The following is a 133,266-nucleotide window of genomic DNA, read 5'->3' on the forward strand; positions in this document are numbered from 1 at the left end:
GTCCGCCACGTGGTTCAGGCACGTCTGAGAGGTGGTTCCAGCATGCCCGGCAGGTTTTCCCGGAGAGTCCTCCAAGTGGTTCTGGCGTAGCCCGCAGGTGATTTTGGTGTGTCCGGCAGGTTGTTCCTTTCTGTCCGATAGGTTGTTCCGGCATGTCCAGCACGTGCTTCTGGCACTTCTGAGAGGTGGTTCTGGCATGCCGGGCAGGTTATTCCGGAGTGTCCGGTAAGTGGTTCTGGTGTAGCCGGCAGTTCATTTTGGCGTGTCTGGCACATGGGTCCTGCGAGTCGAGCAGGTGGTTCCGGCGTGCTCGGCAGGTGGTCCAGGCATGTCCGGCAGGTGGTTCCAGTCTGTCCAGGACGTGGTTCCAGCGTGTCCGGCACGTGGTTCTCTTACGTCTGAGAGGTGGTTCCTGCATGCCTGGCAGGTTATTGCGGATTGTCTGCCAGGTGGTTCTCTCATAGCCAGCTGTTGATTTTGGCCTGTCAGGCGGGTGGTTCTGGTGAGTCCAGCAGGTGGCTCCGGCGTGCTCGGCAGGTGGTTCTGGCATGTCTGGCAGGTGGTTCCGGCGAGTTGAGCAGCTGGTTCCAGCCTGTCCGTCAGGTTAGGGTTAGGGATAGGGTTAGGGTTACGGTTAGGGTTAGGGTTTAGGGTTTGGGGTTAGGGGTTAGGGTTAGGGGTAGGGTTAGGGTTAGGGTTACGGTTGGGTTAGGGTTTAGGGTTAGGCTTAGGGTTAGGGGTTAGGGTTAGGGTTAGGGTTTGGGGATAGGGTTAGGGTTAGGGTTAGGGTTAGGGCCCGGCACGTGGTTCCGGCGAGGCGAGCAGGTGGCTCCGGCGCGCTCGGCAGGTGCTTCCGCTGGGCCCGGCAGGTGGTTCCGGCGAGGCGAGCAGGTGGCTCCGGCGCGCTCGGCACGTGCTTCCGCTGGGCCCGGCAGGTGGTTCCGGCGAGGCGAGCAGGTGGCTCCGGCGCGCTCGGCAGGTGCTTCCGCTGCGCCCGGCAGGTGGTTCCGGCGAGGCGAGCAGGTTGTTCCTGCGTGCTCGGCACGTGGTTCAGTTGGGTCTGGCAGGTGGTTTCGGTCTGTTCGGGGTGTGGTTCCAGCATCTCAGGCACATGGTTCTGGCACGTCTGAGAGGTGGTTCCGGCTGGCCCAACAGGTGTTTCTGGAGTCTCCGCCAAGTGGTTCTGGCGTAGCTGGCAGGTGGTTCCAGCCAGCCCGGCAGGTGTTTCCGGAGTGTTCACCAACTGGCTGTGGCGTAGCCGGCAGGTGATTTTGGCGTGTCCGACAGGTGGTTCTGGCGAGTCGAGCAGGTGCTTCCGGCATGCTCGGCAGGTGCTTCCGGTGTCATTGGCATGTGGTTCTGGCAGGTCTGAGAGGTGGTTCCGGCATGCCTGACAGGTGATTCCGGAGTGTTCGCCAAGCGGTTCTGGCATAGGCGGCAGGTGATTTTGCCATGTCCAGAATGTGGTTCCAGCGAGTCGAACATGTGGTTCCGGCGTGTCCGGCAGGTGTTTCCGGTCTGTCCAGCAGGTGGTTCTGGGGTGTCCGGCATGAGGTTCTGGCACGTCTGAGAGGTGGTTCCGGCCGGCCCGACATGCGTTTGCGGAGTGTCCGCCACGTGGTTCAGGCACGTCTGAGAGGTGGTTCCAGCATGCCCGGCAGGTTTTCCCGGAGAGTCCTCCAAGTGGTTCTGGCGTAGCCCGCAGGTGATTTTGGTGTGTCCGGCAGGTTGTTCCTTTCTGTCCGATAGGTTGTTCCGGCATGTCCAGCACGTGCTTCTGGCACTTCTGAGAGGTGGTTCTGGCATGCCGGGAAGGTTATTCCGGAGTGTCCGGTAAGTGGTTCTGGTGTAGCCGGCAGTTCATTTTGGCGTGTCTGGCACATGGGTCCTGCGAGTCGAGCAGGTGGTTCCGGCGTGCTCGGCAGGTGGTCCAGGCATGTCCGGCAGGTGGTTCCAGTCTGTCCAGGACGTGGTTCCAGCGTGTCCGGCACGTGGTTCTCTTACGTCTGAGAGGTGGTTCCTGCATGCCTGGCAGGTTATTGCGGATTGTCTGCCAGGTGGTTCTCTCATAGCCAGCTGTTGATTTTGGCCTGTCAGGCGGGTGGTTCTGGTGAGTCCAGCAGGTGGCTCCGGCGTGCTCGGCAGGTGGTTCTGGCATGTCTGGCAGGTGGTTCCGGCGAGTTGAGCAGCTGGTTCCAGCCTGTCCGTCAGGTTAGGGTTAGGGATAGGGTTAGGGTTACGGTTAGGGTTAGGGTTTAGGGTTTGGGGTTAGGGGTTAGGGTTAGGGGTAGGGTTAGGGTTAGGGTTACGGTTGGGTTAGGGTTTAGGGTTAGGCTTAGGGTTAGGGGTTAGGGTTAGGGTTAGGGTTTGGGGATAGGGTTAGGGTTAGGGTTAGGGTTAGGGCCCGGCACGTGGTTCCGGCGAGGCGAGCAGGTGGCTCCGGCGCGCTCGGCAGGTGCTTCCGCTGGGCCCGGCAGGTGGTTCCGGCGAGGCGAGCAGGTGGCTCCGGCGCGCTCGGCACGTGCTTCCGCTGGGCCCGGCAGGTGGTTCCGGCGAGGCGAGCAGGTGGCTCCGGCGCGCTCGGCAGGTGCTTCCGCTGCGCCCGGCAGGTGGTTCCGGCGAGGCGAGCAGGTTGTTCCTGCGTGCTCGGCACGTGGTTCAGTTGGGTCTGGCAGGTGGTTTCGGTCTGTTCGGGGTGTGGTTCCAGCATCTCAGGCACATGGTTCTGGCACGTCTGAGAGGTGGTTCCGGCTGGCCCAACAGGTGTTTCTGGAGTCTCCGCCAAGTGGTTCTGGCGTAGCTGGCAGGTGGTTCCAGCCAGCCCGGCAGGTGTTTCCGGAGTGTTCACCAACTGGCTGTGGCGTAGCCGGCAGGTGATTTTGGCGTGTCCGACAGGTGGTTCTGGCGAGTCGAGCAGGTGCTTCCGGCATGCTCGGCAGGTGCTTCCGGTGTCATTGGCATGTGGTTCTGGCAGGTCTGAGAGGTGGTTCCGGCATGCCTGACAGGTGATTCCGGAGTGTTCGCCAAGCGGTTCTGGCATAGGCGGCAGGTGATTTTGCCATGTCCAGAATGTGGTTCCAGCGAGTCGAACATGTGGTTCCGGCGTGTCCGGCAGGTGTTTCCGGTCTGTCCAGCAGGTGGTTCTGGGGTGTCCGGCATGAGGTTCTGGCACGTCTGAGAGGTGGTTCCGGCCGGCCCGACATGCGTTTGCGGAGTGTCCGCCACGTGGTTCAGGCACGTCTGAGAGGTGGTTCCAGCATGCCCGGCAGGTTTTCCCGGAGAGTCCTCCAAGTGGTTCTGGCGTAGCCCGCAGGTGATTTTGGTGTGTCCGGCAGGTTGTTCCTTTCTGTCCGATAGGTTGTTCCGGCATGTCCAGCACGTGCTTCTGGCACTTCTGAGAGGTGGTTCTGGCATGCCGGGCAGGTTATTCCGGAGTGTCCGGTAAGTGGTTCTGGTGTAGCCGGCAGTTCATTTTGGCGTGTCTGGCACATGGGTCCTGCGAGTCGAGCAGGTGGTTCCGGCGTGCTCGGCAGGTGGTCCAGGCATGTCCGGCAGGTGGTTCCAGTCTGTCCAGGACGTGGTTCCAGCGTGTCCGGCACGTGGTTCTCTTACGTCTGAGAGGTGGTTCCTGCATGCCTGGCAGGTTATTGCGGATTGTCTGCCAGGTGGTTCTCTCATAGCCAGCTGTTGATTTTGGCCTGTCAGGCGGGTGGTTCTGGTGAGTCCAGCAGGTGGCTCCGGCGTGCTCGGCAGGTGGTTCTGGCATGTCTGGCAGGTGGTTCCGGCGAGTTGAGCAGCTGGTTCCAGCCTGTCCGTCAGGTTAGGGTTAGGGATAGGGTTAGGGTTACGGTTAGGGTTAGGGTTTAGGGTTTGGGGTTAGGGGTTAGGGTTAGGGGTAGGGTTAGGGTTAGGGTTACGGTTGGGTTAGGGTTTAGGGTTAGGCTTAGGGTTAGGGGTTAGGGTTAGGGTTAGGGTTTGGGGATAGGGTTAGGGTTAGGGTTAGGGTTAGGGCCCGGCACGTGGTTCCGGCGAGGCGAGCAGGTGGCTCCGGCGCGCTCGGCAGGTGCTTCCGCTGGGCCCGGCAGGTGGTTCCGGCGAGGCGAGCAGGTGGCTCCGGCGCGCTCGGCACGTGCTTCCGCTGGGCCCGGCAGGTGGTTCCGGCGAGGCGAGCAGGTGGCTCCGGCGCGCTCGGCAGGTGCTTCCGCTGCGCCCGGCAGGTGGTTCCGGCGAGGCCAGCAGGTTGTTCCTGCGTGCTCGGCACGTGGTTCAGTTGGGTCTGGCAGGTGGTTTCGGTCTGTTCGGGGTGTGGTTCCAGCATCTCAGGCACATGGTTCTGGCACGTCTGAGAGGTGGTTCCGGCTGGCCCAACAGGTGTTTCTGGAGTCTCCGCCAAGTGGTTCTGGCGTAGCTGGCAGGTGGTTCCAGCCAGCCCGGCAGGTGTTTCCGGAGTGTTCACCAACTGGCTGTGGCGTAGCCGGCAGGTGATTTTGGCGTGTCCGACAGGTGGTTCTGGCGAGTCGAGCAGGTGCTTCCGGCATGCTCGGCAGGTGCTTCCGGTGTCATTGGCATGTGGTTCTGGCAGGTCTGAGAGGTGGTTCCGGCATGCCTGACAGGTGATTCCGGAGTGTTCGCCAAGCGGTTCTGGCATAGGCGGCAGGTGATTTTGCCATGTCCAGAATGTGGTTCCAGCGAGTCGAACATGTGGTTCCGGCGTGTCCGGCAGGTGTTTCCGGTCTGTCCAGCAGGTGGTTCTGGGGTGTCCGGCATGAGGTTCTGGCACGTCTGAGAGGTGGTTCCGGCCGGCCCGACATGCGTTTGCGGAGTGTCCGCCACGTGGTTCAGGCACGTCTGAGAGGTGGTTCCAGCATGCCCGGCAGGTTTTCCCGGAGAGTCCTCCAAGTGGTTCTGGCGTAGCCCGCAGGTGATTTTGGTGTGTCCGGCAGGTTGTTCCTTTCTGTCCGATAGGTTGTTCCGGCATGTCCAGCACGTGCTTCTGGCACTTCTGAGAGGTGGTTCTGGCATGCCGGGCAGGTTATTCCGGAGTGTCCGGTAAGTGGTTCTGGTGTAGCCGGCAGTTCATTTTGGCGTGTCTGGCACATGGGTCCTGCGAGTCGAGCAGGTGGTTCCGGCGTGCTCGGCAGGTGGTCCAGGCATGTCCGGCAGGTGGTTCCAGTCTGTCCAGGACGTGGTTCCAGCGTGTCCGGCACGTGGTTCTCTTACGTCTGAGAGGTGGTTCCTGCATGCCTGGCAGGTTATTGCGGATTGTCTGCCAGGTGGTTCTCTCATAGCCAGCTGTTGATTTTGGCCTGTCAGGCGGGTGGTTCTGGTGAGTCCAGCAGGTGGCTCCGGCGTGCTCGGCAGGTGGTTCTGGCATGTCTGGCAGGTGGTTCCGGCGAGTTGAGCAGCTGGTTCCAGCCTGTCCGTCAGGTTAGGGTTAGGGATAGGGTTAGGGTTACGGTTAGGGTTAGGGTTTAGGGTTTGGGGTTAGGGGTTAGGGTTAGGGGTAGGGTTAGGGTTAGGGTTACGGTTGGGTTAGGGTTTAGGGTTAGGCTTAGGGTTAGGGGTTAGGGTTAGGGTTAGGGTTTGGGGATAGGGTTAGGGTTAGGGTTAGGGTTAGGGCCCGGCACGTGGTTCCGGCGAGGCGAGCAGGTGGCTCCGGCGCGCTCGGCAGGTGCTTCCGCTGGGCCCGGCAGGTGGTTCCGGCGAGGCGAGCAGGTGGCTCCGGCGCGCTCGGCACGTGCTTCCGCTGGGCCCGGCAGGTGGTTCCGGCGAGGCGAGCAGGTGGCTCCGGCGCGCTCGGCAGGTGCTTCCGCTGCGCCCGGCAGGTGGTTCCGGCGAGGCCAGCAGGTTGTTCCTGCGTGCTCGGCACGTGGTTCAGTTGGGTCTGGCAGGTGGTTTCGGTCTGTTCGGGGTGTGGTTCCAGCATCTCAGGCACATGGTTCTGGCACGTCTGAGAGGTGGTTCCGGCTGGCCCAACAGGTGTTTCTGGAGTCTCCGCCAAGTGGTTCTGGCGTAGCTGGCAGGTGGTTCCAGCCAGCCCGGCAGGTGTTTCCGGAGTGTTCACCAACTGGCTGTGGCGTAGCCGGCAGGTGATTTTGGCGTGTCCGACAGGTGGTTCTGGCGAGTCGAGCAGGTGCTTCCGGCATGCTCGGCAGGTGCTTCCGGTGTCATTGGCATGTGGTTCTGGCAGGTCTGAGAGGTGGTTCCGGCATGCCTGACAGGTGATTCCGGAGTGTTCGCCAAGCGGTTCTGGCATAGGCGGCAGGTGATTTTGCCATGTCCAGAATGTGGTTCCAGCGAGTCGAACATGTGGTTCCGGCGTGTCCGGCAGGTGTTTCCGGTCTGTCCAGCAGGTGGTTCTGGGGTGTCCGGCATGAGGTTCTGGCACGTCTGAGAGGTGGTTCCGGCCGGCCCGACATGCGTTTGCGGAGTGTCCGCCACGTGGTTCAGGCACGTCTGAGAGGTGGTTCCAGCATGCCCGGCAGGTTTTCCCGGAGAGTCCTCCAAGTGGTTCTGGCGTAGCCCGCAGGTGATTTTGGTGTGTCCGGCAGGTTGTTCCGTTCTGTCCGATAGGTTGTTCCGGCATGTCCAGCACGTGCTTCTGGCACTTCTGAGAGGTGGTTCTGGCATGCCGGGCAGGTTATTCCGGAGTGTCCGGTAAGTGGTTCTGGTGTAGCCGGCAGTTCATTTTGGCGTGTCTGGCACATGGGTCCTGCGAGTCGAGCAGGTGGTTCCGGCGTGCTCGGCAGGTGGTCCAGGCATGTCCGGCAGGTGGTTCCAGTCTGTCCAGGACGTGGTTCCAGCGTGTCCGGCACGTGGTTCTCTTACGTCTGAGAGGTGGTTCCTGCATGCCTGGCAGGTTATTGCGGATTGTCTGCCAGGTGGTTCTCTCATAGCCAGCTGTTGATTTTGGCCTGTCAGGCGGGTGGTTCTGGTGAGTCCAGCAGGTGGCTCCGGCGTGCTCGGCAGGTGGTTCTGGCATGTCTGGCAGGTGGTTCCGGCGAGTTGAGCAGCTGGTTCCAGCCTGTCCGTCAGGTTAGGGTTAGGGATAGGGTTAGGGTTACGGTTAGGGTTAGGGTTTAGGGTTTGGGGTTAGGGGTTAGGGTTAGGGGTAGGGTTAGGGTTAGGGTTACGGTTGGGTTAGGGTTTAGGGTTAGGCTTAGGGTTAGGGGTTAGGGTTAGGGTTAGGGTTTGGGGATAGGGTTAGGGTTAGGGTTAGGGTTAGGGCCCGGCACGTGGTTCCGGCGAGGCGAGCAGGTGGCTCCGGCGCGCTCGGCAGGTGCTTCCGCTGGGCCCGGCAGGTGGTTCCGGCGAGGCGAGCAGGTGGCTCCGGCGCGCTCGGCACGTGCTTCCGCTGGGCCCGGCAGGTGGTTCCGGCGAGGCGAGCAGGTGGCTCCGGCGCGCTCGGCAGGTGCTTCCGCTGCGCCCGGCAGGTGGTTCCGGCGAGGCGAGCAGGTTGTTCCTGCGTGCTCGGCACGTGGTTCAGTTGGGTCTGGCAGGTGGTTTCGGTCTGTTCGGGGTGTGGTTCCAGCATCTCAGGCACATGGTTCTGGCACGTCTGAGAGGTGGTTCCGGCTGGCCCAACAGGTGTTTCTGGAGTCTCCGCCAAGTGGTTCTGGCGTAGCTGGCAGGTGGTTCCAGCCAGCCCGGCAGGTGTTTCCGGAGTGTTCACCAACTGGCTGTGGCGTAGCCGGCAGGTGATTTTGGCGTGTCCGACAGGTGGTTCTGGCGAGTCGAGCAGGTGCTTCCGGCATGCTCGGCAGGTGCTTCCGGTGTCATTGGCATGTGGTTCTGGCAGGTCTGAGAGGTGGTTCCGGCATGCCTGACAGGTGATTCCGGAGTGTTCGCCAAGCGGTTCTGGCATAGGCGGCAGGTGATTTTGCCATGTCCAGAATGTGGTTCCAGCGAGTCGAACATGTGGTTCCGGCGTGTCCGGCAGGTGTTTCCGGTCTGTCCAGCAGGTGGTTCTGGGGTGTCCGGCATGAGGTTCTGGCACGTCTGAGAGGTGGTTCCGGCCGGCCCGACATGCGTTTGCGGAGTGTCCGCCACGTGGTTCAGGCACGTCTGAGAGGTGGTTCCAGCATGCCCGGCAGGTTTTCCCGGAGAGTCCTCCAAGTGGTTCTGGCGTAGCCCGCAGGTGATTTTGGTGTGTCCGGCAGGTTGTTCCGTTCTGTCCGATAGGTTGTTCCGGCATGTCCAGCACGTGCTTCTGGCACTTCTGAGAGGTGGTTCTGGCATGCCGGGCAGGTTATTCCGGAGTGTCCGGTAAGTGGTTCTGGTGTAGCCGGCAGTTCATTTTGGCGTGTCTGGCACATGGGTCCTGCGAGTCGAGCAGGTGGTTCCGGCGTGCTCGGCAGGTGGTCCAGGCATGTCCGGCAGGTGGTTCCAGTCTGTCCAGGACGTGGTTCCAGCGTGTCCGGCACGTGGTTCTCTTACGTCTGAGAGGTGGTTCCTGCATGCCTGGCAGGTTATTGCGGATTGTCTGCCAGGTGGTTCTCTCATAGCCAGCTGTTGATTTTGGCCTGTCAGGCGGGTGGTTCTGGTGAGTCCAGCAGGTGGCTCCGGCGTGCTCGGCAGGTGGTTCTGGCATGTCTGGCAGGTGGTTCCGGCGAGTTGAGCAGCTGGTTCCAGCCTGTCCGTCAGGTTAGGGTTAGGGATAGGGTTAGGGTTACGGTTAGGGTTAGGGTTTAGGGTTTGGGGTTAGGGGTTAGGGTTAGGGGTAGGGTTAGGGTTAGGGTTACGGTTGGGTTAGGGTTTAGGGTTAGGCTTAGGGTTAGGGGTTAGGGTTAGGGTTAGGGTTTGGGGATAGGGTTAGGGTTAGGGTTAGGGTTAGGGCCCGGCACGTGGTTCCGGCGAGGCGAGCAGGTGGCTCCGGCGCGCTCGGCAGGTGCTTCCGCTGGGCCCGGCAGGTGGTTCCGGCGAGGCGAGCAGGTGGCTCCGGCGCGCTCGGCACGTGCTTCCGCTGGGCCCGGCAGGTGGTTCCGGCGAGGCGAGCAGGTTGTTCCTGCGTGCTCGGCACGTGGTTCAGTTGGGTCTGGCAGGTGGTTTCGGTCTGTTCGGGGTGTGGTTCCAGCATCTCAGGCACATGGTTCTGGCACGTCTGAGAGGTGGTTCCGGCTGGCCCAACAGGTGTTTCTGGAGTCTCCGCCAAGTGGTTCTGGCGTAGCTGGCAGGTGGTTCCAGCCAGCCCGGCAGGTGTTTCCGGAGTGTTCACCAACTGGCTGTGGCGTAGCCGGCAGGTGATTTTGGCGTGTCCGACAGGTGGTTCTGGCGAGTCGAGCAGGTGCTTCCGGCATGCTCGGCAGGTGCTTCCGGTGTCATTGGCATGTGGTTCTGGCAGGTCTGAGAGGTGGTTCCGGCATGCCTGACAGGTGATTCCGGAGTGTTCGCCAAGCGGTTCTGGCATAGGCGGCAGGTGATTTTGCCATGTCCAGAATGTGGTTCCAGCGAGTCGAACATGTGGTTCCGGCGTGTCCGGCAGGTGTTTCCGGTCTGTCCAGCAGGTGGTTCTGGGGTGTCTGGCATGAGGTTCTGGCACGTCTGAGAGGTGGTTCCGGCCGGCCCGACATGCGTTTGCGGAGTGTCCGCCACGTGGTTCAGGCACGTCTGAGAGGTGGTTCCAGCATGCCCGGCAGGTTTTCCCGGAGAGTCCTCCAAGTGGTTCTGGCGTAGCCTGCAGGTGATTTTGGTGTGTCCGGCAGGTTGTTCCTTTCTGTCCGATAGGTTGTTCCGGCATGTCCAGCACGTGCTTCTGGCACTTCTGAGAGGTGGTTCTGGCATGCCGGGCAGGTTATTCCGGAGTGTCCGGTAAGTGGTTCTGGTGTAGCCGGCAGTTCATTTTGGCGTGTCTGGCACATGGGTCCTGCGAGTCGAGCAGGTGGTTCCGGCGTGCTCGGCAGGTGGTCCAGGCATGTCCGGCAGGTGGTTCCAGTCTGTCCAGGACGTGGTTCCAGCGTGTCCGGCACGTGGTTCTCTTACGTCTGAGAGGTGGTTCCTGCATGCCTGGCAGGTTATTGCGGATTGTCTGCCAGGTGGTTCTCTCATAGCCAGCTGTTGATTTTGGCCTGTCAGGCGGGTGGTTCTGGTGAGTCCAGCAGGTGGCTCCGGCGTGCTCGGCAGGTGGTTCTGGCATGTCTGGCAGGTGGTTCCGGCGAGTTGAGCAGCTGGTTCCAGCCTGTCCGTCAGGTTAGGGTTAGGGATAGGGTTAGGGTTACGGTTAGGGTTAGGGTTTAGGGTTTGGGGTTAGGGGTTAGGGTTAGGGGTAGGGTTAGGGTTAGGGTTACGGTTGGGTTAGGGTTTAGGGTTAGGCTTAGGGTTAGGGGTTAGGGTTAGGGTTAGGGTTTGGGGATAGGGTTAGGGTTAGGGTTAGGGTTAGGGCCCGGCACGTGGTTCCGGCGAGGCGAGCAGGTGGCTCCGGCGCGCTCGGCAGGTGCTTCCGCTGGGCCCGGCAGGTGGTTCCGGCGAGGCGAGCAGGTGGCTCCGGCGCGCTCGGCACGTGCTTCCGCTGGGCCCGGCAGGTGGTTCCGGCGAGGCGAGCAGGTGGCTCCGGCGCGCTCGGCAGGTGCTTCCGCTGCGCCCGTCAGGTGGTTCCGGCGAGGCGAGCAGGTTGTTCCTGCGTGCTCGGCACGTGGTTCAGTTGGGTCTGGCAGGTGGTTTCGGTCTGTTCGGGGTGTGGTTCCAGCATCTCAGGCACATGGTTCTGGCACGTCTGAGAGGTGGTTCCGGCTGGCCCAACAGGTGTTTCTGGAGTCTCCGCCAAGTGGTTCTGGCGTAGCTGGCAGGTGGTTCCAGCCAGCCCGGCAGGTGTTTCCAGAGTGTTCACCAACTGGCTGTGGCGTAGCCGGCAGGTGATTTTGGCGTGTCCGACAGGTGGTTCTGGCGAGTCGAGCAGGTGCTTCCGGCATGCTCGGCAGGTGCTTCCGGTGTCATTGGCATGTGGTTCTGGCAGGTCTGAGAGGTGGTTCCGGCATGCCTGACAGGTGATTCCGGAGTGTTCGCCAAGCGGTTCTGGCATAGGCGGCAGGTGATTTTGCCATGTCCAGAATGTGGTTCCAGCAAGTCGAACATGTGGTTCCGGCGTGTCCGGCAGGTGTTTCCGGTCTGTCCAGCAGGTGGTTCTGGGGTGTCCGGCATGAGGTTCTGGCACGTCTGAGAGGTGGTTCCGGCCGGCCCGACATGCGTTTGCGGAGTGTCCGCCACGTGGTTCAGGCACGTCTGAGAGGTGGTTCCAGCATGCCCGGCAGGTTTTCCCGGAGAGTCCTCCAAGTGGTTCTGGCGTAGCCCGCAGGTGATTTTGGTGTGTCCGGCAGGTTGTTCCTTTCTGTCCGATAGGTTGTTCCGGCATGTCCAGCACGTGCTTCTGGCACTTCTGAGAGGTGGTTCTGGCATGCCGGGCAGGTTATTCCGGAGTGTCCGGTAAGTGGTTCTGGTGTAGCCGGCAGTTCATTTTGGCGTGTCTGGCACATGGGTCCTGCGAGTCGAGCAGGTGGTTCCGGCGTGCTCGGCAGGTGGTCCAGGCATGTCCGGCAGGTGGTTCCAGTCTGTCCAGGACGTGGTTCCAGCGTGTCCGGCACGTGGTTCTCTTACGTCTGAGAGGTGGTTCCTGCATGCCTGGCAGGTTATTGCGGATTGTCTGCCAGGTGGTTCTCTCATAGCCAGCTGTTGATTTTGGCCTGTCAGGCAGGTGGTTCTGGTGAGTCCAGCAGGTGGCTCCGGCGTGCTCGGCAGGTGGTTCTGGCATGTCTGGCAGGTGGTTCCGGCGAGTTGAGCAGCTGGTTCCAGCCTGTCCATCAGGTTAGGGTTAGGGATAAGGTTAGGGTTACGGTTAGGGTTAGGGTTTAGGGTTTGGGGTTAGGGGTTAGGGTTAGGGGTAGGGTTAGGGTTAGGGTTACGGTTGGGTTAGGGTTTAGGGTTAGGCTTAGGGTTAGGGGTTAGGGTTAGGGTTAGGGTTTGGGGATAGGGTTAGGGTTAGGGTTAGGGTTAGGGCCCGGCACGTGGTTCCGGCGAGGCGAGCAGGTGGCTCCGGCGCGCTCGGCAGGTGCTTCCGCTGGGCCCGGCAGGTGGTTCCGGCGAGGCGAGCAGGTGGCTCCGGCGCGCTCAGCACGTGCTTCCGCTGGGCCCGGCAGGTGGTTCCGGCGAGGCGAGCAGGTGGCTCCGGCGCGCTCAGCAGGTGCTTCCGCTGCGCCCGGCAGGTGGTTCCGGCGAGGCCAGCAGGTTGTTCCTGCGTGCTCGGCACGTGGTTCAGTTGGGTCTGGCAGGTGGTTTCGGTCTGTTCGGGGTGTGGTTCCAGCATCTCAGGCACATGGTTCTGGCACGTCTGAGAGGTGGTTCCGGCTGGCCCAACAGGTGTTTCTGGAGTCTCCGCCAAGTGGTTCTGGCGTAGCTGGCAGGTGGTTCCAGCCAGCCCGGCAGGTGTTTCCGGAGTGTTCACCAACTGGCTGTGGCGTAGCCGGCAGGTGATTTTGGCGTGTCCGACAGGTGGTTCTGGCGAGTCGAGCAGGTGCTTCCGGCATGCTCGGCAGGTGCTTCCGGTGTCATTGGCATGTGGTTCTGGCAGGTCTGAGAGGTGGTTCCGGCATGCCTGACAGGTGATTCCGGAGTGTTCGCCAAGCGGTTCTGGCATAGGCGGCAGGTGATTTTGCCATGTCCAGAATGTGGTTCCAGCGAGTCGAACATGTGGTTCCGGCGTGTCCGGCAGGTGTTTCCGGTCTGTCCAGCAGGTGGTTCTGGGGTGTCCGGCATGAGGTTCTGGCACGTCTGAGAGGTGGTTCCGGCCGGCCCGACATGCGTTTGCGGAGTGTCCGCCACGTGGTTCAGGCACGTCTGAGAGGTGGTTCCAGCATGCCCGGCAGGTTTTCCCGGAGAGTCCTCCAAGTGGTTCTGGCGTAGCCCGCAGGTGATTTTGGTGTGTCCGGCAGGTTGTTCCTTTCTGTCCGATAGGTTGTTCCGGCATGTCCAGCACGTGCTTCTGGCACTTCTGAGAGGTGGTTCTGGCATGCCGGGCAGGTTATTCCGGAGTGTCCGGTAAGTGGTTCTGGTGTAGCCGGCAGTTCATTTTGGCGTGTCTGGCACATGGGTCCTGCGAGTCGAGCAGGTGGTTCCGGCGTGCTCGGCAGGTGGTCCAGGCATGTCCGGCAGGTGGTTCCAGTCTGTCCAGGACGTGGTTCCAGCGTGTCCGGCACGTGGTTCTCTTACGTCTGAGAGGTGGTTCCTGCATGCCTGGCAGGTTATTGCGGATTGTCTGCCAGGTGGTTCTCTCATAGCCAGCTGTTGATTTTGGCCTGTCAGGCGGGTGGTTCTGGTGAGTCCAGCAGGTGGCTCCGGCGTGCTCGGCAGGTGGTTCTGGCATGTCTGGCAGGTGGTTCCGGCGAGTTGAGCAGCTGGTTCCAGCCTGTCCGTCAGGTTAGGGTTAGGGATAGGGTTAGGGTTACGGTTAGGGTTAGGGTTTAGGGTTTGGGGTTAGGGGTTAGGGTTAGGGGTAGGGTTAGGGTTAGGGTTACGGTTGGGTTAGGGTTTAGGGTTAGGCTTAGGGTTAGGGGTTACGGTTAGGGTTAGGGTTTGGGGATAGGGTTAGGGTTAGGGTTAGGGTTAGGGCCCGGCACGTGGTTCCGGCGAGGCGAGCAGGTGGCTCCGGCGCGCTCGGCAGGTGCTTCCGCTGCGCCCGGCAGGTGGTTCCGGCGAGGCGAGCAGGTTGTTCCTGCGTGCTCGGCACGTGGTTCAGTTGGGTCTGGCAGGTGGTTTCGGTCTGTTCGGGGTGTGGTTCCAGCATCTCAGGCACATGGTTCTGGCACGTCTGAGAGGTGGTTCCGGCTGGCCCAACAGGTGTTTCTGGAGTCTCCGCCAAGTGGTTCTGGCGTAGCTGGCAGGTGGTTCCAGCCAGCCCGGCAGGTGTTTCCGGAGTGTTCACCAACTGGCTGTGGCGTAGCCGGCAGGTGATTTTGGCGTGTCCGACAGGTGGTTCTGGCGAGTCGAGCAGGTGCTTCCGGCATGCTCGGCAGGTGCTTCCGGTGTCATTGGCATGTGGTTCTGGCAGGTCTGAGAGGTGGTTCCGGCATGCCTGACAGGTGATTCCGGAGTGTTCGCCAAGCGGTTCTGGCATAGGCGGCAGGTGATTTTGCCATGTCCAGAATGTGGTTCCAGCGAGTCGAACATGTGGTTCCGGCGTGTCCGGCAGGTGTTTCCGGTCTGTCCAGCAGGTGGTTCTGGGGTGTCCGGCATGAGGTTCTGGCACGTCTGAGAGGTGGTTCCGGCCGGCCCGACATGCGTTTGCGGAGTGTCCGCCACGTGGTTCAGGCACGTCTGAGAGGTGGTTCCAGCATGCCCGGCAGGTTTTCCCGGAGAGTCCTCCAAGTGGTTCTGGCGTAGCCCGCAGGTGATTTTGGTGTGTCCGGCAGGTTGTTCCTTTCTGTCCGATAGGTTGTTCCGGCATGTCCAGCACGTGCTTCTGGCACTTCTGAGAGGTGGTTCTGGCATGCCGGGCAGGTTATTCCGGAGTGTCCGGTAAGTGGTTCTGGTGTAGCCGGCAGTTCATTTTGGCGTGTCTGGCACATGGGTCCTGCGAGTCGAGCAGGTGGTTCCGGCGTGCTTGGCAGGTGGTCCAGGCATGTCCGGCAGGTGGTTCCAGTCTGTCCAGGACGTGGTTCCAGCGTGTCCGGCACGTGGTTCTCTTACGTCTGAGAGGTGGTTCCTGCATGCCTGGCAGGTTATTGCGGATTGTCTGCCAGGTGGTTCTCTCATAGCCAGCTGTTGATTTTGGCCTGTCAGGCGGGTGGTTCTGGTGAGTCCAGCAGGTGGCTCCGGCGTGCTCGGCAGGTGGTTCTGGCATGTCTGGCAGGTGGTTCCGGCGAGTTGAGCAGCTGGTTCCAGCCTGTCCGTCAGGTTAGGGTTAGGGATAGGGTTAGGGTTACGGTTAGGGTTAGGGTTTAGGGTTTGGGGTTAGGGGTTAGGGTTAGGGGTAGGGTTAGGGTTAGGGTTACGGTTGGGTTAGGGTTTAGGGTTAGGCTTAGGGTTAGGGGTTAGGGTTAGGGTTAGGGTTTGGGGATAGGGTTAGGGTTAGGGTTAGGGTTAGGGCCCGGCACGTGGTTCCGGCGAGGCGAGCAGGTGGCTCCGGCGCGCTCGGCAGGTGCTTCCGCTGGGCCCGGCAGGTGGTTCCGGCGAGGCGAGCAGGTGGCTCCGGCGCGCTCGGCACGTGCTTCCGCTGGGCCCGGCAGGTGGTTCCGGCGAGGCGAGCAGGTGACTCCGGCGCGCTCGGCAGGTGCTTCCGCTGCGCCCGGCAGGTGGTTCCGGCGAGGCGAGCAGGTTGTTCCTGCGTGCTCGGCACGTGGTTCAGTTGGGTCTGGCAGGTGGTTTCGGTCTGTTCGGGGTGTGGTTCCAGCATCTCAGGCACATGGTTCTGGCACGTCTGAGAGGTGGTTCCGGCTGGCCCAACAGGTGTTTCTGGAGTCTCCGCCAAGTGGTTCTGGCGTAGCTGGCAGGTGGTTCCAGCCAGCCCGGCAGGTGTTTCCAGAGTGTTCACCAACTGGCTGTGGCGTAGCCGGCAGGTGATTTTGGCGTGTCCGACAGGTGGTTCAGGCGAGTCGAGCAGGTGCTTCCGGCATGCTCGGCAGGTGCTTCCGGTGTCATTGGCATGTGGTTCTGGCAGGTCTGAGAGGTGGTTCCGGCATGCCTGACAGGTGATTCCGGAGTGTTCGCCAAGCGGTTCTGGCATAGGCGGCAGGTGATTTTGCCATGTCCAGAATGTGGTTCCAGCAAGTCGAACATGTGGTTCCGGCGTGTCCGGCAGGTGTTTCCGGTCTGTCCAGCAGGTGGTTCTGGGGTGTCCGGCATGAGGTTCTGGCACGTCTGAGAGGTGGTTCCGGCCGGCCCGACATGCGTTTGCGGAGTGTCCGCCACGTGGTTCAGGCACGTCTGAGAGGTGGTTCCAGCATGCCCGGCAGGTTTTCCCGGAGAGTCCTCCAAGTGGTTCTGGCGTAGCCCGCAGGTGATTTTGGTGTGTCCGGCAGGTTGTTCCTTTCTGTCCGATAGGTTGTTCCGGCATGTCCAGCACGTGCTTCTGGCACTTCTGAGAGGTGGTTCTGGCATGCCGGGCAGGTTATTCCGGAGTGTCCGGTAAGTGGTTCTGGTGTAGCCGGCAGTTCATTTTGGCGTGTCTGGCACATGGGTCCTGCGAGTCGAGCAGGTGGTTCCGGCGTGCTCGGCAGGTGGTCCAGGCATGTCCGGCAGGTGGTTCCAGTCTGTCCAGGACGTGGTTCCAGCGTGTCCGGCACGTGGTTCTCTTACGTCTGAGAGGTGGTTCCTGCATGCCTGGCAGGTTATTGCGGATTGTCTGCCAGGTGGTTCTCTCATAGCCAGCTGTTGATTTTGGCCTGTCAGGCAGGTGGTTCTGGTGAGTCCAGCAGGTGGCTCCGGCGTGCTCGGCAGGTGGTTCTGGCATGTCTGGCAGGTGGTTCCGGCGAGTTGAGCAGCTGGTTCCAGCCTGTCCATCAGGTTAGGGTTAGGGATAAGGTTAGGGTTACGGTTAGGGTTAGGGTTTAGGGTTTGGGGTTAGGGGTTAGGGTTAGGGGTAGGGTTAGGGTTAGGGTTACGGTTGGGTTAGGGTTTAGGGTTAGGCTTAGGGTTAGGGGTTAGGGTTAGGGTTAGGGTTTGGGGATAGGGTTAGGGTTAGGGTTAGGGTTAGGGCCCGGCACGTGGTTCCGGCGAGGCGAGCAGGTGGCTCCGGCGCGCTCGGCAGGTGCTTCCGCTGGGCCCGGCAGGTGGTTCCGGCGAGGCGAGCAGGTGGCTCCGGCGCGCTCAGCACGTGCTTCCGCTGGGCCCGGCAGGTGGTTCCGGCGAGGCGAGCAGGTGGCTCCGGCGCGCTCGGCAGGTGCTTCCGCTGCGCCCGGCAGGTGGTTCCGGCGAGGCCAGCAGGTTGTTCCTGCGTGCTCGGCACGTGGTTCAGTTGGGTCTGGCAGGTGGTTTCGGTCTGTTCGGGGTGTGGTTCCAGCATCTCAGGCACATGGTTCTGGCACGTCTGAGAGGTGGTTCCGGCTGGCCCAACAGGTGTTTCTGGAGTCTCCGCCAAGTGGTTCTGGCGTAGCTGGCAGGTGGTTCCAGCCAGCCCGGCAGGTGTTTCCGGAGTGTTCACCAACTGGCTGTGGCGTAGCCGGCAGGTGATTTTGGCGTGTCCGACAGGTGGTTCTGGTGAGTCGAGCAGGTGCTTCCGGCATGCTCGGCAGGTGCTTCCGGTGTCATTGGCATGTGGTTCTGGCAGGTCTGAGAGGTGGTTCCGGCATGCCTGACAGGTGATTCCGGAGTGTTCGCCAAGTGGTTCTGGCATAGGCGGCAGGTGATTTTGCCATGTCCAGAATGTGGTTCCAGCGAGTCGAACATGTGGTTCCGGCGTGTCCGGCAGGTGTTTCCGGTCTGTCCAGCAGGTGGTTCTGGGGTGTCCGGCATGAGGTTCTGGCACGTCTGAGAGGTGGTTCCGGCCGGCCCGACATGCGTTTGCGGAGTGTCCGCCACGTGGTTCAGGCACGTCTGAGAGGTGGTTCCAGCATGCCCGGCAGGTTTTCCCGGAGAGTCCTCCAAGTGGTTCTGGCGTAGCCCGCAGGTGATTTTGGTGTGTCCGGCAGGTTGTTCCTTTCTGTCCGATAGGTTGTTCCGGCATGTCCAGCACGTGCTTCTGGCACTTCTGAGAGGTGGTTCTGGCATGCCGGGCAGGTTATTCCGGAGTGTCCGGTAAGTGGTTCTGGTGTAGCCGGCAGTTCATTTTGGCGTGTCTGGCACATGGGTCCTGCGAGTCGAGCAGGTGGTTCCGGCGTGCTCGGCAGGTGGTCCAGGCATGTCCGGCAGGTGGTTCCAGTCTGTCCAGGACGTGGTTCCAGCGTGTCCGGCACGTGGTTCTCTTACGTCTGAGAGGTGGTTCCTGCATGCCTGGCAGGTTATTGCGGATTGTCTGCCAGGTGGTTCTCTCATAGCCAGCTGTTGATTTTGGCCTGTCAGGCGGGTGGTTCTGGTGAGTCCAGCAGGTGGCTCCGGCGTGCTCGGCAGGTGGTTCTGGCATGTCTGGCAGGTGGTTCCGGCGAGTTGAGCAGCTGGTTCCAGCCTGTCCGTCAGGTTAGGGTTAGGGATAGGGTTAGGGTTACGGTTAGGGTTAGGGTTTAGGGTTTGGGGTTAGGGGTTAGGGTTAGGGGTAGGGTTAGGGTTAGGGTTACGGTTGGGTTAGGGTTTAGGGTTAGGCTTAGGGTTAGGGGTTAGGGTTAGGGTTAGGGTTTGGGGATAGGGTTAGGGTTAGGGTTAGGGTTAGGGCCCGGCACGTGGTTCCGGCGAGGCGAGCAGGTGGCTCCGGCGCGCTCGGCAGGTGCTTCCGCTGGGCCCGGCAGGTGGTTCCGGCGAGGCGAGCAGGTGGCTCCGGCGCGCTCGGCACGTGCTTCCGCTGGGCCCGGCAGGTGGTTCCGGCGAGGCGAGCAGGTGGCTCCGGCGCGCTCGGCAGGTGCTTCCGCTGCGCCCGGCAGGTGGTTCCGGCGAGGCGAGCAGGTTGTTCCTGCGTGCTCGGCACGTGGTTCAGTTGGGTCTGGCAGGTGGTTTCGGTCTGTTCGGGGTGTGGTTCCAGCATCTCAGGCACATGGTTCTGGCACGTCTGAGAGGTGGTTCCGGCTGTCCCAACAGGTGTTTCTGGAGTCTCCGCCAAGTGGTTCTGGCGTAGCTGGCAGGTGGTTCCAGCCAGCCCGGCAGGTGTTTCCGGAGTGTTCACCAACTGGCTGTGGCGTAGCCGGCAGGTGATTTTGGCGTGTCCGACAGGTGGTTCTGGCGAGTCGAGCAGGTGCTTCCGGCATGCTCGGCAGGTGCTTCCGGTGTCATTGGCATGTGGTTCTGGCAGGTCTGAGAGGTGGTTCCGGCATGCCTGACAGGTGATTCCGGAGTGTTCGCCAAGCGGTTCTGGCATAGGCGGCAGGTGATTTTGCCATGTCCAGAATGTGGTTCCAGCGAGTCGAACATGTGGTTCCGGCGTGTCCGGCAGGTGTTTCCGGTCTGTCCAGCAGGTGGTTCTGGGGTGTCCGGCATGAGGTTCTGGCACGTCTGAGAGGTGGTTCCGGCCGGCCCGACATGCGTTTGCGGAGTGTCCGCCACGTGGTTCAGGCACGTCTGAGAGGTGGTTCCAGCATGCCCGGCAGGTTTTCCCGGAGAGTCCTCCAAGTGGTTCTGGCGTAGCCCGCAGGTGATTTTGGTGTGTCCGGCAGGTTGTTCCTTTCTGTCCGATAGGTTGTTCCGGCATGTCCAGCACGTGCTTCTGGCACTTCTGAGAGGTGGTTCTGGCATGCCGGGCAGGTTATTCCGGAGTGTCCGGTAAGTGGTTCTGGTGTAGCCGGCAGTTCATTTTGGCGTGTCTGGCACATGGGTCCTGCGAGTCGAGCAGGTGGTTCCGGCGTGCTCGGCAGGTGGTCCAGGCATGTCCGGCAGGTGGTTCCAGTCTGTCCAGGACGTGGTTCCAGCGTGTCCGGCACGTGGTTCTCTTACGTCTGAGAGGTGGTTCCTGCATGCCTGGCAGGTTATTGCGGATTGTCTGCCAGGTGGTTCTCTCATAGCCAGCTGTTGATTTTGGCCTGTCAGGCGGGTGGTTCTGGTGAGTCCAGCAGGTGGCTCCGGCGTGCTCGGCAGGTGGTTCTGGCATGTCTGGCAGGTGGTTCCGGCGAGTTGAGCAGCTGGTTCCAGCCTGTCCGTCAGGTTAGGGTTAGGGATAGGGTTAGGGTTACGGTTAGGGTTAGGGTTTAGGGTTTGGGGTTAGGGGTTAGGGTTAGGGGTAGGGTTAGGGTTAGGGTTACGGTTGGGTTAGGGTTTAGGGTTAGGCTTAGGGTTAGGGGTTAGGGTTAGGGTTAGGGTTTGGGGATAGGGTTAGGGTTAGGGTTAGGGTTAGGGCCCGGCACGTGGTTCCGGCGAGGCGAGCAGGTGGCTCCGGCGCGCTCGGCAGGTGCTTCCGCTGGGCCCGGCAGGTGGTTCCGGCGAGGCGAGCAGGTGGCTCCGGCGCGCTCGGCACGTGCTTCCGCTGGGCCCGGCAGGTGGTTCCGGCGAGGCGAGCAGGTGGCTCCGGCGCGCTCGGCAGGTGCTTCCGCTGCGCCCGGCAGGTGGTTCCGGCGAGGCGAGCAGGTTGTTCCTGCGTGCTCGGCACGTGGTTCAGTTGGGTCTGGCAGGTGGTTTCGGTCTGTTCGGGGTGTGGTTCCAGCATCTCAGGCACATGGTTCTGGCACGTCTGAGAGGTGGTTCCGGCTGGCCCAACAGGTGTTTCTGGAGTCTCCGCCAAGTGGTTCTGGCGTAGCTGGCAGGTGGTTCCAGCCAGCCCGGCAGGTGTTTCCGGAGTGTTCACCAACTGGCTGTGGCGTAGCCGGCAGGTGATTTTGGCGTGTCCGACAGGTGGTTCTGGCGAGTCGAGCAGGTGCTTCCGGCATGCTCGGCAGGTGCTTCCGGTGTCATTGGCATGTGGTTCTGGCAGGTCTGAGAGGTGGTTCCGGCATGCCTGACAGGTGATTCCGGAGTGTTCGCCAAGCGGTTCTGGCATAGGCGGCAGGTGATTTTGCCATGTCCAGAATGTGGTTCCAGCGAGTCGAACATGTGGTTCCGGCGTGTCCGGCAGGTGTTTCCGGTCTGTCCAGCAGGTGGTTCTGGGGTGTCCGGCATGAGGTTCTGGCACGTCTGAGAGGTGGTTCCGGCCGGCCCGACATGCGTTTGCGGAGTGTCCGCCACGTGGTTCAGGCACGTCTGAGAGGTGGTTCCAGCATGCCCGGCAGGTTTTCCCGGAGAGTCCTCCAAGTGGTTCTGGCGTAGCCCGCAGGTGATTTTGGTGTGTCCGGCAGGTTGTTCCTTTCTGTCCGATAGGTTGTTCCGGCATGTCCAGCACGTGCTTCTGGCACTTCTGAGAGGTGGTTCTGGCATGCCGGGCAGGTTATTCCGGAGTGTCCGGTAAGTGGTTCTGGTGTAGCCGGCAGTTCATTTTGGCGTGTCTGGCACATGGGTCCTGCGAGTCGAGCAGGTGGTTCCGGCGTGCTCGGCAGGTGGTCCAGGCATGTCCGGCAGGTGGTTCCAGTCTGTCCAGGACGTGGTTCCAGCGTGTCCGGCACGTGGTTCTCTTACGTCTGAGAGGTGGTTCCTGCATGCCTGGCAGGTTATTGCGGATTGTCTGCCAGGTGGTTCTCTCATAGCCAGCTGTTGATTTTGGCCTGTCAGGCGGGTGGTTCTGGTGAGTCCAGCAGGTGGCTCCGGCGTGCTCGGCAGGTGGTTCTGGCATGTCTGGCAGGTGGTTCCGGCGAGTTGAGCAGCTGGTTCCAGCCTGTCCGTCAGGTTAGGGTTAGGGATAGGGTTAGGGTTACGGTTAGGGTTAGGGTTTAGGGTTTGGGGTTAGGGGTTAGGGTTAGGGGTAGGGTTAGGGTTAGGGTTATGGTTGGGTTAGGGTTTAGGGTTAGGCTTAGGGTTAGGGGTTAGGGTTAGGGTTAGGGTTTGGGGATAGGGTTAGGGTTAGGGTTAGGGTTAGGGCCCGGCACGTGGTTCCGGCGAGGCGAGCAGGTGGCTCCGGCGCGCTCGGCAGGTGCTTCCGCTGGGCCCGGCAGGTGGTTCCGGCGAGGCGAGCAGGTGGCTCCGGCGCGCTCGGCACGTGCTTCCGCTGGGCCCGGCAGGTGGTTCCGGCGAGGCGAGCAGGTGGCTCCGGCGCCCTCGGCAGGTGCTTCCGCTGCGCCCGGCAGGTGGTTCCGGCGAGGCGAGCACGTTGTTCCTGCGTGCTCGGCACGTGGTTCAGTTGGGTCTGGCAGGTGGTTTCGGTCTGTTCGGGGTGTGGTTCCAGCATCTCAGGCACATGGTTCTGGCACGTCTGAGAGGTGGTTCCGGCTGTCCCAACAGGTGTTTCTGGAGTCTCCGCCAAGTGGTTCTGGCGTAGCTGGCAGGTGGTTCCAGCCAGCCCGGCAGGTGTTTCCGGAGTGTTCACCAACTGGCTGTGGCGTAGCCGGCAGGTGATTTTGGCGTGTCCGACAGGTGGTTCTGGCGAGTCGAGCAGGTGCTTCCGGCATGCTCGGCAGGTGCTTCCGGTGTCATTGGCATGTGGTTCTGGCAGGTCTGAGAGGTGGTTCCGGCATGCCTGACAGGTGATTCCGGAGTGTTCGCCAAGCGGTTCTGGCATAGGCGGCAGGTGATTTTGCCATGTCCAGAATGTGGTTCCAGCGAGTCGAACATGTGGTTCCGGCGTGTCCGGCAGGTGTTTCCGGTCTGTCCAGCAGGTGGTTCTGGGGTGTCCGGCATGAGGTTCTGGCACGTCTGAGAGGTGGTTCCGGCCGGCCCGACATGCGTTTGCGGAGTGTCCGCCACGTGGTTCAGGCACGTCTGAGAGGTGGTTCCAGCATGCCCGGCAGGTTTTCCCGGAGAGTCCTCCAAGTGGTTCTGGCGTAGCCCGCAGGTGATTTTGGTGTGTCCGGCAGGTTGTTCCTTTCTGTCCGATAGGTTGTTCCGGCATGTCCAGCACGTGCTTCTGGCACTTCTGAGAGGTGGTTCTGGCATGCCGGGCAGGTTATTCCGGAGTGTCCGGTAAGTGGTTCTGGTGTAGCCGGCAGTTCATTTTGGCGTGTCTGGCACATGGGTCCTGCGAGTCGAGCAGGTGGTTCCGGCGTGCTCGGCAGGTGGTCCAGGCATGTCCGGCAGGTGGTTCCAGTCTGTCCAGGACGTGGTTCCAGCGTGTCCGGCACGTGGTTCTCTTACGTCTGAGAGGTGGTTCCTGCATGCCTGGCAGGTTATTGCGGATTGTCTGCCAGGTGGTTCTCTCATAGCCAGCTGTTGATTTTGGCCTGTCAGGCAGGTGGTTCTGGTGAGTCCAGCAGGTGGCTCCGGCGTGCTCGGCAGGTGGTTCTGGCATGTCTGGCAGGTGGTTCCGGCGAGTTGAGCAGCTGGTTCCAGCCTGTCCATCAGGTTAGGGTTAGGGATAAGGTTAGGGTTACGGTTAGGGTTAGGGTTTAGGGTTTGGGGTTAGGGGTTAGGGTTAGGGGTAGGGTTAGGGTTAGGGTTACGGTTGGGTTAGGGTTTAGGGTTAGGCTTAGGGTTAGGGGTTAGGGTTAGGGTTAGGGTTTGGGGATAGGGTTAGGGTTAGGGTTAGGGTTAGGGCCCGGCACGTGGTTCCGGCGAGGCGAGCAGGTGGCTCCGGCGCGCTCGGCAGGTGCTTCCGCTGGGCCCGGCAGGTGGTTCCGGCGAGGCGAGCAGGTGGCTCCGGCGCGCTCGGCACGTGCTTCCGCTGGGCCCGGCAGGTGGTTCCGGCGAGGCGAGCAGGTGGCTCCGGCGCGCTCGGCAGGTGCTTCCGCTGCGCCCGGCAGGTGGTTCCGGCGAGGCCAGCAGGTTGTTCCTGCGTGCTCGGCACGTGGTTCAGTTGGGTCTGGCAGGTGGTTTCGGTCTGTTCGGGGTGTGGTTCCAGCATCTCAGGCACATGGTTCTGGCACGTCTGAGAGGTGGTTCCGGCTGGCCCAACAGGTGTTTCTGGAGTCTCCGCCAAGTGGTTCTGGCGTAGCTGGCAGGTGGTTCCAGCCAGCCCGGCAGGTGTTTCCGGAGTGTTCACCAACTGGCTGTGGCGTAGCCGGCAGGTGATTTTGGCGTGTCCGACAGGTGGTTCTGGTGAGTCGAGCAGGTGCTTCCGGCATGCTCGGCAGGTGCTTCCGGTGTCATTGGCATGTGGTTCTGGCAGGTCTGAGAGGTGGTTCCGGCATGCCTGACAGGTGATTCCGGAGTGTTCGCCAAGCGGTTCTGGCATAGGCGGCAGGTGATTTTGCCATGTCCAGAATGTGGTTCCAGCGAGTCGAACATGTGGTTCCGGCGTGTCCGGCAGGTGTTTCCGGTCTGTCCAGCAGGTGGTTCTGGGGTGTCCGGCATGAGGTTCTGGCACGTCTGAGAGGTGGTTCCGGCCGGCCCGACATGCGTTTGCGGAGTGTCCGCCACGTGGTTCAGGCACGTCTGAGAGGTGGTTCCAGCATGCCCGGCAGGTTTTCCCGGAGAGTCCTCCAAGTGGTTCTGGCGTAGCCCGCAGGTGATTTTGGTGTGTCCGGCAGGTTGTTCCTTTCTGTCCGATAGGTTGTTCCGGCATGTCCAGCACGTGCTTCTGGCACTTCTGAGAGGTGGTTCTGGCATGCCGGGCAGGTTATTCCGGAGTGTCCGGTAAGTGGTTCTGGTGTAGCCGGCAGTTCATTTTGGCGTGTCTGGCACATGGGTCCTGCGAGTCGAGCAGGTGGTTCCGGCGTGCTCGGCAGGTGGTCCAGGCATGTCCGGCAGGTGGTTCCAGTCTGTCCAGGACGTGGTTCCAGCGTGTCCGGCACGTGGTTCTCTTACGTCTGAGAGGTGGTTCCTGCATGCCTGGCAGGTTATTGCGGATTGTCTGCCAGGTGGTTCTCTCATAGCCAGCTGTTGATTTTGGCCTGTCAGGCGGGTGGTTCTGGTGAGTCCAGCAGGTGGCTCCGGCGTGCTCGGCAGGTGGTTCTGGCATGTCTGGCAGGTGGTTCCGGCGAGTTGAGCAGCTGGTTCCAGCCTGTCCGTCAGGTTAGGGTTAGGGATAAGGTTAGGGTTACGGTTAGGGTTAGGGTTTAGGGTTTGGGGTTAGGGGTTAGGGTTAGGGGTAGGGTTAGGGTTAGGGTTACGGTTGGGTTAGGGTTTAGGGTTAGGCTTAGGGTTAGGGGTTAGGGTTAGGGTTAGGGTTTGGGGATAGGGTTAGGGTTAGGGTTAGGGTTAGGGCCCGGCACGTGGTTCCGGCGAGGCGAGCAGGTGGCTCCGGCGCGCTCGGCAGGTGCTTCCGCTGCGCCCGGCAGGTGGTTCCGGCGAGGCGAGCAGGTTGTTCCTGCGTGCTCGGCACGTGGTTCAGTTGGGTCTGGCAGGTGGTTTCGGTCTGTTCGGGGTGTGGTTCCAGCATCTCAGGCACATGGTTCTGGCACGTCTGAGAGGTGGTTCCGGCTGTCCCAACAGGTGTTTCTGGAGTCTCCGCCAAGTGGTTCTGGCGTAGCTGGCAGGTGGTTCCAGCCAGCCCGGCAGGTGTTTCCGGAGTGTTCACCAACTGGCTGTGGCGTAGCCGGCAGGTGATTTTGGCGTGTCCGACAGGTGGTTCTGGCGAGTCGAGCAGGTGCTTCCGGCATGCTCGGCAGGTGCTTCCGGTGTCATTGGCATGTGGTTCTGGCAGGTCTGAGAGGTGGTTCCGGCATGCCTGACAGGTGATTCCGGAGTGTTCGCCAAGCGGTTCTGGCATAGGCGGCAGGTGATTTTGCCATGTCCAGAATGTGGTTCCAGCGAGTCGAACATGTGGTTCCGGCGTGTCCGGCAGGTGTTTCCGGTCTGTCCAGCAGGTGGTTCTGGGGTGTCCGGCATGAGGTTCTGGCACGTCTGAGAGGTGGTTCCGGCCGGCCCGACATGCGTTTGCGGAGTGTCCGCCACGTGGTTCAGGCACGTCTGAGAGGTGGTTCCAGCATGCCCGGCAGGTTTTCCCGGAGAGTCCTCCAAGTGGTTCTGGCGTAGCCCGCAGGTGATTTTGGTGTGTCCGGCAGGTTGTTCCTTTCTGTCCGATAGGTTGTTCCGGCATGTCCAGCACGTGCTTCTGGCACTTCTGAGAGGTGGTTCTGGCATGCCGGGCAGGTTATTCCGGAGTGTCCGGTAAGTGGTTCTGGTGTAGCCGGCAGTTCATTTTGGCGTGTCTGGCACATGGGTCCTGCGAGTCGAGCAGGTGGTTCCGGCGTGCTCGGCAGGTGGTCCAGGCATGTCCGGCAGGTGGTTCCAGTCTGTCCAGGACGTGGTTCCAGCGTGTCCGGCACGTGGTTCTCTTACGTCTGAGAGGTGGTTCCTGCATGCCTGGCAGGTTATTGCGGATTGTCTGCCAGGTGGTTCTCTCATAGCCAGCTGTTGATTTTGGCCTGTCAGGCGGGTGGTTCTGGTGAGTCCAGCAGGTGGCTCCGGCGTGCTCGGCAGGTGGTTCTGGCATGTCTGGCAGGTGGTTCCGGCGAGTTGAGCAGCTGGTTCCAGCCTGTCCGTCAGGTTAGGGTTAGGGATAGGGTTAGGGTTACGGTTAGGGTTAGGGTTTAGGGTTTGGGGTTAGGGGTTAGGGTTAGGGGTAGGGTTAGGGTTAGGGTTACGGTTGGGTTAGGGTTTAGGGTTAGGCTTAGGGTTAGGGGTTAGGGTTAGGGTTAGGGTTTGGGGATAGGGTTAGGGTTAGGGTTAGGGTTAGGGCCCGGCACGTGGTTCCGGCGAGGCGAGCAGGTGGCTCCGGCGCGCTCGGCAGGTGCTTCCGCTGGGCCCGGCAGGTGGTTCCGGCGAGGCGAGCAGGTGGCTCCGGCGCGCTCGGCACGTGCTTCCGCTGGGCCCGGCAGGTGGTTCCGGCGAGGCGAGCAGGTGGCTCCGGCGCGCTCGGCAGGTGCTTCCGCTGCGCCCGGCAGGTGGTTCCGGCGAGGCGAGCAGGTTGTTCCTGCGTGCTCGGCACGTGGTTCAGTTGGGTCTGGCAGGTGGTTTCGGTCTGTTCGGGGTGTGGTTCCAGCATCTCAGGCACATGGTTCTGGCACGTCTGAGAGGTGGTTCCGGCTGGCCCAACAGGTGTTTCTGGAGTCTCCGCCAAGTGGTTCTGGCGTAGCTGGCAGGTGGTTCCAGCCAGCCCGGCAGGTGTTTCCGGAGTGTTCACCAACTGGCTGTGGCGTAGCCGGCAGGTGATTTTGGCGTGTCCGACAGGTGGTTCTGGTGAGTCGAGCAGGTGCTTCCGGCATGCTCGGCAGGTGCTTCCGGTGTCATTGGCATGTGGTTCTGGCAGGTCTGAGAGGTGGTTCCGGCATGCCTGACAGGTGATTCCGGAGTGTTCGCCAAGCGGTTCTGGCATAGGCGGCAGGTGATTTTGCCATGTCCAGAATGTGGTTCCAGCGAGTCGAACATGTGGTTCCGGCGTGTCCGGCAGGTGTTTCCGGTCTGTCCAGCAGGTGGTTCTGGGGTGTCCGGCATGAGGTTCTGGCACGTCTGAGAGGTGGTTCCGGCCGGCCCGACATGCGTTTGCGGAGTGTCCGCCACGTGGTTCAGGCACGTCTGAGAGGTGGTTCCAGCATGCCCGGCAGGTTTTCCCGGAGAGTCCTCCAAGTGGTTCTGGCGTAGCCCGCAGGTGATTTTGGTGTGTCCGGCAGGTTGTTCCTTTCTGTCCGATAGGTTGTTCCGGCATGTCCAGCACGTGCTTCTGGCACTTCTGAGAGGTGGTTCTGGCATGCCGGGCAGGTTATTCCGGAGTGTCCGGTAAGTGGTTCTGGTGTAGCCGGCAGTTCATTTTGGCGTGTCTGGCACATGGGTCCTGCGAGTCGAGCAGGTGGTTCCGGCGTGCTCGGCAGGTGGTCCAGGCATGTCCGGCAGGTGGTTCCAGTCTGTCCAGGACGTGGTTCCAGCGTGTCCGGCACGTGGTTCTCTTACGTCTGAGAGGTGGTTCCTGCATGCCTGGCAGGTTATTGCGGATTGTCTGCCAGGTGGTTCTCTCATAGCCAGCTGTTGATTTTGGCCTGTCAGGCGGGTGGTTCTGGTGAGTCCAGCAGGTGGCTCCGGCGTGCTCGGCAGGTGGTTCTGGCATGTCTGGCAGGTGGTTCCGGCGAGTTGAGCAGCTGGTTCCAGCCTGTCCGTCAGGTTAGGGTTAGGGATAAGGTTAGGGTTACGGTTAGGGTTAGGGTTTAGGGTTTGGGGTTAGGGGTTAGGGTTAGGGGTAGGGTTAGGGTTAGGGTTACGGTTGGGTTAGGGTTTAGGGTTAGGCTTAGGGTTAGGGGTTAGGGTTAGGGTTAGGGTTTGGGGATAGGGTTAGGGTTAGGGTTAGGGTTAGGGCCCGGCACGTGGTTCCGGCGAGGCGAGCAGGTGGCTCCGGCGCGCTCGGCAGGTGCTTCCGCTGCGCCCGGCAGGTGGTTCCGGCGAGGCGAGCAGGTTGTTCCTGCGTGCTCGGCACGTGGTTCAGTTGGGTCTGGCAGGTGGTTTCGGTCTGTTCGGGGTGTGGTTCCAGCATCTCAGGCACATGGTTCTGGCACGTCTGAGAGGTGGTTCCGGCTGTCCCAACAGGTGTTTCTGGAGTCTCCGCCAAGTGGTTCTGGCGTAGCTGGCAGGTGGTTCCAGCCAGCCCGGCAGGTGTTTCCGGAGTGTTCACCAACTGGCTGTGGCGTAGCCGGCAGGTGATTTTGGCGTGTCCGACAGGTGGTTCTGGCGAGTCGAGCAGGTGCTTCCGGCATGCTCGGCAGGTGCTTCCGGTGTCATTGGCATGTGGTTCTGGCAGGTCTGAGAGGTGGTTCCGGCATGCCTGACAGGTGATTCCGGAGTGTTCGCCAAGCGGTTCTGGCATAGGCGGCAGGTGATTTTGCCATGTCCAGAATGTGGTTCCAGCGAGTCGAACATGTGGTTCCGGCGTGTCCGGCAGGTGTTTCCGGTCTGTCCAGCAGGTGGTTCTGGGGTGTCCGGCATGAGGTTCTGGCACGTCTGAGAGGTGGTTCCGGCCGGCCCGACATGCGTTTGCGGAGTGTCCGCCACGTGGTTCAGGCACGTCTGAGAGGTGGTTCCAGCATGCCCGGCAGGTTTTCCCGGAGAGTCCTCCAAGTGGTTCTGGCGTAGCCCGCAGGTGATTTTGGTGTGTCCGGCAGGTTGTTCCTTTCTGTCCGATAGGTTGTTCCGGCATGTCCAGCACGTGCTTCTGGCACTTCTGAGAGGTGGTTCTGGCATGCCGGGCAGGTTATTCCGGAGTGTCCGGTAAGTGGTTCTGGTGTAGCCGGCAGTTCATTTTGGCGTGTCTGGCACATGGGTCCTGCGAGTCGAGCAGGTGGTTCCGGCGTGCTCGGCAGGTGGTCCAGGCATGTCCGGCAGGTGGTTCCAGTCTGTCCAGGACGTGGTTCCAGCGTGTCCGGCACGTGGTTCTCTTACGTCTGAGAGGTGGTTCCTGCATGCCTGGCAGGTTATTGCGGATTGTCTGCCAGGTGGTTCTCTCATAGCCAGCTGTTGATTTTGGCCTGTCAGGCAGGTGGTTCTGGTGAGTCCAGCAGGTGGCTCCGGCGTGCTCGGCAGGTGGTTCTGGCATGTCTGGCAGGTGGTTCCGGCGAGTTGAGCAGCTGGTTCCAGCCTGTCCATCAGGTTAGGGTTAGGGATAAGGTTAGGGTTACGGTTAGGGTTAGGGTTTAGGGTTTGGGGTTAGGGGTTAGGGTTAGGGGTAGGGTTAGGGTTAGGGTTACGGTTGGGTTAGGGTTTAGGGTTAGGCTTAGGGTTAGGGGTTAGGGTTAGGGTTAGGGTTTGGGGATAGGGTTAGGGTTAGGGTTAGGGTTAGGGCCCGGCACGTGGTTCCGGCGAGGCGAGCAGGTGGCTCCGGCGCGCTCGGCAGGTGCTTCCGCTGGGCCCGGCAGGTGGTTCCGGCGAGGCGAGCAGGTGGCTCCGGCGCGCTCGGCACGTGCTTCCGCTGGGCCCGGCAGGTGGTTCCGGCGAGGCGAGCAGGTGGCTCCGGCGCGCTCGGCAGGTGCTTCCGCTGCGCCCGGCAGGTGGTTCCGGCGAGGCCAGCAGGTTGTTCCTGCGTGCTCGGCACGTGGTTCAGTTGGGTCTGGCAGGTGGTTTCGGTCTGTTCGGGGTGTGGTTCCAGCATCTCAGGCACATGGTTCTGGCACGTCTGAGAGGTGGTTCCGGCTGGCCCAACAGGTGTTTCTGGAGTCTCCGCCAAGTGGTTCTGGCGTAGCTGGCAGGTGGTTCCAGCCAGCCCGGCAGGTGTTTCCGGAGTGTTCACCAACTGGCTGTGGCGTAGCCGGCAGGTGATTTTGGCGTGTCCGACAGGTGGTTCTGGCGAGTCGAGCAGGTGCTTCCGGCATGCTCGGCAGGTGCTTCCGGTGTCATTGGCATGTGGTTCTGGCAGGTCTGAGAGGTGGTTCCGGCATGCCTGACAGGTGATTCCGGAGTGTTCGCCAAGCGGTTCTGGCATAGGCGGCAGGTGATTTTGCCATGTCCAGAATGTGGTTCCAGCGAGTCGAACATGTGGTTCCGGCGTGTCCGGCAGGTGTTTCCGGTCTGTCCAGCAGGTGGTTCTGGGGTGTCCGGCATGAGGTTCTGGCACGTCTGAGAGGTGGTTCCGGCCGGCCCGACATGCGTTTGCGGAGTGTCCGCCACGTGGTTCAGGCACGTCTGAGAGGTGGTTCCAGCATGCCCGGCAGGTTTTCCCGGAGAGTCCTCCAAGTGGTTCTGGCGTAGCCCGCAGGTGATTTTGGTGTGTCCGGCAGGTTGTTCCTTTCTGTCCGATAGGTTGTTCCGGCATGTCCAGCACGTGCTTCTGGCACTTCTGAGAGGTGGTTCTGGCATGCCGGGCAGGTTATTCCGGAGTGTCCGGTAAGTGGTTCTGGTGTAGCCGGCAGTTCATTTTGGCGTGTCTGGCACATGGGTCCTGCGAGTCGAGCAGGTGGTTCCGGCGTGCTCGGCAGGTGGTCCAGGCATGTCCGGCAGGTGGTTCCAGTCTGTCCAGGACGTGGTTCCAGCGTGTCCGGCACGTGGTTCTCTTACGTCTGAGAGGTGGTTCCTGCATGCCTGGCAGGTTATTGCGGATTGTCTGCCAGGTGGTTCTCTCATAGCCAGCTGTTGATTTTGGCCTGTCAGGCGGGTGGTTCTGGTGAGTCCAGCAGGTGGCTCCGGCGTGCTCGGCAGGTGGTTCTGGCATGTCTGGCAGGTGGTTCCGGCGAGTTGAGCAGCTGGTTCCAGCCTGTCCGTCAGGTTAGGGTTAGGGATAGGGTTAGGGTTACGGTTAGGGTTAGGGTTTAGGGTTTGGGGTTAGGGGTTAGGGTTAGGGGTAGGGTTAGGGTTAGGGTTACGGTTGGGTTAGGGTTTAGGGTTAGGCTTAGGGTTAGGGGTTAGGGTTAGGGTTAGGGTTTGGGGATAGGGTTAGGGTTAGGGTTAGGGTTAGGGCCCGGCACGTGGTTCCGGCGAGGCGAGCAGGTGGCTCCGGCGCGCTCGGCAGGTGCTTCCGCTGGGCCCGGCAGGTGGTTCCGGCGAGGCGAGCAGGTGGCTCCGGCGCGCTCGGCACGTGCTTCCGCTGGGCCCGGCAGGTGGTTCCGGCGAGGCGAGCAGGTGGCTCCGGCGCGCTCGGCAGGTGCTTCCGCTGCGCCCGGCAGGTGGTTCCGGCGAGGCGAGCAGGTTGTTCCTGCGTGCTCGGCACGTGGTTCAGTTGGGTCTGGCAGGTGGTTTCGGTCTGTTCGGGGTGTGGTTCCAGCATCTCAGGCACATGGTTCTGGCACGTCTGAGAGGTGGTTCCGGCTGGCCCAACAGGTGTTTCTGGAGTCTCCGCCAAGTGGTTCTGGCGTAGCTGGCAGGTGGTTCCAGCCAGCCCGGCAGGTGTTTCCGGAGTGTTCACCAACTGGCTGTGGCGTAGCCGGCAGGTGATTTTGGCGTGTCCGACAGGTGGTTCTGGCGAGTCGAGCAGGTGCTTCCGGCATGCTCGGCAGGTGCTTCCGGTGTCATTGGCATGTGGTTCTGGCAGGTCTGAGAGGTGGTTCCGGCATGCCTGACAGGTGATTCCGGAGTGTTCGCCAAGCGGTTCTGGCATAGGCGGCAGGTGATTTTGCCATGTCCAGAATGTGGTTCCAGCGAGTCGAACATGTGGTTCCGGCGTGTCCGGCAGGTGTTTCCGGTCTGTCCAGCAGGTGGTTCTGGGGTGTCCGGCATGAGGTTCTGGCACGTCTGAGAGGTGGTTCCGGCCGGCCCGACATGCGTTTGCGGAGTGTCCGCCACGTGGTTCAGGCACGTCTGAGAGGTGGTTCCAGCATGCCCGGCAGGTTTTCCCGGAGAGTCCTCCAAGTGGTTCTGGCGTAGCCCGCAGGTGATTTTGGTGTGTCCGGCAGGTTGTTCCTTTCTGTCCGATAGGTTGTTCCGGCATGTCCAGCACGTGCTTCTGGCACTTCTGAGAGGTGGTTCTGGCATGCCGGGCAGGTTATTCCGGAGTGTCCGGTAAGTGGTTCTGGTGTAGCCGGCAGTTCATTTTGGCGTGTCTGGCACATGGGTCCTGCGAGTCGAGCAGGTGGTTCCGGCGTGCTCGGCAGGTGGTCCAGGCATGTCCGGCAGGTGGTTCCAGTCTGTCCAGGACGTGGTTCCAGCGTGTCCGGCACGTGGTTCTCTTACGTCTGAGAGGTGGTTCCTGCATGCCTGGCAGGTTATTGCGGATTGTCTGCCAGGTGGTTCTCTCATAGCCAGCTGTTGATTTTGGCCTGTCAGGCGGGTGGTTCTGGTGAGTCCAGCAGGTGGCTCCGGCGTGCTCGGCAGGTGGTTCTGGCATGTCTGGCAGGTGGTTCCGGCGAGTTGAGCAGCTGGTTCCAGCCTGTCCGTCAGGTTAGGGTTAGGGATAGGGTTAGGGTTACGGTTAGGGTTAGGGTTTAGGGTTTGGGGTTAGGGGTTAGGGTTAGGGGTAGGGTTAGGGTTAGGGTTACGGTTGGGTTAGGGTTTAGGGTTAGGCTTAGGGTTAGGGGTTAGGGTTAGGGTTAGGGTTTGGGGATAGGGTTAGGGTTAGGGTTAGGGTTAGGGCCCGGCACGTGGTTCCGGCGAGGCGAGCAGGTGGCTCCGGCGCGCTCGGCAGGTGCTTCCGCTGGGCCCGGCAGGTGGTTCCGGCGAGGCGAGCAGGTGGCTCCGGCGCGCTCGGCACGTGCTTCCGCTGGGCCCGGCAGGTGGTTCCGGCGAGGCGAGCAGGTGGCTCCGGCGCGCTCGGCAGGTGCTTCCGCTGCGCCCGGCAGGTGGTTCCGGCGAGGCGAGCAGGTTGTTCCTGCGTGCTCGGCACGTGGTTCAGTTGGGTCTGGCAGGTGGTTTCGGTCTGTTCGGGGTGTGGTTCCAGCATCTCAGGCACATGGTTCTGGCACGTCTGAGAGGTGGTTCCGGCTGGCCCAACAGGTGTTTCTGGAGTCTCCGCCAAGTGGTTCTGGCGTAGCTGGCAGGTGGTTCCAGCCAGCCCGGCAGGTGTTTCCGGAGTGTTCACCAACTGGCTGTGGCGTAGCCGGCAGGTGATTTTGGCGTGTCCGACAGGTGGTTCTGGCGAGTCGAGCAGGTGCTTCCGGCATGCTCGGCAGGTGCTTCCGGTGTCATTGGCATGTGGTTCTGGCAGGTCTGAGAGGTGGTTCCGGCATGCCTGACAGGTGATTCCGGAGTGTTCGCCAAGCGGTTCTGGCATAGGCGGCAGGTGATTTTGCCATGTCCAGAATGTGGTTCCAGCGAGTCGAACATGTGGTTCCGGCGTGTCCGGCAGGTGTTTCCGGTCTGTCCAGCAGGTGGTTCTGGGGTGTCCGGCATGAGGTTCTGGCACGTCTGAGAGGTGGTTCCGGCCGGCCCGACATGCGTTTGCGGAGTGTCCGCCACGTGGTTCAGGCACGTCTGAGAGGTGGTTCCAGCATGCCCGGCAGGTTTTCCCGGAGAGTCCTCCAAGTGGTTCTGGCGTAGCCCGCAGGTGATTTTGGTGTGTCCGGCAGGTTGTTCCTTTCTGTCCGATAGGTTGTTCCGGCATGTCCAGCACGTGCTTCTGGCACTTCTGAGAGGTGGTTCTGGCATGCCGGGCAGGTTATTCCGGAGTGTCCGGTAAGTGGTTCTGGTGTAGCCGGCAGTTCATTTTGGCGTGTCTGGCACATGGGTCCTGCGAGTCGAGCAGGTGGTTCCGGCGTGCTCGGCAGGTGGTCCAGGCATGTCCGGCAGGTGGTTCCAGTCTGTCCAGGACGTGGTTCCAGCGTGTCCGGCACGTGGTTCTCTTACGTCTGAGAGGTGGTTCCTGCATGCCTGGCAGGTTATTGCGGATTGTCTGCCAGGTGGTTCTCTCATAGCCAGCTGTTGATTTTGGCCTGTCAGGCGGGTGGTTCTGGTGAGTCCAGCAGGTGGCTCCGGCGTGCTCGGCAGGTGGTTCTGGCATGTCTGGCAGGTGGTTCCGGCGAGTTGAGCAGCTGGTTCCAGCCTGTCCGTCAGGTTAGGGTTAGGGATAGGGTTAGGGTTACGGTTAGGGTTAGGGTTTAGGGTTTGGGGTTAGGGGTTAGGGTTAGGGGTAGGGTTAGGGTTAGGGTTACGGTTGGGTTAGGGTTTAGGGTTAGGCTTAGGGTTAGGGGTTAGGGTTAGGGTTAGGGTTTGGGGATAGGGTTAGGGTTAGGGTTAGGGTTAGGGCCCGGCACGTGGTTCCGGCGAGGCGAGCAGGTGGCTCCGGCGCGCTCGGCAGGTGCTTCCGCTGGGCCCGGCAGGTGGTTCCGGCGAGGCGAGCAGGTGGCTCCGGCGCGCTCGGCACGTGCTTCCGCTGGGCCCGGCAGGTGGTTCCGGCGAGGCGAGCAGGTGGCTCCGGCGCGCTCGGCAGGTGCTTCCGCTGCGCCCGGCAGGTGGTTCCGGCGAGGCGAGCAGGTTGTTCCTGCGTGCTCGGCACGTGGTTCAGTTGGGTCTGGCAGGTGGTTTCGGTCTGTTCGGGGTGTGGTTCCAGCATCTCAGGCACATGGTTCTGGCACGTCTGAGAGGTGGTTCCGGCTGTCCCAACAGGTGTTTCTGGAGTCTCCGCCAAGTGGTTCTGGCGTAGCTGGCAGGTGGTTCCAGCCAGCCCGGCAGGTGTTTCCGGAGTGTTCACCAACTGGCTGTGGCGTAGCCGGCAGGTGATTTTGGCGTGTCCGACAGGTGGTTCTGGCGAGTCGAGCAGGTGCTTCCGGCATGCTCGGCAGGTGCTTCCGGTGTCATTGGCATGTGGTTCTGGCAGGTCTGAGAGGTGGTTCCGGCATGCCTGACAGGTGATTCCGGAGTGTTCGCCAAGCGGTTCTGGCATAGGCGGCAGGTGATTTTGCCATGTCCAGAATGTGGTTCCAGCGAGTCGAACATGTGGTTCCGGCGTGTCCGGCAGGTGTTTCCGGTCTGTCCAGCAGGTGGTTCTGGGGTGTCCGGCATGAGGTTCTGGCACGTCTGAGAGGTGGTTCCGGCCGGCCCGACATGCGTTTGCGGAGTGTCCGCCACGTGGTTCAGGCACGTCTGAGAGGTGGTTCCAGCATGCCCGGCAGGTTTTCCCGGAGAGTCCTCCAAGTGGTTCTGGCGTAGCCCGCAGGTGATTTTGGTGTGTCCGGCAGGTTGTTCCTTTCTGTCCGATAGGTTGTTCCGGCATGTCCAGCACGTGCTTCTGGCACTTCTGAGAGGTGGTTCTGGCATGCCGGGCAGGTTATTCCGGAGTGTCCGGTAAGTGGTTCTGGTGTAGCCGGCAGTTCATTTTGGCGTGTCTGGCACATGGGTCCTGCGAGTCGAGCAGGTGGTTCCGGCGTGCTCGGCAGGTGGTCCAGGCATGTCCGGCAGGTGGTTCCAGTCTGTCCAGGACGTGGTTCCAGCGTGTCCGGCACGTGGTTCTCTTACGTCTGAGAGGTGGTTCCTGCATGCCTGGCAGGTTATTGCGGATTGTCTGCCAGGTGGTTCTCTCATAGCCAGCTGTTGATTTTGGCCTGTCAGGCGGGTGGTTCTGGTGAGTCCAGCAGGTGGCTCCGGCGTGCTCGGCAGGTGGTTCTGGCATGTCTGGCAGGTGGTTCCGGCGAGTTGAGCAGCTGGTTCCAGCCTGTCCGTCAGGTTAGGGTTAGGGATAGGGTTAGGGTTACGGTTAGGGTTAGGGTTTAGGGTTTGGGGTTAGGGGTTAGGGTTAGGGGTAGGGTTAGGGTTAGGGTTACGGTTGGGTTAGGGTTTAGGGTTAGGCTTAGGGTTAGGGGTTAGGGTTAGGGTTAGGGTTTGGGGATAGGGTTAGGGTTAGGGTTAGGGTTAGGGCCCGGCACGTGGTTCCGGCGAGGCGAGCAGGTGGCTCCGGCGCGCTCGGCAGGTGCTTCCGCTGGGCCCGGCAGGTGGTTCCGGCGAGGCGAGCAGGTGGCTCCGGCGCGCTCGGCACGTGCTTCCGCTGGGCCCGGCAGGTGGTTCCGGCGAGGCGAGCAGGTGGCTCCGGCGCGCTCGGCAGGTGCTTCCGCTGCGCCCGGCAGGTGGTTCCGGCGAGGCGAGCAGGTTGTTCCTGCGTGCTCGGCACGTGGTTCAGTTGGGTCTGGCAGGTGGTTTCGGTCTGTTCGGGGTGTGGTTCCAGCATCTCAGGCACATGGTTCTGGCACGTCTGAGAGGTGGTTCCGGCTGGCCCAACAGGTGTTTCTGGAGTCTCCGCCAAGTGGTTCTGGCGTAGCTGGCAGGTGGTTCCAGCCAGCCCGGCAGGTGTTTCCGGAGTGTTCACCAACTGGCTGTGGCGTAGCCGGCAGGTGATTTTGGCGTGTCCGACAGGTGGTTCTGGCGAGTCGAGCAGGTGCTTCCGGCATGCTCGGCAGGTGCTTCCGGTGTCATTGGCATGTGGTTCTGGCAGGTCTGAGAGGTGGTTCCGGCATGCCTGACAGGTGATTCCGGAGTGTTCGCCAAGCGGTTCTGGCATAGGCGGCAGGTGATTTTGCCATGTCCAGAATGTGGTTCCAGCGAGTCGAACATGTGGTTCCGGCGTGTCCGGCAGGTGTTTCCGGTCTGTCCAGCAGGTGGTTCTGGGGTGTCCGGCATGAGGTTCTGGCACGTCTGAGAGGTGGTTCCGGCCGGCCCGACATGCGTTTGCGGAGTGTCCGCCACGTGGTTCAGGCACGTCTGAGAGGTGGTTCCAGCATGCCCGGCAGGTTTTCCCGGAGAGTCCTCCAAGTGGTTCTGGCGTAGCCCGCAGGTGATTTTGGTGTGTCCGGCAGGTTGTTCCTTTCTGTCCGATAGGTTGTTCCGGCATGTCCAGCACGTGCTTCTGGCACTTCTGAGAGGTGGTTCTGGCATGCCGGGCAGGTTATTCCGGAGTGTCCGGTAAGTGGTTCTGGTGTAGCCGGCAGTTCATTTTGGCGTGTCTGGCACATGGGTCCTGCGAGTCGAGCAGGTGGTTCCGGCGTGCTCGGCAGGTGGTCCAGGCATGTCCGGCAGGTGGTTCCAGTCTGTCCAGGACGTGGTTCCAGCGTGTCCGGCACGTGGTTCTCTTACGTCTGAGAGGTGGTTCCTGCATGCCTGGCAGGTTATTGCGGATTGTCTGCCAGGTGGTTCTCTCATAGCCAGCTGTTGATTTTGGCCTGTCAGGCGGGTGGTTCTGGTGAGTCCAGCAGGTGGCTCCGGCGTGCTCGGCAGGTGGTTCTGGCATGTCTGGCAGGTGGTTCCGGCGAGTTGAGCAGCTGGTTCCAGCCTGTCCGTCAGGTTAGGGTTAGGGATAGGGTTAGGGTTACGGTTAGGGTTAGGGTTTAGGGTTTGGGGTTAGGGGTTAGGGTTAGGGGTAGGGTTAGGGTTAGGGTTACGGTTGGGTTAGGGTTTAGGGTTAGGCTTAGGGTTAGGGGTTAGGGTTAGGGTTAGGGTTTGGGGATAGGGTTAGGGTTAGGGTTAGGGTTAGGGCCCGGCACGTGGTTCCGGCGAGGCGAGCAGGTGGCTCCGGCGCGCTCGGCAGGTGCTTCCGCTGGGCCCGGCAGGTGGTTCCGGCGAGGCGAGCAGGTGGCTCCGGCGCGCTCGGCACGTGCTTCCGCTGGGCCCGGCAGGTGGTTCCGGCGAGGCGAGCAGGTGGCTCCGGCGCGCTCGGCAGGTGCTTCCGCTGCGCCCGGCAGGTGGTTCCGGCGAGGCGAGCAGGTTGTTCCTGCGTGCTCGGCACGTGGTTCAGTTGGGTCTGGCAGGTGGTTTCGGTCTGTTCGGGGTGTGGTTCCAGCATCTCAGGCACATGGTTCTGGCACGTCTGAGAGGTGGTTCCGGCTGGCCCAACAGGTGTTTCTGGAGTCTCCGCCAAGTGGTTCTGGCGTAGCTGGCAGGTGGTTCCAGCCAGCCCGGCAGGTGTTTCCGGAGTGTTCACCAACTGGCTGTGGCGTAGCCGGCAGGTGATTTTGGCGTGTCCGACAGGTGGTTCTGGCGAGTCGAGCAGGTGCTTCCGGCATGCTCGGCAGGTGCTTCCGGTGTCATTGGCATGTGGTTCTGGCAGGTCTGAGAGGTGGTTCCGGCATGCCTGACAGGTGATTCCGGAGTGTTCGCCAAGCGGTTCTGGCATAGGCGGCAGGTGATTTTGCCATGTCCAGAATGTGGTTCCAGCGAGTCGAACATGTGGTTCCGGCGTGTCCGGCAGGTGTTTCCGGTCTGTCCAGCAGGTGGTTCTGGGGTGTCCGGCATGAGGTTCTGGCACGTCTGAGAGGTGGTTCCGGCCGGCCCGACATGCGTTTGCGGAGTGTCCGCCACGTGGTTCAGGCACGTCTGAGAGGTGGTTCCAGCATGCCCGGCAGGTTTTCCCGGAGAGTCCTCCAAGTGGTTCTGGCGTAGCCCGCAGGTGATTTTGGTGTGTCCGGCAGGTTGTTCCTTTCTGTCCGATAGGTTGTTCCGGCATGTCCAGCACGTGCTTCTGGCACTTCTGAGAGGTGGTTCTGGCATGCCGGGCAGGTTATTCCGGAGTGTCCGGTAAGTGGTTCTGGTGTAGCCGGCAGTTCATTTTGGCGTGTCTGGCACATGGGTCCTGCGAGTCGAGCAGGTGGTTCCGGCGTGCTCGGCAGGTGGTCCAGGCATGTCCGGCAGGTGGTTCCAGTCTGTCCAGGACGTGGTTCCAGCGTGTCCGGCACGTGGTTCTCTTACGTCTGAGAGGTGGTTCCTGCATGCCTGGCAGGTTATTGCGGATTGTCTGCCAGGTGGTTCTCTCATAGCCAGCTGTTGATTTTGGCCTGTCAGGCGGGTGGTTCTGGTGAGTCCAGCAGGTGGCTCCGGCGTGCTCGGCAGGTGGTTCTGGCATGTCTGGCAGGTGGTTCCGGCGAGTTGAGCAGCTGGTTCCAGCCTGTCCGTCAGGTTAGGGTTAGGGATAGGGTTAGGGTTACGGTTAGGGTTAGGGTTTAGGGTTTGGGGTTAGGGGTTAGGGTTAGGGGTAGGGTTAGGGTTAGGGTTACGGTTGGGTTAGGGTTTAGGGTTAGGCTTAGGGTTAGGGGTTAGGGTTAGGGTTAGGGTTTGGGGATAGGGTTAGGGTTAGGGTTAGGGTTAGGGCCCGGCACGTGGTTCCGGCGAGGCGAGCAGGTGGCTCCGGCGCGCTCGGCAGGTGCTTCCGCTGGGCCCGGCAGGTGGTTCCGGCGAGGCGAGCAGGTGGCTCCGGCGCGCTCGGCACGTGCTTCCGCTGGGCCCGGCAGGTGGTTCCGGCGAGGCGAGCAGGTGGCTCCGGCGCGCTCGGCAGGTGCTTCCGCTGCGCCCGGCAGGTGGTTCCGGCGAGGCGAGCAGGTTGTTCCTGCGTGCTCGGCACGTGGTTCAGTTGGGTCTGGCAGGTGGTTTCGGTCTGTTCGGGGTGTGGTTCCAGCATCTCAGGCACATGGTTCTGGCACGTCTGAGAGGTGGTTCCGGCTGTCCCAACAGGTGTTTCTGGAGTCTCCGCCAAGTGGTTCTGGCGTAGCTGGCAGGTGGTTCCAGCCAGCCCGGCAGGTGTTTCCGGAGTGTTCACCAACTGGCTGTGGCGTAGCCGGCAGGTGATTTTGGCGTGTCCGACAGGTGGTTCTGGCGAGTCGAGCAGGTGCTTCCGGCATGCTCGGCAGGTGCTTCCGGTGTCATTGGCATGTGGTTCTGGCAGGTCTGAGAGGTGGTTCCGGCATGCCTGACAGGTGATTCCGGAGTGTTCGCCAAGCGGTTCTGGCATAGGCGGCAGGTGATTTTGCCATGTCCAGAATGTGGTTCCAGCGAGTCGAACATGTGGTTCCGGCGTGTCCGGCAGGTGTTTCCGGTCTGTCCAGCAGGTGGTTCTGGGGTGTCCGGCATGAGGTTCTGGCACGTCTGAGAGGTGGTTCCGGCCGGCCCGACATGCGTTTGCGGAGTGTCCGCCACGTGGTTCAGGCACGTCTGAGAGGTGGTTCCAGCATGCCCGGCAGGTTTTCCCGGAGAGTCCTCCAAGTGGTTCTGGCGTAGCCCGCAGGTGATTTTGGTGTGTCCGGCAGGTTGTTCCTTTCTGTCCGATAGGTTGTTCCGGCATGTCCAGCACGTGCTTCTGGCACTTCTGAGAGGTGGTTCTGGCATGCCGGGCAGGTTATTCCGGAGTGTCCGGTAAGTGGTTCTGGTGTAGCCGGCAGTTCATTTTGGCGTGTCTGGCACATGGGTCCTGCGAGTCGAGCAGGTGGTTCCGGCGTGCTCGGCAGGTGGTCCAGGCATGTCCGGCAGGTGGTTCCAGTCTGTCCAGGACGTGGTTCCAGCGTGTCCGGCACGTGGTTCTCTTACGTCTGAGAGGTGGTTCCTGCATGCCTGGCAGGTTATTGCGGATTGTCTGCCAGGTGGTTCTCTCATAGCCAGCTGTTGATTTTGGCCTGTCAGGCGGGTGGTTCTGGTGAGTCCAGCAGGTGGCTCCGGCGTGCTCGGCAGGTGGTTCTGGCATGTCTGGCAGGTGGTTCCGGCGAGTTGAGCAGCTGGTTCCAGCCTGTCCGTCAGGTTAGGGTTAGGGATAGGGTTAGGGTTACGGTTAGGGTTAGGGTTTAGGGTTTGGGGTTAGGGGTTAGGGTTAGGGGTAGGGTTAGGGTTAGGGTTACGGTTGGGTTAGGGTTTAGGGTTAGGCTTAGGGTTAGGGGTTAGGGTTAGGGTTAGGGTTTGGGGATAGGGTTAGGGTTAGGGTTAGGGTTAGGGCCCGGCACGTGGTTCCGGCGAGGCGAGCAGGTGGCTCCGGCGCGCTCGGCAGGTGCTTCCGCTGGGCCCGGCAGGTGGTTCCGGCGAGGCGAGCAGGTGGCTCCGGCGCGCTCGGCACGTGCTTCCGCTGGGCCCGGCAGGTGGTTCCGGCGAGGCGAGCAGGTGGCTCCGGCGCGCTCGGCAGGTGCTTCCGCTGCGCCCGGCAGGTGGTTCCGGCGAGGCGAGCAGGTTGTTCCTGCGTGCTCGGCACGTGGTTCAGTTGGGTCTGGCAGGTGGTTTCGGTCTGTTCGGGGTGTGGTTCCAGCATCTCAGGCACATGGTTCTGGCACGTCTGAGAGGTGGTTCCGGCTGGCCCAACAGGTGTTTCTGGAGTCTCCGCCAAGTGGTTCTGGCGTAGCTGGCAGGTGGTTCCAGCCAGCCCGGCAGGTGTTTCCGGAGTGTTCACCAACTGGCTGTGGCGTAGCCGGCAGGTGATTTTGGCGTGTCCGACAGGTGGTTCTGGCGAGTCGAGCAGGTGCTTCCGGCATGCTCGGCAGGTGCTTCCGGTGTCATTGGCATGTGGTTCTGGCAGGTCTGAGAGGTGGTTCCGGCATGCCTGACAGGTGATTCCGGAGTGTTCGCCAAGCGGTTCTGGCATAGGCGGCAGGTGATTTTGCCATGTCCAGAATGTGGTTCCAGCGAGTCGAACATGTGGTTCCGGCGTGTCCGGCAGGTGTTTCCGGTCTGTCCAGCAGGTGGTTCTGGGGTGTCCGGCATGAGGTTCTGGCACGTCTGAGAGGTGGTTCCGGCCGGCCCGACATGCGTTTGCGGAGTGTCCGCCACGTGGTTCAGGCACGTCTGAGAGGTGGTTCCAGCATGCCCGGCAGGTTTTCCCGGAGAGTCCTCCAAGTGGTTCTGGCGTAGCCCGCAGGTGATTTTGGTGTGTCCGGCAGGTTGTTCCTTTCTGTCCGATAGGTTGTTCCGGCATGTCCAGCACGTGCTTCTGGCACTTCTGAGAGGTGGTTCTGGCATGCCGGGCAGGTTATTCCGGAGTGTCCGGTAAGTGGTTCTGGTGTAGCCGGCAGTTCATTTTGGCGTGTCTGGCACATGGGTCCTGCGAGTCGAGCAGGTGGTTCCGGCGTGCTCGGCAGGTGGTCCAGGCATGTCCGGCAGGTGGTTCCAGTCTGTCCAGGACGTGGTTCCAGCGTGTCCGGCACGTGGTTCTCTTACGTCTGAGAGGTGGTTCCTGCATGCCTGGCAGGTTATTGCGGATTGTCTGCCAGGTGGTTCTCTCATAGCCAGCTGTTGATTTTGGCCTGTCAGGCGGGTGGTTCTGGTGAGTCCAGCAGGTGGCTCCGGCGTGCTCGGCAGGTGGTTCTGGCATGTCTGGCAGGTGGTTCCGGCGAGTTGAGCAGCTGGTTCCAGCCTGTCCGTCAGGTTAGGGTTAGGGATAGGGTTAGGGTTACGGTTAGGGTTAGGGTTTAGGGTTTGGGGTTAGGGGTTAGGGTTAGGGGTAGGGTTAGGGTTAGGGTTACGGTTGGGTTAGGGTTTAGGGTTAGGCTTAGGGTTAGGGGTTAGGGTTAGGGTTAGGGTTTGGGGATAGGGTTAGGGTTAGGGTTAGGGTTAGGGCCCGGCACGTGGTTCCGGCGAGGCGAGCAGGTGGCTCCGGCGCGCTCGGCAGGTGCTTCCGCTGGGCCCGGCAGGTGGTTCCGGCGAGGCGAGCAGGTGGCTCCGGCGCGCTCGGCACGTGCTTCCGCTGGGCCCGGCAGGTGGTTCCGGCGAGGCGAGCAGGTGGCTCCGGCGCGCTCGGCAGGTGCTTCCGCTGCGCCCGGCAGGTGGTTCCGGCGAGGCGAGCAGGTTGTTCCTGCGTGCTCGGCACGTGGTTCAGTTGGGTCTGGCAGGTGGTTTCGGTCTGTTCGGGGTGTGGTTCCAGCATCTCAGGCACATGGTTCTGGCACGTCTGAGAGGTGGTTCCGGCTGGCCCAACAGGTGTTTCTGGAGTCTCCGCCAAGTGGTTCTGGCGTAGCTGGCAGGTGGTTCCAGCCAGCCCGGCAGGTGTTTCCGGAGTGTTCACCAACTGGCTGTGGCGTAGCCGGCAGGTGATTTTGGCGTGTCCGACAGGTGGTTCTGGCGAGTCGAGCAGGTGCTTCCGGCATGCTCGGCAGGTGCTTCCGGTGTCATTGGCATGTGGTTCTGGCAGGTCTGAGAGGTGGTTCCGGCATGCCTGACAGGTGATTCCGGAGTGTTCGCCAAGCGGTTCTGGCATAGGCGGCAGGTGATTTTGCCATGTCCAGAATGTGGTTCCAGCGAGTCGAACATGTGGTTCCGGCGTGTCCGGCAGGTGTTTCCGGTCTGTCCAGCAGGTGGTTCTGGGGTGTCCGGCATGAGGTTCTGGCACGTCTGAGAGGTGGTTCCGGCCGGCCCGACATGCGTTTGCGGAGTGTCCGCCACGTGGTTCAGGCACGTCTGAGAGGTGGTTCCAGCATGCCCGGCAGGTTTTCCCGGAGAGTCCTCCAAGTGGTTCTGGCGTAGCCCGCAGGTGATTTTGGTGTGTCCGGCAGGTTGTTCCTTTCTGTCCGATAGGTTGTTCCGGCATGTCCAGCACGTGCTTCTGGCACTTCTGAGAGGTGGTTCTGGCATGCCGGGCAGGTTATTCCGGAGTGTCCGGTAAGTGGTTCTGGTGTAGCCGGCAGTTCATTTTGGCGTGTCTGGCACATGGGTCCTGCGAGTCGAGCAGGTGGTTCCGGCGTGCTCGGCAGGTGGTCCAGGCATGTCCGGCAGGTGGTTCCAGTCTGTCCAGGACGTGGTTCCAGCGTGTCCGGCACGTGGTTCTCTTACGTCTGAGAGGTGGTTCCTGCATGCCTGGCAGGTTATTGCGGATTGTCTGCCAGGTGGTTCTCTCATAGCCAGCTGTTGATTTTGGCCTGTCAGGCGGGTGGTTCTGGTGAGTCCAGCAGGTGGCTCCGGCGTGCTCGGCAGGTGGTTCTGGCATGTCTGGCAGGTGGTTCCGGCGAGTTGAGCAGCTGGTTCCAGCCTGTCCGTCAGGTTAGGGTTAGGGATAGGGTTAGGGTTACGGTTAGGGTTAGGGTTTAGGGTTTGGGGTTAGGGGTTAGGGTTAGGGGTAGGGTTAGGGTTAGGGTTACGGTTGGGTTAGGGTTTAGGGTTAGGCTTAGGGTTAGGGGTTAGGGTTAGGGTTAGGGTTTGGGGATAGGGTTAGGGTTAGGGTTAGGGTTAGGGCCCGGCACGTGGTTCCGGCGAGGCGAGCAGGTGGCTCCGGCGCGCTCGGCAGGTGCTTCCGCTGGGCCCGGCAGGTGGTTCCGGCGAGGCGAGCAGGTGGCTCCGGCGCGCTCGGCACGTGCTTCCGCTGGGCCCGGCAGGTGGTTCCGGCGAGGCGAGCAGGTGGCTCCGGCGCGCTCGGCAGGTGCTTCCGCTGCGCCCGGCAGGTGGTTCCGGCGAGGCGAGCAGGTTGTTCCTGCGTGCTCGGCACGTGGTTCAGTTGGGTCTGGCAGGTGGTTTCGGTCTGTTCGGGGTGTGGTTCCAGCATCTCAGGCACATGGTTCTGGCACGTCTGAGAGGTGGTTCCGGCTGGCCCAACAGGTGTTTCTGGAGTCTCCGCCAAGTGGTTCTGGCGTAGCTGGCAGGTGGTTCCAGCCAGCCCGGCAGGTGTTTCCGGAGTGTTCACCAACTGGCTGTGGCGTAGCCGGCAGGTGATTTTGGCGTGTCCGACAGGTGGTTCTGGCGAGTCGAGCAGGTGCTTCCGGCATGCTCGGCAGGTGCTTCCGGTGTCATTGGCATGTGGTTCTGGCAGGTCTGAGAGGTGGTTCCGGCATGCCTGACAGGTGATTCCGGAGTGTTCGCCAAGCGGTTCTGGCATAGGCGGCAGGTGATTTTGCCATGTCCAGAATGTGGTTCCAGCGAGTCGAACATGTGGTTCCGGCGTGTCCGGCAGGTGTTTCCGGTCTGTCCAGCAGGTGGTTCTGGGGTGTCCGGCATGAGGTTCTGGCACGTCTGAGAGGTGGTTCCGGCCGGCCCGACATGCGTTTGCGGAGTGTCCGCCACGTGGTTCAGGCACGTCTGAGAGGTGGTTCCAGCATGCCCGGCAGGTTTTCCCGGAGAGTCCTCCAAGTGGTTCTGGCGTAGCCCGCAGGTGATTTTGGTGTGTCCGGCAGGTTGTTCCTTTCTGTCCGATAGGTTGTTCCGGCATGTCCAGCACGTGCTTCTGGCACTTCTGAGAGGTGGTTCTGGCATGCCGGGCAGGTTATTCCGGAGTGTCCGGTAAGTGGTTCTGGTGTAGCCGGCAGTTCATTTTGGCGTGTCTGGCACATGGGTCCTGCGAGTCGAGCAGGTGGTTCCGGCGTGCTCGGCAGGTGGTCCAGGCATGTCCGGCAGGTGGTTCCAGTCTGTCCAGGACGTGGTTCCAGCGTGTCCGGCACGTGGTTCTCTTACGTCTGAGAGGTGGTTCCTGCATGCCTGGCAGGTTATTGCGGATTGTCTGCCAGGTGGTTCTCTCATAGCCAGCTGTTGATTTTGGCCTGTCAGGCGGGTGGTTCTGGTGAGTCCAGCAGGTGGCTCCGGCGTGCTCGGCAGGTGGTTCTGGCATGTCTGGCAGGTGGTTCCGGCGAGTTGAGCAGCTGGTTCCAGCCTGTCCGTCAGGTTAGGGTTAGGGATAGGGTTAGGGTTACGGTTAGGGTTAGGGTTTAGGGTTTGGGGTTAGGGGTTAGGGTTAGGGGTAGGGTTAGGGTTAGGGTTACGGTTGGGTTAGGGTTTAGGGTTAGGCTTAGGGTTAGGGGTTAGGGTTAGGGTTAGGGTTTGGGGATAGGGTTAGGGTTAGGGTTAGGGTTAGGGCCCGGCACGTGGTTCCGGCGAGGCGAGCAGGTGGCTCCGGCGCGCTCGGCAGGTGCTTCCGCTGGGCCCGGCAGGTGGTTCCGGCGAGGCGAGCAGGTGGCTCCGGCGCGCTCGGCACGTGCTTCCGCTGGGCCCGGCAGGTGGTTCCGGCGAGGCGAGCAGGTGGCTCCGGCGCGCTCGGCAGGTGCTTCCGCTGCGCCCGGCAGGTGGTTCCGGCGAGGCGAGCAGGTTGTTCCTGCGTGCTCGGCACGTGGTTCAGTTGGGTCTGGCAGGTGGTTTCGGTCTGTTCGGGGTGTGGTTCCAGCATCTCAGGCACATGGTTCTGGCACGTCTGAGAGGTGGTTCCGGCTGGCCCAACAGGTGTTTCTGGAGTCTCCGCCAAGTGGTTCTGGCGTAGCTGGCAGGTGGTTCCAGCCAGCCCGGCAGGTGTTTCCGGAGTGTTCACCAACTGGCTGTGGCGTAGCCGGCAGGTGATTTTGGCGTGTCCGACAGGTGGTTCTGGCGAGTCGAGCAGGTGCTTCCGGCATGCTCGGCAGGTGCTTCCGGTGTCATTGGCATGTGGTTCTGGCAGGTCTGAGAGGTGGTTCCGGCATGCCTGACAGGTGATTCCGGAGTGTTCGCCAAGCGGTTCTGGCATAGGCGGCAGGTGATTTTGCCATGTCCAGAATGTGGTTCCAGCGAGTCGAACATGTGGTTCCGGCGTGTCCGGCAGGTGTTTCCGGTCTGTCCAGCAGGTGGTTCTGGGGTGTCCGGCATGAGGTTCTGGCACGTCTGAGAGGTGGTTCCGGCCGGCCCGACATGCGTTTGCGGAGTGTCCGCCACGTGGTTCAGGCACGTCTGAGAGGTGGTTCCAGCATGCCCGGCAGGTTTTCCCGGAGAGTCCTCCAAGTGGTTCTGGCGTAGCCCGCAGGTGATTTTGGTGTGTCCGGCAGGTTGTTCCTTTCTGTCCGATAGGTTGTTCCGGCATGTCCAGCACGTGCTTCTGGCACTTCTGAGAGGTGGTTCTGGCATGCCGGGCAGGTTATTCCGGAGTGTCCGGTAAGTGGTTCTGGTGTAGCCGGCAGTTCATTTTGGCGTGTCTGGCACATGGGTCCTGCGAGTCGAGCAGGTGGTTCCGGCGTGCTCGGCAGGTGGTCCAGGCATGTCCGGCAGGTGGTTCCAGTCTGTCCAGGACGTGGTTCCAGCGTGTCCGGCACGTGGTTCTCTTACGTCTGAGAGGTGGTTCCTGCATGCCTGGCAGGTTATTGCGGATTGTCTGCCAGGTGGTTCTCTCATAGCCAGCTGTTGATTTTGGCCTGTCAGGCGGGTGGTTCTGGTGAGTCCAGCAGGTGGCTCCGGCGTGCTCGGCAGGTGGTTCTGGCATGTCTGGCAGGTGGTTCCGGCGAGTTGAGCAGCTGGTTCCAGCCTGTCCGTCAGGTTAGGGTTAGGGATAGGGTTAGGGTTACGGTTAGGGTTAGGGTTTAGGGTTTGGGGTTAGGGGTTAGGGTTAGGGGTAGGGTTAGGGTTAGGGTTACGGTTGGGTTAGGGTTTAGGGTTAGGCTTAGGGTTAGGGGTTAGGGTTAGGGTTAGGGTTTGGGGATAGGGTTAGGGTTAGGGTTAGGGTTAGGGCCCGGCACGTGGTTCCGGCGAGGCGAGCAGGTGGCTCCGGCGCGCTCGGCAGGTGCTTCCGCTGGGCCCGGCAGGTGGTTCCGGCGAGGCGAGCAGGTGGCTCCGGCGCGCTCGGCACGTGCTTCCGCTGGGCCCGGCAGGTGGTTCCGGCGAGGCGAGCAGGTGGCTCCGGCGCGCTCGGCAGGTGCTTCCGCTGCGCCCGGCAGGTGGTTCCGGCGAGGCGAGCAGGTTGTTCCTGCGTGCTCGGCACGTGGTTCAGTTGGGTCTGGCAGGTGGTTTCGGTCTGTTCGGGGTGTGGTTCCAGCATCTCAGGCACATGGTTCTGGCACGTCTGAGAGGTGGTTCCGGCTGGCCCAACAGGTGTTTCTGGAGTCTCCGCCAAGTGGTTCTGGCGTAGCTGGCAGGTGGTTCCAGCCAGCCCGGCAGGTGTTTCCGGAGTGTTCACCAACTGGCTGTGGCGTAGCCGGCAGGTGATTTTGGCGTGTCCGACAGGTGGTTCTGGCGAGTCGAGCAGGTGCTTCCGGCATGCTCGGCAGGTGCTTCCGGTGTCATTGGCATGTGGTTCTGGCAGGTCTGAGAGGTGGTTCCGGCATGCCTGACAGGTGATTCCGGAGTGTTCGCCAAGCGGTTCTGGCATAGGCGGCAGGTGATTTTGCCATGTCCAGAATGTGGTTCCAGCGAGTCGAACATGTGGTTCCGGCGTGTCCGGCAGGTGTTTCCGGTCTGTCCAGCAGGTGGTTCTGGGGTGTCCGGCATGAGGTTCTGGCACGTCTGAGAGGTGGTTCCGGCCGGCCCGACATGCGTTTGCGGAGTGTCCGCCACGTGGTTCAGGCACGTCTGAGAGGTGGTTCCAGCATGCCCGGCAGGTTTTCCCGGAGAGTCCTCCAAGTGGTTCTGGCGTAGCCCGCAGGTGATTTTGGTGTGTCCGGCAGGTTGTTCCTTTCTGTCCGATAGGTTGTTCCGGCATGTCCAGCACGTGCTTCTGGCACTTCTGAGAGGTGGTTCTGGCATGCCGGGCAGGTTATTCCGGAGTGTCCGGTAAGTGGTTCTGGTGTAGCCGGCAGTTCATTTTGGCGTGTCTGGCACATGGGTCCTGCGAGTCGAGCAGGTGGTTCCGGCGTGCTCGGCAGGTGGTCCAGGCATGTCCGGCAGGTGGTTCCAGTCTGTCCAGGACGTGGTTCCAGCGTGTCCGGCACGTGGTTCTCTTACGTCTGAGAGGTGGTTCCTGCATGCCTGGCAGGTTATTGCGGATTGTCTGCCAGGTGGTTCTCTCATAGCCAGCTGTTGATTTTGGCCTGTCAGGCGGGTGGTTCTGGTGAGTCCAGCAGGTGGCTCCGGCGTGCTCGGCAGGTGGTTCTGGCATGTCTGGCAGGTGGTTCCGGCGAGTTGAGCAGCTGGTTCCAGCCTGTCCATCAGGTTAGGGTTAGGGATAGGGTTAGGGTTACGGTTAGGGTTAGGGTTTAGGGTTTGGGGTTAGGGGTTAGGGTTAGGGGTAGGGTTAGGGTTAGGGTTACGGTTGGGTTAGGGTTTAGGGTTAGGCTTAGGGTTAGGGGTTAGGGTTAGGGTTAGGGTTTGGGGATAGGGTTAGGGTTAGGGTTAGGGTTAGGGCCCGGCACGTGGTTCCGGCGAGGCGAGCAGGTGGCTCCGGCGCGCTCGGCAGGTGCTTCCGCTGGGCCCGGCAGGTGGTTCCGGCGAGGCGAGCAGGTGGCTCCGGCGCGCTCAGAACGTGCTTCCGCTGGGCCCGGCAGGTGGTTCCGGCGAGGCGAGCAGGTGGCTCCGGCGCGCTCGGCAGGTGCTTCCGCTGCGCCCGGCAGGTGGTTCCGGCGAGGCGAGCAGGTTGTTCCTGCGTGCTCGGCACGTGGTTCAGTTGGGTCTGGCAGGTGGTTTCGGTCTGTTCGGGGTGTGGTTCCAGCATCTCAGGCACATGGTTCTGGCACGTCTGAGAGGTGGTTCCGGCTGGCCCAACAGGTGTTTCTGGAGTCTCCGCCAAGTGGTTCTGGCGTAGCTGGCAGGTGGTTCCAGCCAGCCCGGCAGGTGTTTCCGGAGTGTTCACCAACTGGCTGTGGCGTAGCCGGCAGGTGATTTTGGCGTGTCCGACAGGTGGTTCTGGCGAGTCGAGCAGGTGCTTCCGGCATGCTCGGCAGGTGCTTCCGGTGTCATTGGCATGTGGTTCTGGCAGGTCTGAGAGGTGGTTCCGGCATGCCTGACAGGTGATTCCGGAGTGTTCGCCAAGCGGTTCTGGCATAGGCGGCAGGTGATTTTGCCATGTCCAGAATGTGGTTCCAGCGAGTCGAACATGTGGTTCCGGCGTGTCCGGCAGGTGTTTCCGGTCTGTCCAGCAGGTGGTTCTGGGGTGTCCGGCATGAGGTTCTGGCACGTCTGAGAGGTGGTTCCGGCCGGCCCGACATGCGTTTGCGGAGTGTCCGCCACGTGGTTCAGGCACGTCTGAGAGGTGGTTCCAGCATGCCCGGCAGGTTTTCCCGGAGAGTCCTCCAAGTGGTTCTGGCGTAGCCCGCAGGTGATTTTGGTGTGTCCGGCAGGTTGTTCCTTTCTGTCCGATAGGTTGTTCCGGCATGTCCAGCACGTGCTTCTGGCACTTCTGAGAGGTGGTTCTGGCATGCCGGGCAGGTTATTCCGGAGTGTCCGGTAAGTGGTTCTGGTGTAGCCGGCAGTTCATTTTGGCGTGTCTGGCACATGGGTCCTGCGAGTCGAGCAGGTGGTTCCGGCGTGCTCGGCAGGTGGTCCAGGCATGTCCGGCAGGTGGTTCCAGTCTGTCCAGGACGTGGTTCCAGCGTGTCCGGCACGTGGTTCTCTTACGTCTGAGAGGTGGTTCCTGCATGCCTGGCAGGTTATTGCGGATTGTCTGCCAGGTGGTTCTCTCATAGCCAGCTGTTGATTTTGGCCTGTCAGGCGGGTGGTTCTGGTGAGTCCAGCAGGTGGCTCCGGCGTGCTCGGCAGGTGGTTCTGGCATGTCTGGCAGGTGGTTCCGGCGAGTTGAGCAGCTGGTTCCAGCCTGTCCGTCAGGTTAGGGTTAGGGATAGGGTTAGGGTTACGGTTAGGGTTAGGGTTTAGGGTTTGGGGTTAGGGGTTAGGGTTAGGGGTAGGGTTAGGGTTAGGGTTACGGTTGGGTTAGGGTTTAGGGTTAGGCTTAGGGTTAGGGGTTAGGGTTAGGGTTAGGGTTTGGGGATAGGGTTAGGGTTAGGGTTAGGGTTAGGGCCCGGCACGTGGTTCCGGCGAGGCGAGCAGGTGGCTCCGGCGCGCTCGGCAGGTGCTTCCGCTGGGCCCGGCAGGTGGTTCCGGCGAGGCGAGCAGGTGGCTCCGGCGCGCTCGGCACGTGCTTCCGCTGGGCCCGGCAGGTGGTTCCGGCGAGGCGAGCAGGTGGCTCCGGCGCGCTCGGCAGGTGCTTCCGCTGCGCCCGGCAGGTGGTTCCGGCGAGGCGAGCAGGTTGTTCCTGCGTGCTCGGCACGTGGTTCAGTTGGGTCTGGCAGGTGGTTTCGGTCTGTTCGGGGTGTGGTTCCAGCATCTCAGGCACATGGTTCTGGCACGTCTGAGAGGTGGTTCCGGCTGGCCCAACAGGTGTTTCTGGAGTCTCCGCCAAGTGGTTCTGGCGTAGCTGGCAGGTGGTTCCAGCCAGCCCGGCAGGTGTTTCCGGAGTGTTCACCAACTGGCTGTGGCGTAGCCGGCAGGTGATTTTGGCGTGTCCGACAGGTGGTTCTGGCGAGTCGAGCAGGTGCTTCCGGCATGCTCGGCAGGTGCTTCCGGTGTCATTGGCATGTGGTTCTGGCAGGTCTGAGAGGTGGTTCCGGCATGCCTGACAGGTGATTCCGGAGTGTTCGCCAAGCGGTTCTGGCATAGGCGGCAGGTGATTTTGCCATGTCCAGAATGTGGTTCCAGCGAGTCGAACATGTGGTTCCGGCGTGTCCGGCAGGTGTTTCCGGTCTGTCCAGCAGGTGGTTCTGGGGTGTCCGGCATGAGGTTCTGGCACGTCTGAGAGGTGGTTCCGGCCGGCCCGACATGCGTTTGCGGAGTGTCCGCCACGTGGTTCAGGCACGTCTGAGAGGTGGTTCCAGCATGCCCGGCAGGTTTTCCCGGAGAGTCCTCCAAGTGGTTCTGGCGTAGCCCGCAGGTGATTTTGGTGTGTCCGGCAGGTTGTTCCTTTCTGTCCGATAGGTTGTTCCGGCATGTCCAGCACGTGCTTCTGGCACTTCTGAGAGGTGGTTCTGGCATGCCGGGCAGGTTATTCCGGAGTGTCCGGTAAGTGGTTCTGGTGTAGCCGGCAGTTCATTTTGGCGTGTCTGGCACATGGGTCCTGCGAGTCGAGCAGGTGGTTCCGGCGTGCTCGGCAGGTGGTCCAGGCATGTCCGGCAGGTGGTTCCAGTCTGTCCAGGACGTGGTTCCAGCGTGTCCGGCACGTGGTTCTCTTACGTCTGAGAGGTGGTTCCTGCATGCCTGGCAGGTTATTGCGGATTGTCTGCCAGGTGGTTCTCTCATAGCCAGCTGTTGATTTTGGCCTGTCAGGCGGGTGGTTCTGGTGAGTCCAGCAGGTGGCTCCGGCGTGCTCGGCAGGTGGTTCTGGCATGTCTGGCAGGTGGTTCCGGCGAGTTGAGCAGCTGGTTCCAGCCTGTCCGTCAGGTTAGGGTTAGGGATAGGGTTAGGGTTACGGTTAGGGTTAGGGTTTAGGGTTTGGGGTTAGGGGTTAGGGTTAGGGGTAGGGTTAGGGTTAGGGTTACGGTTGGGTTAGGGTTTAGGGTTAGGCTTAGGGTTAGGGGTTAGGGTTAGGGTTAGGGTTTGGGGATAGGGTTAGGGTTAGGGTTAGGGTTAGGGCCCGGCACGTGGTTCCGGCGAGGCGAGCAGGTGGCTCCGGCGCGCTCGGCAGGTGCTTCCGCTGGGCCCGGCAGGTGGTTCCGGCGAGGCGAGCAGGTGGCTCCGGCGCGCTCGGCACGTGCTTCCGCTGGGCCCGGCAGGTGGTTCCGGCGAGGCGAGCAGGTGGCTCCGGCGCGCTCGGCAGGTGCTTCCGCTGCGCCCGGCAGGTGGTTCCGGCGAGGCGAGCAGGTTGTTCCTGCGTGCTCGGCACGTGGTTCAGTTGGGTCTGGCAGGTGGTTTCGGTCTGTTCGGGGTGTGGTTCCAGCATCTCAGGCACATGGTTCTGGCACGTCTGAGAGGTGGTTCCGGCTGGCCCAACAGGTGTTTCTGGAGTCTCCGCCAAGTGGTTCTGGCGTAGCTGGCAGGTGGTTCCAGCCAGCCCGGCAGGTGTTTCCGGAGTGTTCACCAACTGGCTGTGGCGTAGCCGGCAGGTGATTTTGGCGTGTCCGACAGGTGGTTCTGGCGAGTCGAGCAGGTGCTTCCGGCATGCTCGGCAGGTGCTTCCGGTGTCATTGGCATGTGGTTCTGGCAGGTCTGAGAGGTGGTTCCGGCATGCCTGACAGGTGATTCCGGAGTGTTCGCCAAGCGGTTCTGGCATAGGCGGCAGGTGATTTTGCCATGTCCAGAATGTGGTTCCAGCGAGTCGAACATGTGGTTCCGGCGTGTCCGGCAGGTGTTTCCGGTCTGTCCAGCAGGTGGTTCTGGGGTGTCCGGCATGAGGTTCTGGCACGTCTGAGAGGTGGTTCCGGCCGGCCCGACATGCGTTTGCGGAGTGTCCGCCACGTGGTTCAGGCACGTCTGAGAGGTGGTTCCAGCATGCCCGGCAGGTTTTCCCGGAGAGTCCTCCAAGTGGTTCTGGCGTAGCCCGCAGGTGATTTTGGTGTGTCCGGCAGGTTGTTCCTTTCTGTCCGATAGGTTGTTCCGGCATGTCCAGCACGTGCTTCTGGCACTTCTGAGAGGTGGTTCTGGCATGCCGGGCAGGTTATTCCGGAGTGTCCGGTAAGTGGTTCTGGTGTAGCCGGCAGTTCATTTTGGCGTGTCTGGCACATGGGTCCTGCGAGTCGAGCAGGTGGTTCCGGCGTGCTCGGCAGGTGGTCCAGGCATGTCCGGCAGGTGGTTCCAGTCTGTCCAGGACGTGGTTCCAGCGTGTCCGGCACGTGGTTCTCTTACGTCTGAGAGGTGGTTCCTGCATGCCTGGCAGGTTATTGCGGATTGTCTGCCAGGTGGTTCTCTCATAGCCAGCTGTTGATTTTGGCCTGTCAGGCGGGTGGTTCTGGTGAGTCCAGCAGGTGGCTCCGGCGTGCTCGGCAGGTGGTTCTGGCATGTCTGGCAGGTGGTTCCGGCGAGTTGAGCAGCTGGTTCCAGCCTGTCCGTCAGGTTAGGGTTAGGGATAGGGTTAGGGTTACGGTTAGGGTTAGGGTTTAGGGTTTGGGGTTAGGGGTTAGGGTTAGGGGTAGGGTTAGGGTTAGGGTTACGGTTGGGTTAGGGTTTAGGGTTAGGCTTAGGGTTAGGGGTTAGGGTTAGGGTTAGGGTTTGGGGATAGGGTTAGGGTTAGGGTTAGGGTTAGGGCCCGGCACGTGGTTCCGGCGAGGCGAGCAGGTGGCTCCGGCGCGCTCGGCAGGTGCTTCCGCTGGGCCCGGCAGGTGGTTCCGGCGAGGCGAGCAGGTGGCTCCGGCGCGCTCGGCACGTGCTTCCGCTGGGCCCGGCAGGTGGTTCCGGCGAGGCGAGCAGGTGGCTCCGGCGCGCTCGGCAGGTGCTTCCGCTGCGCCCGGCAGGTGGTTCCGGCGAGGCGAGCAGGTTGTTCCTGCGTGCTCGGCACGTGGTTCAGTTGGGTCTGGCAGGTGGTTTCGGTCTGTTCGGGGTGTGGTTCCAGCATCTCAGGCACATGGTTCTGGCACGTCTGAGAGGTGGTTCCGGCTGGCCCAACAGGTGTTTCTGGAGTCTCCGCCAAGTGGTTCTGGCGTAGCTGGCAGGTGGTTCCAGCCAGCCCGGCAGGTGTTTCCGGAGTGTTCACCAACTGGCTGTGGCGTAGCCGGCAGGTGATTTTGGCGTGTCCGACAGGTGGTTCTGGCGAGTCGAGCAGGTGCTTCCGGCATGCTCGGCAGGTGCTTCCGGTGTCATTGGCATGTGGTTCTGGCAGGTCTGAGAGGTGGTTCCGGCATGCCTGACAGGTGATTCCGGAGTGTTCGCCAAGCGGTTCTGGCATAGGCGGCAGGTGATTTTGCCATGTCCAGAATGTGGTTCCAGCGAGTCGAACATGTGGTTCCGGCGTGTCCGGCAGGTGTTTCCGGTCTGTCCAGCAGGTGGTTCTGGGGTGTCCGGCATGAGGTTCTGGCACGTCTGAGAGGTGGTTCCGGCCGGCCCGACATGCGTTTGCGGAGTGTCCGCCACGTGGTTCAGGCACGTCTGAGAGGTGGTTCCAGCATGCCCGGCAGGTTTTCCCGGAGAGTCCTCCAAGTGGTTCTGGCGTAGCCCGCAGGTGATTTTGGTGTGTCCGGCAGGTTGTTCCTTTCTGTCCGATAGGTTGTTCCGGCATGTCCAGCACGTGCTTCTGGCACTTCTGAGAGGTGGTTCTGGCATGCCGGGCAGGTTATTCCGGAGTGTCCGGTAAGTGGTTCTGGTGTAGCCGGCAGTTCATTTTGGCGTGTCTGGCACATGGGTCCTGCGAGTCGAGCAGGTGGTTCCGGCGTGCTCGGCAGGTGGTCCAGGCATGTCCGGCAGGTGGTTCCAGTCTGTCCAGGACGTGGTTCCAGCGTGTCCGGCACGTGGTTCTCTTACGTCTGAGAGGTGGTTCCTGCATGCCTGGCAGGTTATTGCGGATTGTCTGCCAGGTGGTTCTCTCATAGCCAGCTGTTGATTTTGGCCTGTCAGGCGGGTGGTTCTGGTGAGTCCAGCAGGTGGCTCCGGCGTGCTCGGCAGGTGGTTCTGGCATGTCTGGCAGGTGGTTCCGGCGAGTTGAGCAGCTGGTTCCAGCCTGTCCGTCAGGTTAGGGTTAGGGATAGGGTTAGGGTTACGGTTAGGGTTAGGGTTTAGGGTTTGGGGTTAGGGGTTAGGGTTAGGGGTAGGGTTAGGGTTAGGGTTACGGTTGGGTTAGGGTTTAGGGTTAGGCTTAGGGTTAGGGGTTAGGGTTAGGGTTAGGGTTTGGGGATAGGGTTAGGGTTAGGGTTAGGGTTAGGGCCCGGCACGTGGTTCCGGCGAGGCGAGCAGGTGGCTCCGGCGCGCTCGGCAGGTGCTTCCGCTGGGCCCGGCAGGTGGTTCCGGCGAGGCGAGCAGGTGGCTCCGGCGCGCTCGGCACGTGCTTCCGCTGGGCCCGGCAGGTGGTTCCGGCGAGGCGAGCAGGTGGCTCCGGCGCGCTCGGCAGGTGCTTCCGCTGCGCCCGGCAGGTGGTTCCGGCGAGGCGAGCAGGTTGTTCCTGCGTGCTCGGCACGTGGTTCAGTTGGGTCTGGCAGGTGGTTTCGGTCTGTTCGGGGTGTGGTTCCAGCATCTCAGGCACATGGTTCTGGCACGTCTGAGAGGTGGTTCCGGCTGGCCCAACAGGTGTTTCTGGAGTCTCCGCCAAGTGGTTCTGGCGTAGCTGGCAGGTGGTTCCAGCCAGCCCGGCAGGTGTTTCCGGAGTGTTCACCAACTGGCTGTGGCGTAGCCGGCAGGTGATTTTGGCGTGTCCGACAGGTGGTTCTGGCGAGTCGAGCAGGTGCTTCCGGCATGCTCGGCAGGTGCTTCCGGTGTCATTGGCATGTGGTTCTGGCAGGTCTGAGAGGTGGTTCCGGCATGCCTGACAGGTGATTCCGGAGTGTTCGCCAAGCGGTTCTGGCATAGGCGGCAGGTGATTTTGCCATGTCCAGAATGTGGTTCCAGCGAGTCGAACATGTGGTTCCGGCGTGTCCGGCAGGTGTTTCCGGTCTGTCCAGCAGGTGGTTCTGGGGTGTCCGGCATGAGGTTCTGGCACGTCTGAGAGGTGGTTCCGGCCGGCCCGACATGCGTTTGCGGAGTGTCCGCCACGTGGTTCAGGCACGTCTGAGAGGTGGTTCCAGCATGCCCGGCAGGTTTTCCCGGAGAGTCCTCCAAGTGGTTCTGGCGTAGCCCGCAGGTGATTTTGGTGTGTCCGGCAGGTTGTTCCTTTCTGTCCGATAGGTTGTTCCGGCATGTCCAGCACGTGCTTCTGGCACTTCTGAGAGGTGGTTCTGGCATGCCGGGCAGGTTATTCCGGAGTGTCCGGTAAGTGGTTCTGGTGTAGCCGGCAGTTCATTTTGGCGTGTCTGGCACATGGGTCCTGCGAGTCGAGCAGGTGGTTCCGGCGTGCTCGGCAGGTGGTCCAGGCATGTCCGGCAGGTGGTTCCAGTCTGTCCAGGACGTGGTTCCAGCGTGTCCGGCACGTGGTTCTCTTACGTCTGAGAGGTGGTTCCTGCATGCCTGGCAGGTTATTGCGGATTGTCTGCCAGGTGGTTCTCTCATAGCCAGCTGTTGATTTTGGCCTGTCAGGCGGGTGGTTCTGGTGAGTCCAGCAGGTGGCTCCGGCGTGCTCGGCAGGTGGTTCTGGCATGTCTGGCAGGTGGTTCCGGCGAGTTGAGCAGCTGGTTCCAGCCTGTCCGTCAGGTTAGGGTTAGGGATAGGGTTAGGGTTACGGTTAGGGTTAGGGTTTAGGGTTTGGGGTTAGGGGTTAGGGTTAGGGGTAGGGTTAGGGTTAGGGTTACGGTTGGGTTAGGGTTTAGGGTTAGGCTTAGGGTTAGGGGTTAGGGTTAGGGTTAGGGTTTGGGGATAGGGTTAGGGTTAGGGTTAGGGTTAGGGCCCGGCACGTGGTTCCGGCGAGGCGAGCAGGTGGCTCCGGCGCGCTCGGCAGGTGCTTCCGCTGGGCCCGGCAGGTGGTTCCGGCGAGGCGAGCAGGTGGCTCCGGCGCGCTCAGAACGTGCTTCCGCTGGGCCCGGCAGGTGGTTCCGGCGAGGCGAGCAGGTGGCTCCGGCGCGCTCGGCAGGTGCTTCCGCTGCGCCCGGCAGGTGGTTCCGGCGAGGCGAGCAGGTTGTTCCTGCGTGCTCGGCACGTGGTTCAGTTGGGTCTGGCAGGTTGTTTCGGTCTGTTCGGGGTGTGGTTCCAGCATCTCAGGCACATGGTTCTGGCACGTCTGAGAGGTGGTTCCGGCTGGCCCAACAGGTGTTTCTGGAGTCTCCGCCAAGTGGTTCTGGCGTAGCTGGCAGGTGGTTCCAGCCAGCCCGGCAGGTGTTTCCGGAGTGTTCACCAACTGGCTGTGGCGTAGCCGGCAGGTGATTTTGGCGTGTCCGACAGGTGGTTCTGGCGAGTCGAGCAGGTGCTTCCGGCATGCTCGGCAGGTGCTTCCGGTGTCATTGGCATGTGGTTCTGGCAGGTCTGAGAGGTGGTTCCGGCATGCCTGACAGGTGATTCCGGAGTGTTCGCCAAGCGGTTCTGGCATAGGCGGCAGGTGATTTTGCCATGTCCAGAATGTGGTTCCAGCGAGTCGAACATGTGGTTCCGGCGTGTCCGGCAGGTGTTTCCGGTCTGTCCAGCAGGTGGTTCTGGGGTGTCCGGCATGAGGTTCTGGCACGTCTGAGAGGTGGTTCCGGCCGGCCCGACATGCGTTTGCGGAGTGTCCGCCACGTGGTTCAGGCACGTCTGAGAGGTGGTTCCAGCATGCCCGGCAGGTTTTCCCGGAGAGTCCTCCAAGTGGTTCTGGCGTAGCCCGCAGGTGATTTTGGTGTGTCCGGCAGGTTGTTCCTTTCTGTCCGATAGGTTGTTCCGGCATGTCCAGCACGTGCTTCTGGCACTTCTGAGAGGTGGTTCTGGCATGCCGGGCAGGTTATTCCGGAGTGTCCGGTAAGTGGTTCTGGTGTAGCCGGCAGTTCATTTTGGCGTGTCTGGCACATGGGTCCTGCGAGTCGAGCAGGTGGTTCCGGCGTGCTCGGCAGGTGGTCCAGGCATGTCCGGCAGGTGGTTCCAGTCTGTCCAGGACGTGGTTCCAGCGTGTCCGGCACGTGGTTCTCTTACGTCTGAGAGGTGGTTCCTGCATGCCTGGCAGGTTATTGCGGATTGTCTGCCAGGTGGTTCTCTCATAGCCAGCTGTTGATTTTGGCCTGTCAGGCGGGTGGTTCTGGTGAGTCCAGCAGGTGGCTCCGGCGTGCTCGGCAGGTGGTTCTGGCATGTCTGGCAGGTGGTTCCGGCGAGTTGAGCAGCTGGTTCCAGCCTGTCCGTCAGGTTAGGGTTAGGGATAGGGTTAGGGTTACGGTTAGGGTTAGGGTTTAGGGTTTGGGGTTAGGGGTTAGGGTTAGGGGTAGGGTTAGGGTTAGGGTTACGGTTGGGTTAGGGTTTAGGGTTAGGCTTAGGGTTAGGGGTTAGGGTTAGGGTTAGGGTTTGGGGATAGGGTTAGGGTTAGGGTTAGGGTTAGGGCCCGGCACGTGGTTCCGGCGAGGCGAGCAGGTGGCTCCGGCGCGCTCGGCAGGTGCTTCCGCTGGGCCCGGCAGGTGGTTCCGGCGAGGCGAGCAGGTGGCTCCGGCGCGCTCGGCACGTGCTTCCGCTGGGCCCGGCAGGTGGTTCCGGCGAGGCGAGCAGGTGGCTCCGGCGCGCTCGGCAGGTGCTTCCGCTGCGCCCGGCAGGTGGTTCCGGCGAGGCGAGCAGGTTGTTCCTGCGTGCTCGGCACGTGGTTCAGTTGGGTCTGGCAGGTGGTTTCGGTCTGTTCGGGGTGTGGTTCCAGCATCTCAGGCACATGGTTCTGGCACGTCTGAGAGGTGGTTCCGGCTGGCCCAACAGGTGTTTCTGGAGTCTCCGCCAAGTGGTTCTGGCGTAGCTGGCAGGTGGTTCCAGCCAGCCCGGCAGGTGTTTCCGGAGTGTTCACCAACTGGCTGTGGCGTAGCCGGCAGGTGATTTTGGCGTGTCCGACAGGTGGTTCTGGCGAGTCGAGCAGGTGCTTCCGGCATGCTCGGCAGGTGCTTCCGGTGTCATTGGCATGTGGTTCTGGCAGGTCTGAGAGGTGGTTCCGGCATGCCTGACAGGTGATTCCGGAGTGTTCGCCAAGCGGTTCTGGCATAGGCGGCAGGTGATTTTGCCATGTCCAGAATGTGGTTCCAGCGAGTCGAACATGTGGTTCCGGCGTGTCCGGCAGGTGTTTCCGGTCTGTCCAGCAGGTGGTTCTGGGGTGTCCGGCATGAGGTTCTGGCACGTCTGAGAGGTGGTTCCGGCCGGCCCGACATGCGTTTGCGGAGTGTCCGCCACGTGGTTCAGGCACGTCTGAGAGGTGGTTCCAGCATGCCCGGCAGGTTTTCCCGGAGAGTCCTCCAAGTGGTTCTGGCGTAGCCCGCAGGTGATTTTGGTGTGTCCGGCAGGTTGTTCCTTTCTGTCCGATAGGTTGTTCCGGCATGTCCAGCACGTGCTTCTGGCACTTCTGAGAGGTGGTTCTGGCATGCCGGGCAGGTTATTCCGGAGTGTCCGGTAAGTGGTTCTGGTGTAGCCGGCAGTTCATTTTGGCGTGTCTGGCACATGGGTCCTGCGAGTCGAGCAGGTGGTTCCGGCGTGCTCGGCAGGTGGTCCAGGCATGTCCGGCAGGTGGTTCCAGTCTGTCCAGGACGTGGTTCCAGCGTGTCCGGCACGTGGTTCTCTTACGTCTGAGAGGTGGTTCCTGCATGCCTGGCAGGTTATTGCGGATTGTCTGCCAGGTGGTTCTCTCATAGCCAGCTGTTGATTTTGGCCTGTCAGGCGGGTGGTTCTGGTGAGTCCAGCAGGTGGCTCCGGCGTGCTCGGCAGGTGGTTCTGGCATGTCTGGCAGGTGGTTCCGGCGAGTTGAGCAGCTGGTTCCAGCCTGTCCGTCAGGTTAGGGTTAGGGATAGGGTTAGGGTTACGGTTAGGGTTAGGGTTTAGGGTTTGGGGTTAGGGGTTAGGGTTAGGGGTAGGGTTAGGGTTAGGGTTACGGTTGGGTTAGGGTTTAGGGTTAGGCTTAGGGTTAGGGGTTAGGGTTAGGGTTAGGGTTTGGGGATAGGGTTAGGGTTAGGGTTAGGGTTAGGGCCCGGCACGTGGTTCCGGCGAGGCGAGCAGGTGGCTCCGGCGCGCTCGGCAGGTGCTTCCGCTGGGCCCGGCAGGTGGTTCCGGCGAGGCGAGCAGGTGGCTCCGGCGCGCTCGGCACGTGCTTCCGCTGGGCCCGGCAGGTGGTTCCGGCGAGGCGAGCAGGTGGCTCCGGCGCGCTCGGCAGGTGCTTCCGCTGCGCCCGGCAGGTGGTTCCGGCGAGGCGAGCAGGTTGTTCCTGCGTGCTCGGCACGTGGTTCAGTTGGGTCTGGCAGGTGGTTTCGGTCTGTTCGGGGTGTGGTTCCAGCATCTCAGGCACATGGTTCTGGCACGTCTGAGAGGTGGTTCCGGCTGGCCCAACAGGTGTTTCTGGAGTCTCCGCCAAGTGGTTCTGGCGTAGCTGGCAGGTGGTTCCAGCCAGCCCGGCAGGTGTTTCCGGAGTGTTCACCAACTGGCTGTGGCGTAGCCGGCAGGTGATTTTGGCGTGTCCGACAGGTGGTTCTGGCGAGTCGAGCAGGTGCTTCCGGCATGCTCGGCAGGTGCTTCCGGTGTCATTGGCATGTGGTTCTGGCAGGTCTGAGAGGTGGTTCCGGCATGCCTGACAGGTGATTCCGGAGTGTTCGCCAAGCGGTTCTGGCATAGGCGGCAGGTGATTTTGCCATGTCCAGAATGTGGTTCCAGCGAGTCGAACATGTGGTTCCGGCGTGTCCGGCAGGTGTTTCCGGTCTGTCCAGCAGGTGGTTCTGGGGTGTCCGGCATGAGGTTCTGGCACGTCTGAGAGGTGGTTCCGGCCGGCCCGACATGCGTTTGCGGAGTGTCCGCCACGTGGTTCAGGCACGTCTGAGAGGTGGTTCCAGCATGCCCGGCAGGTTTTCCCGGAGAGTCCTCCAAGTGGTTCTGGCGTAGCCCGCAGGTGATTTTGGTGTGTCCGGCAGGTTGTTCCTTTCTGTCTGATAGGTTGTTCCGGCATGTCCAGCACGTGCTTCTGGCACTTCTGAGAGGTGGTTCTGGCATGCCGGGCAGGTTATTCCGGAGTGTCCGGTAAGTGGTTCTGGTGTAGCCGGCAGTTCATTTTGGCGTGTCTGGCACATGGGTCCTGCGAGTCGAGCAGGTGGTTCCGGCGTGCTCGGCAGGTGGTCCAGGCATGTCCGGCAGGTGGTTCCAGTCTGTCCAGGACGTGGTTCCAGCGTGTCCGGCACGTGGTTCTCTTACGTCTGAGAGGTGGTTCCTGCATGCCTGGCAGGTTATTGCGGATTGTCTGCCAGGTGGTTCTCTCATAGCCAGCTGTTGATTTTGGCCTGTCAGGCGGGTGGTTCTGGTGAGTCCAGCAGGTGGCTCCGGCGTGCTCGGCAGGTGGTTCTGGCATGTCTGGCAGGTGGTTCCGGCGAGTTGAGCAGCTGGTTCCAGCCTGTCCGTCAGGTTAGGGTTAGGGATAGGGTTAGGGTTACGGTTAGGGTTAGGGTTTAGGGTTTGGGGTTAGGGGTTAGGGTTAGGGGTAGGGTTAGGGTTAGGGTTACGGTTGGGTTAGGGTTTAGGGTTAGGCTTAGGGTTAGGGGTTAGGGTTAGGGTTAGGGTTTGGGGATAGGGTTAGGGTTAGGGTTAGGGTTAGGGCCCGGCACGTGGTTCCGGCGAGGCGAGCAGGTGGCTCCGGCGCGCTCGGCAGGTGCTTCCGCTGGGCCCGGCAGGTGGTTCCGGCGAGGCGAGCAGGTGGCTCCGGCGCGCTGGGCACGTGCTTCCGCTGGGCCCGGCAGGTGGTTCCGGCGAGGCGAGCAGGTGGCTCCGGCGCGCTCGGCAGGTGCTTCCGCTGCGCCCGTCAGGTGGTTCCGGCGAGGCGAGCAGGTTGTTCCTGCGTGCTCGGCACGTGGTTCAGTTGGGTCTGGCAGGTGGTTTCGGTCTGTTCGGGGTGTGGTTCCAGCATCTCAGGCACATGGTTCTGGCACGTCTGAGAGGTGGTTCCGGCTGGCCCAACAGGTGTTTCTGGAGTCTCCGCCAAGTGGTTCTGGCGTAGCTGGCAGGTGGTTCCAGCCAGCCCGGCAGGTGTTTCCGGAGTGTTCACCAACTGGCTGTGGCGTAGCCGGCAGGTGATTTTGGCGTGTCCGACAGGTGGTTCTGGCGAGTCGAGCAGGTGCTTCCGGCATGCTCGGCAGGTGCTTCCGGTGTCATTGGCATGTGGTTCTGGCAGGTCTGAGAGGTGGTTCCGGCATGCCTGACAGGTGATTCCGGAGTGTTCGCCAAGCGGTTCTGGCATAGGCGGCAGGTGATTTTGCCATGTCCAGAATGTGGTTCCAGCGAGTCGAACATGTGGTTCCGGCGTGTCCGGCAGGTGTTTCCGGTCTGTCCAGCAGGTGGTTCTGGGGTGTCCGGCATGAGGTTCTGGCACGTCTGAGAGGTGGTTCCGGCCGGCCCGACATGCGTTTGCGGAGTGTCCGCCACGTGGTTCAGGCACGTCTGAGAGGTGGTTCCAGCATGCCCGGCAGGTTTTCCCGGAGAGTCCTCCAAGTGGTTCTGGCGTAGCCCGCAGGTGATTTTGGTGTGTCCGGCAGGTTGTTCCGTTCTGTCCGATAGGTTGTTCCGGCATGTCCAGCACGTGCTTCTGGCACTTCTGAGAGGTGGTTCTGGCATGCCGGGCAGGTTATTCCGGAGTGTCCGGTAAGTGGTTCTGGTGTAGCCGGCAGTTCATTTTGGCGTGTCTGGCACATGGGTCCTGCGAGTCGAGCAGGTGGTTCCGGCGTGCTCGGCAGGTGGTCCAGGCATGTCCGGCAGGTGGTTCCAGTCTGTCCAGGACGTGGTTCCAGCGTGTCCGGCACGTGGTTCTCTTACGTCTGAGAGGTGGTTCCTGCATGCCTGGCAGGTTATTGCGGATTGTCTGCCAGGTGGTTCTCTCATAGCCAGCTGTTGATTTTGGCCTGTCAGGCGGGTGGTTCTGGTGAGTCCAGCAGGTGGCTCCGGCGTGCTCGGCAGGTGGTTCTGGCATGTCTGGCAGGTGGTTCCGGCGAGTTGAGCAGCTGGTTCCAGCCTGTCCGTCAGGTTAGGGTTAGGGATAGGGTTAGGGTTACGGTTAGGGTTAGGGTTTAGGGTTTGGGGTTAGGGGTTAGGGTTAGGGGTAGGGTTAGGGTTAGGGTTACGGTTGGGTTAGGGTTTAGGGTTAGGCTTAGGGTTAGGGGTTAGGGTTAGGGTTAGGGTTTGGGGATAGGGTTAGGGTTAGGGTTAGGGTTAGGGCCCGGCACGTGGTTCCGGCGAGGCGAGCAGGTGGCTCCGGCGCGCTCGGCAGGTGCTTCCGCTGGGCCCGGCAGGTGGTTCCGGCGAGGCGAGCAGGTTGTTCCTGCGTGCTCGGCACGTGGTTCAGTTGGGTCTGGCAGGTGGTTTCGGTCTGTTCGGGGTGTGGTTCCAGCATCTCAGGCACATGGTTCTGGCACGTCTGAGAGGTGGTTCCGGCTGGCCCAACAGGTGTTTCTGGAGTCTCCGCCAAGTGGTTCTGGCGTAGCTGGCAGGTGGTTCCAGCCAGCCCGGCAGGTGTTTCCGGAGTGTTCACCAACTGGCTGTGGCGTAGCCGGCAGGTGATTTTGGCGTGTCCGACAGGTGGTTCTGGCGAGTCGAGCAGGTGCTTCCGGCATGCTCGGCAGGTGCTTCCGGTGTCATTGGCATGTGGTTCTGGCAGGTCTGAGAGGTGGTTCCGGCATGCCTGACAGGTGATTCCGGAGTGTTCGCCAAGCGGTTCTGGCATAGGCGGCAGGTGATTTTGCCATGTCCAGAATGTGGTTCCAGCAAGTCGAACATGTGGTTCCGGCGTGTCCGGCAGGTGTTTCCGGTCTGTCCAGCAGGTGGTTCTGGGGTGTCCGGCATGAGGTTCTGGCACGTCTGAGAGGTGGTTCCGGCCGGCCCGACATGCGTTTGCGGAGTGTCCGCCACGTGGTTCAGGCACGTCTGAGAGGTGGTTCCAGCATGCCCGGCAGGTTTTCCCGGAGAGTCCTCCAAGTGGTTCTGGCGTAGCCCGCAGGTGATTTTGGTGTGTCCGGCAGGTTGTTCCTTTCTGTCCGATAGGTTGTTCCGGCATGTCCAGCACGTGCTTCTGGCACTTCTGAGAGGTGGTTCTGGCATGCCGGGCAGGTTATTCCGGAGTGTCCGGTAAGTGGTTCTGGTGTAGCCGGCAGTTCATTTTGGCGTGTCTGGCACATGGGTCCTGCGAGTCGAGCAGGTGGTTCCGGCGTGCTCGGCAGGTGGTCCAGGCATGTCCGGCAGGTGGTTCCAGTCTGTCCAGGACGTGGTTCCAGCGTGTCCGGCACGTGGTTCTCTTACGTCTGAGAGGTGGTTCCTGCATGCCTGGCAGGTTATTGCGGATTGTCTGCCAGGTGGTTCTCTCATAGCCAGCTGTTGATTTTGGCCTGTCAGGCGGGTGGTTCTGGTGAGTCCAGCAGGTGGCTCCGGCGTGCTCGGCAGGTGGTTCTGGCATGTCTGGCAGGTGGTTCCGGCGAGTTGAGCAGCTGGTTCCAGCCTGTCCGTCAGGTTAGGGTTAGGGATAGGGTTAGGGTTACGGTTAGGGTTAGGGTTTAGGGTTTGGGGTTAGGGGTTAGGGTTAGGGGTAGGGTTAGGGTTAGGGTTACGGTTGGGTTAGGGTTTAGGGTTAGGCTTAGGGTTAGGGGTTAGGGTTAGGGTTAGGGTTTGGGGATAGGGTTAGGGTTAGGGTTAGGGTTAGGGCCCGGCACGTGGTTCCGGCGAGGCGAGCAGGTGGCTCCGGCGCGCTCGGCAGGTGCTTCCGCTGGGCCCGGCAGGTGGTTCCGGCGAGGCGAGCAGGTGGCTCCGGCGCGCTCGGCACGTGCTTCCGCTGGGCCCGGCAGGTGGTTCCGGCGAGGCGAGCAGGTGGCTCCGGCGCGCTCGGCAGGTGCTTCCGCTGCGCCCGGCAGGTGGTTCCGGCGAGGCGAGCAGGTTGTTCCTGCGTGCTCGGCACGTGGTTCAGTTGGGTCTGGCAGGTGGTTTCGGTCTGTTCGGGGTGTGGTTCCAGCATCTCAGGCACATGGTTCTGGCACGTCTGAGAGGTGGTTCCGGCTGGCCCAACAGGTGTTTCTGGAGTCTCCGCCAAGTGGTTCTGGCGTAGCTGGCAGGTGGTTCCAGCCAGCCCGGCAGGTGTTTCCGGAGTGTTCACCAACTGGCTGTGGCGTAGCCGGCAGGTGATTTTGGCGTGTCCGACAGGTGGTTCTGGCGAGTCGAGCAGGTGCTTCCGGCATGCTCGGCAGGTGCTTCCGGTGTCATTGGCATGTGGTTCTGGCAGGTCTGAGAGGTGGTTCCGGCATGCCTGACAGGTGATTCCGGAGTGTTCGCCAAGCGGTTCTGGCATAGGCGGCAGGTGATTTTGCCATGTCCAGAATGTGGTTCCAGCGAGTCGAACATGTGGTTCCGGCGTGTCCGGCAGGTGTTTCCGGTCTGTCCAGCAGGTGGTTCTGGGGTGTCCGGCATGAGGTTCTGGCACGTCTGAGAGGTGGTTCCGGCCGGCCCGACATGCGTTTGCGGAGTGTCCGCCACGTGGTTCAGGCACGTCTGAGAGGTGGTTCCAGCATGCCCGGCAGGTTTTCCCGGAGAGTCCTCCAAGTGGTTCTGGCGTAGCCCGCAGGTGATTTTGGTGTGTCCGGCAGGTTGTTCCTTTCTGTCCGATAGGTTGTTCCGGCATGTCCAGCACGTGCTTCTGGCACTTCTGAGAGGTGGTTCTGGCATGCCGGGCAGGTTATTCCGGAGTGTCCGGTAAGTGGTTCTGGTGTAGCCGGCAGTTCATTTTGGCGTGTCTGGCACATGGGTCCTGCGAGTCGAGCAGGTGGTTCCGGCGTGCTCGGCAGGTGGTCCAGGCATGTCCGGCAGGTGGTTCCAGTCTGTCCAGGACGTGGTTCCAGCGTGTCCGGCACGTGGTTCTCTTACGTCTGAGAGGTGGTTCCTGCATGCCTGGCAGGTTATTGCGGATTGTCTGCCAGGTGGTTCTCTCATAGCCAGCTGTTGATTTTGGCCTGTCAGGCGGGTGGTTCTGGTGAGTCCAGCAGGTGGCTCCGGCGTGCTCGGCAGGTGGTTCTGGCATGTCTGGCAGGTGGTTCCGGCGAGTTGAGCAGCTGGTTCCAGCCTGTCCGTCAGGTTAGGGTTAGGGATAGGGTTAGGGTTACGGTTAGGGTTAGGGTTTAGGGTTTGGGGTTAGGGGTTAGGGTTAGGGGTAGGGTTAGGGTTAGGGTTACGGTTGGGTTAGGGTTTAGGGTTAGGCTTAGGGTTAGGGGTTAGGGTTAGGGTTAGGGTTTGGGGATAGGGTTAGGGTTAGGGTTAGGGTTAGGGCCCGGCACGTGGTTCCGGCGAGGCGAGCAGGTGGCTCCGGCGCGCTCGGCAGGTGCTTCCGCTGGGCCCGGCAGGTGGTTCCGGCGAGGCGAGCAGGTGGCTCCGGCGCGCTCGGCACGTGCTTCCGCTGGGCCCGGCAGGTGGTTCCGGCGAGGCGAGCAGGTGGCTCCGGCGCGCTCGGCAGGTGCTTCCGCTGCGCCCGGCAGGTGGTTCCGGCGAGGCGAGCAGGTTGTTCCTGCGTGCTCGGCACGTGGTTCAGTTGGGTCTGGCAGGTGGTTTCGGTCTGTTCGGGGTGTGGTTCCAGCATCTCAGGCACATGGTTCTGGCACGTCTGAGAGGTGGTTCCGGCTGGCCCAACAGGTGTTTCTGGAGTCTCCGCCAAGTGGTTCTGGCGTAGCTGGCAGGTGGTTCCAGCCAGCCCGGCAGGTGTTTCCGGAGTGTTCACCAACTGGCTGTGGCGTAGCCGGCAGGTGATTTTGGCGTGTCCGACAGGTGGTTCTGGCGAGTCGAGCAGGTGCTTCCGGCATGCTCGGCAGGTGCTTCCGGTGTCATTGGCATGTGGTTCTGGCAGGTCTGAGAGGTGGTTCCGGCATGCCTGACAGGTGATTCCGGAGTGTTCGCCAAGCGGTTCTGGCATAGGCGGCAGGTGATTTTGCCATGTCCAGAATGTGGTTCCAGCGAGTCGAACATGTGGTTCCGGCGTGTCCGGCAGGTGTTTCCGGTCTGTCCAGCAGGTGGTTCTGGGGTGTCCGGCATGAGGTTCTGGCACGTCTGAGAGGTGGTTCCGGCCGGCCCGACATGCGTTTGCGGAGTGTCCGCCACGTGGTTCAGGCACGTCTGAGAGGTGGTTCCAGCATGCCCGGCAGGTTTTCCCGGAGAGTCCTCCAAGTGGTTCTGGCGTAGCCCGCAGGTGATTTTGGTGTGTCCGGCAGGTTGTTCCGTTCTGTCCGATAGGTTGTTCCGGCATGTCCAGCACGTGCTTCTGGCACTTCTGAGAGGTGGTTCTGGCATGCCGGGCAGGTTATTCCGGAGTGTCCGGTAAGTGGTTCTGGTGTAGCCGGCAGTTCATTTTGGCGTGTCTGGCACATGGGTCCTGCGAGTCGAGCAGGTGGTTCCGGCGTGCTCGGCAGGTGGTCCAGGCATGTCCGGCAGGTGGTTCCAGTCTGTCCAGGACGTGGTTCCAGCGTGTCCGGCACGTGGTTCTCTTACGTCTGAGAGGTGGTTCCTGCATGCCTGGCAGGTTATTGCGGATTGTCTGCCAGGTGGTTCTCTCATAGCCAGCTGTTGATTTTGGCCTGTCAGGCGGGTGGTTCTGGTGAGTCCAGCAGGTGGCTCCGGCGTGCTCGGCAGGTGGTTCTGGCATGTCTGGCAGGTGGTTCCGGCGAGTTGAGCAGCTGGTTCCAGCCTGTCCGTCAGGTTAGGGTTAGGGATAGGGTTAGGGTTACGGTTAGGGTTAGGGTTTAGGGTTTGGGGTTAGGGGTTAGGGTTAGGGGTAGGGTTAGGGTTAGGGTTACGGTTGGGTTAGGGTTTAGGGTTAGGCTTAGGGTTAGGGGTTAGGGTTAGGGTTAGGGTTTGGGGATAGGGTTAGGGTTAGGGTTAGGGTTAGGGCCCGGCACGTGGTTCCGGCGAGGCGAGCAGGTGGCTCCGGCGCGCTCGGCAGGTGCTTCCGCTGGGCCCGGCAGGTGGTTCCGGCGAGGCGAGCAGGTGGCTCCGGCGCGCTCGGCACGTGCTTCCGCTGGGCCCGGCAGGTGGTTCCGGCGAGGCGAGCAGGTTGTTCCTGCGTGCTCGGCACGTGGTTCAGTTGGGTCTGGCAGGTGGTTTCGGTCTGTTCGGGGTGTGGTTCCAGCATCTCAGGCACATGGTTCTGGCACGTCTGAGAGGTGGTTCCGGCTGGCCCAACAGGTGTTTCTGGAGTCTCCGCCAAGTGGTTCTGGCGTAGCTGGCAGGTGGTTCCAGCCAGCCCGGCAGGTGTTTCCGGAGTGTTCACCAACTGGCTGTGGCGTAGCCGGCAGGTGATTTTGGCGTGTCCGACAGGTGGTTCTGGCGAGTCGAGCAGGTGCTTCCGGCATGCTCGGCAGGTGCTTCCGGTGTCATTGGCATGTGGTTCTGGCAGGTCTGAGAGGTGGTTCCGGCATGCCTGACAGGTGATTCCGGAGTGTTCGCCAAGCGGTTCTGGCATAGGCGGCAGGTGATTTTGCCATGTCCAGAATGTGGTTCCAGCGAGTCGAACATGTGGTTCCGGCGTGTCCGGCAGGTGTTTCCGGTCTGTCCAGCAGGTGGTTCTGGGGTGTCCGGCATGAGGTTCTGGCACGTCTGAGAGGTGGTTCCGGCCGGCCCGACATGCGTTTGCGGAGTGTCCGCCACGTGGTTCAGGCACGTCTGAGAGGTGGTTCCAGCATGCCCGGCAGGTTTTCCCGGAGAGTCCTCCAAGTGGTTCTGGCGTAGCCCGCAGGTGATTTTGGTGTGTCCGGCAGGTTGTTCCGTTCTGTCCGATAGGTTGTTCCGGCATGTCCAGCACGTGCTTCTGGCACTTCTGAGAGGTGGTTCTGGCATGCCGGGCAGGTTATTCCGGAGTGTCCGGTAAGTGGTTCTGGTGTAGCCGGCAGTTCATTTTGGCGTGTCTGGCACATGGGTCCTGCGAGTCGAGCAGGTGGTTCCGGCGTGCTCGGCAGGTGGTCCAGGCATGTCCGGCAGGTGGTTCCAGTCTGTCCAGGACGTGGTTCCAGCGTGTCCGGCACGTGGTTCTCTTACGTCTGAGAGGTGGTTCCTGCATGCCTGGCAGGTTATTGCGGATTGTCTGCCAGGTGGTTCTCTCATAGCCAGCTGTTGATTTTGGCCTGTCAGGCGGGTGGTTCTGGTGAGTCCAGCAGGTGGCTCCGGCGTGCTCGGCAGGTGGTTCTGGCATGTCTGGCAGGTGGTTCCGGCGAGTTGAGCAGCTGGTTCCAGCCTGTCCGTCAGGTTAGGGTTAGGGATAGGGTTAGGGTTACGGTTAGGGTTAGGGTTTAGGGTTTGGGGTTAGGGGTTAGGGTTAGGGGTAGGGTTAGGGTTAGGGTTACGGTTGGGTTAGGGTTTAGGGTTAGGCTTAGGGTTAGAGGTTAGGGTTAGGGTTAGGGTTTGGGGATAGGGTTAGGGTTAGGGTTAGGGTTAGGGCCCGGCACGTGGTTCCGGCGAGGCGAGCAGGTGGCTCCGGCGCGCTCGGCAGGTGCTTCCGCTGGGCCCGGCAGGTGGTTCCGGCGAGGCGAGCAGGTGGCTCCGGCGCGCTCGGCAGGTGCTTCCGCTGCGCCCGGCAGGTGGTTCCGGCGAGGCGAGCAGGTTGTTCCTGCGTGCTCGGCAGGTGGTTCAGTTGGGTCTGGCAGGTGGTTTAGGTCTGTTCGGGGTGTGGTTCCAGCATCTCAGGCACATGGTTCTGGCACGTCTGAGAGGTGGTTCCGGCTGGCCCAACAGGTGTTTCTGGAGTCTCCGCCAAGTGGTTCTGGCGTAGCTGGCAGGTGGTTCCAGCCAGCCCGGCAGGTGTTTCCGGAGTGTTCACCAACTGGCTGTGGCGTAGCCGGCAGGTGATTTTGGCGTGTCCGACAGGTGGTTCTGGCGAGTCGAGCAGGTGCTTCCGGCATGCTCGGCAGGTGCTTCCGGTGTCATTGGCATGTGGTTCTGGCAGGTCTGAGAGGTGGTTCCGGCATGCCTGACAGGTGATTCCGGAGTGTTCGCCAAGCGGTTCTGGCATAGGCGGCAGGTGATTTTGCCATGTCCAGAATGTGGTTCCAGCGAGTCGAACATGTGGTTCCGGCGTGTCCGGCAGGTGTTTCCGGTCTGTCCAGCAGGTGGTTCTGGGGTGTCCGGCATGAGGTTCTGGCACGTCTGAGAGGTGGTTCCGGCCGGCCCGACATGCGTTTGCGGAGTGTCCGCCACGTGGTTCAGGCACGTCTGAGAGGTGGTTCCAGCATGCCCGGCAGGTTTTCCCGGAGAGTCCTCCAAGTGGTTCTGGCGTAGCCCGCAGGTGATTTTGGTGTGTCCGGCAGGTTGTTCCGTTCTGTCCGATAGGTTGTTCCGGCATGTCCAGCACGTGCTTCTGGCACTTCTGAGAGGTGGTTCTGGCATGCCGGGCAGGTTATTCCGGAGTGTCCGGTAAGTGGTTCTGGTGTAGCCGGCAGTTCATTTTGGCGTGTCTGGCACATGGGTCCTGCGAGTCGAGCAGGTGGTTCCGGCGTGCTCGGCAGGTGGTCCAGGCATGTCCGGCAGGTGGTTCCAGTCTGTCCAGGACGTGGTTCCAGCGTGTCCGGCACGTGGTTCTCTTACGTCTGAGAGGTGGTTCCTGCATGCCTGGCAGGTTATTGCGGATTGTCTGCCAGGTGGTTCTCTCATAGCCAGCTGTTGATTTTGGCCTGTCAGGCGGGTGGTTCTGGTGAGTCCAGCAGGTGGCTCCGGCGTGCTCGGCAGGTGGTTCTGGCATGTCTGGCAGGTGGTTCCGGCGAGTTGAGCAGCTGGTTCCAGCCTGTCCGTCAGGTTAGGGTTAGGGATAGGGTTAGGGTTACGGTTAGGGTTAGGGTTTAGGGTTTGGGGTTAGGGGTTAGGGTTAGGGGTAGGGTTAGGGTTAGGGTTACGGTTGGGTTAGGGTTTAGGGTTAGGCTTAGGGTTAGGGGTTAGGGTTAGGGTTACGGTTTGGGGATAGGGTTAGGGTTAGGGTTAGGGTTAGGGCCCGGCACGTGGTTCCGGCGAGGCGAGCAGGTGGCTCCGGCGCGCTCGGCAGGTGCTTCCGCTGGGCCCGGCAGGTGGTTCCGGCGAGGCGAGCAGGTGGCTCCGGCGCGCTCGGCAGGTGCTTCCGCTGCGCCCGGCAGGTGGTTCCGGCGAGGCGAGCAGGTTGTTCCTGCGTGCTCGGCAGGTGGTTCAGTTGGGTCTGGCAGGTGGTTTCGGTCTGTTCGGGGTGTGGTTCCAGCATCTCAGGCACATGGTTCTGGCACGTCTGAGAGGTGGTTCCGGCTGGCCCAACAGGTGTTTCTGGAGTCTCCGCCAAGTGGTTCTGGCGTAGCTGGCAGGTGGTTCCAGCCAGCCCGGCAGGTGTTTCCGGAGTGTTCACCAACTGGCTGTGGCGTAGCCGGCAGGTGATTTTGGCGTGTCCGACAGGTGGTTCTGGCGAGTCGAGCAGGTGCTTCCGGCATGCTCGGCAGGTGCTTCCGGTGTCATTGGCATGTGGTTCTGGCAGGTCTGAGAGGTGGTTCCGGCATGCCTGACAGGTGATTCCGGAGTGTTCGCCAAGCGGTTCTGGCATAGGCGGCAGGTGATTTTGCCATGTCCAGAATGTGGTTCCAGCGAGTCGAACATGTGGTTCCGGCGTGTCCGGCAGGTGTTTCCGGTCTGTCCAGCAGGTGGTTCTGGGGTGTCCGGCATGAGGTTCTGGCACGTCTGAGAGGTGGTTCCGGCCGGCCCGACATGCGTTTGCGGAGTGTCCGCCACGTGGTTCAGGCACGTCTGAGAGGTGGTTCCAGCATGCCCGGCAGGTTTTCCCGGAGAGTCCTCCAAGTGGTTCTGGCGTAGCCCGCAGGTGATTTTGGTGTGTCCGGCAGGTTGTTCCGTTCTGTCCGATAGGTTGTTCCGGCATGTCCAGCACGTGCTTCTGGCACTTCTGAGAGGTGGTTCTGGCATGCCGGGCAGGTTATTCCGGAGTGTCCGGTAAGTGGTTCTGGTGTAGCCGGCAGTTCATTTTGGCGTGTCTGGCACATGGGTCCTGCGAGTCGAGCAGGTGGTTCCGGCGTGCTCGGCAGGTGGTCCAGGCATGTCCGGCAGGTGGTTCCAGTCTGTCCAGGACGTGGTTCCAGCGTGTCCGGCACGTGGTTCTCTTACGTCTGAGAGGTGGTTCCTGCATGCCTGGCAGGTTATTGCGGATTGTCTGCCAGGTGGTTCTCTCATAGCCAGCTGTTGATTTTGGCCTGTCAGGCGGGTGGTTCTGGTGAGTCCAGCAGGTGGCTCCGGCGTGCTCGGCAGGTGGTTCTGGCATGTCTGGCAGGTGGTTCCGGCGAGTTGAGCAGCTGGTTCCAGCCTGTCCGTCAGGTTAGGGTTAGGGATAGGGTTAGGGTTACGGTTAGGGTTAGGGTTTAGGGTTTGGGGTTAGGGGTTAGGGTTAGGGGTAGGGTTAGGGTTAGGGTTACGGTTGGGTTAGGGTTTAGGGTTAGGCTTAGGGTTAGGGGTTAGGGTTAGGGTTACGGTTTGGGGATAGGGTTAGGGTTAGGGTTAGGGTTAGGGCCCGGCACGTGGTTCCGGCGAGGCGAGCAGGTGGCTCCGGCGCGCTCGGCAGGTGCTTCCGCTGGGCCCGGCAGGTGGTTCCGGCGAGGCGAGCAGGTGGCTCCGGCGCGCTCGGCACGTGCTTCCGCTGGGCCCGGCAGGTGGTTCCGGCGAGGCGAGCAGGTGGCTCCGGCGCGCTCGGCAGGTGCTTCCGCTGCGCCCGGCAGGTGGTTCCGGCGAGGCGAGCAGGTTGTTCCTGCGTGCTCGGCAGGTGGTTCAGTTGGGTCTGGCAGGTGGTTTCGGTCTGTTCGGGGTGTGGTTCCAGCATCTCAGGCACATGGTTCTGGCACGTCTGAGAGGTGGTTCCGGCTGGCCCAACAGGTGTTTCTGGAGTCTCCGCCAAGTGGTTCTGGCGTAGCTGGCAGGTGGTTCCAGCCAGCCCGGCAGGTGTTTCCGGAGTGTTCACCAACTGGCTGTGGCGTAGCCGGCAGGTGATTTTGGCGTGTCCGACAGGTGGTTCTGGCGAGTCGAGCAGGTGCTTCCGGCATGCTCGGCAGGTGCTTCCGGTGTCATTGGCATGTGGTTCTGGCAGGTCTGAGAGGTGGTTCCGGCATGCCTGACAGGTGATTCCGGAGTGTTCGCCAAGCGGTTCTGGCATAGGCGGCAGGTGATTTTGCCATGTCCAGAATGTGGTTCCAGCGAGTCGAACATGTGGTTCCGGCGTGTCCGGCAGGTGTTTCCGGTCTGTCCAGCAGGTGGTTCTGGGGTGTCCGGCATGAGGTTCTGGCACGTCTGAGAGGTGGTTCCGGCCGGCCCGACATGCGTTTGCGGAGTGTCCGCCACGTGGTTCAGGCACGTCTGAGAGGTGGTTCCAGCATGCCCGGCAGGTTTTCCCGGAGAGTCCTCCAAGTGGTTCTGGCGTAGCCCGCAGGTGATTTTGGTGTGTCCGGCAGGTTGTTCCGTTCTGTCCGATAGGTTGTTCCGGCATGTCCAGCACGTGCTTCTGGCACTTCTGAGAGGTGGTTCTGGCATGCCGGGCAGGTTATTCCGGAGTGTCCGGTAAGTGGTTCTGGTGTAGCCGGCAGTTCATTTTGGCGTGTCTGGCACATGGGTCCTGCGAGTCGAGCAGGTGGTTCCGGCGTGCTCGGCAGGTGGTCCAGGCATGTCCGGCAGGTGGTTCCAGTCTGTCCAGGACGTGGTTCCAGCGTGTCCGGCACGTGGTTCTCTTACGTCTGAGAGGTGGTTCCTGCATGCCTGGCAGGTTATTGCGGATTGTCTGCCAGGTGGTTCTCTCATAGCCAGCTGTTGATTTTGGCCTGTCAGGCGGGTGGTTCTGGTGAGTCCAGCAGGTGGCTCCGGCGTGCTCGGCAGGTGGTTCTGGCATGTCTGGCAGGTGGTTCCGGCGAGTTGAGCAGCTGGTTCCAGGCTGTCCTTCAGGTTAGGGTTAGGGATAGGGTTAGGGTTACGGTTAGGGTTAGGGTTTAGGGTTTGGGGTTAGGGGTTAGGGTTAGGGGTAGGGTTAGGGTTAGGGTTACGGTTGGGTTAGGGTTTAGGGTTAGGCTTAGGGTTAGGGGTTAGGGTTAGGGTTAGGGTTTGGGGATAGGGTTAGGGTTAGGGTTAGGGTTAGGGCCCGGCACGTGGTTCCGGCGAGGCGAGCAGGTGGCTCCGGCGCGCTCGGCACGTGCTTCCGCTGGGCCCGGCAGGTGGTTCCGGCGAGGCGAGCAGGTGGCTCCGGCGCGCTCGGCACGTGCTTCCGCTGGGCCCGGCAGGTGGTTCCGGCGAGGCGAGCAGGTTGTTCCTGCGTGCTCGGCAGGTGGTTCAGTTGGGTCTGGCAGGTGGTTTCGGTCTGTTCGGGGTGTGGTTCCAGCATCTCAGGCACATGGTTCTGGCACGTCTGAGAGGTGGTTCCGGCTGGCCCAACAGGTGTTTCTGGAGTCTCCGCCAAGTGGTTCTGGCGTAGCTGGCAGGTGGTTCCAGCCAGCCCGGCAGGTGTTTCCGGAGTTTCACCAACTGGCTGTGGCGTAGCCGGCAGGTGATTTTGGCGTGTCCGACAGGTGGTTCTGGCGAGTCGAGCAGGTGCTTCCGGCATGCTCGGCAGGTGCTTCCGGTGTCATTGGCATGTGGTTCTGGCAGGTCTGAGAGGTGGTTCCGGCATGCCTGACAGGTGATTCCGGAGTGTTCGCCAAGCGGTTCTGGCATAGGCGGCAGGTGATTTTGCCATGTCCAGAATGTGGTTCCAGCGAGTCGAACATGTGGTTCCGGCGTGTCCGGCAGGTGTTTCCGGTCTGTCCAGCAGGTGGTTCTGGGGTGTCCGGCATGAGGTTCTGGCACGTCTGAGAGGTGGTTCCGGCCGGCCCGACATGCGTTTCCGGAGTGTCCGCCACGTGGTTCAGGCATGTCTGAGAGGTGGTTCCAGCATGCCCGGCAGGTTTTCCCGGAGAGTCCTCCAAGTGGTTCTGGCGTAGCCCGCAGGTGATTTTGGTGTGTCCGGCAGGTTGTTCCGTTCTGTCCGATAGGTTGTTCCGGCATGTCCAGCACGTGCTTCTGGCACTTCTGAGAGGTGGTTCTGGCATGCCGGGCAGGTTATTCCGGAGTGTCCGGTAAGTGGTTCTGGTGTAGCCGGCAGTTCATTTTGGCGTGTCTGGCACATGGGTCCTGCGAGTCGAGCAGGTGGTTCCGGCGTGCTCGGCAGGTAGTCCAGGCATGTCCGGCAGGTGGTTCCAGTCTGTCCAGGACGTGGTTCCAGCGTGTCCGGCACGTGGTTCTCTTACGTCTGAGAGGTGGTTCCTGCATGCCTGGCAGGTTATTGCGGATTGTCTGCCAGGTGGTTCTCTCATAGCCAGCTGTTGATTTTGGCCTGTCAGGCGGGTGGTTCTGGTGAGTCCAGCAGGTGGCTCCGGCGTGCTCGGCAGGTGGTTCTGGCATGTCTGGCAGGTGGTTCCGGCGAGTTGAGCAGCTGGTTCCAGCCTGTCCGTCAGGTTAGGGTTAGGGATAGGGTTAGGGTTACGGTTAGGGTTAGGGTTTAGGGTTTGGGGTTAGGGGTTAGGGTTAGGGGTAGGGTTAGGGTTAGGGTTACGGTTGGGTTAGGGTTTAGGGTTAGGCTTAGGGTTAGGGGTTAGGGTTAGGGTTAGGGTTTGGGGATAGGGTTAGGGTTAGGGTTAGGGTTAGGGCCCGGCACGTGGTTCCGGCGAGGCGAGCAGGTGGCTCCGGCGCGCTCGGCAGGTGCTTCCGCTGGGCCCGGCAGGTGGTTCCGGCGAGGCGAGCAGGTGGCTCCGGCGCGCTCGGCAGGTGCTTCCGCTGCGCCCGGCAGGTGGTTCCGGCGAGGCGAGCAGGTTGTTCCTGCGTGCTCGGCAGGTGGTTCAGTTGGGTCTGGCAGGTGGTTTCGGTCTGTTCGGGGTGTGGTTCCAGCATCTCAGGCACATGGTTCTGGCACGTCTGAGAGGTGGTTCCGGCTGGCCCAACAGGTGTTTCTGGAGTCTCCGCCAAGTGGTTCTGGCGTAGCTGGCAGGTGGTTCCAGCCAGCCCGGCAGGTGTTTCCGGAGTGTTCACCAACTGGCTGTGGCGTAGCCGGCAGGTGATTTTGGCGTGTCCGACAGGTGGTTCTGGCGAGTCGAGCAGGTGCTTCCGGCATGCTCGGCAGGTGCTTCCGGTGTCATTGGCATGTGGTTCTGGCAGGTCTGAGAGGTGGTTCCGGCATGCCTGACAGGTGATTCCGGAGTGTTCGCCAAGCGGTTCTGGCATAGGCGGCAGGTGATTTTGCCATGTCCAGAATGTGGTTCCAGCGAGTCGAACATGTGGTTCCGGCGTGTCCGGCAGGTGTTTCCGGTCTGTCCAGCAGGTGGTTCTGGGGTGTCCGGCATGAGGTTCTGGCACGTCTGAGAGGTGGTTCCGGCCGGCCCGACATGCGTTTGCGGAGTGTCCGCCACGTGGTTCAGGCACGTCTGAGAGGTGGTTCCAGCATGCCCGGCAGGTTTTCCCGGAGAGTCCTCCAAGTGGTTCTGGCGTAGCCCGCAGGTGATTTTGGTGTGTCCGGCAGGTTGTTCCGTTCTGTCCGATAGGTTGTTCCGGCATGTCCAGCACGTGCTTCTGGCACTTCTGAGAGGTGGTTCTGGCATGCCGGGCAGGTTATTCCGGAGTGTCCGGTAAGTGGTTCTGGTGTAGCCGGCAGTTCATTTTGGCGTGTCTGGCACATGGGTCCTGCGAGTCGAGCAGGTGGTTCCGGCGTGCTCGGCAGGTGGTCCAGGCATGTCCGGCAGGTGGTTCCAGTCTGTCCAGGACGTGGTTCCAGCGTGTCCGGCACGTGGTTCTCTTACGTCTGAGAGGTGGTTCCTGCATGCCTGGCAGGTTATTGCGGATTGTCTGCCAGGTGGTTCTCTCATAGCCAGCTGTTGATTTTGGCCTGTCAGGCGGGTGGTTCTGGTGAGTCCAGCAGGTGGCTCCGGCGTGCTCGGCAGGTGGTTCTGGCATGTCTGGCAGGTGGTTCCGGCGAGTTGAGCAGCTGGTTCCAGCCTGTCCGTCAGGTTAGGGTTAGGGATAGGGTTAGGGTTACGGTTAGGGTTAGGGTTTAGGGTTTGGGGTTAGGGGTTAGGGTTAGGGGTAGGGTTAGGGTTAGGGTTACGGTTGGGTTAGGGTTTCGGGTTAGGCTTAGGGTTAGGGGTTAGGGTTAGGGTTAGGGTTTGGGGATAGGGTTAGGGTTAGGGTTAGGGTTAGGGCCCGGCACGTGGTTCCGGCGAGGCGAGCAGGTGGCTCCGGCGCGCTCGGCAGGTGCTTCCGCTGGGCCCGGCAGGTGGTTCCGGCGAGGCGAGCAGGTGGCTCCGGCGCGCTCGGCAGGTGCTTCCGCTGGGCCCGGCAGGTGGTTCCGGCGAGGCGAGCAGGTTGTTCCTGCGTGCTCGGCAGGTGGTTCAGTTGGGTCTGGCAGGTGGTTTCGGTCTGTTCGGGGTGTGGTTCCAGCATCTCAGGCACATGGTTCTGGCACGTCTGAGAGGTGGTTCCGGCTGGCCCAACAGGTGTTTCTGGAGTCTCCGCCAAGTGGTTCTGGCGTAGCTGGCAGGTGGTTCCAGCCAGCCCGGCAGGTGTTTCCGGAGTGTTCACCAACTGGCTGTGGCGTAGCCGGCAGGTGATTTTGGCGTGTCCGACAGGTGGTTCTGGCGAGTCGAGCAGGTGCTTCCGGCATGCTCGGCAGGTGCTTCCGGTGTCATTGGCATGTGGTTCTGGCAGGTCTGAGAGGTGGTTCCGGCATGCCTGACAGGTGATTCCGGAGTGTTCGCCAAGCGGTTCTGGCATAGGCGGCAGGTGATTTTGCCATGTCCAGAATGTGGTTCCAGCGAGTCGAACATGTGGTTCCGGCGTGTCCGGCAGGTGTTTCCGGTCTGTCCAGCAGGTGGTTCTGGGGTGTCCGGCATGAGGTTCTGGCACGTCTGAGAGGTGGTTCCGGCCGGCCCGACATGCGTTTGCGGAGTGTCCGCCACGTGGTTCAGGCACGTCTGAGAGGTGGTTCCAGCATGCCCGGCAGGTTTTCCCGGAGAGTCCTCCAAGTGGTTCTGGCGTAGCCCGCAGGTGATTTTGGTGTGTCCGGCAGGTTGTTCCGTTCTGTCCGATAGGTTGTTCCGGCATGTCCAGCACGTGCTTCTGGCACTTCTGAGAGGTGGTTCTGGCATGCCGGGCAGGTTATTCCGGAGTGTCCGGTAAGTGGTTCTGGTGTAGCCGGCAGTTCATTTTGGCGTGTCTGGCACATGGGTCCTGCGAGTCGAGCAGGTGGTTCCGGCGTGCTCGGCAGGTGGTCCAGGCATGTCCGGCAGGTGGTTCCAGTCTGTCCAGGACGTGGTTCCAGCGTGTCCGGCACGTGGTTCTCTTACGTCTGAGAGGTGGTTCCTGCATGCCTGGCAGGTTATTGCGGATTGTCTGCCAGGTGGTTCTCTCATAGCCAGCTGTTGATTTTGGCCTGTCAGGCGGGTGGTTCTGGTGAGTCCAGCAGGTGGCTCCGGCGTGCTCGGCAGGTGGTTCTGGCATGTCTGGCAGGTGGTTCCGGCGAGTTGAGCAGCTGGTTCCAGCCTGTCCGTCAGGTTAGGGTTAGGGATAGGGTTAGGGTTACGGTTAGGGTTAGGGTTTAGGGTTTGGGGTTAGGGGTTAGGGTTAGGGGTAGGGTTAGGGTTAGGGTTACGGTTGGGTTAGGGTTTAGGGTTAGGCTTAGGGTTAGGGGTTAGGGTTAGGGTTACGGTTTGGGGATAGGGTTAGGGTTAGGGTTAGGGTTAGGGCCCGGCACGTGGTTCCGGCGAGGCGAGCAGGTGGCTCCGGCGCGCTCGGCAGGTGCTTCCGCTGGGCCCGGCAGGTGGTTCCGGCGAGGCGAGCAGGTGGCTCCGGCGCGCTCGGCACGTGCTTCCGCTGGGCCCGGCAGGTGGTTCCGGCGAGGCGAGCAGGTGGCTCCGGCGCGCTCGGCAGGTGCTTCCGCTGCGCCCGGCAGGTGGTTCCGGCGAGGCGAGCAGGTTGTTCCTGCGTGCTCGGCAGGTGGTTCAGTTGGGTCTGGCAGGTGGTTTCGGTCTGTTCGGGGTGTGGTTCCAGCATCTCAGGCACATGGTTCTGGCACGTCTGAGAGGTGGTTCCGGCTGGCCCAACAGGTGTTTCTGGAGTCTCCGCCAAGTGGTTCTGGCGTAGCTGGCAGGTGGTTCCAGCCAGCCCGGCAGGTGTTTCCGGAGTGTTCACCAACTGGCTGTGGCGTAGCCGGCAGGTGATTTTGGCGTGTCCGACAGGTGGTTCTGGCGAGTCGAGCAGGTGCTTCCGGCATGCTCGGCAGGTGCTTCCGGTGTCATTGGCATGTGGTTCTGGCAGGTCTGAGAGGTGGTTCCGGCATGCCTGACAGGTGATTCCGGAGTGTTCGCCAAGCGGTTCTGGCATAGGCGGCAGGTGATTTTGCCATGTCCAGAATGTGGTTCCAGCGAGTCGAACATGTGGTTCCGGCGTGTCCGGCAGGTGTTTCCGGTCTGTCCAGCAGGTGGTTCTGGGGTGTCCGGCATGAGGTTCTGGCACGTCTGAGAGGTGGTTCCGGCCGGCCCGACATGCGTTTGCGGAGTGTCCGCCACGTGGTTCAGGCACGTCTGAGAGGTGGTTCCAGCATGCCCGGCAGGTTTTCCCGGAGAGTCCTCCAAGTGGTTCTGGCGTAGCCCGCAGGTGATTTTGGTGTGTCCGGCAGGTTGTTCCGTTCTGTCCGATAGGTTGTTCCGGCATGTCCAGCACGTGCTTCTGGCACTTCTGAGAGGTGGTTCTGGCATGCCGGGCAGGTTATTCCGGAGTGTCCGGTAAGTGGTTCTGGTGTAGCCGGCAGTTCATTTTGGCGTGTCTGGCACATGGGTCCTGCGAGTCGAGCAGGTGGTTCCGGCGTGCTCGGCAGGTGGTCCAGGCATGTCCGGCAGGTGGTTCCAGTCTGTCCAGGACGTGGTTCCAGCGTGTCCGGCACGTGGTTCTCTTACGTCTGAGAGGTGGTTCCTGCATGCCTGGCAGGTTATTGCGGATTGTCTGCCAGGTGGTTCTCTCATAGCCAGCTGTTGATTTTGGCCTGTCAGGCGGGTGGTTCTGGTGAGTCCAGCAGGTGGCTCCGGCGTGCTCGGCAGGTGGTTCTGGCATGTCTGGCAGGTGGTTCCGGCGAGTTGAGCAGCTGGTTCCAGGCTGTCCTTCAGGTTAGGGTTAGGGATAGGGTTAGGGTTACGGTTAGGGTTAGGGTTTAGGGTTTGGGGTTAGGGGTTAGGGTTAGGGGTAGGGTTAGGGTTAGGGTTACGGTTGGGTTAGGGTTTAGGGTTAGGCTTAGGGTTAGGGGTTAGGGTTAGGGTTAGGGTTTGGGGATAGGGTTAGGGTTAGGGTTAGGGTTAGGGCCCGGCACGTGGTTCCGGCGAGGCGAGCAGGTGGCTCCGGCGCGCTCGGCACGTGCTTCCGCTGGGCCCGGCAGGTGGTTCCGGCGAGGCGAGCAGGTTGTTCCTGCGTGCTCGGCAGGTGGTTCAGTTGGGTCTGGCAGGTGGTTTCGGTCTGTTCGGGGTGTGGTTCCAGCATCTCAGGCACATGGTTCTGGCACGTCTGAGAGGTGGTTCCGGCTGGCCCAACAGGTGTTTCTGGAGTCTCCGCCAAGTGGTTCTGGCGTAGCTGGCAGGTGGTTCCAGCCAGCCCGGCAGGTGTTTCCGGAGTTTCACCAACTGGCTGTGGCGTAGCCGGCAGGTGATTTTGGCGTGTCCGACAGGTGGTTCTGGCGAGTCGAGCAGGTGCTTCCGGCATGCTCGGCAGGTGCTTCCGGTGTCATTGGCATGTGGTTCTGGCAGGTCTGAGAGGTGGTTCCGGCATGCCTGACAGGTGATTCCGGAGTGTTCGCCAAGCGGTTCTGGCATAGGCGGCAGGTGATTTTGCCATGTCCAGAATGTGGTTCCAGCGAGTCGAACATGTGGTTCCGGCGTGTCCGGCAGGTGTTTCCGGTCTGTCCAGCAGGTGGTTCTGGGGTGTCCGGCATGAGGTTCTGGCACGTCTGAGAGGTGGTTCCGGCCGGCCCGACATGCGTTTCCGGAGTGTCCGCCACGTGGTTCAGGCACGTCTGAGAGGTGGTTCCAGCATGCCCGGCAGGTTTTCCCGGAGAGTCCTCCAAGTGGTTCTGGCGTAGCCCGCAGGTGATTTTGGTGTGTCCGGCAGGTTGTTCCGTTCTGTCCGATAGGTTGTTCCGGCATGTCCAGCACGTGCTTCTGGCACTTCTGAGAGGTGGTTCTGGCATGCCGGGCAGGTTATTCCGGAGTGTCCGGTAAGTGGTTCTGGTGTAGCCGGCAGTTCATTTTGGCGTGTCTGGCACATGGGTCCTGCGAGTCGAGCAGGTGGTTCCGGCGTGCTCGGCAGGTAGTCCAGGCATGTCCGGCAGGTGGTTCCAGTCTGTCCAGGACTGGTTCCAGCGTGTCCGGCACGTGGTTCTCTTACGTCTGAGAGGTGGTTCCTGCATGCCTGGCAGGTTATTGCGGATTGTCTGCCAGGTGGTTCTCTCATAGCCAGCTGTTGATTTTGGCCTGTCAGGCGGGTGGTTCTGGTGAGTCCAGCAGGTGGCTCCGGCGTGCTCGGCAGGTGGTTCTGGCATGTCTGGCAGGTGGTTCCGGCGAGTTGAGCAGCTGGTTCCAGCCTGTCCGTCAGGTTAGGGTTAGGGATAGGGTTAGGGTTACGGTTAGGGTTAGGGTTTAGGGTTTGGGGTTAGGGGTTAGGGTTAGGGGTAGGGTTAGGGTTAGGGTTACGGTTGGGTTAGGGTTTAGGGTTAGGCTTAGGGTTAGGGGTTAGGGTTAGGGTTAGGGTTTGGGGATAGGGTTAGGGTTAGGGTTAGGGTTAGGGCCCGGCACGTGGTTCCGGCGAGGCGAGCAGGTGGCTCCGGCGCGCTCGGCAGGTGCTTCCGCTGGGCCCGTCAGGTGGTTCCGGCGAGGCGAGCAGGTGGCTCCGGCGCGCTCGGCAGGTGCTTCCGCTGCGCCCGGCAGGTGGTTCCGGCGAGGCGAGCAGGTTGTTCCTGCGTGCTCGGCAGGTGGTTCAGTTGGGTCTGGCAGGTGGTTTCGGTCTGTTCGGGGTGTGGTTCCAGCATCTCAGGCACATGGTTCTGGCACGTCTGAGAGGTGGTTCCGGCTGGCCCAACAGGTGTTTCTGGAGTCTCCGCCAAGTGGTTCTGGCGTAGCTGGCAGGTGGTTCCAGCCAGCCCGGCAGGTGTTTCCGGAGTGTTCACCAACTGGCTGTGGCGTAGCCGGCAGGTGATTTTGGCGTGTCCGACAGGTGGTTCTGGCGAGTCGAGCAGGTGCTTCCGGCATGCTCGGCAGGTGCTTCCGGTGTCATTGGCATGTGGTTCTGGCAGGTCTGAGAGGTGGTTCCGGCATGCCTGACAGGTGATTCCGGAGTGTTCGCCAAGCGGTTCTGGCATAGGCGGCAGGTGATTTTGCCATGTCCAGAATGTGGTTCCAGCGAGTCGAACATGTGGTTCCGGCGTGTCCGGCAGGTGTTTCCGGTCTGTCCAGCAGGTGGTTCTGGGGTGTCCGGCATGAGGTTCTGGCACGTCTGAGAGGTGGTTCCGGCCGGCCCGACATGCGTTTGCGGAGTGTCCGCCACGTGGTTCAGGCACGTCTGAGAGGTGGTTCCAGCATGCCCGGCAGGTTTTCCCGGAGAGTCCTCCAAGTGGTTCTGGCGTAGCCCGCAGGTGATTTTGGTGTGTCCGGCAGGTTGTTCCGTTCTGTCCGATAGGTTGTTCCGGCATGTCCAGCACGTGCTTCTGGCACTTCTGAGAGGTGGTTCTGGCATGCCGGGCAGGTTATTCCGGAGTGTCCGGTAAGTGGTTCTGGTGTAGCCGGCAGTTCATTTTGGCGTGTCTGGCACATGGGTCCTGCGAGTCGAGCAGGTGGTTCCGGCGTGCTCGGCAGGTGGTCCAGGCATGTCCGGCAGGTGGTTCCAGTCTGTCCAGGACGTGGTTCCAGCGTGTCCGGCACGTGGTTCTCTTACGTCTGAGAGGTGGTTCCTGCATGCCTGGCAGGTTATTGCGGATTGTCTGCCAGGTGGTTCTCTCATAGCCAGCTGTTGATTTTGGCGTGCTCGGCAGGTGGTTCTGGCATGTCTGGCAGGTGGTTCCGGCGAGTTGAGCAGCTGGTTCCAGCCTGTCCGTCAGGTTAGGGTTAGGGATAGGGTTAGGGTTACGGTTAGGGTTAGGGTTTAGGGTTTGGGGTTAGGGGTTAGGGTTAGGGGTAGGGTTAGGGTTAGGGTTACGGTTGGGTTAGGGTTTAGGGTTAGGCTTAGGGTTAGGGGTTAGGGTTAGGGTTAGGGTTTGTGGATAGGGTTAGGGTTAGGGTTAGGGTTAGGGCCCGGCACGTGGTTCCGGCGAGGCGAGCAGGTGGCTCCGGCGCGCTCGGCAGGTGCTTCCGCTGGGCCCGGCAGGTGGTTCCGGCGAGGCGAGCAGGTGGCTCCGGCGCGCTCGGCACGTGCTTCCGCTGGGCCCGGCAGGTGGTTCCGGCGAGGCGAGCAGGTGGCTCCGGCGCGCTCGGCAGGTGCTTCCGCTGCGCCCAGCAGGTGGTTCCGGCGAGGCGAGCAGGTTGTTCCTGCGTGCTCGGCACGTGGTTCAGTTGGGTCTGGCAGGTGGTTTCGGTCTGTTCGGGGTGTGGTTCCAGCATCTCAGGCACATGGTTCTGGCACGTCTGAGAGGTGGTTCCGGCTGGCCCAACAGGTGTTTCTGGAGTCTCCGCCAAGTGGTTCTGGCGTAGCTGGCAGGTGGTTCCAGCCAGCCCGGCAGGTGTTTCCGGAGTGTTCACCAACTGGCTGTGGCGTAGCCGGCAGGTGATTTTGGCGTGTCCGACAGGTGGTTCTGGCGAGTCGAGCAGGTGCTTCCGGCATGCTCGGCAGGTGCTTCCGGTGTCATTGGCATGTGGTTCTGGCAGGTCTGAGAGGTGGTTCCGGCATGCCTGACAGGTGATTCCGGAGTGTTCGCCAAGCGGTTCTGGCATAGGCGGCAGGTGATTTTGCCATGTCCAGAATGTGGTTCCAGCGAGTCGAACATGTGGTTCCGGCGTGTCCGGCAGGTGTTTCCGGTCTGTCCAGCAGGTGGTTCTGGGGTGTCCGGCATGAGGTTCTGGCACGTCTGAGAGGTGGTTCCGGCCGGCCCGACATGCGTTTGCGGAGTGTCCGCCACGTGGTTCAGGCACGTCTGAGAGGTGGTTCCAGCATGCCCGGCAGGTTTTCCCGGAGAGTCCTCCAAGTGGTTCTGGCGTAGCCCGCAGGTGATTTTGGTGTGTCCGGCAGGTTGTTCCGTTCTGTCCGATAGGTTGTTCCGGCATGTCCAGCACGTGCTTCTGGCACTTCTGAGAGGTGGTTCTGGCATGCCGGGCAGGTTATTCCGGAGTGTCCGGTAAGTGGTTCTGGTGTAGCCGGCAGTTCATTTTGGCGTGTCTGGCACATGGGTCCTGCGAGTCGAGCAGGTGGTTCCGGCGTGCTCGGCAGGTGGTCCAGGCATGTCCGGCAGGTGGTTCCAGTCTGTCCAGGACGTGGTTCCAGCGTGTCCGGCACGTGGTTCTCTTACGTCTGAGAGGTGGTTCCTGCATGCCTGGCAGGTTATTGCGGATTGTCTGCCAGGTGGTTCTCTCATAGCCAGCTGTTGATTTTGGCCTGTCAGGCGGGTGGTTCTGGTGAGTCCAGCAGGTGGCTCCGGCGTGCTCGGCAGGTGGTTCTGGCATGTCTGGCAGGTGGTTCCGGCGAGTTGAGCAGCTGGTTCCAGGCTGTCCTTCAGGTTAGGGTTAGGGATAGGGTTAGGGTTACGGTTAGGGTTAGGGTTTAGGGTTTGGGGTTAGGGGTTAGGGTTAGGGGTAGGGTTAGGGTCAGGGTTACGGTTGGGTTAGGGTTTAGGGTTAGGCTTAGGGTTAGGGGTTAGGGTTAGGGTTAGGGTTTGGGGATAGGGTTAGGGTTAGGGTTAGGGTTAGGGCCCGGCACGTGGTTCCGGCGAGGCGAGCAGGTGGCTCCGGCGCGCTCGGCACGTGCTTCCGCTGGGCCCGGCAGGTGGTTCCGGCGAGGCGAGCAGGTGGCTCCGGCGCGCTCGGCAGGTGCTTCCGCTGCGCCCGGCAGGTGGTTCCGGCGAGGCGAGCAGGTTGTTCCTGCGTGCTCGGCAGGTGGTTCAGTTGGGTCTGGCAGGTGGTTTCGGTCTGTTCGGGGTGTGGTTCCAGCATCTCAGGCACATGGTTCTGGCACGTCTGAGAGGTGGTTCCGGCTGGCCCAACAGGTGTTTCTGGAGTCTCCGCCAAGTGGTTCTGGCGTAGCTGGCAGGTGGTTCCAGCCAGCCCGGCAGGTGTTTCCGGAGTGTTCACCAACTGGCTGTGGCGTAGCCGGCAGGTGATTTTGGCATGTCCGACAGGTGGTTCTGGCGAGTCGAGCAGGTGCTTCCGGCATGCTCGGCAGGTGCTTCCGGTGTCATTGGCATGTGGTTCTGGCAGGTCTGAGAGGTGGTTCCGGCATGCCTGACAGGTGATTCCGGAGTGTTCGCCAAGCGGTTCTGGCATAGGCGGCAGGTGATTTTGCCATGTCCAGAATGTGGTTCCAGCGAGTCGAACATGTGGTTCCGGCGTGTCCGGCAGGTGTTTCCGGTCTGTCCAGCAGGTGGTTCTGGGGTGTCCGGCATGAGGTTCTGGCACGTCTGAGAGGTGGTTCCGGCCGGCCCGACATGCGTTTGCGGAGTGTCCGCCACGTGGTTCAGGCACGTCTGAGAGGTGGTTCCAGCATGCCCGGCAGGTTTTCCCGGAGAGTCCTCCAAGTGGTTCTGGCGTAGCCCGCAGGTGATTTTGGTGTGTCCGGCAGGTTGTTCCGTTCTGTCCGATAGGTTGTTCCGGCATGTCCAGCACGTGCTTCTGGCACTTCTGAGAGGTGGTTCTGGCATGCCGGGCAGGTTATTCCGGAGTGTCCGGTAAGTGGTTCTGGTGTAGCCGGCAGTTCATTTTGGCGTGTCTGGCACATGGGTCCTGCGAGTCGAGCAGGTGGTTCCGGCGTGCTCGGCAGGTGGTCCAGGCATGTCCGGCAGGTGGTTCCAGTCTGTCCAGGACGTGGTTCCAGCGTGTCCGGCACGTGGTTCTCTTACGTCTGAGAGGTGGTTCCTGCATGCCTGGCAGGTTATTGCGGATTGTCTGCCAGGTGGTTCTCTCATAGCCAGCTGTTGATTTTGGCCTGTCAGGCGGGTGGTTCTGGTGAGTCCAGCAGGTGGCTCCGGCGTGCTCGGCAGGTGGTTCTGGCATGTCTGGCAGGTGGTTCCGGCGAGTTGAGCAGCTGGTTCCAGCCTGTCCGTCAGGTTAGGGTTAGGGATAGGGTTAGGGTTACGGTTAGGGTTAGGGTTTAGGGTTTGGGGTTAGGGGTTAGGGTTAGGGGTAGGGTTAGGGTTAGGGTTACGGTTGGGTTAGGGTTTAGGGTTAGGCTTAGGGTTAGGGGTTAGGGTTAGGGTTAGGGTTTGGGGATAGGGTTAGGGTTAGGGTTAGGGTTAGGGCCCGGCACGTGGTTCCGGCGAGGCGAGCAGGTGGCTCCGGCGCGCTCGGCAGGTGCTTCCGCTGGGCCCGGCAGGTGGTTCCGGCGAGGCGAGCAGGTGGCTCCGGCGCGCTCGGCAGGTGCTTCCGCTGCGCCCGGCAGGTGGTTCCGGCGAGGCGAGCAGGTTGTTCCTGCGTGCTCGGCACGTGGTTCAGTTGGGTCTGGCAGGTGGTTTCGGTCTGTTCGGGGTGTGGTTCCAGCATCTCAGGCACATGGTTCTGGCACGTCTGAGAGGTGGTTCCGGCTGGCCCAACAGGTGTTTCTGGAGTCTCCGCCAAGTGGTTCTGGCGTAGCTGGCAGGTGGTTCCAGCCAGCCCGGCAGGTGTTTCCGGAGTGTTCACCAACTGGCTGTGGCGTAGCCGGCAGGTGATTTTGGCGTGTCCGACAGGTGGTTCTGGCGAGTCGAGCAGGTGCTTCCGGCATGCTCGGCAGGTGCTTCCGGTGTCATTGGCATGTGGTTCTGGCAGGTCTGAGAGGTGGTTCCGGCATGCCTGACAGGTGATTCCGGAGTGTTCGCCAAGCGGTTCTGGCATAGGCGGCAGGTGATTTTGCCATGTCCAGAATGTGGTTCCAGCGAGTCGAACATGTGGTTCCGGCGTGTCCGGCAGGTGTTTCCGGTCTGTCCAGCAGGTGGTTCTGGGGTGTCCGGCATGAGGTTCTGGCACGTCTGAGAGGTGGTTCCGGCCGGCCCGACATGCGTTTGCGGAGTGTCCGCCACGTGGTTCAGGCACGTCTGAGAGGTGGTTCCAGCATGCCCGGCAGGTTTTCCCGGAGAGTCCTCCAAGTGGTTCTGGCGTAGCCCGCAGGTGATTTTGGTGTGTCCGGCAGGTTGTTCCGTTCTGTCCGATAGGTTGTTCCGGCATGTCCAGCACGTGCTTCTGGCACTTCTGAGAGGTGGTTCTGGCATGCCGGGCAGGTTATTCCGGAGTGTCCGGTAAGTGGTTCTGGTGTAGCCGGCAGTTCATTTTGGCGTGTCTGGCACATGGGTCCTGCGAGTCGAGCAGGTGGTTCCGGCGTGCTCGGCAGGTGGTCCAGGCATGTCCGGCAGGTGGTTCCAGTCTGTCCAGGACGTGGTTCCAGCGTGTCCGGCACGTGGTTCTCTTACGTCTGAGAGGTGGTTCCTGCATGCCTGGCAGGTTATTGCGGATTGTCTGCCAGGTGGTTCTCTCATAGCCAGCTGTTGATTTTGGCCTGTCAGGCGGGTGGTTCTGGTGAGTCCAGCAGGTGGCTCCGGCGTGCTCGGCAGGTGGTTCTGGCATGTCTGGCAGGTGGTTCCGGCGAGTTGAGCAGCTGGTTCCAGGCTGTCTTTCAGGTTAGGGTTAGGGATAGGGTTAGGGTTACGGTTAGGGTTAGGGTTTAGGGTTTGGGGTTAGGGGTTAGGGTTAGGGGTAGGGTTAGGGTTAGGGTTACGGTTGGGTTAGGGTTTAGGGTTAGGCTTAGGGTTAGGGGTTAGGGTTAGGGTTAGGGTTTGGGGATAGGGTTAGGGTTAGGGTTAGGGTTAGGGCCCGGCACGTGGTTCCGGCGAGGCGAGCAGGTGGCTCCGGCGCGCTCGGCACGTGCTTCCGCTGGGCCCGGCAGGTGGTTCCGGCGAGGCGAGCAGGTGGCTCCGGCGCGCTCGGCACGTGCTTCCGCTGGGCCCGGCAGGTGGTTCCGGCGAGGCGAGCAGGTTGTTCCTGCGTGCTCGGCAGGTGGTTCAGTTGGGTCTGGCAGGTGGTTTCGGTCTGTTCGGGGTGTGGTTCCAGCATCTCAGGCACATGGTTCTGGCACGTCTGAGAGGTGGTTCCGGCTGGCCCAACAGGTGTTTCTGGAGTCTCCGCCAAGTGGTTCTGGCGTAGCTGGCAGGTGGTTCCAGCCAGCCCGGCAGGTGTTTCCGGAGTTTCACCAACTGGCTGTGGCGTAGCCGGCAGGTGATTTTGGCGTGTCCGACAGGTGGTTCTGGCGAGTCGAGCAGGTGCTTCCGGCATGCTCGGCAGGTGCTTCCGGTGTCATTGGCATGTGGTTCTGGCAGGTCTGAGAGGTGGTTCCGGCATGCCTGACAGGTGATTCCGGAGTGTTCGCCAAGCGGTTCTGGCATAGGCGGCAGGTGATTTTGCCATGTCCAGAATGTGGTTCCAGCGAGTCGAACATGTGGTTCCGGCGTGTCCGGCAGGTGTTTCCGGTCTGTCCAGCAGGTGGTTCTGGGGTGTCCGGCATGAGGTTCTGGCACGTCTGAGAGGTGGTTCCGGCCGGCCCGACATGCGTTTCCGGAGTGTCCGCCACGTGGTTCAGGCACGTCTGAGAGGTGGTTCCAGCATGCCCGGCAGGTTTTCCCGGAGAGTCCTCCAAGTGGTTCTGGCGTAGCCCGCAGGTGATTTTGGTGTGTCCGGCAGGTTGTTCCGTTCTGTCCGATAGGTTGTTCCGGCATGTCCAGCACGTGCTTCTGGCACTTCTGAGAGGTGGTTCTGGCATGCCGGGCAGGTTATTCCGGAGTGTCCGGTAAGTGGTTCTGGTGTAGCCGGCAGTTCATTTTGGCGTGTCTGGCACATGGGTCCTGCGAGTCGAGCAGGTGGTTCCGGCGTGCTCGGCAGGTAGTCCAGGCATGTCCGGCAGGTGGTTCCAGTCTGTCCAGGACGTGGTTCCAGCGTGTCCGGCACGTGGTTCTCTTACGTCTGAGAGGTGGTTCCTGCATGCCTGGCAGGTTATTGCGGATTGTCTGCCAGGTGGTTCTCTCATAGCCAGCTGTTGATTTTGGCCTGTCAGGCGGGTGGTTCTGGTGAGTCCAGCAGGTGGCTCCGGCGTGCTCGGCAGGTGGTTCTGGCATGTCTGGCAGGTGGTTCCGGCGAGTTGAGCAGCTGGTTCCAGGCTGTCCTTCAGGTTAGGGTTAGGGATAGGGTTAGGGTTACGGTTAGGGTTAGGGTTTAGGGTTTGGGGTTAGGGGTTAGGGTTAGGGGTAGGGTTAGGGTTAGGGTTACGGTTGGGTTAGGGTTTAGGGTTAGGCTTAGGGTTAGGGGTTAGGGTTAGGGTTAGGGTTTGGGGATAGGGTTAGGGTTAGGGTTAGGGTTAGGGCCCGGCACGTGGTTCCGGCGAGGCGAGCAGGTGGCTCCGGCGCGCTCGGCAGGTGCTTCCGCTGGGCCCGGCAGGTGGTTCCGGCGAGGCGAGCAGGTGGCTCCGGCGCGCTCGGCAGGTGCTTCCGCTGCGCCCGGCAGGTGGTTCCGGCGAGGCGAGCAGGTTGTTCCTGCGTGCTCGGCAGGTGGTTCAGTTGGGTCTGGCAGGTGGTTTCGGTCTGTTCGGGGTGTGGTTCCAGCATCTCAGGCACATGGTTCTGGCACGTCTGAGAGGTGGTTCCGGCTGGCCCAACAGGTGTTTCTGGAGTCTCCGCCAAGTGGTTCTGGCGTAGCTGGCAGGTGGTTCCAGCCAGCCCGGCAGGTGTTTCCGGAGTGTTCACCAACTGGCTGTGGCGTAGCCGGCAGGTGATTTTGGCGTGTCCGACAGGTGGTTCTGGCGAGTCGAGCAGGTGCTTCCGGCATGCTCGGCAGGTGCTTCCGGTGTCATTGGCATGTGGTTCTGGCAGGTCTGAGAGGTGGTTCCGGCATGCCTGACAGGTGATTCCGGAGTGTTCGCCAAGCGGTTCTGGCATAGGCGGCAGGTGATTTTGCCATGTCCAGAATGTGGTTCCAGCGAGTCGAACATGTGGTTCCGGCGTGTCCGGCAGGTGTTTCCGGTCTGTCCAGCAGGTGGTTCTGGGGTGTCCGGCATGAGGTTCTGGCACGTCTGAGAGGTGGTTCCGGCCGGCCCGACATGCGTTTGCGGAGTGTCCGCCACGTGGTTCAGGCACGTCTGAGAGGTGGTTCCAGCATGCCCGGCAGGTTTTCCCGGAGAGTCCTCCAAGTGGTTCTGGCGTAGCCCGCAGGTGATTTTGGTGTGTCCGGCAGGTTGTTCCGTTCTGTCCGATAGGTTGTTCCGGCATGTCCAGCACGTGCTTCTGGCACTTCTGAGAGGTGGTTCTGGCATGCCGGGCAGGTTATTCCGGAGTGTCCGGTAAGTGGTTCTGGTGTAGCCGGCAGTTCATTTTGGCGTGTCTGGCACATGGGTCCTGCGAGTCGAGCAGGTGGTTCCGGCGTGCTCGGCAGGTGGTCCAGGCATGTCCGGCAGGTGGTTCCAGTCTGTCCAGGACGTGGTTCCAGCGTGTCCGGCACGTGGTTCTCTTACGTCTGAGAGGTGGTTCCTGCATGCCTGGCAGGTTATTGCGGATTGTCTGCCAGGTGGTTCTCTCATAGCCAGCTGTTGATTTTGGCCTGTCAGGCGGGTGGTTCTGGTGAGTCCAGCAGGTGGCTCCGGCGTGCTCGGCAGGTGGTTCTGGCATGTCTGGCAGGTGGTTCCGGCGAGTTGAGCAGCTGGTTCCAGGCTGTCCTTCAGGTTAGGGTTAGGGATAGGGTTAGGGTTACGGTTAGGGTTAGGGTTTAGGGTTTGGGGTTAGGGGTTAGGGTTAGGGGTAGGGTTAGGGTTAGGGTTACGGTTGGGTTAGGGTTTAGGGTTAGGCTTAGGGTTAGGGGTTAGGGTTAGGGTTAGGGTTTGGGGATAGGGTTAGGGTTAGGGTTAGGGTTAGGGCCCGGCACGTGGTTCCGGCGAGGCGAGCAGGTGGCTCCGGCGCGCTCGGCACGTGCTTCCGCTGGGCCCGGCAGGTGGTTCCGGCGAGGCGAGCAGGTTGTTCCTGCGTGCTCGGCAGGTGGTTCAGTTGGGTCTGGCAGGTGGTTTCGGTCTGTTCGGGGTGTGGTTCCAGCATCTCAGGCACATGGTTCTGGCACGTCTGAGAGGTGGTTCCGGCTGGCCCAACAGGTGTTTCTGGAGTCTCCGCCAAGTGGTTCTGGCGTAGCTGGCAGGTGGTTCCAGCCAGCCCGGCAGGTGTTTCCGGAGTTTCACCAACTGGCTGTGGCGTAGCCGGCAGGTGATTTTGGCGTGTCCGACAGGTGGTTCTGGCGAGTCGAGCAGGTGCTTCCGGCATGCTCGGCAGGTGCTTCCGGTGTCATTGGCATGTGGTTCTGGCAGGTCTGAGAGGTGGTTCCGGCATGCCTGACAGGTGATTCCGGAGTGTTCGCCAAGCGGTTCTGGCATAGGCGGCAGGTGATTTTGCCATGTCCAGAATGTGGTTCCAGCGAGTCGAACATGTGGTTCCGGCGTGTCCGGCAGGTGTTTCCGGTCTGTCCAGCAGGTGGTTCTGGGGTGTCCGGCATGAGGTTCTGGCACGTCTGAGAGGTGGTTCCGGCCGGCCCGACATGCGTTTCCGGAGTGTCCGCCACGTGGTTCAGGCACGTCTGAGAGGTGGTTCCAGCATGCCCGGCAGGTTTTCCCGGAGAGTCCTCCAAGTGGTTCTGGCGTAGCCCGCAGGTGATTTTGGTGTGTCCGGCAGGTTGTTCCGTTCTGTCCGATAGGTTGTTCCGGCATGTCCAGCACGTGCTTCTGGCACTTCTGAGAGGTGGTTCTGGCATGCCGGGCAGGTTATTCCGGAGTGTCCGGTAAGTGGTTCTGGTGTAGCCGGCAGTTCATTTTGGCGTGTCTGGCACATGGGTCCTGCGAGTCGAGCAGGTGGTTCCGGCGTGCTCGGCAGGTAGTCCAGGCATGTCCGGCAGGTGGTTCCAGTCTGTCCAGGACTGGTTCCAGCGTGTCCGGCACGTGGTTCTCTTACGTCTGAGAGGTGGTTCCTGCATGCCTGGCAGGTTATTGCGGATTGTCTGCCAGGTGGTTCTCTCATAGCCAGCTGTTGATTTTGGCCTGTCAGGCGGGTGGTTCTGGTGAGTCCAGCAGGTGGCTCCGGCGTGCTCGGCAGGTGGTTCTGGCATGTCTGGCAGGTGGTTCCGGCGAGTTGAGCAGCTGGTTCCAGCCTGTCCGTCAGGTTAGGGTTAGGGATAGGGTTAGGGTTACGGTTAGGGTTAGGGTTTAGGGTTTGGGGTTAGGGGTTAGGGTTAGGGGTAGGGTTAGGGTTAGGGTTACGGTTGGGTTAGGGTTTAGGGTTAGGCTTAGGGTTAGGGGTTAGGGTTAGGGTTAGGGTTTGGGGATAGGGTTAGGGTTAGGGTTAGGGTTAGGGCCCGGCACGTGGTTCCGGCGAGGCGAGCAGGTGGCTCCGGCGCGCTCGGCAGGTGCTTCCGCTGGGCCCGGCAGGTGGTTCCGGCGAGGCGAGCAGGTGGCTCCGGCGCGCTCGGCAGGTGCTTCCGCTGCGCCCGGCAGGTGGTTCCGGCGAGGCGAGCAGGTTGTTCCTGCGTGCTCGGCAGGTGGTTCAGTTGGGTCTGGCAGGTGGTTTCGGTCTGTTCGGGGTGTGGTTCCAGCATCTCAGGCACATGGTTCTGGCACGTCTGAGAGGTGGTTCCGGCTGGCCCAACAGGTGTTTCTGGAGTCTCCGCCAAGTGGTTCTGGCGTAGCTGGCAGGTGGTTCCAGCCAGCCCGGCAGGTGTTTCCGGAGTGTTCACCAACTGGCTGTGGCGTAGCCGGCAGGTGATTTTGGCGTGTCCGACAGGTGGTTCTGGCGAGTCGAGCAGGTGCTTCCGGCATGCTCGGCAGGTGCTTCCGGTGTCATTGGCATGTGGTTCTGGCAGGTCTGAGAGGTGGTTCCGGCATGCCTGACAGGTGATTCCGGAGTGTTCGCCAAGCGGTTCTGGCATAGGCGGCAGGTGATTTTGCCATGTCCAGAATGTGGTTCCAGCGAGTCGAACATGTGGTTCCGGCGTGTCCGGCAGGTGTTTCCGGTCTGTCCAGCAGGTGGTTCTGGGGTGTCCGGCATGAGGTTCTGGCACGTCTGAGAGGTGGTTCCGGCCGGCCCGACATGCGTTTGCGGAGTGTCCGCCACGTGGTTCAGGCACGTCTGAGAGGTGGTTCCAGCATGCCCGGCAGGTTTTCCCGGAGAGTCCTCCAAGTGGTTCTGGCGTAGCCCGCAGGTGATTTTGGTGTGTCCGGCAGGTTGTTCCGTTCTGTCCGATAGGTTGTTCCGGCATGTCCAGCACGTGCTTCTGGCACTTCTGAGAGGTGGTTCTGGCATGCCGGGCAGGTTATTCCGGAGTGTCCGGTAAGTGGTTCTGGTGTAGCCGGCAGTTCATTTTGGCGTGTCTGGCACATGGGTCCTGCGAGTCGAGCAGGTGGTTCCGGCGTGCTCGGCAGGTGGTCCAGGCATGTCCGGCAGGTGGTTCCAGTCTGTCCAGGACGTGGTTCCAGCGTGTCCGGCACGTGGTTCTCTTACGTCTGAGAGGTGGTTCCTGCATGCCTGGCAGGTTATTGCGGATTGTCTGCCAGGTGGTTCTCTCATAGCCAGCTGTTGATTTTGGCCTGTCAGGCGGGTGGTTCTGGTGAGTCCAGCAGGTGGCTCTGGCGTGCTCGGCAGGTGGTTCTGGCATGTCTGGCAGGTGGTTCCGGCGAGTTGAGCAGCTGGTTCCAGCCTGTCCGTCAGGTTAGGGTTAGGGATAGGGTTAGGGTTACGGTTAGGGTTAGGGTTTAGGGTTTGGGGTTAGGGGTTAGGGTTAGGGGTAGGGTTAGGGTTAGGGTTACGGTTGGGTTAGGGTTTAGGGTTAGGCTTAGGGTTAGGGGTTAGGGTTAGGGTTAGGGTTTGGGGATAGGGTTAGGGTTAGGGTTAGGGTTAGGGCCCGGCACGTGGTTCCGGCGAGGCGAGCAGGTGGCTCCGGCGCGCTCGGCAGGTGCTTCCGCTGGGCCCGGCAGGTGGTTCCGGCGAGGCGAGCAGGTGGCTCCGGCGCGCTCGGCACGTGCTTCCGCTGGGCCCGGCAGGTGGTTCCGGCGAGGCGAGCAGGTGGCTCCGGCGCGCTCGGCAGGTGCTTCCGCTGCGCCCAGCAGGTGGTTCCGGCGAGGCGAGCAGGTTGTTCCTGCGTGCTCGGCACGTGGTTCAGTTGGGTCTGGCAGGTGGTTTCGGTCTGTTCGGGGTGTGGTTCCAGCATCTCAGGCACATGGTTCTGGCACGTCTGAGAGGTGGTTCCGGCTGGCCCAACAGGTGTTTCTGGAGTCTCCGCCAAGTGGTTCTGGCGTAGCTGGCAGGTGGTTCCAGCCAGCCCGGCAGGTGTTTCCGGAGTGTTCACCAACTGGCTGTGGCGTAGCCGGCAGGTGATTTTGGCGTGTCCGACAGGTGGTTCTGGCGAGTCGAGCAGGTGCTTCCGGCATGCTCGGCAGGTGCTTCCGGTGTCATTGGCATGTGGTTCTGGCAGGTCTGAGAGGTGGTTCCGGCATGCCTGACAGGTGATTCCGGAGTGTTCGCCAAGCGGTTCTGGCATAGGCGGCAGGTGATTTTGCCATGTCCAGAATGTGGTTCCAGCGAGTCGAACATGTGGTTCCGGCGTGTCCGGCAGGTGTTTCCGGTCTGTCCAGCAGGTGGTTCTGGGGTGTCCGGCATGAGGTTCTGGCACGTCTGAGAGGTGGTTCCGGCCGGCCCGACATGCGTTTGCGGAGTGTCCGCCACGTGGTTCAGGCACGTCTGAGAGGTGGTTCCAGCATGCCCGGCAGGTTTTCCCGGAGAGTCCTCCAAGTGGTTCTGGCGTAGCCCGCAGGTGATTTTGGTGTGTCCGGCAGGTTGTTCCGTTCTGTCCGATAGGTTGTTCCGGCATGTCCAGCACGTGCTTCTGGCACTTCTGAGAGGTGGTTCTGGCATGCCGGGCAGGTTATTCCGGAGTGTCCGGTAAGTGGTTCTGGTGTAGCCGGCAGTTCATTTTGGCGTGTCTGGCACATGGGTCCTGCGAGTCGAGCAGGTGGTTCCGGCGTGCTCGGCAGGTGGTCCAGGCATGTCCGGCAGGTGGTTCCAGTCTGTCCAGGACGTGGTTCCAGCGTGTCCGGCACGTGGTTCTCTTACGTCTGAGAGGTGGTTCCTGCATGCCTGGCAGGTTATTGCGGATTGTCTGCCAGGTGGTTCTCTCATAGCCAGCTGTTGATTTTGGCCTGTCAGGCGGGTGGTTCTGGTGAGTCCAGCAGGTGGCTCCGGCGTGCTCGGCAGGTGGTTCTGGCATGTCTGGCAGGTGGTTCCGGCGAGTTGAGCAGCTGGTTCCAGGCTGTCCTTCAGGTTAGGGTTAGGGATAGGGTTAGGGTTACGGTTAGGGTTAGGGTTTAGGGTTTGGGGTTAGGGGTTAGGGTTAGGGGTAGGGTTAGGGTCAGGGTTACGGTTGGGTTAGGGTTTAGGGTTAGGCTTAGGGTTAGGGGTTAGGGTTAGGGTTAGGGTTTGGGGATAGGGTTAGGGTTAGGGTTAGGGTTAGGGCCCGGCACGTGGTTCCGGCGAGGCGAGCAGGTGGCTCCGGCGCGCTCGGCACGTGCTTCCGCTGGGCCCGGCAGGTGGTTCCGGCGAGGCGAGCAGGTGGCTCCGGCGCGCTCGGCAGGTGCTTCCGCTGCGCCCGGCAGGTGGTTCCGGCGAGGCGAGCAGGTTGTTCCTGCGTGCTCGGCAGGTGGTTCAGTTGGGTCTGGCAGGTGGTTTCGGTCTGTTCGGGGTGTGGTTCCAGCATCTCAGGCACATGGTTCTGGCACGTCTGAGAGGTGGTTCCGGCTGGCCCAACAGGTGTTTCTGGAGTCTCCGCCAAGTGGTTCTGGCGTAGCTGGCAGGTGGTTCCAGCCAGCCCGGCAGGTGTTTCCGGAGTGTTCACCAACTGGCTGTGGCGTAGCCGGCAGGTGATTTTGGCGTGTCCGACAGGTGGTTCTGGCGAGTCGAGCAGGTGCTTCCGGCATGCTCGGCAGGTGCTTCCGGTGTCATTGGCATGTGGTTCTGGCAGGTCTGAGAGGTGGTTCCGGCATGCCTGACAGGTGATTCCGGAGTGTTCGCCAAGCGGTTCTGGCATAGGCGGCAGGTGATTTTGCCATGTCCAGAATGTGGTTCCAGCGAGTCGAACATGTGGTTCCGGCGTGTCCGGCAGGTGTTTCCGGTCTGTCCAGCAGGTGGTTCTGGGGTGTCCGGCATGAGGTTCTGGCACGTCTGAGAGGTGGTTCCGGCCGGCCCGACATGCGTTTGCGGAGTGTCCGCCACGTGGTTCAGGCACGTCTGAGAGGTGGTTCCAGCATGCCCGGCAGGTTTTCCCGGAGAGTCCTCCAAGTGGTTCTGGCGTAGCCCGCAGGTGATTTTGGTGTGTCCGGCAGGTTGTTCCGTTCTGTCCGATAGGTTGTTCCGGCATGTCCAGCACGTGCTTCTGGCACTTCTGAGAGGTGGTTCTGGCATGCCGGGCAGGTTATTCCGGAGTGTCCGGTAAGTGGTTCTGGTGTAGCCGGCAGTTCATTTTGGCGTGTCTGGCACATGGGTCCTGCGAGTCGAGCAGGTGGTTCCGGCGTGCTCGGCAGGTGGTCCAGGCATGTCCGGCAGGTGGTTCCAGTCTGTCCAGGACGTGGTTCCAGCGTGTCCGGCACGTGGTTCTCTTACGTCTGAGAGGTGGTTCCTGCATGCCTGGCAGGTTATTGCGGATTGTCTGCCAGGTGGTTCTCTCATAGCCAGCTGTTGATTTTGGCCTGTCAGGCGGGTGGTTCTGGTGAGTCCAGCAGGTGGCTCCGGCGTGCTCGGCAGGTGGTTCTGGCATGTCTGGCAGGTGGTTCCGGCGAGTTGAGCAGCTGGTTCCAGCCTGTCCGTCAGGTTAGGGTTAGGGATAGGGTTAGGGTTACGGTTAGGGTTAGGGTTTAGGGTTTGGGGTTAGGGGTTAGGGTTAGGGGTAGGGTTAGGGTTAGGGTTACGGTTGGGTTAGGGTTTAGGGTTAGGCTTAGGGTTAGGGGTTAGGGTTAGGGTTAGGGTTTGGGGATAGGGTTAGGGTTAGGGTTAGGGTTAGGGCCCGGCACGTGGTTCCGGCGAGGCGAGCAGGTGGCTCCGGCGCGCTCGGCACGTGCTTCCGCTGGGCCCGGCAGGTGGTTCCGGCGAGGCGAGCAGGTGGCTCCGGCGCGCTCGGCACGTGCTTCCGCTGGGCCCGGCAGGTGGTTCCGGCGAGGCGAGCAGGTTGTTCCTGCGTGCTCGGCAGGTGGTTCAGTTGGGTCTGGCAGGTGGTTTCGGTCTGTTCGGGGTGTGGTTCCAGCATCTCAGGCACATGGTTCTGGCACGTCTGAGAGGTGGTTCCGGCTGGCCCAACAGGTGTTTCTGGAGTCTCCGCCAAGTGGTTCTGGCGTAGCTGGCAGGTGGTTCCAGCCAGCCCGGCAGGTGTTTCCGGAGTTTCACCAACTGGCTGTGGCGTAGCCGGCAGGTGATTTTGGCGTGTCCGACAGGTGGTTCTGGCGAGTCGAGCAGGTGCTTCCGGCATGCTCGGCAGGTGCTTCCGGTGTCATTGGCATGTGGTTCTGGCAGGTCTGAGAGGTGGTTCCGGCATGCCTGACAGGTGATTCCGGAGTGTTCGCCAAGCGGTTCTGGCATAGGCGGCAGGTGATTTTGCCATGTCCAGAATGTGGTTCCAGCGAGTCGAACATGTGGTTCCGGCGTGTCCGGCAGGTGTTTCCGGTCTGTCCAGCAGGTGGTTCTGGGGTGTCCGGCATGAGGTTCTGGCACGTCTGAGAGGTGGTTCCGGCCGGCCCGACATGCGTTTCCGGAGTGTCCGCCACGTGGTTCAGGCACGTCTGAGAGGTGGTTCCAGCATGCCCGGCAGGTTTTCCCGGAGAGTCCTCCAAGTGGTTCTGGCGTAGCCCGCAGGTGATTTTGGTGTGTCCGGCAGGTTGTTCCGTTCTGTCCGATAGGTTGTTCCGGCATGTCCAGCACGTGCTTCTGGCACTTCTGAGAGGTGGTTCTGGCATGCCGGGCAGGTTATTCCGGAGTGTCCGGTAAGTGGTTCTGGTGTAGCCGGCAGTTCATTTTGGCGTGTCTGGCACATGGGTCCTGCGAGTCGAGCAGGTGGTTCCGGCGTGCTCGGCAGGTAGTCCAGGCATGTCCGGCAGGTGGTTCCAGTCTGTCCAGGACGTGGTTCCAGCGTGTCCGGCACGTGGTTCTCTTACGTCTGAGAGGTGGTTCCTGCATGCCTGGCAGGTTATTGCGGATTGTCTGCCAGGTGGTTCTCTCATAGCCAGCTGTTGATTTTGGCCTGTCAGGCGGGTGGTTCTGGTGAGTCCAGCAGGTGGCTCCGGCGTGCTCGGCAGGTGGTTCTGGCATGTCTGGCAGGTGGTTCCGGCGAGTTGAGCAGCTGGTTCCAGGCTGTCCTTCAGGTTAGGGTTAGGGATAGGGTTAGGGTTACGGTTAGGGTTAGGGTTTAGGGTTTGGGGTTAGGGGTTAGGGTTAGGGGTAGGGTTAGGGTTAGGGTTACGGTTGGGTTAGGGTTTAGGGTTAGGCTTAGGGTTAGGGGTTAGGGTTAGGGTTAGGGTTTGGGGATAGGGTTAGGGTTAGGGTTAGGGTTAGGGCCCGGCACGTGGTTCCGGCGAGGCGAGCAGGTGGCTCCGGCGCGCTCGGCAGGTGCTTCCGCTGCGCCCAGCAGGTGGTTCCGGCGAGGCGAGCAGGTTGTTCCTGCGTGCTCGGCACGTGGTTCAGTTGGGTCTGGCAGGTGGTTTCGGTCTGTTCGGGGTGTGGTTCCAGCATCTCAGGCACATGGTTCTGGCACGTCTGAGAGGTGGTTCCGGCTGGCCCAACAGGTGTTTCTGGAGTCTCCGCCAAGTGGTTCTGGCGTAGCTGGCAGGTGGTTCCAGCCAGCCCGGCAGGTGTTTCCGGAGTGTTCACCAACTGGCTGTGGCGTAGCCGGCAGGTGATTTTGGCGTGTCCGACAGGTGGTTCTGGCGAGTCGAGCAGGTGCTTCCGGCATGCTCGGCAGGTGCTTCCGGTGTCATTGGCATGTGGTTCTGGCAGGTCTGAGAGGTGGTTCCGGCATGCCTGACAGGTGATTCCGGAGTGTTCGCCAAGCGGTTCTGGCATAGGCGGCAGGTGATTTTGCCATGTCCAGAATGTGGTTCCAGCGAGTCGAACATGTGGTTCCGGCGTGTCCGGCAGGTGTTTCCGGTCTGTCCAGCAGGTGGTTCTGGGGTGTCCGGCATGAGGTTCTGGCACGTCTGAGAGGTGGTTCCGGCCGGCCCGACATGCGTTTGCGGAGTGTCCGCCACGTGGTTCAGGCACGTCTGAGAGGTGGTTCCAGCATGCCCGGCAGGTTTTCCCGGAGAGTCCTCCAAGTGGTTCTGGCGTAGCCCGCAGGTGATTTTGGTGTGTCCGGCAGGTTGTTCCGTTCTGTCCGATAGGTTGTTCCGGCATGTCCAGCACGTGCTTCTGGCACTTCTGAGAGGTGGTTCTGGCATGCCGGGCAGGTTATTCCGGAGTGTCCGGTAAGTGGTTCTGGTGTAGCCGGCAGTTCATTTTGGCGTGTCTGGCACATGGGTCCTGCGAGTCGAGCAGGTGGTTCCGGCGTGCTCGGCAGGTGGTCCAGGCATGTCCGGCAGGTGGTTCCAGTCTGTCCAGGACGTGGTTCCAGCGTGTCCGGCACGTGGTTCTCTTACGTCTGAGAGGTGGTTCCTGCATGCCTGGCAGGTTATTGCGGATTGTCTGCCAGGTGGTTCTCTCATAGCCAGCTGTTGATTTTGGCCTGTCAGGCGGGTGGTTCTGGTGAGTCCAGCAGGTGGCTCCGGCGTGCTCGGCAGGTGGTTCTGGCATGTCTGGCAGGTGGTTCCGGCGAGTTGAGCAGCTGGTTCCAGGCTGTCCTTCAGGTTAGGGTTAGGGATAGGGTTAGGGTTACGGTTAGGGTTAGGGTTTAGGGTTTGGGGTTAGGGGTTAGGGTTTGGGGTAGGGTTAGGGTCAGGGTTACGGTTGGGTTAGGGTTTAGGGTTAGGCTTAGGGTTAGGGGTTAGGGTTAGGGTTAGGGTTTGGGGATAGGGTTAGGGTTAGGGTTAGGGTTAGGGCCCGGCACGTGGTTCCGGCGAGGCGAGCAGGTGGCTCCGGCGCGCTCGGCACGTGCTTCCGCTGGGCCCGGCAGGTGGTTCCGGCGAGGCGAGCAGGTGGCTCCGGCGCGCTCGGCAGGTGCTTCCGCTGCGCCCGGCAGGTGGTTCCGGCGAGGCGAGCAGGTTGTTCCTGCGTGCTCGGCAGGTGGTTCAGTTGGGTCTGGCAGGTGGTTTAGGTCTGTTCGGGGTGTGGTTCCAGCATCTCAGGCACATGGTTCTGGCACGTCTGAGAGGTGGTTCCGGCTGGCCCAACAGGTGTTTCTGGAGTCTCCGCCAAGTGGTTCTGGCGTAGCTGGCAGGTGGTTCCAGCCAGCCCGGCAGGTGTTTCCGGAGTTTCACCAACTGGCTGTGGCGTAGCCGGCAGGTGATTTTGGCGTGTCCGACAGGTGGTTCTGGCGAGTCGAGCAGGTGCTTCCGGCATGCTCGGCAGGTGCTTCCGGTGTCATTGGCATGTGGTTCTGGCAGGTCTGAGAGGTGGTTCCGGCATGCCTGACAGGTGATTCCGGAGTGTTCGCCAAGCGGTTCTGGCATAGGCGGCAGGTGATTTTGCCATGTCCAGAATGTGGTTCCAGCGAGTCGAACATGTGGTTCCGGCGTGTCCGGCAGGTGTTTCCGGTCTGTCCAGCAGGTGGTTCTGGGGTGTCCGGCATGAGGTTCTGGCACGTGTGAGAGGTGGTTCCGGCCGGCCCGACATGCGTTTCCGGAGTGTCCGCCACGTGGTTCAGGCACGTCTGAGAGGTGGTTCCAGCATGCCCGGCAGGTTTTCCCGGAGAGTCCTCCAAGTGGTTCTGGCATAGCCCGCAGGTGATTTTGGTGTGTCCGGCAGGTTGTTCCGTTCTGTCCGATAGGTTGTTCCGGCATGTCCAGCACGTGCTTCTGGCACTTCTGAGAGGTGGTTCTGGCATGCCGGGCAGGTTATTCCGGAGTGTCCGGTAAGTGGTTCTGGTGTAGCCGGCAGTTCATTTTGGCGTGTCTGGCACATGGGTCCTGCGAGTCGAGCAGGTGGTTCCGGCGTGCTCGGCAGGTGGTCCAGGCATGTCCGGCAGGTGGTTCCAGTCTGTCCAGGACGTGGTTCCAGCGTGTCCGGCACGTGGTTCTCTTACGTCTGAGAGGTGGTTCCTGCATGCCTGGCAGGTTATTGCGGATTGTCTGCCAGGTGGTTCTCTCATAGCCAGCTGTTGATTTTGGCCTGTCAGGCGGGTGGTTCTGGTGAGTCTAGCAGGTGGCTCCGGCGTGCTCGGCAGGTGGTTCTGGCATGTCTGGCAGGTGGTTCCGGCGAGTTGAGCAGCTGGTTCCAGGCTGTCCTTCAGGTTAGGGTTAGGGATAGGGTTAGGGTTACGGTTAGGGTTAGGGTTTAGGGTTTGGGGTTAGGGGTTAGGGTTAGGGGTAGGGTTAGGGTTAGGGTTACGGTTGGGTTAGGGTTTAGGGTTAGGCTTAGGGTTAGGGGTTAGGGTTAGGGTTAGGGTTTGGGGATAGGGTTAGGGTTAGGGTTAGGGTTAGGGCCCGGCACGTGGTTCCAGCGAGGCGAGCAGGTGGCTCCGGCGCGCTCGGCACGTGCTTCCGCTGGGCCCGGCAGGTGGTTCCGGCGAGGCGAGCAGGTGGCTCCGGCGCGCTCGGCAGGTGCTTCCGCTGCGCCCGGCAGGTGGTTCTGGCGAGGCGAGCATGTTGTTCCTGCGTGCTCGGCAGGTGGTTCAGTTGGCTCTGGCAGGTGGTTTCGGTCTGTTCGGGGTGTGGTTCCAGCATCTCAGGCACATGGTTCTGGCACGTCTGAGAGGTGGTTCCGGCTGGCCCAACAGGTGTTTCTGGAGTCTCCGCCAAGTGGTTCTGGCGTAGCTGGCAGGTGGTTCCAGCCAGCCCGGCAGGTGTTTCCGGAGTGTTCACCAACTGGCTGTGGCGTAGCCGGCAGGTGATTTTGGCGTGTCCGACAGGTGGTTCTGGCGAGTCGAGCAGGTGCTTCCGGCATGCTCGGCAGGTGCTTCCGGTGTCATTGGCATGTGGTTCTGGCAGGTCTGAGAGGTGGTTCCGGCATGCCTGACAGGTGATTCCGGAGTGTTCGCCAAGCGGTTCTGGCATAGGTGGCAGGTGATTTTGCCATGTCCAGAATGTGGTTCCAGCGAGTCGAACATGTGGTTCCGGCGTGTCCGGCAGGTGTTTCCGGTCTGTCCAGCAGGTGGTTCTGGGGTGTCCGGCATGAGGTTCTGGCACGTCTGAGAGGTGGTTCCGGCCGGCCCGACATGCGTTTCCGGAGTGTCCGCCACGTGGTTCAGGCACGTCTGAGAGGTGGTTCCAGCATGCCCGGCAGGTTTTCCCGGAGAGTCCTCCAAGTGGTTCTGGCGTAGCCCGCAGGTGATTTTGGTGTGTCCGGCAGGTTGTTCCGTTCTGTCCGATAGGTTGTTCCGGCATGTCCAGCACGTGCTTCTGGCACTTCTGAGAGGTGGTTCTGGCATGCCGGGCAGGTTATTCCGGAGTGTCCGGTAAGTGGTTCTGGTGTAGCCGGCAGTTCATTTTGGCGTGTCTGGCACATGGGTCCTGCGAGTCGAGCAGGTGGTTCCGGCGTGCTCGGCAGGTGGTCCAGGCATGTCCGGCAGGTGGTTCCAGTCTGTCCAGGACGTGGTTCCAGCGTGTCCGGCACGTGGTTCTCTTACGTCTGAGAGGTGGTTCCTGCATGCCTGGCAGGTTATTGCGGATTGTCTGCCAGGTGGTTCTCTCATAGCCAGCTGTTGATTTTGGCCTGTCAGGCGGGTGGTTCTGGTGAGTCCAGCAGGTGGCTCCGGCGTGCTCGGCAGGTGGTTCTGGCATGTCTGGCAGGTGGTTCCGGCGAGTTGAGCAGCTGGTTCCAGGCTGTCCTTCAGGTTAGGGTTAGGGATAGGGTTAGGGTTACGGTTAGGGTTAGGGTTTAGGGTTTGGGGTTAGGGGTTAGGGTTAGGGGTAGGGTTAGGGTTAGGGTTACGGTTGGGTTAGGGTTTAGGGTTAGGCTTAGGGTTAGGGGTTAGGGTTAGGGTTAGGGTTTGGGGATAGGGTTAGGGTTAGGGTTAGGGTTAGGGCCCGGCACGTGGTTCCAGCGAGGCGAGCAGGTGGCTCCGGCGCGCTCGGCACGTGCTTCCGCTGGGCCCGGCAGGTGGTTCCGGCGAGGCGAGCAGGTGGCTCCGGCGCGCTCGGCAGGTGCTTCCGCTGCGCCCGGCAGGTGGTTCTGGCGAGGCGAGCATGTTGTTCCTGCGTGCTCGGCAGGTGGTTCAGTTGGCTCTGGCAGGTGGTTTCGGTCTGTTCGGGGTGTGGTTCCAGCATCTCAGGCACATGGTTCTGGCACGTCTGAGAGGTGGTTCCGGCTGGCCCAACAGGTGTTTCTGGAGTCTCCGCCAAGTGGTTCTGGCGTAGCTGGCAGGTGGTTCCAGCCAGCCCGGCAGGTGTTTCCGGAGTGTTCACCAACTGGCTGTGGCGTAGCCGGCAGGTGATTTTGGCGTGTCCGACAGGTGGTTCTGGCGAGTCGAGCAGGTGCTTCCGGCATGCTCGGCAGGTGCTTCCGGTGTCATTGGCATGTGGTTCTGGCAGGTCTGAGAGGTGGTTCCGGCATGCCTGACAGGTGATTCCGGAGTGTTCGCCAAGCGGTTCTGGCATAGGTGGCAGGTGATTTTGCCATGTCCAGAATGTGGTTCCAGCGAGTCGAACATGTGGTTCCGGCGTGTCCGGCAGGTGTTTCCGGTCTGTCCAGCAGGTGGTTCTGGGGTGTCCGGCATGAGGTTCTGGCACGTCTGAGAGGTGGTTCCGGCCGGCCCGACATGCGTTTCCGGAGTGTCCGCCACGTGGTTCAGGCACGTCTGAGAGGTGGTTCCAGCATGCCCGGCAGGTTTTCCCGGAGAGTCCTCCAAGTGGTTCTGGCGTAGCCCGCAGGTGATTTTGGTGTGTCCGGCAGGTTGTTCCGTTCTGTCCGATAGGTTGTTCCGGCATGTCCAGCACGTGCTTCTGGCACTTCTGAGAGGTGGTTCTGGCATGCCGGGCAGGTTATTCCGGAGTGTCCGGTAAGTGGTTCTGGTGTAGCCGGCAGTTCATTTTGGCGTGTCTGGCACATGGGTCCTGCGAGTCGAGCAGGTGGTTCCGGCGTGCTCGGCAGGTGGTCCAGGCATGTCCGGCAGGTGGTTCCAGTCTGTCCAGGACGTGGTTCCAGCGTGTCCGGCACGTGGTTCTCTTACGTCTGAGAGGTGGTTCCTGCATGCCTGGCAGGTTATTGCGGATTGTCTGCCAGGTGGTTCTCTCATAGCCAGCTGTTGATTTTGGCCTGTCAGGCGGGTGGTTCTGGTGAGTCCAGCAGGTGGCTCCGGCGTGCTCGGCAGGTGGTTCTGGCATGTCTGGCAGGTGGTTCCGGCGAGTTGAGCAGCTGGTTCCAGGCTGTCCTTCAGGTTAGGGTTAGGGATAGGGTTAGGGTTACGGTTAGGGTTAGGGTTTAGGGTTTGGGGTTAGGGGTTAGGGTTAGGGGTAGGGTTAGGGTTAGGGTTACGGTTGGGTTAGGGTTTAGGGTTAGGCTTAGGGTTAGGGGTTAGGGTTAGGGTTAGGGTTTGGGGATAGGGTTAGGGTTAGGGTTAGGGTTAGGGCCCGGCACGTGGTTCCGGCGAGGCGAGCAGGTGGCTCCGGCGCGCTCGGCACGTGCTTCCGCTGGGCCCGGCAGGTGGTTCCGGCGAGGCGAGCAGGTGGCTCCGGCGCGCTCGGCAGGTGCTTCCGCTGCGCCCGGCAGGTGGTTCCGGCGAGGCGAGCAGGTTGTTCCTGCGTGCTCGGCAGGTGGTTCAGTTGGGTCTGGCAGGTGGTTTCGGTCTGTTCGGGGTGTGGTTCCAGCATCTCAGGCACATGGTTCTGGCACGTCTGAGAGGTGGTTCCGGCTGGCCCAACAGGTGTTTCTGGAGTCTCCGCCAAGTGGTTCTGGCGTAGCTGGCAGGTGGTTCCAGCCAGCCCGGCAGGTGTTTCCGGAGTGTTCACCAACTGGCTGTGGCGTAGCCGGCAGGTGATTTTGGCGTGTCCGACAGGTGGTTCTGGCGAGTCGAGCAGGTGCTTCCGGCATGCTCGGCAGGTGCTTCCGGTGTCATTGGCATGTGGTTCTGGCAGGTCTGAGAGGTGGTTCCGGCATGCCTGACAGGTGATTCCGGAGTGTTCGCCAAGCGGTTCTGGCATAGGCGGCAGGTGATTTTGCCATGTCCAGAATGTGGTTCCAGCGAGTCGAACATGTGGTTCCGGCGTGTCCGGCAGGTGTTTCCGGTCTGTCCAGCAGGTGGTTCTGGGGTGTCCGGCATGAGGTTCTGGCACGTCTGAGAGGTGGTTCCGGCCGGCCCGACATGCGTTTGCGGAGTGTCCGCCACGTGGTTCAGGCACGTCTGAGAGGTGGTTCCAGCATGCCCGGCAGGTTTTCCCGGAGAGTCCTCCAAGTGGTTCTGGCGTAGCCCGCAGGTGATTTTGGTGTGTCCGGCAGGTTGTTCCGTTCTGTCCGATAGGTTGTTCCGGCATGTCCAGCACGTGCTTCTGGCACTTCTGAGAGGTGGTTCTGGCATGCCGGGCAGGTTATTCCGGAGTGTCCGGTAAGTGGTTCTGGTGTAGCCGGCAGTTCATTTTGGCGTGTCTGGCACATGGGTCCTGCGAGTCGAGCAGGTGGTTCCGGCGTGCTCGGCAGGTGGTCCAGGCATGTCCGGCAGGTGGTTCCAGTCTGTCCAGGACGTGGTTCCAGCGTGTCCGGCACGTGGTTCTCTTACGTCTGAGAGGTGGTTCCTGCATGCCTGGCAGGTTATTGCGGATTGTCTGCCAGGTGGTTCTCTCATAGCCAGCTGTTGATTTTGGCCTGTCAGGCGGGTGGTTCTGGTGAGTCCAGCAGGTGGCTCCGGCGTGCTCGGCAGGTGGTTCTGGCATGTCTGGCAGGTGGTTCCGGCGAGTTGAGCAGCTGGTTCCAGCCTGTCCGTCAGGTTAGGGTTAGGGATAGGGTTAGGGTTACGGTTAGGGTTAGGGTTTAGGGTTTGGGGTTAGGGGTTAGGGTTAGGGGTAGGGTTAGGGTTAGGGTTACGGTTGGGTTAGGGTTTAGGGTGAGGCTTAGGGTTAGGGGTTAGGGTTAGGGTTAGGGTTTGGGGATAGGGTTAGGGTTAGGGTTAGGGTTAGGGCCCGGCACGTGGTTCCGGCGAGGCGAGCAGGTGGCTCCGGCGCGCTCGGCAGGTGCTTCCGCTGGGCCCGGCAGGTGGTTCCGGCGAGGCGAGCAGGTGGCTCCGGCGCGCTCGGCACGTGCTTCCGCTGGGCCCGGCTGGTGGTTCCGGCGAGGCGAGCAGGTGGCTCCGGCGCGCTCGGCAGGTGCTTCCGCTGCGCCCGGCAGGTGGTTCCGGCGAGGCGAGCAGGTTGTTCCTGCGTGCTCGGCAGGTGGTTCAGTTGGGTCTGGCAGGTGGTTTCGGTCTGTTCGGGGTGTGGTTCCAGCATCTCAGGCACATGGTTCTGGCACGTCTGAGAGGTGGTTCCGGCTGGCCCAACAGGTGTTTCTGGAGTCTCCGCCAAGTGGTTCTGGCGTAGCTGGCAGGTGGTTCCAGCCAGCCCGGCAGGTGTTTCCGGAGTGTTCACCAACTGGCTGTGGCGTAGCCGGCAGGTGATTTTGGCGTGTCCGACAGGTGGTTCTGGCGAGTCGAGCAGGTGCTTCCGGCATGCTCGGCAGGTGCTTCCGGTGTCATTGGCATGTGGTTCTGGCAGGTCTGAGAGGTGGTTCCGGCATGCCTGACAGGTGATTCCGGAGTGTTCGCCAAGCGGTTCTGGCATAGGCGGCAGGTGATTTTGCCATGTCCAGAATGTGGTTCCAGCGAGTCGAACATGTGGTTCCGGCGTGTCCGGCAGGTGTTTCCGGTCTGTCCAGCAGGTGGTTCTGGGGTGTCCGGCATGAGGTTCTGGCACGTGTGAGAGGTGGTTCCGGCCGGCCCGACATGCGTTTGCGGAGTGTCCGCCACGTGGTTCAGGCACGTCTGAGAGGTGGTTCCAGCATGCCCGGCAGGTTTTCCCGGAGAGTCCTCCAAGTGGTTCTGGCGTAGCCCGCAGGTGATTTTGGTGTGTCCGGCAGGTTGTTCCGTTCTGTCCGATAGGTTGTTCCGGCATGTCCAGCACGTGCTTCTGGCACTTCTGAGAGGTGGTTCTGGCATGCCGGGCAGGTTATTCCGGAGTGTCCGGTAAGTGGTTCTGGTGTAGCCGGCAGTTCATTTTGGCGTGTCTGGCACATGGGTCCTGCGAGTCGAGCAGGTGGTTCCGGCGTGCTCGGCAGGTGGTCCAGGCATGTCCGGCAGGTGGTTCCAGTCTGTCCAGGACGTGGTTCCAGCGTGTCCGGCACGTGGTTCTCTTACGTCTGAGAGGTGGTTCCTGCATGCCTGGCAGGTTATTGCGGATTGTCTGCCAGGTGGTTCTCTCATAGCCAGCTGTTGATTTTGGCCTGTCAGGCGGGTGGTTCTGGTGAGTCCAGCAGGTGGCTCCGGCGTGCTCGGCAGGTGGTTCTGGCATGTCTGGCAGGTGGTTCCGGCGAGTTGAGCAGCTGGTTCCAGCCTGTCCGTCAGGTTAGGGTTAGGGATAGGGTTAGGGTTACGGTTAGGGTTAGGGTTTAGGGTTTGGGGTTAGGGGTTAGGGTTAGGGGTAGGGTTAGGGTTAGGGTTACGGTTGGGTTAGGGTTTAGGGTTAGGCTTAGGGTTAGGGGTTAGGGTTAGGGTTAGGGTTTGGGGATAGGGTTAGGGTTAGGGTTAGGGTTAGGGCCCGGCACGTGGTTCCGGCGAGGCGAGCAGGTGGCTCCGGCGCGCTCGGCAGGTGCTTCCGCTGGGCCCGGCAGGTGGTTCCGGCGAGACGAGCAGGTGGCTCCGGCGCGCTCGGCACGTGCTTCCGCTGGGCCCGGCAGGTGGTTCCGGCGAGGCGAGCAGGTGGCTCCGGCGCGCTCGGCAGGTGCTTCCGCTGCGCCCGGCAGGTGGTTCCGGCGAGGCGAGCAGGTTGTTCCTGCGTGCTCGGCAGGTGGTTCAGTTGGGTCTGGCAGGTGGTTTCGGTCTGTTCGGGGTGTGGTTCCAGCATCTCAGGCACATGGTTCTGGCACGTCTGAGAGGTGGTTCCGGCTGGCCCAACAGGTGTTTCTGGAGTCTCCGCCAAGTGGTTCTGGCGTAGCTGGCAGGTGGTTCCAGCCAGCCCGGCAGGTGTTTCCGGAGTGTTCACCAACTGGCTGTGGCGTAGCCGGCAGTTGATTTTGGCGTGTCCGACAGGTGGTTCTGGCGAGTCGAACAGGTGCTTCCGGCATGCTCGGCAGGTGCTTCCGGTGTCATTGGCATGTGGTTCTGGCAGGTCTGAGAGGTGGTTCCGGCATGCCTGACAGGTGATTCCGGAGTGTTCGCCAAGCGGTTCTGGCATAGGCGGCAGGTGATTTTGCCATGTCCAGAATGTGGTTCCAGCGAGTCGAACATGTGGTTCCGGCGTGTCCGGCAGGTGTTTCCGGTCTGTCCAGCAGGTGGTTCTGGGGTGTCCGGCATGAGGTTCTGGCACGTGTGAGAGGTGGTTCCGGCCGGCCCGACATGCGTTTGCGGAGTGTCCGCCACGTGGTTCAGGCACGTCTGAGAGGTGGTTCCAGCATGCCCGGCAGGTTTTCCCGGAGAGTCCTCCAAGTGGTTCTGGCGTAGCCCGCAGGTGATTTTGGTGTGTCCGGCAGGTTGTTCCGTTCTGTCCGATAGGTTGTTCCGGCATGTCCAGCACGTGCTTCTGGCACTTCTGAGAGGTGGTTCTGGCATGCCGGGCAGGTTATTCCGGAGTGTCCGGTAAGTGGTTCTGGTGTAGCCGGCAGTTCATTTTGGCGTGTCTGGCACATGGGTCCTGCGAGTCGAGCAGGTGGTTCCGGCGTGCTCGGCAGGTGGTCCAGGCATGTCCGGCAGGTGGTTCCAGTCTGTCCAGGACGTGGTTCCAGCGTGTCCGGCACGTGGTTCTCTTACGTCTGAGAGGTGGTTCCTGCATGCCTGGCAGGTTATTGCGGATTGTCTGCCAGGTGGTTCTCTCATAGCCAGCTGTTGATTTTGGCCTGTCAGGCGGGTGGTTCTGGTGAGTCCAGCAGGTGGCTCCGGCGTGCTCGGCAGGTGGTTCTGGCATGTCTGGCAGGTGGTTCCGGCGAGTTGAGCAGCTGGTTCCAGCCTGTCCGTCAGGTTAGGGTTAGGGATAGGGTTAGGGTTACGGTTAGGGTTAGGGTTTAGGGTTTGGGGTTAGGGGTTAGGGTTAGGGGTAGGGTTAGGGTTAGGGTTACGGTTGGGTTAGGGTTTAGGGTTAGGCTTAGGGTTAGGGGTTAGGGTTAGGGTTAGGGTTTGGGGATAGGGTTAGGGTTAGGGTTAGGGTTAGGGCCCGGCACGTGGTTCCGGCGAGGCGAGCAGGTGGCTCCGGCGCGCTCGGCAGGTGCTTCCGCTGGGCCCGGCAGGTGGTTCCGGCGAGACGAGCAGGTGGCTCCGGCGCGCTCGGCACGTGCTTCCGCTGGGCCCGGCAGGTGGTTCCGGCGAGGCGAGCAGGTGGCTCCGGCGCGCTCGGCAGGTGCTTCCGCTGCGCCCGGCAGGTGGTTCCGGCGAGGCGAGCAGGTTGTTCCTGCGTGCTCGGCAGGTGGTTCAGTTGGGTCTGGCAGGTGGTTTCGGTCTGTTCGGGGTGTGGTTCCAGCATCTCAGGCACATGGTTCTGGCACGTCTGAGAGGTGGTTCCGGCTGGCCCAACAGGTGTTTCTGGAGTCTCCGCCAAGTGGTTCTGGCGTAGCTGGCAGGTGGTTCCAGCCAGCCCGGCAGGTGTTTCCGGAGTGTTCACCAACTGGCTGTGGCGTAGCCGGCAGTTGATTTTGGCGTGTCCGACAGGTGGTTCTGGCGAGTCGAACAGGTGCTTCCGGCATGCTCGGCAGGTGCTTCCGGTGTCATTGGCATGTGGTTCTGGCAGGTCTGAGAGGTGGTTCCGGCATGCCTGACAGGTGATTCCGGAGTGTTCGCCAAGCGGTTCTGGCATAGGCGGCAGGTGATTTTGCCATGTCCAGAATGTGGTTCCAGCGAGTCGAACATGTGGTTCCGGCGTGTCCGGCAGGTGTTTCCGGTCTGTCCAGCAGGTGGTTCTGGGGTGTCCGGCATGAGGTTCTGGCACGTGTGAGAGGTGGTTCCGGCCGGCCCGACATGCGTTTCCGGAGTGTCCGCCACGTGGTTCAGGCACGTCTGAGAGGTGGTTCCAGCATGCCCGGCAGGTTTTCCCGGAGAGTCCTCCAAGTGGTTCTGGCGTAGCCCGCAGGTGATTTTGGTGTGTCCGGCAGGTTGTTCCGTTCTGTCCGATAGGTTGTTCCGGCATGTCCAGCACGTGCTTCTGGCACTTCTGAGAGGTGGTTCTGGCATGCCGGGCAGGTTATTCCGGAGTGTCCGGTAAGTGGTTCTGGTGTAGCCGGCAGTTCATTTTGGCGTGTCTGGCACATGGGTCCTGCGAGTCGAGCAGGTGGTTCCGGCGTGCTCGGCAGGTGGTCCAGGCATGTCCGGCAGGTGGTTCCAGTCTGTCCAGGACGTGGTTCCAGCGTGTCCGGCACGTGGTTCTCTTACGTCTGAGAGGTGGTTCCTGCATGCCTGGCAGGTTATTGCGGATTGTCTGCCAGGTGGTTCTCTCATAGCCAGCTGTTGATTTTGGCCTGTCAGGCGGGTGGTTCTGGTGAGTCCAGCAGGTGGCTCCGGCGTGCTCGGCAGGTGGTTCTGGCATGTCTGGCAGGTGGTTCCGGCGAGTTGAGCAGCTGGTTCCAGCCTGTCCGTCAGGTTAGGGTTAGGGATAGGGTTAGGGTTACGGTTAGGGTTAGGGTTTAGGGTTTGGGGTTAGGGGTTAGGGTTAGGGGTAGGGTTAGGGTTAGGGTTACGGTTGGGTTAGGGTTTAGGGTTAGGCTTAGGGTTAGGGGTTAGGGTTAGGGTTAGGGTTTGGGGATAGGGTTAGGGTTAGGGTTAGGGTTAGGGCCCGGCACGTGGTTCCGGCGAGGCGAGCAGGTGGCTCCGGCGCACTCGGCAGGTGCTTCCGCTGGGCCCGGCAGGTGGTTCCGGCGAGGCGAGCAGGTGGCTCCGGCGCGCTCGGCACGTGCTTCCGCTGGGCCCGGCAGGTGGTTCCGGCGAGGCGAGCAGGTGGCTCCGGCGCGCTCGGAAGGTGCTTCCGCTGCGCCCGGCAGGTGGTTCCGGCGAGGCGAGCAGGTTGTTCCTGCGTGCTCGGCAGGTGGTTCAGTTGGGTCTGGCAGGTGGTTTCGGTCTGTTCGGGGTGTGGTTCCAGCATCTCAGGCACATGGTTCTGGCACGTCTGAGAGGTGGTTCCGGCTGTCCCAACAGGTGTTTCTGGAGTCTCCGCCAAGTGGTTCTGGCGTAGCTGGCAGGTGGTTCCAGCCAGCCCGGCAGGTGTTTCCGGAGTGTTCACCAACTGGCTGTGGCGTAGCCGGCAGGTGATTTTGGCGTGTCCGACAGGTGGTTCTGGCGAGTCGAGCAGGTGCTTCCGGCATGCTCGGCAGGTGCTTCCGGTGTCATTGGCATGTGGTTCTGGCAGGTCTGAGAGGTGGTTCCGGCATGCCTGACAGGTGATTCCGGAGTGTTCGCCAAGCGGTTCTGGCATAGGTGGCAGGTCATTTTGCCATGTCCAGAATGTGGTTCCAGCGAGTCGAACATGTGGTTCCGGCGTGTCCGGCAGGTGTTTCCGGTCTGTCCAGCAGGTGGTTCTGGGGTGTCCGGCATGAGGTTCTGGCACGTGTGAGAGGTGGTTCCGGCCGGCCCGACATGCGTTTCCGGAGTGTCCGCCACGTGGTTCAGGCACGTCTGAGAGGTGGTTCCAGCATGCCCGGCAGGTTTTCCCGGAGAGTCCTCCAAGTGGTTCTGGCGTAGCCCGCAGGTGATTTTGGTGTGTCCGGCAGGTTGTTCCGTTCTGTCCGATAGGTTGTTCCGGCATGTCCAGCACGTGCTTCTGGCACTTCTGAGAGGTGGTTCTGGCATGCCGGGCAGGTTATTCCGGAGTGTCCGGTAAGTGGTTCTGGTGTAGCCGGCAGTTCATTTTGGCGTGTCTGGCACATGGGTCCTGCGAGTCGAGCAGGTGGTTCCGGCGTGCTCGGCAGGTGGTCCAGGCATGTCCGGCAGGTGGTTCCAGTCTGTCCAGGACGTGGTTCCAGCGTGTCCGGCACGTGGTTCTCTTACGTCTGAGAGGTGGTTCCTGCATGCCTGGCAGGTTATTGCGGATTGTCTGCCAGGTGGTTCTCTCATAGCCAGCTGTTGATTTTGGCCTGTCAGGCGGGTGGTTCTGGTGAGTCCAGCAGGTGGCTCCGGCGTGCTCGGCAGGTGGTTCTGGCATGTCTGGCAGGTGGTTCCGGCGAGTTGAGCAGCTGGTTCCAGCCTGTCCGTCAGGTTAGGGTTAGGGATAGGGTTAGGGTTACGGTTAGGGTTAGGGTTTAGGGTTTGGGGTTAGGGGTTAGGGTTAGGGGTAGGGTTAGGGTTAGGGTTACGGTTGGGTTAGGGTTTAGGGTTAGGCTTAGGGTTAGGGGTTAGGGTTAGGGTTAGGGTTTGGGGATAGGGTTAGGGTTAGGGTTAGGGTTAGGGCCCGGCACGTGGTTCCGGCGAGGCGAGCAGGTGGCTCCGGCGCGCTCGGCAGGTGCTTCCGCTGGGCCCGGCAGGTGGTTCCGGCGAGACGAGCAGGTGGCTCCGGCGCGCTCGGCACGTGCTTCCGCTGGGCCCGGCAGGTGGTTCCGGCGAGGCGAGCAGGTGGCTCCGGCGCGCTCGGCAGGTGCTTCCGCTGCGCCCGGCAGGTGGTTCCGGCGAGGCGAGCAGGTTGTTCCTGCGTGCTCGGCAGGTGGTTCAGTTGGGTCTGGCAGGTGGTTTCGGTCTGTTCGGGGTGTGGTTCCAGCATCTCAGGCACATGGTTCTGGCACGTCTGAGAGGTGGTTCCGGCTGGCCCAACAGGTGTTTCTGGAGTCTCCGCCAAGTGGTTCTGGCGTAGCTGGCAGGTGGTTCCAGCCAGCCCGGCAGGTGTTTCCGGAGTGTTCACCAACTGGCTGTGGCGTAGCCGGCAGTTGATTTTGGCGTGTCCGACAGGTGGTTCTGGCGAGTCGAACAGGTGCTTCCGGCATGCTCGGCAGGTGCTTCCGGTGTCATTGGCATGTGGTTCTGGCAGGTCTGAGAGGTGGTTCCGGCATGCCTGACAGGTGATTCCGGAGTGTTCGCCAAGCGGTTCTGGCATAGGCGGCAGGTGATTTTGCCATGTCCAGAATGTGGTTCCAGCGAGTCGAACATGTGGTTCCGGCGTGTCCGGCAGGTGTTTCCGGTCTGTCCAGCAGGTGGTTCTGGGGTGTCCGGCATGAGGTTCTGGCACGTGTGAGAGGTGGTTCCGGCCGGCCCGACATGCGTTTCCGGAGTGTCCGCCACGTGGTTCAGGCACGTCTGAGAGGTGGTTCCAGCATGCCCGGCAGGTTTTCCCGGAGAGTCCTCCAAGTGGTTCTGGCGTAGCCCGCAGGTGATTTTGGTGTGTCCGGCAGGTTGTTCCGTTCTGTCCGATAGGTTGTTCCGGCATGTCCAGCACGTGCTTCTGGCACTTCTGAGAGGTGGTTCTGGCATGCCGGGCAGGTTATTCCGGAGTGTCCGGTAAGTGGTTCTGGTGTAGCCGGCAGTTCATTTTGGCGTGTCTGGCACATGGGTCCTGCGAGTCGAGCAGGTGGTTCCGGCGTGCTCGGCAGGTGGTCCAGGCATGTCCGGCAGGTGGTTCCAGTCTGTCCAGGACGTGGTTCCAGCGTGTCCGGCACGTGGTTCTCTTACGTCTGAGAGGTGGTTCCTGCATGCCTGGCAGGTTATTGCGGATTGTCTGCCAGGTGGTTCTCTCATAGCCAGCTGTTGATTTTGGCCTGTCAGGCGGGTGGTTCTGGTGAGTCCAGCAGGTGGCTCCGGCGTGCTCGGCAGGTGGTTCTGGCATGTCTGGCAGGTGGTTCCGGCGAGTTGAGCAGCTGGTTCCAGCCTGTCCGTCAGGTTAGGGTTAGGGATAGGGTTAGGGTTACGGTTAGGGTTAGGGTTTAGGGTTTGGGGTTAGGGGTTAGGGTTAGGGGTAGGGTTAGGGTTAGGGTTACGGTTGGGTTAGGGTTTAGGGTTAGGCTTAGGGTTAGGGGTTAGGGTTAGGGTTAGGGTTTGGGGATAGGGTTAGGGTTAGGGTTAGGGTTAGGGCCCGGCACGTGGTTCCGGCGAGGCGAGCAGGTGGCTCCGGCGCGCTCGGCAGGTGCTTCCGCTGGGCCCGGCAGGTGGTTCCGGCGAGGCGAGCAGGTGGCTCCGGCGCGCTCGGCACGTGCTTCCGCTGGGCCCGGCAGGTGGTTCCGGCGAGGCGAGCAGGTGGCTCCGGCGCGCTCGGCAGGTGCTTCCGCTGCGCCCGGCAGGTGGTTCCGGCGAGGCGAGCAGGTTGTTCCTGCGTGCTCGGCAGGTGGTTCAGTTGGGTCTGGCAGGTGGTTTCGGTCTGTTCGGGGTGTGGTTCCAGCATCTCAGGCACATGGTTCTGGCACGTCTGAGAGGTGGTTCCGGCTGGCCCAACAGGTGTTTCTGGAGTCTCCGCCAAGTGGTTCTGGCGTAGCTGGCAGGTGGTTCCAGCCAGCCCGGCAGGTGTTTCCGGAGTGTTCACCAACTGGCTGTGGCGTAGCCGGCAGGTGATTTTGGCGTGTCCGACAGGTGGTTCTGGCGAGTCGAGCAGGTGCTTCCGGCATGCTCGGCAGGTGCTTCCGGTGTCATTGGCATGTGGTTCTGGCAGGTCTGAGAGGTGGTTCCGGCATGCCTGACAGGTGATTCCGGAGTGTTCGCCAAGCGGTTCTGGCATAGGTGGCAGGTGATTTTGCCATGTCCAGAATGTGGTTCCAGCGAGTCGAACATGTGGTTCCGGCGTGTCCGGCAGGTGTTTCCGGTCTGTCCAGCAGGTGGTTCTGGGGTGTCCGGCATGAGGTTCTGGCACGTCTGAGAGGTGGTTCCGGCCGGCCCGACATGCGTTTCCGGAGTGTCCGCCACGTGGTTCAGGCACGTCTGAGAGGTGGTTCCAGCATGCCCGGCAGGTTTTCCCGGAGAGTCCTCCAAGTGGTTCTGGCGTAGCCCGCAGGTGATTTTGGTGTGTCCGGCAGGTTGTTCCGTTCTGTCCGATAGGTTGTTCCGGCATGTCCAGCACGTGCTTCTGGCACTTCTGAGAGGTGGTTCTGGCATGCCGGGCAGGTTATTCCGGAGTGTCCGGTAAGTGGTTCTGGTGTAGCCGGCAGTTCATTTTGGCGTGTCTGGCACATGGGTCCTGCGAGTCGAGCAGGTGGTTCCGGCGTGCTCGGCAGGTGGTCCAGGCATGTCCGGCAGGTGGTTCCAGTCTGTCCAGGACGTGGTTCCAGCGTGTCCGGCACGTGGTTCTCTTACGTCTGAGAGGTGGTTCCTGCATGCCTGGCAGGTTATTGCGGATTGTCTGCCAGGTGGTTCTCTCATAGCCAGCTGTTGATTTTGGCCTGTCAGGCGGGTGGTTCTGGTGAGTCCAGCAGGTGGCTCCGGCGTGCTCGGCAGGTGGTTCTGGCATGTCTGGCAGGTGGTTCCGGCGAGTTGAGCAGCTGGTTCCAGGCTGTCCTTCAGGTTAGGGTTAGGGATAGGGTTAGGGTTACGGTTAGGGTTAGGGTTTAGGGTTTGGGGTTAGGGGTTAGGGTTAGGGGTAGGGTTAGGGTTAGGGTTACGGTTGGGTTAGGGTTTAGGGTTAGGCTTAGGGTTAGGGGTTAGGGTTAGGGTTAGGGTTTGGGGATAGGGTTAGGGTTAGGGTTAGGGTTAGGGCCCGGCACGTGGTTCCGGCGAGGCGAGCAGGTGGCTCCGGCGCGCTCGGCACGTGCTTCCGCTGGGCCCGGCAGGTGGTTCCGGCGAGGCGAGCAGGTGGCTCCGGCGCGCTCGGCAGGTGCTTCCGCTGCGCCCGGCAGGTGGTTCCGGCGAGGCGAGCAGGTTGTTCCTGCGTGCTCGGCAGGTGGTTCAGTTGGGTCTGGCAGGTGGTTTCGGTCTGTTCGGGGTGTGGTTCCAGCATCTCAGGCACATGGTTCTGGCACGTCTGAGAGGTGGTTCCGGCTGGCCCAACAGGTGTTTCTGGAGTCTCCGCCAAGTGGTTCTGGCGTAGCTGGCAGGTGGTTCCAGCCAGCCCGGCAGTTGTTTCCGGAGTGTTCACCAACTGGCTGTGGCGTAGCCGGCAGGTGATTTTGGCGTGTCCGACAGGTGGTTCTGGCGAGTCGAGCAGGTGCTTCCGGCATGCTCGGCAGGTGCTTCCGGTGTCATTGGCATGTGGTTCTGGCAGGTCTGAGAGGTGGTTCCGGCATGCCTGACAGGTGATTCCGGAGTGTTCGCCAAGCGGTTCTGGCATAGGCGGCAGGTGATTTTGCCATGTCCAGAATGTGGTTCCAGCGAGTCGAACATGTGGTTCCGGCGTGTCCGGCAGGTGTTTCCGGTCTGTCCAGCAGGTGGTTCTGGGGTGTCCGGCATGAGGTTCTGGCACGTCTGAGAGGTGGTTCCGGCCGGCCCGACATGCGTTTGCGGAGTGTCCGCCACGTGGTTCAGGCACGTCTGAGAGGTGGTTCCAGCATGCCCGGCAGGTTTTCCCGGAGAGTCCTCCAAGTGGTTCTGGCGTAGCCCGCAGGTGATTTTGGTGTGTCCGGCAGGTTGTTCCGTTCTGTCCGATAGGTTGTTCCGGCATGTCCAGCACGTGCTTCTGGCACTTCTGAGAGGTGGTTCTGGCATGCCGGGCAGGTTATTCCGGAGTGTCCGGTAAGTGGTTCTGGTGTAGCCGGCAGTTCATTTTGGCGTGTCTGGCACATGGGTCCTGCGAGTCGAGCAGGTGGTTCCGGCGTGCTCGGCAGGTGGTCCAGGCATGTCCGGCAGGTGGTTCCAGTCTGTCCAGGACGTGGTTCCAGCGTGTCCGGCACGTGGTTCTCTTACGTCTGAGAGGTGGTTCCTGCATGCCTGGCAGGTTATTGCGGATTGTCTGCCAGGTGGTTCTCTCATAGCCAGCTGTTGATTTTGGCCTGTCAGGCGGGTGGTTCTGGTGAGTCCAGCAGGTGGCTCCGGCGTGCTCGGCAGGTGGTTCTGGCATGTCTGGCAGGTGGTTCCGGCGAGTTGAGCAGCTGGTTCCAGCCTGTCCGTCAGGTTAGGGTTAGGGATAGGGTTAGGGTTACGGTTAGGGTTAGGGTTTAGGGTTTGGGGTTAGGGGTTAGGGTTAGGGGTAGGGTTAGGGTTAGGGTTACGGTTGGGTTAGGGTTTAGGGTGAGGCTTAGGGTTAGGGGTTAGGGTTAGGGTTAGGGTTTGGGGATAGGGTTAGGGTTAGGGTTAGGGTTAGGGCCCGGCACGTGGTTCCGGCGAGGCGAGCAGGTGGCTCCGGCGCGCTCGGCAGGTGCTTCCGCTGGGCCCGGCAGGTGGTTCCGGCGAGGCGAGCAGGTGGCTCCGGCGCGCTCGGCACGTGCTTCCGCTGGGCCCGGCTGGTGGTTCCGGCGAGGCGAGCAGGTGGCTCCGGCGCGCTCGGCAGGTGCTTCCGCTGCGCCCGGCAGGTGGTTCCGGCGAGGCGAGCAGGTTGTTCCTGCGTGCTCGGCAGGTGGTTCAGTTGGGTCTGGCAGGTGGTTTCGGTCTGTTCGGGGTGTGGTTCCAGCATCTCAGGCACATGGTTCTGGCACGTCTGAGAGGTGGTTCCGGCTGGCCCAACAGGTGTTTCTGGAGTCTCCGCCAAGTGGTTCTGGCGTAGCTGGCAGGTGGTTCCAGCCAGCCCGGCAGGTGTTTCCGGAGTGTTCACCAACTGGCTGTGGCGTAGCCGGCAGGTGATTTTGGCGTGTCCGACAGGTGGTTCTGGCGAGTCGAGCAGGTGCTTCCGGCATGCTCGGCAGGTGCTTCCGGTGTCATTGGCATGTGGTTCTGGCAGGTCTGAGAGGTGGTTCCGGCATGCCTGACAGGTGATTCCGGAGTGTTCGCCAAGCGGTTCTGGCATAGGCGGCAGGTGATTTTGCCATGTCCAGAATGTGGTTCCAGCGAGTCGAACATGTGGTTCCGGCGTGTCCGGCAGGTGTTTCCGGTCTGTCCAGCAGGTGGTTCTGGGGTGTCCGGCATGAGGTTCTGGCACGTCTGAGAGGTGGTTCCGGCCGGCCCGACATGCGTTTGCGGAGTGTCCGCCACGTGGTTCAGGCACGTCTGAGAGGTGGTTCCAGCATGCCCGGCAGGTTTTCCCGGAGAGTCCTCCAAGTGGTTCTGGCGTAGCCCGCAGGTGATTTTGGTGTGTCCGGCAGGTTGTTCCGTTCTGTCCGATAGGTTGTTCCGGCATGTCCAGCACGTGCTTCTGGCACTTCTGAGAGGTGGTTCTGGCATGCCGGGCAGGTTATTCCGGAGTGTCCGGTAAGTGGTTCTGGTGTAGCCGGCAGTTCATTTTGGCGTGTCTGGCACATGGGTCCTGCGAGTCGAGCAGGTGGTTCCGGCGTGCTCGGCAGGTGGTCCAGGCATGTCCGGCAGGTGGTTCCAGTCTGTCCAGGACGTGGTTCCAGCGTGTCCGGCACGTGGTTCTCTTACGTCTGAGAGGTGGTTCCTGCATGCCTGGCAGGTTATTGCGGATTGTCTGCCAGGTGGTTCTCTCATAGCCAGCTGTTGATTTTGGCCTGTCAGGCGGGTGGTTCTGGTGAGTCCAGCAGGTGGCTCCGGCGTGCTCGGCAGGTGGTTCTGGCATGTCTGGCAGGTGGTTCCGGCGAGTTGAGCAGCTGGTTCCAGCCTGTCCGTCAGGTTAGGGTTAGGGATAGGGTTAGGGTTACGGTTAGGGTTAGGGTTTAGGGTTTGGGGTTAGGGGTTAGGGTTAGGGGTAGGGTTAGGGTTAGGGTTACGGTTGGGTTAGGGTTTAGGGTGAGGCTTAGGGTTAGGGGTTAGGGTTAGGGTTAGGGTTTGGGGATAGGGTTAGGGTTAGGGTTAGGGTTAGGGCCCGGCACGTGGTTCCGGCGAGGCGAGCAGGTGGCTCCGGCGCGCTCGGCAGGTGCTTCCGCTGGGCCCGGCAGGTGGTTCCGGCGAGGCGAGCAGGTGGCTCCGGCGCGCTCGGCACGTGCTTCCGCTGGGCCCGGCTGGTGGTTCCGGCGAGGCGAGCAGGTGGCTCCGGCGCGCTCGGCAGGTGCTTCCGCTGCGCCCGGCAGGTGGTTCCGGCGAGGCGAGCAGGTTGTTCCTGCGTGCTCGGCAGGTGGTTCAGTTGGGTCTGGCAGGTGGTTTCGGTCTGTTCGGGGTGTGGTTCCAGCATCTCAGGCACATGGTTCTGGCACGTCTGAGAGGTGGTTCCGGCTGGCCCAACAGGTGTTTCTGGAGTCTCCGCCAAGTGGTTCTGGCGTAGCTGGCAGGTGGTTCCAGCCAGCCCGGCAGGTGTTTCCGGAGTGTTCACCAACTGGCTGTGGCGTAGCCGGCAGGTGATTTTGGCGTGTCCGACAGGTGGTTCTGGCGAGTCGAGCAGGTGCTTCCGGCATGCTCGGCAGGTGCTTCCGGTGTCATTGGCATGTGGTTCTGGCAGGTCTGAGAGGTGGTTCCGGCATGCCTGACAGGTGATTCCGGAGTGTTCGCCAAGCGGTTCTGGCATAGGCGGCAGGTGATTTTGCCATGTCCAGAATGTGGTTCCAGCGAGTCGAACATGTGGTTCCGGCGTGTCCGGCAGGTGTTTCCGGTCTGTCCAGCAGGTGGTTCTGGGGTGTCCGGCATGAGGTTCTGGCACGTGTGAGAGGTGGTTCCGGCCGGCCCGACATGCGTTTGCGGAGTGTCCGCCACGTGGTTCAGGCACGTCTGAGAGGTGGTTCCAGCATGCCCGGCAGGTTTTCCCGGAGAGTCCTCCAAGTGGTTCTGGCGTAGCCCGCAGGTGATTTTGGTGTGTCCGGCAGGTTGTTCCGTTCTGTCCGATAGGTTGTTCCGGCATGTCCAGCACGTGCTTCTGGCACTTCTGAGAGGTGGTTCTGGCATGCCGGGCAGGTTATTCCGGAGTGTCCGGTAAGTGGTTCTGGTGTAGCCGGCAGTTCATTTTGGCGTGTCTGGCACATGGGTCCTGCGAGTCGAGCAGGTGGTTCCGGCGTGCTCGGCAGGTGGTCCAGGCATGTCCGGCAGGTGGTTCCAGTCTGTCCAGGACGTGGTTCCAGCGTGTCCGGCACGTGGTTCTCTTACATCTGAGAGGTGGTTCCTGCATGCCTGGCAGGTTATTGCGGATTGTCTGCCAGGTGGTTCTCTCATAGCCAGCTGTTGATTTTGGCCTGTCAGGCGGGTGGTTCTGGTGAGTCCAGCAGGTGGCTCCGGCGTGCTCGGCAGGTGGTTCTGGCATGTCTGGCAGGTGGTTCCGGCGAGTTGAGCAGCTGGTTCCAGCCTGTCCGTCAGGTTAGGGTTAGGGATAGGGTTAGGGTTACGGTTAGGGTTAGGGTTTAGGGTTTGGGGTTAGGGGTTAGGGTTAGGGGTAGGGTTAGGGTTAGGGTTACGGTTGGGTTAGGGTTTAGGGTTAGGCTTAGGGTTAGGGGTTAGGGTTAGGGTTAGGGTTTGGGGATAGGGTTAGGGTTAGGGTTAGGGTTAGGGCCCGGCACGTGGTTCCGGCGAGGCGAGCAGGTGGCTCCGGCGCGCTCGGCAGGTGCTTCCGCTGGGCCCGGCAGGTGGTTCCGGCGAGACGAGCAGGTGGCTCCGGCGCGCTCGGCACGTGCTTCCGCTGGGCCCGGCAGGTGGTTCCGGCGAGGCGAGCAGGTGGCTCCGGCGCGCTCGGCAGGTGCTTCCGCTGCGCCCGGCAGGTGGTTCCGGCGAGGCGAGCAGGTTGTTCCTGCGTGCTCGGCAGGTGGTTCAGTTGGGTCTGGCAGGTGGTTTCGGTCTGTTCGGGGTGTGGTTCCAGCATCTCAGGCACATGGTTCTGGCACGTCTGAGAGGTGGTTCCGGCTGGCCCAACAGGTGTTTCTGGAGTCTCCGCCAAGTGGTTCTGGCGTAGCTGGCAGGTGGTTCCAGCCAGCCCGGCAGGTGTTTCCGGAGTGTTCACCAACTGGCTGTGGCGTAGCCGGCAGTTGATTTTGGCGTGTCCGACAGGTGGTTCTGGCGAGTCGAACAGGTGCTTCCGGCATGCTCGGCAGGTGCTTCCGGTGTCATTGGCATGTGGTTCTGGCAGGTCTGAGAGGTGGTTCCGGCATGCCTGACAGGTGATTCCGGAGTGTTCGCCAAGCGGTTCTGGCATAGGCGGCAGGTGATTTTGCCATGTCCAGAATGTGGTTCCAGCGAGTCGAACATGTGGTTCCGGCGTGTCCGGCAGGTGTTTCCGGTCTGTCCAGCAGGTGGTTCTGGGGTGTCCGGCATGAGGTTCTGGCACGTGTGAGAGGTGGTTCCGGCCGGCCCGACATGCGTTTGCGGAGTGTCCGCCACGTGGTTCAGGCACGTCTGAGAGGTGGTTCCAGCATGCCCGGCAGGTTTTCCCGGAGAGTCCTCCAAGTGGTTCTGGCGTAGCCCGCAGGTGATTTTGGTGTGTCCGGCAGGTTGTTCCGTTCTGTCCGATAGGTTGTTCCGGCATGTCCAGCACGTGCTTCTGGCACTTCTGAGAGGTGGTTCTGGCATGCCGGGCAGGTTATTCCGGAGTGTCCGGTAAGTGGTTCTGGTGTAGCCGGCAGTTCATTTTGGCGTGTCTGGCACATGGGTCCTGCGAGTCGAGCAGGTGGTTCCGGCGTGCTCGGCAGGTGGTCCAGGCATGTCCGGCAGGTGGTTCCAGTCTGTCCAGGACGTGGTTCCAGCGTGTCCGGCACGTGGTTCTCTTACGTCTGAGAGGTGGTTCCTGCATGCCTGGCAGGTTATTGCGGATTGTCTGCCAGGTGGTTCTCTCATAGCCAGCTGTTGATTTTGGCCTGTCAGGCGGGTGGTTCTGGTGAGTCCAGCAGGTGGCTCCGGCGTGCTCGGCAGGTGGTTCTGGCATGTCTGGCAGGTGGTTCCGGCGAGTTGAGCAGCTGGTTCCAGCCTGTCCGTCAGGTTAGGGTTAGGGATAGGGTTAGGGTTACGGTTAGGGTTAGGGTTTAGGGTTTGGGGTTAGGGGTTAGGGTTAGGGGTAGGGTTAGGGTTAGGGTTACGGTTGGGTTAGGGTTTAGGGTTAGGCTTAGGGTTAGGGGTTAGGGTTAGGGTTAGGGTTTGGGGATAGGGTTAGGGTTAGGGTTAGGGTTAGGGCCCGGCACGTGGTTCCGGCGAGGCGAGCAGGTGGCTCCGGCGCGCTCGGCAGGTGCTTCCGCTGGGCCCGGCAGGTGGTTCCGGCGAGACGAGCAGGTGGCTCCGGCGCGCTCGGCACGTGCTTCCGCTGGGCCCGGCAGGTGGTTCCGGCGAGGTGAGCAGGTGGCTCCGGCGCGCTCGGCAGGTGCTTCCGCTGCGCCCGGCAGGTGGTTCCGGCGAGGCGAGCAGGTTGTTCCTGCGTGCTCGGCAGGTGGTTCAGTTGGGTCTGGCAGGTGGTTTCGGTCTGTTCGGGGTGTGGTTCCAGCATCTCAGGCACATGGTTCTGGCACGTCTGAGAGGTGGTTCCGGCTGGCCCAACAGGTGTTTCTGGAGTCTCCGCCAAGTGGTTCTGGCGTAGCTGGCAGGTGGTTCCAGCCAGCCCGGCAGGTGTTTCCGGAGTGTTCACCAACTGGCTGTGGCGTAGCCGGCAGTTGATTTTGGCGTGTCCGACAGGTGGTTCTGGCGAGTCGAACAGGTGCTTCCGGCATGCTCGGCAGGTGCTTCCGGTGTCATTGGCATGTGGTTCTGGCAGGTCTGAGAGGTGGTTCCGGCATGCCTGACAGGTGATTCCGGAGTGTTCGCCAAGCGGTTCTGGCATAGGCGGCAGGTGATTTTGCCATGTCCAGAATGTGGTTCCAGCGAGTCGAACATGTGGTTCCGGCGTGTCCGGCAGGTGTTTCCGGTCTGTCCAGCAGGTGGTTCTGGGGTGTCCGGCATGAGGTTCTGGCACGTGTGAGAGGTGGTTCCGGCCGGCCCGACATGCGTTTCCGGAGTGTCCGCCACGTGGTTCAGGCACGTCTGAGAGGTGGTTCCAGCATGCCCGGCAGGTTTTCCCGGAGAGTCCTCCAAGTGGTTCTGGCGTAGCCCGCAGGTGATTTTGGTGTGTCCGGCAGGTTGTTCCGTTCTGTCCGATAGGTTGTTCCGGCATGTCCAGCACGTGCTTCTGGCACTTCTGAGAGGTGGTTCTGGCATGCCGGGCAGGTTATTCCGGAGTGTCCGGTAAGTGGTTCTGGTGTAGCCGGCAGTTCATTTTGGCGTGTCTGGCACATGGGTCCTGCGAGTCGAGCAGGTGGTTCCGGCGTGCTCGGCAGGTGGTCCAGGCATGTCCGGCAGGTGGTTCCAGTCTGTCCAGGACGTGGTTCCAGCGTGTCCGGCACGTGGTTCTCTTACGTCTGAGAGGTGGTTCCTGCATGCCTGGCAGGTTATTGCGGATTGTCTGCCAGGTGGTTCTCTCATAGCCAGCTGTTGATTTTGGCCTGTCAGGCGGGTGGTTCTGGTGAGTCCAGCAGGTGGCTCCGGCGTGCTCGGCAGGTGGTTCTGGCATGTCTGGCAGGTGGTTCCGGCGAGTTGAGCAGCTGGTTCCAGCCTGTCCGTCAGGTTAGGGTTAGGGATAGGGTTAGGGTTACGGTTAGGGTTAGGGTTTAGGGTTTGGGGTTAGGGGTTAGGGTTAGGGGTAGGGTTAGGGTTAGGGTTACGGTTGGGTTAGGGTTTAGGGTTAGGCTTAGGGTTAGGGGTTAGGGTTAGGGTTAGGGTTTGGGGATAGGGTTAGGGTTAGGGTTAGGGTTAGGGCCCGGCACGTGGTTCCGGCGAGGCGAGCAGGTGGCTCCGGCGCACTCGGCAGGTGCTTCCGCTGGGCCCGGCAGGTGGTTCCGGCGAGGCGAGCAGGTGGCTCCGGCGCGCTCGGCACGTGCTTCCGCTGGGCCCGGCAGGTGGTTCCGGCGAGGCGAGCAGGTGGCTCCGGCGCGCTCGGCAGGTGCTTCCGCTGCGCCCGGCAGGTGGTTCCGGCGAGGCGAGCAGGTTGTTCCTGCGTGCTCGGCAGGTGGTTCAGTTGGGTCTGGCAGGTGGTTTCGGTCTGTTCGGGGTGTGGTTCCAGCATCTCAGGCACATGGTTCTGGCACGTCTGAGAGGTGGTTCCGGCTGGCCCAACAGGTGTTTCTGGAGTCTCCGCCAAGTGGTTCTGGCGTAGCTGGCAGGTGGTTCCAGCCAGCCCGGCAGGTGTTTCCGGAGTGTTCACCAACTGGCTGTGGCGTAGCCGGCAGGTGATTTTGGCGTGTCCGACAGGTGGTTCTGGCGAGTCGAGCAGGTGCTTCCGGCATGCTCGGCAGGTGCTTCCGGTGTCATTGGCATGTGGTTCTGGCAGGTCTGAGAGGTGGTTCCGGCATGCCTGACAGGTGATTCCGGAGTGTTCGCCAAGCGGTTCTGGCATAGGCGGCAGGTGATTTTGCCATGTCCAGAATGTGGTTCCAGCGAGTCGAACATGTGGTTCCGGCGTGTCCGGCAGGTGTTTCCGGTCTGTCCAGCAGGTGGTTCTGGGGTGTCCGGCATGAGGTTCTGGCACGTGTGAGAGGTGGTTCCGGCCGGCCCGACATGCGTTTGCGGAGTGTCCGCCACGTGGTTCAGGCACGTCTGAGAGGTGGTTCCAGCATGCCCGGCAGGTTTTCCCGGAGAGTCCTCCAAGTGGTTCTGGCGTAGCCCGCAGGTGATTTTGGTGTGTCCGGCAGGTTGTTCCGTTCTGTCCGATAGGTTGTTCCGGCATGTCCAGCACGTGCTTCTGGCACTTCTGAGAGGTGGTTCTGGCATGCCGGGCAGGTTATTCCGGAGTGTCCGGTAAGTGGTTCTGGTGTAGCCGGCAGTTCATTTTGGCGTGTCTGGCACATGGGTCCTGCGAGTCGAGCAGGTGGTTCCGGCGTGCTCGGCAGGTGGTCCAGGCATGTCCGGCAGGTGGTTCCAGTCTGTCCAGGACGTGGTTCCAGCGTGTCCGGCACGTGGTTCTCTTACGTCTGAGAGGTGGTTCCTGCATGCCTGGCAGGTTATTGCGGATTGTCTGCCAGGTGGTTCTCTCATAGCCAGCTGTTGATTTTGGCCTGTCAGGCGGGTGGTTCTGGTGAGTCCAGCAGGTGGCTCCGGCGTGCTCGGCAGGTGGTTCTGGCATGTCTGGCAGGTGGTTCCGGCGAGTTGAGCAGCTGGTTCCAGCCTGTCCGTCAGGTTAGGGTTAGGGATAGGGTTAGGGTTACGGTTAGGGTTAGGGTTTAGGGTTTGGGGTTAGGGGTTAGGGTTAGGGGTAGGGTTAGGGTTAGGGTTACGGTTGGGTTAGGGTTTAGGGTTAGGCTTAGGGTTAGGGGTTAGGGTTAGGGTTAGGGTTTGGGGATAGGGTTAGGGTTAGGGTTAGGGTTAGGGCCCGGCACGTGGTTCCGGCGAGGCGAGCAGGTGGCTCCGTCGCGCTCGGCAGGTGCTTCCGCTGGGCCCGGCAGGTGGTTCCGGCGAGGCGAGCAGGTGGCTCCGGCGCGCTCGGCACGTGCTTCCGCTGGGCCCGGCAGGTGGTTCCGGCGAGGCGAGCAGGTGGCTCCGGCGCGCTCGGCAGGTGCTTCCGCTGCGCCCGGCAGGTGGTTCCGGCGAGGCGAGCAGGTTGTTCCTGCGTGCTCGGCAGGTGGTTCAGTTGGGTCTGGCAGGTGGTTTCGGTCTGTTCGGGGTGTGGTTCCAGCATCTCAGGCACATGGTTCTGGCACGTCTGAGAGGTGGTTCCGGCTGGCCCAACAGGTGTTTCTGGAGTCTCCGCCAAGTGGTTCTGGCGTAGCTGGCAGGTGGTTCCAGCCAGCCCGGCAGGTGTTTCCGGAGTGTTCACCAACTGGCTGTGGCGTAGCCGGCAGGTGATTTTGGCGTGTCCGACAGGTGGTTCTGGCGAGTCGAGCAGGTGCTTCCGGCATGCTCGGCAGGTGCTTCCGGTGTCATTGGCATGTGGTTCTGGCAGGTCTGAGAGGTGGTTCCGGCATGCCTGACAGGTGATTCCGGAGTGTTCGCCAAGCGGTTCTGGCATAGGCGGCAGGTGATTTTGCCATGTCCAGAATGTGGTTCCAGCGAGTCGAACATGTGGTTCCGGCGTGTCCGGCAGGTGTTTCCGGTCTGTCCAGCAGGTGGTTCTGGGGTGTCCGGCATGAGGTTCTGGCACGTCTGAGAGGTGGTTCCGGCCGGCCCGACATGCGTTTGCGGAGTGTCCGCCACGTGGTTCAGGCACGTCTGAGAGGTGGTTCCAGCATGCCCGGCAGGTTTTCCCGGAGAGTCCTCCAAGTGGTTCTGGCGTAGCCCGCAGGTGATTTTGGTGTGTCCGGCAGGTTGTTCCGTTCTGTCCGATAGGTTGTTCCGGCATGTCCAGCACGTGCTTCTGGCACTTCTGAGAGGTGGTTCTGGCATGCCGGGCAGGTTATTCCGGAGTGTCCGGTAAGTGGTTCTGGTGTAGCCGGCAGTTCATTTTGGCGTGTCTGGCACATGGGTCCTGCGAGTCGAGCAGGTGGTTCCGGCGTGCTCGGCAGGTGGTCCAGGCATGTCCGGCAGGTGGTTCCAGTCTGTCCAGGACGTGGTTCCAGCGTGTCCGGCACGTGGTTCTCTTACGTCTGAGAGGTGGTTCCTGCATGCCTGGCAGGTTATTGCGGATTGTCTGCCAGGTGGTTCTCTCATAGCCAGCTGTTGATTTTGGCCTGTCAGGCGGGTGGTTCTGGTGAGTCCAGCAGGTGGCTCCGGCGTGCTCGGCAGGTGGTTCTGGCATGTCTGGCAGGTGGTTCCGGCGAGTTGAGCAGCTGGTTCCAGGCTGTCCTTCAGGTTAGGGTTAGGGATAGGGTTAGGGTTACGGTTAGGGTTAGGGTTTAGGGTTTGGGGTTAGGGGTTAGGGTTAGGGGTAGGGTTAGGGTTAGGGTTACGGTTGGGTTAGGGTTTAGGGTTAGGCTTAGGGTTAGGGGTTAGGGTTAGGGTTAGGGTTTGGGGATAGGGTTAGGGTTAGGGTTAGGGTTAGGGCCCGGCACGTGGTTCCGGCGAGGCGAGCAGGTGGCTCCTGCGCGCTCGGCAGGTGCTTCCGCTGGGCCCGGCAGGTGGTTCCGGCGAGGCGAGCAGGTGGCTCCGGCGCGCTCGGCAGGTGCTTCCGCTGCGCCCGGCAGGTGGTTCCGGCGAGGCGAGCAGGTTGTTCCTGCGTGCTCGGCAGGTGGTTCAGTTGGGTCTGGCAGGTGGTTTCGGTCTGTTCGGGTTGTGGTTCCAGCATCTCAGGCACATGGTTCTGGCACGTCTGAGAGGTGGTTCCGGCTGGCCCAACAGGTGTTTCTGGAGTCTCCGCCAAGTGGTTCTGGCGTAGCTGGCAGGTGATGTTGGCGTGACTGGCAGGTGGTTCCAGCCAGCCCGGCAGGTGTTTCCGGAGTGTTCACCAACTGGCTGTGGCGTAGCCGGCAGGTGATTTTGGCGTGTCCGACAGGTGGTTCTGGCGAGTCGAGCAGGTGCTTCCGGCATGCTCGGCAGGTGCTTCCGGTGTCATTGGCATGTGGTTCTGGCAGGTCTGAGAGGTGGTTCCGGCATGCCTGACAGGTGATTCCGGAGTGTTCGCCAAGCGGTTCTGGCATAGGCGGCAGGTGATTTTGCCATGTCCAGAATGTGGTTCCAGCGAGTCGAACATGTGGTTCCGGCGTGTCCGGCAGGTGTTTCCGGTCTGTCCAGCAGGTGGTTCTGGGGTGTCCGGCATGAGGTTCTGGCACGTCTGAGAGGTGGTTCCGGCCGGCCCGACATGCGTTTGCGGAGTGTCCACCACGTGGTTCAGGCACGTCTGAGAGGTGGTTCCAGCATGCCCGGCAGGTTTTCCCGGAGAGTCCTCCAATTGGTTCTGGCGTAGCCCGCAGGTGATTTTGGTGTGTCCGGCAGGTTGTTCCGTTCTGTCCGATAGGTTGTTCCGGCATGTCCAGCACGTGCTTCTGGCACTTCTGAGAGGTGGTTCTGGCATGCCGGGCAGGTTATTCCGGAGTGTCCGGTAAGTGGTTCTGGTGTAGCCGGCAGTTCATTTTGGCGTGTCTGGCACATGGGTACGGCGAGTCGAGCAGGTGGTTCCGGCGTGCTCGGTAGGTGGTCCAGGCATGTCCGGCAGGTGGTTCCAGTCTGTCCAGGACGTGGTTCCAGCGTGTCCGGCACGTGGTTCTCTTACGTCTGAGAGGTGGTTCCTGCATGCCTGGCAGGTTATTGCGGATTGTCTGCCAGGTGGTTCTCTCATAGCCAGCTGTTGATTTTGGCCTGTCAGGCAGGTGGTTCTGGTGAGTCCAGCAGGTGGCTCCGGCGTGCTCGGCAGGTGGTTCTGGCATGTGTGGCAGGTGGTTCCGGCGAGTTGAGCAGCTGGTTCCAGCCTGTCCGTCAGGTTAGGGTTAGGGATAGGGTTAGGGTTACGGTTAGGGTTAGGGTTTAGGGTTTGGGGTTAGGGGTTAGGGTTAGGGGTAGGGTTAGGGTTAGGGTTACGGTTGGGTTAGGGTTTAGGGTTAGGCTTAGGGTTAGGGGTTAGGGTTAGGGTTAGGGTTTGGGGATATGGTTAGGGTTAGGGTTAGGGTTAGGGCCCGGCAGGTGGTTCCGGCGAGCCGAGCAGGTGGCTCCGGCGCGCCCGGCAGGTGCTTCCGCTGCGCCCGGCAGGTGGTTCCGGCGAGGCGAGCAGGTTGTTCCTGCGTGCTTGGCAGGTGGTTCAGTTGGGTCTGGCAGGTGGTTTCGGTCTGTTCGGGGTGTGGTTCCAGCATCTCAGGCACATGGTTCTGGCACGTCTGAGAGGTGGTTCCGGCTGGCCCAACAGGTGTTTCTGGAGTCTCCGCCAAGTGGTTCTGGCGTAGCTGGCAGGTGATGTTGGCGTGACTGGCAGGTGGTTCCAGCCAGCCCGGCAGGTGTTTCCGGAGTGTTCACCAACTGGCTGTGGCGTAGCCGGCAGGTGATTTTGGCGTGTCCGACAGGTGGTTCTGGCGAGTCGAGCAGGTGCTTCCGGCATGCTCGGCAGGTGCTTCCGGTGTCATTGGCATGTGGTTCTGGCAGGTCTGAGAGGTGGTTCCGGCATGCCTGACAGGTGATTCCGGAGTGTTCGCCAAGCGGTTCTGGCATAGGCGGCAGGTGATTTTGCCATGTCCAGAATGTGGTTCCAGCGAGTCGAAAATGTGGTTCCGGCGTGTCCGGCAGGTGTTTCCGGTCTGTCCAGCAGGTGGTTCTGGGGTGTCCGGCATGAGGTTCTGGCACGTGTGAGAGGTGGTTCCGGCCGGCCCGACATGCGTTTCCGGAGTGTCCGCCACGTGGTTCAGGCACGTCTGAGAGGTGGTTCCAGCATGCCCGGCAGGTTTTCCCGGAGAGTCCTCCAAGTGGTTCTGGCGTAGCCCGCAGGTGATTTTGGTGTGTCCGGCAGGTTGTTCCGTTCTGTCCGATAGGTTGTTCCGGCATGTCCAGCACGTGCTTCTGGCACTTCTGAGAGGTGGTTCTGGCATGCCGGGCAGGTTATTCCGGAGTGTCCGGTAAGTGGTTCTGGTGTAGCCGGCAGTTCATTTTGGCGTGTCTGGCACATGGGTCCTGCGAGTCGAGCAGGTGGTTCCGGCGTGCTCGGCAGGTGGTCCAGGCATGTCCGGCAGGTGGTTCCAGTCTGTCCAGGACGTGGTTCCAGCGTGTCCGGCACGTGGTTCTCTTACGTCTGAGAGGTGGTTCCTGCATGCCTGGCAGGTTATTGCGGATTGTCTGCCAGGTGGTTCTCTCCTAGCCAGCTGTTGATTTTGGCCTGTCAGGCAGGTGGTTCTGGTGAGTCCAGCAGGTGGCTCCGGCGTGCTCGGCAGGTGGTTCTGGCATGTGTGGCAGGTGGTTCCGGCGAGTTGAGCAGCTGGTTCCAGCCTGTCCGTCAGGTTAGGGTTAGGGATAGGGTTAGGGTTACGGTTAGGGTTAGGGTTTAGGGTTTGGGGTTAGGGGTTAGGGTTAGGGGTAGGGTTAGGGTTAGGGTTACGGTTGGGTTAGGGTTTAGGGTTAGGCTTAGGGTTAGGGGTTAGGGTTAGGGTTAGGGTTTGGGGATAGGGTTAGGGTTAGGGTTAGGGTTAGGGCCCGGCAGGTGGTTCCGGCGAGCCGAGCAGGTGGCTCCGGCGCGCCCGGAAGGTGCTTCCGCTGCGCCCGGCAGGTGGTTCCGGCGAGGCGAGCAGGTGGCTCCGGCGCGCCGGGCAGGTGGTTCCGGCGAGGCGAGCAGGTGGCTCCGGCGCGCTCGGCAGGTGCTTCCGCTGGGCCCGGCTGGTGTTTCCGGCGAGGCGAGCAGGTGGCTCCGGCGCGCTCGGCAGGTGCTTCCTCTGCGCCCGGCAGGTGGTTCCGGCGAGGCGAGCAGGTTGTTCCTGCGTGCTCGGCAGGTGGTTCAGTTGGGTCTGGCAGGTGGTTTCGGTCTGTTCGGGGTGTGGTTCCAGCATCTCAGGCACATGGTTCTGGCACGTCTGAGAGGTGGTTCCGGCTGGCCCAACAGGTGTTTCTGGAGTCTCCGCCAAGTGGTTCTGGCGGAGCTGGCAGGTGATGTTGGCGTGACTGGCAGGTGGTTCCAGCCAGCCCGGCAGGTGTTTCCGGAGTGTTCACCAACTGGCTGTGGCGTAGCCGGCAGGTGATTTTGGCGTGTCCGACAGGTGGTTCTGGCGAGTCGAGCAGGTGCTTCCGGCATGCTCGGCAGGTGCTTCCGGTGTCATTGGCATGTGGTTCTGGCAGGTCTGAGAGGTGGTTCCGGCATGCCTGACAGATGATTCCGGAGTGTTCGCCAAGCGGTTCTGGCATAGGCGGCAGGTGATTTTGCCATGTCCAGAATGTGGTTCCAGCGAGTCGAACATGTGGTTCCGGCGTGTCCGGCAGGTGTTTCCGGTCTGTCCAGCAGGTGGTTCTGGGGTGTCCGGCATGAGGTTCTGGCACGTCAGAGAGGTGGTTCCGGCCGGCCCGACATGCGTTTCCGGAGTGTCCGCCACGTGGTTCAGGCACGTCTGAGAGGTGGTTCCAGCATGCCCGGCAGGTTTTCCCGGAGAGTCCTCCAAGTGGTTCTGGCGTAGCCCGCAGGTGATTTTGGTGTGTCCGGCAGGTTGTTCCGTTCTGTCCGATAGGATGTTCCGGCATGTCCAGCACGTGCTTCTGGCACTTCTGAGAGGTGGTTCTGGCATGCCGGGCAGGTTATTCCGGAGTGTCCGGTAAGTGGTTCTGGTGTAGCCGGCAGTTCATTTTGGCGTGTCTGGCACATGGGTCCTGCGAGTCGAGCAGGTGGTTCCGGCGTGCTCGGCAGGTGGTTCAGTTGGTTCTGGCAGGTGGTTTCGGTCTGTTCGGGGTGTGGTTCCAGCATCTCAGGCACATGGTTCTGGCACGTCTGAGAGGTGTTTCCGGCTGGCCCAACAGGTGTTTCTGGAGTCTCCGCCAAGTGGTTCTGGCGTAGCTGGCAGGTGATGTTGGCGTGACTGGCAGGTGGTTCCAGCCAGCCCGGCAGGTGTTTCCGGAGTGTTCACCAACTGGCTGTGGCGTAGCCGGCAGGTGATTTTGGCGTGTCCGACAGGTGGTTCTGGCGAGTCGAGCAGGTGCTTCCGGCATGCTCGGCAGGTGCTTCCGGTGTCATTGGCATGTGGTTCTGGCAGGTCTGAGAGGTGGTTCCGGCATGCCTGACAGGTGATTCCGGAGTGTTCGCCAAGCGGTTCTGGCATAGGCGGCAGGTGATTTTGCCATGTCCAGAATGTGGTTCCAGCGAGTCGAAAATGTGGTTCCGGCGTGTCCGGCAGGTGTTTCCGGTCTGTCCAGCAGGTGGTTCTGGGGTGTCCGGCATGAGGTTCTGGCACGTGTGAGAGGTGGTTCCGGCCGGCCCGACATGCGTTTGCGGAGTGTCCGCCACGTGGTTCAGGCACGTCTGAGAGGTGGTTCCAGCATGCCCGGCAGGTTTTCCCGGAGAGTCCTCCAAGTGGTTCTGGCGAAGCCCGCAGGTGATTTTGGTGTGTCCGGCAGGTTGTTCCGTTCTGTCCGATAGGTTGTTCCGGCATGTCCAGCACGTGCTTCTGGCACTTCTGAGAGGTGGTTCTGGCATGCCGGGCAGGTTATTCCGGAGTGTCCGGTAAGTGGTTCTGGTGTAGCCGGCAGTTCATTTTGGCGTGTCTGGCACATGGGTACGGCGAGTCGAGCAGGTGGTTCCGGCGTGCTCGGCAGGTGGTCCAGGCATGTCCGGCAGGTGGTTCCAGTCTGTCCAGGACGTGGTTCCAGCGTGTCCGGCACGTGGTTCTCTTACGTCTGAGAGGTGGTTCCTGCATGCCTGGCAGGTTATTGCGGATTGTCTGCCAGGTGGTTCTCTCATAGCCAGCTGTTGATTTTGGCCTGTCAGGCAGGTGGTTCTGGTGAGTCCAGCAGGTGGCTCCGGCGTGCTCGGCAGGTGGTTCTGGCATGTGTGGCAGGTGGTTCCGGCGAGTTGAGCAGCTGGTTCCAGCCTGTCCGTCAGGTTAGGGTTAGGGATAGGGTTAGGGTTACGGTTAGGGTTAGGGTTTAGGGTTTGGGGTTAGGGGTTAGGGTTAGGGGTAGGGTTAGGGTTAGGGTTACGGTTGGGTTAGGGTTTAGGGTTAGGCTTAGGGTTAGGGGTTAGGGTTAGGGTTAGGGTTTGGGGATAGGGTTAGGGTTAGGGTTAGGGTTAGGGCCCGGCAGGTGGTTCCGGCGAGCCGAGCAGGTGGCTCCGGCGCGCCCGGAAGGTGCTTCCGCTGCGCCCGGCAGGTGGTTCCGGCGAGGCGAGCAGGTGGCTCCGGCGCGCCGGGCAGGTGGTTCCGGCGAGGCGAGCAGGTGGCTCCGGCGCGCTCGGCAGGTGCTTCCGCTGGGCCCGGCTGGTGTTTCCGGCGAGGCGAGCAGGTGGCTCCGGCGCGCTCGGCAGGTGCTTCCGCTGCGCCCGGCAGGTGGTTCCGGCGAGGCGAGCAGGTTGTTCCTGCGTGCTCGGCAGGTGGTTCAGTTGGGTCTGGCAGGTGGTTTCGGTCTGTTCGGGGTGTGGTTCCAGCATCTCAGGCACATGGTTCTGGCACGTCTGAGAGGTGGTTCCGGCTGGCCCAACAGGTGTTTCTGGAGTCTCCGCCAAGTGGTTCTGGCGGAGCTGGCAGGTGATGTTGGCGTGACTGGCAGGTGGTTCCAGCCAGCCCGG

The sequence above is a fragment of the Equus asinus genome, chromosome 30, assembly GCF_041296235.1.
Source record: "Equus asinus isolate D_3611 breed Donkey chromosome 30, EquAss-T2T_v2, whole genome shotgun sequence".
In the NCBI taxonomy this organism is placed as follows: Eukaryota; Metazoa; Chordata; class Mammalia; order Perissodactyla; family Equidae; genus Equus; species Equus asinus.